Here is a 144,179-nt window from a genome sequence, read left to right on the forward strand (position 1 = left end):
AAAGTCGAAAAACATGAATTAGACATTGAGCATGTGTGTTCCAACAATCAATTAGCTGATTTGTTAACTAAGGCCTTACCAAGAGATCGCTTTCATACTATTAAATCAAATCTCTGTATTTTCGATATGAAGCACATAAACGGTGGGTGTGTTGAATATTAAAGTTTATTTGTGCTTCATTTCTGATCTTTAATTTGTACGCGTCAGCGGTGAGCGAGTACCACGTTAATCAATGTACATGCGACGTGTGCCGGTCCGGATATTGCGTTCGCGGAGAAGATTCTAGATGTATAGAGAATCGTGTGTGAGCGTTACGTTCGGAAATCATTTCCGCCCAATCCTGGGCATTCGCGCGGAGACAGTCAACCGTACCGGTCGTATTACGTTTCTGCTCCACTCGCTCTTTTGTGGTTCTGTGATTTACTCATTAAAAGTTATAGCCTTATATATACTAATATTCATTTAAACCTCTCCATGATCCATCAACAATATACTTACTAAAACAAAAAATTGTCTACAATATTATAAATAACAAAATAAATATTTAAGAAATATTTAAAAAAAACTGCTAGGAAAATTGAATAAAATAAATAATACATTTTATTAAGTTTTCAAATGATTTATTGAGTATTTATTCATTATGAAATAATATTAATTTTGTCATTTTTTTTCTTATTTGTTTTAAGAATATATATAAATTCATGATGAAATATATCAATCTTAATGTACCATTAATCCATGAGCTGCATTTTCAGAAATAAGATTGTTTTGTTTCAAATGCGAGATCAGATCCTGTAATGTTGAAACTTTTTTAAGCAATCTTCTATTCTTATCTTGCAATATCTTTATTTTCTTTGCTTGCTCATTGGTTTTTTTTTGTATCAATTGTAAATTCCGTAAAGCTCTTCGAGGTGTAGAAAAATGTTCTGGTGTAAGATCTCCTATTCTCGCAGGACGCCATATTTTATTAGAAATGTTGGGAATTTGTGTATCTTTTAATCGTCTATAAAATAATTTATAAATATATCACATACTTCTTTGCGCAAACATATCTCATTAGATTTCAAAAGTAATAGAACATACCGCTTTGATGGTGTTTCTAATAAAGATAAATTATATTCTGTGCTGGTATTCTTAGTGGATGGCGTTCTTGGTAAATTACATTCTTCGTTACATGGAATAGTTAGTTCACTAAAATAATTTATGCAATAAATGTATTATTAGATAAATAATAGTAACATGTGAATTATTTCTAAAACAAATTGCAAAAGCATACCATGAAGAAGATACAATTTCATGTGCGCAATCTTGATTCTCTTTCAATGTAGAATCCACACTGTGTTCAATACAAATTTGGCTGGAACTGTTTAATAACAAGTACAATTTTATTATAATATAATTTTTGCATATATTATATACAATTTTTTAAATCTTACTTGTTATTTGTTAAATTATCTTCTTGATTCCATGGGAATATTGATGGTATCGCTGATAGTTTTAACAATTTTATACCATAATCTCTCTTTGGTATAAAACTATCTATTGTAAAATGTTCAGAACATATACGAGCTGTTTTAGATACAGGTTGTTGTAATTTGCATGCTATTTCCCAAGCTGTTCGAATGTTTGTTGCTTTTGGAAATCTGAGAACATAAATTTATGTTCATTGCACATCTGTTATAATTTATAATGTATTGTTTCATTAATATGCATACTTACGCATGAAACGATATTTCATTATTTTTATCATATTGTCTTTTACAAATATAACATTTCATTACCATGGTAAAAGAGAGCACAAGTAACAATGTTCATAAGATGAATATGAAAATGAATTTTAGGTTATTTTTGCTAACCCCGCTCTTCTGCGCTTCTTCTCCTCTAGAAGAACACACGGAGTGGGGGTGCCACAGTTGAGACAGAATATATACATCTCTCTGTCGATCCTCCCCTGGCAAAAATGAGACGTTTGTTTGGCGTTTACATGAACGTTTGTGGAAGTTCGTCGAGAGTTTAAAAACGATTAGTAAAGTTTGTAGAACAAAAATTGCAACACTGCAGCGTTTAAAAGACGTTTGTACGTTATAGCATAATCGTAAACGTTTGAAAAGTCTGAGTAAACTCTGTACACGAAGATGTATCAACGTTTACTGAACGTACTCTGAAAAATGTTACCTCAGCATTGCAAAACTTTCATGTAACATTATATAAAGAGTTTGTAGAACAAAAATTGCAACACTGCAGCGTTTGATAAGCATTCAAAACCCAACAGCGTTATGTAAGTGCTCTTACAAAGCTTGAAAAGTATATAAACTCTCAGAAAACCCTCACTCAACGGTTGTTAACGCTTTATAAAGTTTCTTATTTTCGCCAGGGTCCTCGCGCGCACTTGCCTATTGTTGGTATATAGGCAAGGCCCCTCCATTAGTATAAGCTCTATGCAGTAGCCACACACGCGCCGCTAGTGTACGACGTAGTAAAAGCGTTCCATCCAAAGCTGCCAGATCTCCGCCGCAAGCAACATGCAACACGGCGTGGAGGCGGTAATGAGGATGTGAGCGTAAGCGTACGTGTGAGCTCGGCGCTTCGGCTAGCTTCGGATAGTAGAAGAGGACAGAATACAGTCTTCTGTCTTCTTCCTACCAACGAAAGCGACGGCCGACGCGCGACGCTACACGCTGCTCGCTTCTCGATATCTCGATATGCGCTCAATGTTTCTCTTACAGCTTTTTTATCGTATAATATGTTTATAATATGTATGTGTCTATTATATATATATATATATATATATATATATATATATATATATATTATAAATATATTATACAAATATATATACAAATATAAATATATACTAATTATATGACAAAAATATATTATAAAACTATTTAATATAATAATTGAACTTGTTTTCTCCATACATATACATTTAAAATAATAAAATAAAAAAATTTAAGGAGTGTGGCGATTTTCCACACCACCCACGGGGTATCACCAATGGCGCGTTAGGTTTTTTTATGTGGACCTTCGCCTAGAGCCCTATTATACCACATTGTATTGATATGTATAAGAGGAAAAAATATCTAGGAATAAAGGATAAAAGGAAGAAAATATTGGATAAATAAATATATTCTATGAATTATTTATTATTTTTTTATTATCTGTATATATATATATATAATATTAATAATAATAATAATAATTTTTTATTACATTTCCGCCTCCTCGGCCCCAGCTGCCTCCTCGGCCTCGGTCGCCTCCTCGGGCCCGGCCGCCTCTTCGGCCCCGGCCGCCTCCTCGGCCTCGGTCGCCTCCTCGACCGCCCGCGACGCCCCAGCCGCCCCTGCTGCCCCTGCTGCGCTGCGCGTACCAGCGGGCACGGGCCCGCCCGCCTCCTCTTTTTTTTTGCTTATTTTCTGAAAAATAAAACAAATAAATTATTATATATATATATATATATATATATATATATATATATGTATATATAATTTTATAAAATATAATTTAATATAAAAAATAATGTACCATTTTGCTCCTGCTGTTGCTCTTCCTGCTGTTCCTGCGACGGCGGCGGCGGCGGCGGCTGCGGCTGCGGCTGCGGCTGCGGCTGCGGCTGCGGCTGCTGCGGCTGCTGCGGCTGCTGCGGCTGCTGCGGCTGATGTTGCTGATGCTGCTGATGCTGCTGATGCTGCATAAATATTTGCAGCTGCTGCTGAAATAATTGTTGCTGCTGCAACAATTGTTGCAGCAGCTGCTGCATATTAGGTGCATCCTGCAGCACCAGCGCATTCATCTCTTCATTAATTTCTTCTATAAAATTAAGAAAGAAAATTAGAACAGAAACATTAAAATTTCTTAATAATTTTGTATAAATAATGATTTACTTACGAGACATTATGTTCAATCTGTCGCCGTGCTGAGCCGTGGTGAACAGACACTGAGGCACACTCGGCATTTGTTTCATGCCGTTTCATTTGTTTTATACCGTTCATTTGTTTCGCGGCATTTTTTTCATCAGATAATCTTGTCGCCTTGTACTGTCAAGTAAACGTATTTTTTTATACGTGCTCTGAAATCTTGGCGTTCAAAAAACTATCACAATCCCGATTTGTGTGTGAGTTCTGATTATTTCAAATTTCTATATTTCTATCTATTCTAGATATTCTAAATATCTATCATTTTTCATCTTTAGCTTATTTTATTCACTCTTCTTTAATTCTTTGTTTCTGCCTATTTTCTTTTTCACAAAAATGTGTGATGAATTGAGAAAAAAATCTAAGCGAAGCTTTTCAGATGCTTGGCTTAATGATGATCGAATTAAATGTTGGATACGCAAAGTAGCTTTTGATGAGAGCTTGTATCATTGTATTATATGCAATAAAAATATTTCGTGCAACACACATGTTTTAAGACATGCGGATTCTGCGTGTCATAAAAATAATATTAAAGAAAATAATTCATCTTTAAGTACTGATAATAAAAATAATAATAAAAATTCAGATAAAAAAATATCCGAAAAATATAAATTTCAAGACCAATGGCTAGAGATTGAATTATTTAAGCCATGGTTACGCAAAGTATCACATGATATAAATTCATTTTTTTGTTCATTTTGCGATAAATCCATGAGAGGTGATTTATCGAAAATTTATCGTCACGCAGAATCCAAAGCACATATAGAAATATGTAAAATTAAAACAGAAACAAAGAATACAAACGAAAATATAAACATAACAGATGATTCACTTTTGTCGTTTGAAGAGCGAAAAAAAATAGCAGAAATTCGATATGCTGCATTAATTGCTGATAAAAATATTTCGCATCAAACTGCAAAAGAAATCCTCAACTTTTTTCAACATATTGGAAAAGATCCTAATGTGTTAAAAAGCATGAGCATGGGCCGAACAAAATGTAAAAACATTATTACAAATGTTTTGTGCCCAGTTGAAACAGATCGTGTCGTCAATAAAATTCAGAATACAAAATTTTCAATTTTTATTGACGAAACATCTGATATAACTAATGATAAATGGATGACTTTTCTTGTTCGATACGTTGATCCAGAGACATTAGATATTCGCTCACAATTAGTTAAATTAATTGATATTGATGCCAAAGATTCAAGCGCAGAAAAGTTGTTTCAGGCATTTAAATGTGAAATGTGGAAATTACAGATACCATTTTTAAATATCGTAGCTTTATCATGTGACAATGCATCTGTTATGACAGGAAAACATTTATCGTTTAAAAAAAAATTAGAAGAAATATGTCCACATTTATTAACATTTTCATGCCCATTCCTCCGCATTAGCAGCGCATGCTGCATGTTCTAAAATGCCTGCATATTGCGAGGAATTTCTAAAAAAAATTGCTACTTATCTCAATAGCAGTCCAAAACGTACGGCTATTTTTCGTGAATTTTGTGAGTGTTTCCAAGAAACAAATCGCAAAATATTGAAATTATGTGATACGCGCTGGCTTTCGCATTATTTATGTATCGAAAGACTTCTTGAATCTTGGGATACAATTAAATACTTTCTTACTGAAATGATTGTGAGCGAAAAAACAAATTCTGGAGAATATCTATTGTCTATGATGAACAACGTAGAGATAAAAGCTTATTTTCTATTTTTAAAATACGTTTTGAATTTCTTTAATGCATTTAATGCATTTTTTCAAGCATTAGAAACAAGGATTCATTTATTGCATCCAAAATCTTTAAACTTTCTTTTCCAAATCTGTCGAAATTTTATAAAAGAAGAATATTTAAAACCACTTTCTCCAAATATTATATTCTCCTTAAAAGAAAATCAAAAACCTACTAATGAAATTATTTTGGGATCAGAATGTGAGGAATATCTGAACGAATTAACTCTGAAAGGTCACATAAACATAGTTACAATTGTTCGAGAGAATTGTTTAATATTTTATGTGACTGCTGCAGAAGAAATTCGTAAAAGATTACCTCTAAATAATATATTTTTATCAAAGTTACAAGTTTTTAGACCATATATAAGTTTATTTGATAACAATAGAGAAACATCATTCAATGATGTTTCTTTTATAGCTAAAACTATCGGCGGTTTTGATGAAGATGATTTAAAGAAGGAATGGATGGCCTTACCATCAGATTTTACAATGGAAGAAAAACAAAACTTTTCTAAATTAAATTTCGACAGCATGTGGAAAAAAATTTTACAAAATCGACACAATAATCTTGCTAAATATCCCAATTTAACAAATGTTATAAGTACTATTAGATCTCTTCCAAATTCAAATGCCGATCCGGAAAGAATGTTTTCTCTTTTAAATAATTTAAAAACAAAAAAACGTAACAGTTTTTCGTCAGCTACTGTTAATGCTATTTGTGTATTTAAATCTGCATTAAAAACAAGAGGCGATACAGCTATCAAAATGAAAATTGATGAAAAGCATTTGTCTCTTATGTCAGCGGATAAATTATATGTTACCGTTGCTAAAAAAAATAAAAGTATTTTAAGGTTACATGCTGCAGATACTATTGACATAGCTGGCCCCTCATCTCATAAATAATAAATTTATTAAAAACATTACGCTTGTAAAAGTAAGTACGTGAAAAACATCTTGTCTGTGTAACAGACATCATATTTGTGGAAAGCAAAAGTATTAAAAACATCTTGTCTGTGTAACAGACATCATATTTGTGGAAAGCATAAGTATTAAAAACATCTTGTCTGTGTAACAGACATCATATTTGTGGAAAGCATAAGTATTAAAAACATCTTGTCTGTGTAACAGACATCATATTTGTGGAAAGCATAAGTATTAAAAACATCTTGTCTGTGTAACAGACATCATATTTGTGGAAAGCATAAGTATTAAAAATATCTTGTCTGTGTAACAGACATCATATTTGTGGAAAGCAAAAGTATTAAAAACATCTTGTCTGTGTAACAGACATCATATTTGTGGAAAGCAAGAGTATAAAAATTATCTTGTCTGTATAACAGACATCATACTTGTAAATGACAAAATAATGCAATGTGGTATAATAGGGCTCTAGGCGAAGGTCCATATAAAAAAACCTAACGCGCCATTGGTGATACCCCGTGGGTGGTGTGGAAAATCGCCACACTCCTTAAATTTTTTTATTTTATTATTTTAAATGTATATGTATGGAGAAAACAAGTTCAATTATTATATTAAATAGTTTTATAATATATTTTTGTCATATAATTAGTATATATTTATATTTGTATATATATTTGTATAATATATTTATAATATATATATATATATATATATATATATATATATATATATATATAATAGACACATACATATTATAAACATATTATACGATAAAAAAGCTGTAAGAGAAACATTGAGCGCATATCGAGATATCGAGGAGCGAGCAGCGTGTAGCGTCGCGCGTCGGCCGTCGCTTTCGTTGGTAGGAAGAAGACAGAAGACTGTATTCTGTCCTCTTCTACTATCCGAAGCTAGCCGAAGCGCCGAGCTCACACGTACGCTTACGCTCACATCCTCATTACCCCCTCCACGCCGTGTTGCATGTTGCTTGCGGCGGAGATCTGGCAGCTTTGGTTCCATCAAAAACGGCAGCGTTGCCCCTCTCAGGCTTTTCTTTGCCACAGTCAATACTGGGCATAGACTTATATAATAGACCAAGCCAACCGTGAGAGCAACCCACGCTGGCACAAAAGTGAGAGAGCAATAGCTGGAGTTGTGCTCTCTCTGTCTAAATGTGATAAGGTGGGGATAAAGGAGAGAATAAGATAGAATAAGATATAGTGCCTTCTCCGCCTTCTCCGTCTTCTCCGTCTTCTCCCACTCTCTCTCAAATATGAGAGAGAGCGGACGACTCCATCACTATCTCTGTCCTTCTATGTCGGCGTGCGTGCGCCCATAAGATGGCGCGGTCTATTATATAAGTCTATGATACTGGGTGCTTTGCAGCAAGGAACATAGGCGACACTGTGTGGCACAGTGTCAGACACAGTGGGTGCATTCAGAAGCACAACCGCTCACTGAGCGGCTAAGTAGCACTCGACTGTGATTGGTGAATTCAAAGATAAAAACCAACCACATTCAATTGCTACTTAGCCGCTCAGTAAGCGCTTGTGCTTCTGGATGCACCCAGTGCTTTCCAACAACGACACAGCGAGGCACAACTCGACACAGCATCGGTGTAGAGTTTGAGTGTGTTCCCTAGTCATTGAATAATATTTTTTAAAACTATCCGTGTAAATTGTTATTGTAATACTTTAATACTAATAACCTTTTATATCAGCATTAGTTTTTGTTTTTATCATTACCTTATTTTATTGCTTTCACACTTTAAAATTATCCTAGTGAAAAATTCTAGTGAAAATACTAATGTAGTCCGCAATGGTCGAGTTTTGCGTTCCAACAAACACCATGCGCAGTGTTTGAGTGTGTCGCACTGTGTCGCACTGTGTCACCTTGCTGGAAAACAAACTATATTGACCTGTGCCTAGGGTAACCAGCAACGATTGACCAATCAGAGTTCTATTTTGAATTAGCTAATTGGCGACGTGGTCAATCGGGTGCCACCCATGTATATTCATATATCATGACTCGAAGAGAGAGAGAAAGGAAGAGCGAGAGAGAGAGAGAGAATAATTTTTAAGATTCTAACCTAATGGTGTAAAATAGTTTAAAATACGGTAATTTTTTGAATGTTTCTATGCAAATATACAAATAAATGCAGATAAAAAAGTGAAAATAAAAGGAGGTTCCTGATAGTTGTTCTTGATAGTCCTGATTAATCCATTGGTAAAGAAAGAAACATTTTGCTTATATTTTAAAATGGACGATAATGCACGCACACTTTATTGTGGAAATCTAAGCGATAAAATAACTGAAGATATTCTCTATGAATTGTTCCTACAAGTTAGTATATATCTTCGTATATTAGAAATGAAATTATTACACATTTATATGAATATCCTATTAATATCTTTTTCACAAATTAGATAAAGACAAAAGTAGTTCTCTAACTTTTTTTCAAGTATATTCAAGTATATTCAAATAATTTTATTAATTATTATATAATTACTAAATTTTATATATGTATATATATATGTATACATATATATTATAGCTATTGTAATTTTATTATAATTATTATTTTTTTTTAAATAATACTTATAATAAAATAACATCATAATAAATGCAATTTAATTATTTAAATAAACATTACAAATATTTTATACAATTTATTTGCTAATCTTTAATTGCAACTTGATTTGTATACACTATATTTTGTATTTAGTGCAATATATAAATATAAAATATATATATATATATATATATATATATATTGGATACTTTTAAGAAAACATTGTTTTTAAAAATAGCAAGTTATTAAATATAAATTATATAGATAAAGTTAATACAAATATTTTTGTTATATTAGGGGGGTCCTATACAAAAAATAAGCATTCCTAAAGATCGTGATGGCAAACAAAGACCATTTGCATTTATCACATATAAACATATACATTCTGTGGAATATGCTTTACGTTTATTTGATGGTACAGAACTATATAATCGTACCCTTAATATGCAACTGAGGAATAATGCTGAGTCACTACAAGTGGAACAATCTTTGAATCCTGTTCGCAATATAAATCACATGTTAGAATTAGGGCAACAAATGATCTTAGGAAATTACCCTGCACTGCAGAGTGGCGGTGGAATGTGTTTTGCACATATTTCACAAAATATTCCGACATATCCAAGACAATTGGATACAAACTCTGGCAATGATGATAGGAATAGAAGAAATCATCCTTATCAAAGGAATAGAGATAGAAAACAAGAGAGAGATAGAAATCAAGAAAGAAACAGAGACAGAAATCGAGAAAGAGAGAGAGAAAAAGATAGGGCAAGAAGCAGAGAACAAAATGATCATTATAGAGATGAGAGATCACACCATAATAGAGATAATTGGAATAGCCATCGTTCCAATGGCTATTCCCGATATAATGACAATAGGAAAAGATGGGCTCATTAATAATAAGGATTTTTTCATCTGTTATTTACTAATTGGTTTCTCAATTTCTAAATTTAACAGAAAATAAGCATAGATTTCATTTTTCTTCTTCTCTTTTGCTTTGAAATAAATATATTATAATTTTATTAGAAGTCGTAATTTTCAGTATATAACTAATTTTGTAAATATTTATAATTCTATTTACAATTCTACTTTTTAATATATAATATATAACATATACTGATATATATATATATATATATATATATATATATATATATATATGTGTGTGTGTGTGTGTATGTATGTGTAATACAAGTAAATTCCATATAAATTGCTAAAACAAATGTGTTTTTGCCATATTTAAAATTCTATTGAGAAAAATTTATGTATCATAAGGGAGAAGAATACCATTACTATATCATTAATTGAAGTTAAAGGAAATCTTGTGTTTTTGTTTATTATTATAACAAAATAAACATGTATCATTGATGACAATCAACTTTTCATGTGCGTTATTATATAAGTACACTCAATATGCTATTTTAATTACTTATAGGCTTTATTTTTGTATCTACATCACACATATTGACACAAACATTAAATATATAACAAATGTTGTATGATTTGTACTGCTTCTGTATGTTTTTTTTCTTTTTTATCCTTTTACCTTTAATAATATGGGCAGCTTTTTGTGCTAACATAAGCACAGCTGCATTGATATTTCCGCTTGGTAGAGACGGAAGAACCGATGCGTCCACGACATACAAATTTTTCATGTTATAAACTCTACAATACAAATATAATATTTGTATATACATAATAAAAATTTTATCGTAATAAAAGATTTGAAGTATTTAACATATACAAATGAGTCAAATGCAAGATGCAAGTATAATAAAAATATATGCTCTAGTCAATTTAAAATTGGTAAATAAATGCAATAGATTTGAATTTTTATTTTGTAAATCAGCATATTATTTTATTCTTTTTAAAGATTCTAATCCTGTTATATATAATTTTTGAATTGTAATTTAAAATCATTTTTCTCTCTCATTATATTGATAAATGTAATGTAAAAATCACTATTTCTTTTTTGGTTGATTTATCAGCCTTCCAGCATTAACAAAGCACGCATTGTTATTACATCTCCATCTTACATTTGATTTATGTTAATCTTTCGTTTTAATTGTTTTATTCTTTTGTTTTCATTTGTTCTAATTTTAATTTCATCAAATAAATAATACCTGAATGATTTATCAACAACATCACTCATACGGCATGTACCAATTGGATGATAGGATGTCAATGTTAAATGTTGCACATAACACTTCCAATACTCTCTAGTGTCAAATGTATGATTTTCACAGCCAGGAAAACATTTCTTGTTGAGAGATGCACCATAACCTTTCAAAGCATTCGTCTTCAAAAGTTTCTTTATAAAATACAATCCTAAACATATATAATATTGATTAGAAAATATCTATATATTTGCATATACATAAATATATATATATATATATATATATATGCATTTTTACTTTTTAATATACTATGTATGCATTTAATTACCTTCTATAAGAGTATCAATATCTTCCTTATTCGATAAATATTTTGGATCAATTAGTGGTTCATCAAATGGATTGCTGCTCTGCAATAGTAATTCTCCACTACTCTTAGGATGTAGTAAAACAGGAGCGATTGTAACTGTATTTTCGTGTGAAAGAGAATCAAAATATTTATTATAAACCTAGAAAAAGAAATATATAGAGAAATAAGATTTCTCATAAGAAATATTTGAATATTTTATTTTCCTTTCAGTTCCCTCTATTTTCTATTCTTTATTATTTGTATTTTTTTATTTTATATACTTCATCCGAAATTCCCATTGCTCTTTTGAGAATGAAGCCATAGTCTTTTGCTGCTCCAAGAGGTAATATCATTAATTGCAAATCTGGTACTGTGGATTTATTTGTATGTAAAGCACTATGAAAAGTTCCTAATACTTCAACTCCTGCTGATGTCCATGGTCCTAAATAAATAGATAAATTATCTTTACAATGATGTCAAAATGTAACAATTGCAATACATATGTATTTATGAAAATTACTTATGGTCATATTATTATTTTATTCATCTATTACTATAACTACTAATCACTTGGCAATCTAATGAGAAATAAAAAAAATTAACTTGTGAAAGAAGCATTACTATGCACATTTATATACAGGGTGTCGCAGACCACCCGTATCAGCCGAATATCTCAAAAACTGAGCGCGGCAGACAAAAATATTTCAGACAAAAGTTGTAAGGTTTCAAGTAACGCATTACATGGCGACATCAGTATGACCTTGAAGAGTGTTGTCAAGGTCACGTAAAGGTCACCTTGAATTCTGTAAATGGAAACCCCAATTTTTTATTGCATTTAAAATAATTTCTTAATTTTACATAAACCGTAAAATATCTTGTAAAATATTCATTTTTCGATTATCTTACCTTAATACTTTTATGTACAAAATAATGAGAGGAATCAATTGGTGTAAAGAAAACACATAATTGTTTCGAAAGAAAAAATGTAATTTGCAATTAAATTTTTTTTTTCGAAATAATTATGTGTTTTCTTTACACCAATTGATTCCTCTCATTATTTTGTACATAAAAGTATTAAGGTAAGATAATAGAAAAATGAATATTTTACAAGATGTTTTACGGTTTATGTAAAATTAAAAAATTATTTCAAGCTTCATAACTCGGAAAGTACTTAATGAAAACTAACTTAATTATAGTGTTTTGGAAAGCTCTCGAGATGGGCTACAAAAATGTGCAAAAATATATAGGATGTTCCTTTTAAAAAAATTGAAGTGACCTTCACGTGACCTTCAAATGACTCTTCAAGGTCAAACCAATGGTACCATCTTATGGCCCCCTCGAAACCATACAACTTTTGTCTGAAACATTTTTCTGTAAAACGTATTATTCGGGAGATATTTGAGGTCGTTATTTAAAATGGGACACCCTGTGTATATATATATATATATATATAGTTTTGATATATTTGTATTAGCAAATTCTTACCTCTTCCAAAAAGGAAATAATTAAGAGCTGACATAGGATTAGAAATATCAGAAAAATTCAGTCCAAGACTTGTATTAAGCATAATCAAATCGAGACCAGTTAATATATGATCCATTAAAGTCTGACCAACTGGCAAATCATTAATCACACTAATCTAAATAATGATAGTTATTACAGAAAACAATAAAAAATGTAATGAAAAATAGTAATTAAATAATTATTTCATTTTAATTATTTCATATAAGATTTATCATCTTATATATATCTCTATAATAAATGTATACTGATCTTTTTGAGAAATGAGAAAATTTTATTATATTATTAATATAAGTTATGCAATATATGCTTGTATATAATGTGTTATTCTAAAATTTTCATTATGACAAAATAAGACACAATAAATTATAAATTGTAAAACAAATATGTTTTAAATTGGTTAATAAAGATTACTTACATTCAAATCCTCTAAGTGTTTCTTTGGTCCAATTCCAGATAACATTAACAACTTCGGGCTCTCAATTACACCAGCACTTAGAATAATTCCTTTTTTTGCTATTGCTGTATATTTATTACCAAATCTAAGAAATTCAATTCCTTCAGCTTTATCCAAATTCACTAGTATCTTTAATAATTAATTAATTATGCTTTGTTATGTATTTCTTTGATATGTATATTGAAAAAGCAATGTGAAAAATGTTCTTCAGATTTACTTTGTTGGCACGTGCATGAGTAAGTATGGTCAAGTTGGGATAACTAGATTTCTGATGTAAAACTTTGTCTGAACTCCATCTTCTGCCATTTTCCATCATCAACTGAGCTTTCATAAAACCTAAATAATAAACATTATTGTAAATAGAAATATAACATGCAACTGAAATACTTTATATAAGAAATAGATACCTGTATCTAATTGCAAATTCATGTCGCCTACATCATGATATAATTCTTTTATTGCTTCCAAAAATACATCAGCAAAATCAGAGCTCCATCTTAATTCACTAATGCTCACTAATTTATTATTCTTTGCAATTGACTCTAAAAATAATTAGATAAAATTTATAAAGTGTAAAAAAATTTAAGTATAATTTAAATATATCTCTATATCTGATCTATAAATATATATGTGAGTGTGTGTGTGTATGTACACACACATACACATGCTATATAGATTAATATGAAAGTTTCTTTTATGTACCCATAAAATCTGGAAACCATATTTCATAATCCAGTCGATGTCCCAATACATAAGCCATATAATTTAAGCGACTTGTTCCTCCAACAATTTTACCTCTAGGCCATCTGCTTTGCTGTAAAAATCTTTGTGACAATATATGTGCATCATTTTTCAATACATATTTCAACATATATATTTACATTGTTAATTAAACCTTTACATGCATGTTCTTGAGGTACAGTAATATATTGCCAATCATAGGCAGTTTTTTGAATCATTGGTGCCAAGAGTGGTATATCAAGAAAAAATGGTGCAGTACCACCTGCTTCTAGCAATAATATTTTTTGCTTATCCTCTGCTAGCTGTGTCGCTAGAATTGTACCAGCGCTACCAGCACCGACTATAATCATTCTGATTAAATATACAGATAAACAATATAAACTACATTTTTTAAAATAGTATAAATAGATAAGTAAAATAGGAAATTAGTTTTGGAAATATAGATATTAGATATACGAATAAGAATAAATATAAAGAAATAAAATTGATTATTCTATTATTTTAAATTATTGAATTATTTTTAATTTAAAAATATATTCATTGATATGATTGTTTTGATATATTTTATATAAATAATTATAAGTTCTTATTAGATAAAATGCTTTTGCATTTATATATTTTATTATTTCTTTATTTCAATTTTTATTCTAGACTGTATAACCTACCAACAATATAATCATATTGTTGCATATCTTGAACATTATTATAAAACCATTGCAAAGATATATCCAACACATATGCAAAATGAATATAAAAAAGAAATATCGTCGTAAATGTGCCGATAAAGACAGACAATAGTGATTTTGTAAAAATAAACATTTTGATTAAATTGCCACTAAGATAAAGGAAGACAAATTCTTCATTCTTCTATGACAAAAATTATCCTTTTAAAATAATAATAAAACCTATAAGGGTGATGTCCCATGGCGCGTATTGTGATACGTGTGTATCGGGCGTATCGAGCTCCGACCAATGGCTGCGTTCAGCAGGAAAAGCTGCTTTGCAACTGTTGTAAAATTCGTGAATCTGATTGGTGTATGCTCTTAGATTCAGTCAAAATTAAGAGCATAGACCAATCAGGCTCACGAATTTTACAACAGTTCAAAGCAGCTTTTTCTGCTGAACGCAGCCATTGACAGACGATCCGCCGTTTTTGATACGCGGGAGTTTGATTTTCTACTGTCCCATGGAGCGGATTACGCGGTAGCGGATTCAGCGGATCGCCAATCCACGGGATTATTCTGATAAAGATTACGTCGAAATAGTCTCATAATTAGTGATCCGCTGATTCCGCTTCCGCGTAATTCGCTTCATGGGACAATAGGAACCAAATTCCGGCGTACAGAACACACGCACACAAGCATGCATGCATCTAAAAAGTGAAGTAATTACAAGTAAAGCAGTTCCACATGTCATTTTTAGTCTGTATACTTTACATATGTATATTTTATACATGTACATATGTATAAAAAAGCTGAAACAATATATACCATACATATGTATGAGCGGATCGCACAGCGATCCGCTCGAATAATGAATTCAGCAGATCATCAGCGTATCAAAAACAGCGGATTGTCTGTCATTGGTCGGAGCTCGATACGCGCGTATCGGGCGTATTGAAAATCTGATCAATCGCAGACGTTCCGCTGTTTGTAATACGTGAAAGTTACGTCTGCGATTGGTCAGATTTTCAATACGCCCGATACGCGCGTATCGTAATACGCTCCATGGGACCCCACCCTGTAACCATATATTCTTCTAAAGAATGACTGTGATTAGTTAATAACATCTAGTAAACTACCCCGGAGCGATTGAACCCGACAAGTCAAAAACGCTATAATTCTATATGTAATTTGTTCACCAAGTAGAAATTTCATATCAAATCTGTTTTTAAAGCACGAAAAAATATCCCATTACTTTGAATAATTATTTCAAATTCTTGAATTCTACAAGTTAAATTACATTTATCTATATTGGAAAGAAATTTCTTTTGTTACTTTTGATATTTATTAATAGGATAAGGAAATGAATGTATCGTGTATTTTGTAGTACTTCAAAATTGATAAATAATATTTGTTAAGATATATAAAGACATGTATACTTTTTTCTTTTTATATACATGGTTGAACAAATTTATATATACATTATACTGCAAAATGGGTACGTTGAAACCCCTGCCCCAAACTCTGCAATATTTGTTGAACTTCAGTTTCATTCCGATGATAAAAGATATAAGCATCAAATTTTGTTGCCATGTTACAATTTGTTTCTCTAAGAATAAAAAATACATAGCATGTAGAATAAAGTGTACATATAATTTTTCAATATGCAATTTATCTTAATGGAACTCACCCTGCGATAAATGCAAAATAATCTGGGATGTTGGCAGTACACCCACATGATGAAATTTCCATGTAACTTTGTTTGCATATCACCTATAAAATGAAAATTGCTTTAATATCAAATTAATTTAATATCATATTTTTAAGATATATTCATGTATTTAAATTTTATGTATATGATTAATATAATTACTACTTTTATTAGCACTAATTATTTAAAAAATTTTATTCATTACTCTAATTAACTTACTCGATCATCTATCTCCTGAGTTACTACAATTCCAATTTCTAAACACTCAAATTTCACAGGCACTTGCTTTATTTCCCCCGACTTTAATAAACGACAAATGGCTTTTTCAATTTGTTTAACATCACCCTCTATACCAACATGTACAGAGCCACAATATTTCACAGAAAATCCACTATTTAATGTTTTATTTTTTAATTTAGAGATCTGATTTCTTTTAGTGGTTTCTGTTTGGTCCAATTGTGATATTTGTATTAAAGATTTCATGCTCTCAATACCTGAGCTTTTGATAAGATGCACTATTGGTTCATAAAGTTGACAGGATTTTTTAGTACGATACTAAAAACATATAGTAATCATATCAATATAGAAATTTTTAATTTTTAATTAATGCTCAGTTATATGTACCTTGATGATATGTAAAATTATTGGTTGTCCATTAGCTTTCCTCATAATTTTACGTAATTTTCCCTTACTATCGCCATTGATGACATTTCCATTTATCTCATCTAATACATCTCCAATTTCAATCTTATTCTGATATGCAACATGTGAGTAAATCAGTTAAAATTGCTTGTAATTTTAAAAACTAGTAGATATTTAAATTTTATTTTCTTACATCTTCAGCAGCCACTGATTTTTCATCAACATTGACAATTAATGCCTTCTCCTTGGTGAAACTGTAGCAATAGTAGTAATTAGGATTCATTGATTTTCTTCTGACCAAGATAAACACTTACCATACAGAGATACCTAAATTTTTGCAAGGTACCAATTCTAAAACTACACATGATGGCATCTGCCAGGTGTCATCTAAGAAAGCTGCATTTCTTAAATTCAGTTTAAAATTAAATTTACTGCATTGCAATAGCACAGACAATAAGATTTCTCGTAAAATGTCATCTCCTAGGATGCTCTCTAAATTGTAAAATTCTGTAGCTAAAGTTGATATTTTCATCTATATGGACAAAATAATAAACTTTTATAACTAAAATATATATATATATATATATATATATATATATATATATATAATGTTTTGTATATGTATGTATATATGTGAGTGTATTTTGACAGAAGATATCTCACTAATATTTCTATCGGCATGTGAAGGCATTTTCGTACTAGACATATTCGTATCAGGAAACGAAGTCGGCCAATAGATGTGTGCACTTTCAAATTTTGCTTTACTTGTTCTACCACCAAAGAGAATGTACTATAGGAGCTAAAAATCATATTAATACAAATTAGATAAAAATCAGATGATCATAAATTATAAATCATGGATATTGGACAAAATAGGAGAATTTTCTTACCTATAATTTTTTTCAGCAACATATTCCAACCAATGCCATGCATTGGATATTTTTAAGTATCCAATGCTATCAACACAAGGCAGTAAACCCTTTTGCAAGCAGTTTTCGAAGCATTTACAAAAGTGACACAAATTTTCATTTTTATCATTGATCTCTTTGGCATATTCCATCAGCTTTCGAGTCCATCCTGAAAGAACATATAAAATATATTGGATTAGTCTACAAGTTAATATATATTTATTACACAGTTATATTTGTCATGATCAATATATCACAATCAATTTTTACTTTAGATACAGTGAAAAAATTACCAATAAGATTTGCAAGATAATTATGATAATGGGACATATTATTGATGAAGAAAGCAGGGCTGCGTATTATTTATTTTTTGAAAAAAATATATGAAATTATAGATATTATTGTCAAATGATAATAAATATTGACTTGGTATAGAAAGGAAAACATTGAGAATTTGTAAGATTAATATTTCTAATTAATTTATAAAATACAACATGTATATGTGTTTTACATTAATGTTTTACACAGTACACATACATATATATGTTTAAATAAAAATGTAATATAAATTCATGTATCTATATTTCAAAAGTATAAAATAAGATTCATAAAAAAATAATTAAAACTACTCGATAATTTTTTTCTCTCTCTTTTAGATTGTATATACAACCATATAAAATGTGAAAAAAAGTAAATTTTCCCGGTTAGTGCTTTGTAATAACGAGAAACACCTAACCTGCTAAATCGTGACATTACCTTTCAACTCTTTGATAAGGGGATCCGAGACCGACATTGCACATTCTTCACGGACTATTGCCGTTAAATCACCTACAATGTGTCCATAATATGCCCTCGCAGAAAATCGATTTATCGTCGTAATTCGACTTGTTGTACATTAACTCGGCTTCATCAGCGTTAACACCTGCATTCTGCACTGTTCTGGCGATAGCAGAAATGACAGTAATGGTGAATGTATAATAAAATTGCGCATTCTGAATCGCGCTCGCTCAAGCTCAAGACTAAAGATCGAACATCAGGGCATCAGGGTAATAACACATACACATACATACAATACCTGTGTGTGTGTGTATGCTTGTGTGTGTAGCGAAAGTGATAAGAAACGCTAGTTTCATCTTGCTTTTTTTTACATAGATTACGTTCCAAAATGTCCTTTCCGATGAATTTTTTTAAAATTTTATTTTAATTTAAAAAAATTTCGAAATGCTCGTGGAGTAAAACTTTCTTTAGAGATAAGGTTTCGGAATGTAATCTTAATAAAGAATTGTAGGAAAAGCTGGACGAACATAAAAATTTCACAATATTTATAAAAAAAAAAAACTACAAGTTTTCATGTGCATTTTGATGTAACATTTGACATAAAATTATATTTAAGATAACCTTTATTCACGCGAGAGTCCCTTTTTTGAATGAAAATAATTACATCGAGACTGTGTCTGTGTATGTGTGTCACGATACTCGTGACATAATTTGCTGTGTATACATACATATACATATCTTATATTTCATATAATTTCATTGGTGGAGAAACAAGAGTATGTGTTGAATTAAATTGACGCACGTCGGTTAATATACAGGGTGTCCCAGGTATCTTCCGTCCAAAAAAAAAGGCAGATTCTCTGGCCAATTTAAAAACGATTTTTCCTCAGCGAAAATGTCGCGGCACTAATAGTTTTCGAGTTATAAACGATTGAAAATAAAGGGTTTTTTGCAAACTAAGGCTTATGGGAATAAAATATTAATAAAGTCACATTCTTTAGTTAATTTTAAGTAGAGTTTACTTTAATAGAATTTTAATTTAAGGTTAGAAAGATACTTAGTTAGAAAGATACATGATGACAAAAATTGGGAATATGCAAAAAATAATGATCTCCCTCGACATTTTCGCTGAGGAAAAATCGTTTTTAAATTGGCCAGAGAATCTGCCTTTTTTTGGACGGAAGATACCTGGGACACCCTGTATGTATGTATGTACATACAGACAAAATTAGTTGCGCTGATAACACGTCCCACATCATTCTTTACCCCTTTAATCGCGCGTAAGAGGATTTACATTAATCAGTATCTTTACGACCGTCAACTGCGGCGCAGTTATCACCCGTCTTGTCGTCTAATCTCCATTTCTGTCGTAGTTCTGACAGAGTCTTGTCGTTTCAAGAGAGTGTAAAGTATCGAGAATATAAACTCTAGCATGGCAGCATCGGTTCTGGACGTTGACAGTGTCAGAGCGAAGGCGTTGCGGATCTTCGCCGAGAGATTTAATGAGCAAGCCACCGTCTGCGCGTATGCACCGGGTCGCGTCAATCTTATCGGCGAGCACACCGATTACAACGAGGGCTTTGTGTTGCCGATGGTAAATCCGAAGATACGCTTTTATTTTTGGCTTTCCCTCTCTCCTCTTCCTATTCAAATTTATCGAGCATGTAAAACTTTATTGTTTAAATTATGTACAGAGCTTTTTTGAAATTTTTTTTCAGTTCTGTCGTTTTTTTCTCTTTTTTTCTTGAAATATTTTATTTTTTAATTTCGTTAATTATTATTATAATATTATTAATATATATATGTGCGCCTATGTGATTTATTCGAAATTACAGATAACACAGAATTGCATCAATATTTAGATGTCGAATGACATTGCCTTGCATTTTTCTTGATGTCATCGCTTACATAATCAAAAAAGATGTAAATAAGAATCGTTTGATAAACGTTCGTTTAGCGCGCCAATTTCGTGACGATTCAAATCGTCACGACGTCGTCGATCGTCTCGACGTGTGAATAAATTCAACGTTATTATAAAATAACGTTGATGTTTTATAATCTTTTGTCGATTGTGTTTGCTATTATATAAACTTTTGTATTTTTCTCTATTAATTGAAAATAATCCTGAATTTATGCATTTTTATTCTATTAATACATTACCCACACAGCACATGATATCATTCGAATATTCTATACTCATACTGTAAATATACGTTACAGATGTAATATACTGAGAATAATCCCATAACATCTCTTGTTGTATATTATTTTTCATATATTCTCAGAATATACTTTGAATATCTCGTATTAGTATATTCTTTCTCGTATATTTTCAGGATACTCTATAATATTGTATGTGTTTCTTCATTTTGCCGCTACGCGCGCCACCAAACTCGTACTTAATTTTTGGTGAAATGGACATAAAGGACTGGTACTAACATGAATTCCAAAGTTTCTTCTTTTTTCTTTTTAGTCAGTTTAATTTATAATAAACTGACTTAATTTAAAGTAATTTGTCTAATAATCTGGATTCCTTGTTGGAATTCAGAATATTAAACAGATTATTTGAAATTAAAATGAGAAGTAATCCATTTACTGCATTTATTAAGGTATTTCATCTATTACCGAGCGTACTTACATAATTGTACATAGATTATCGAGATCAATATTTCAATAAGAATCATTTAATAAACACTAATAGGTGTTTTTCAAACGTTTTATATTCATCTATTAGAAATAACATTTTTGTCTGAAGTTTTGTTTATAAAGTAAATAATTTCACATTTTTATTTATTTTTTACATCACGAAGAATCTATTTTTTATTCTACATATAGTCCAACTATCTTCTATATTCATATATAATTTATTAATGTAAAAATATGCTTAAAATATTCTAAAAATATACGCATAATATACCAAGAAATATTCTGAGTATATACTGAGTAGGTTTCTAAGGCAGACATAGGAACATCCTCCGTACATTCTCAAAATATCATAGTATGTATATCGAATATTAGTGGGATATACACAATCTACGTTTGCGATATACTGAGTACATACTCAGGATCTACCTGTGCTATATGGGTAGTTTAATGATAAAAAATATAATAACGTTCGCGTGTATGCGTATGTGTGCAAAAATTATCTTTATATTTACGTTCATACGCACATATACATATATATATATATATATATAAAAATTAACTAAACACAAGTTTAAAATATGCTGACAGTATTTGCTACGACATACAATGGCATTCCAAACGCTTTATTGTTAATAAAATATTTAATTGTATTTTGCTATTATATAGAATGTGAGTCTAATAAAAAAATTCATCACATTTTTCTTGAAAAATGGTGTTAGAAATAGAGGAAAATACCCATTATCAAAATTGTAAGATAAGTAGAGGCACATACTATGGTGACTGAAGAATCTTGAATATACGCCCTTGGTTTCTATATTACCAATTACAATTTCCCTTTTTTAAATAAGAAGGGATTCTTTTAAGTCACTTCATCAAGTATTCAGTGAGCTTAATAACTTTTATCATATCAGCGCTTTTTTTCGAAAAATCAAGATCTGTTAAGATATTTCCAAAATTAAAAGTAAAAAAATTTGAATCTGATTATTCTCGCATGCAGGGCTATCTCTATTTATTCAGTTGTTTAGAAACACTGAGCTTTTACTTCGTAGTTATTTGAAAATTAGTACGTTTTTATGAAATGACGACAGTTTTGAAAATGTGCAATATATAAGTTTAAAATATGCTGATAGTATTTGCTGCGATAAATTGCTGCATGCATAACATTTTGTCTGCACGCACTGTAAATTATTATCAGAATTATTCATTAAAATATAACATTTTATTAAATTGAATTATGTATGAATGAATTATATTGATTGTACATACAATTGTACATACAATTAATTCAGGAACCATCTCCCGACTTTTATAATTCTCGCATATGTTATCAAAGTCATCATTTTGAGTAATGTTGTGAAGGTTTTCGACTCGTTTGTTTATTAAAAAGTTATAAACAAAAAAAATTTCATAAATTATACGTAACTTTCGAATATACAATAACATGATAATAACTATATACTAATGACCTTGACATATGTTGTCAAGGTCATGACCCTAAGTGACTTTCAAAAAGTTTTTTAATTATCGCTAAATTACGCTTCGCACTGACTGCAGCGGTGGTGTAGGATGAACTTCGTTTCTCGTGGAAACTTGCAAATCTATGTGGAACCATACAATAATAGATCTCGTTTCGCATTGGTAGCAGTAGTGGTGTGGGGTGTGAAGTGGACTTCGCTTTAAGTGGAAAATTGAAAATTCATGTGAAATTATACTCATTGATTTTTTTATTATAGTATGATTCCATATGGGTTTTCAATTTTCCATGTAAAGCGAAATCTAATTCATATTGCCCTATGTTTTCAGTATGAAATGAGATCTATTATTATGCGGTTCCACATAGGTTTGTAACTTTTCACGCAAAGCGACGTCCATTTTTAATTGTTCCGTGCTTTCAATGCGATAAAAGATCTATTATTAGTGTTACGTCCCTGGTTTGAGTCGCGGTCGAGTCTGTCTTGAAGGAGGAAGAAGATCTCGTTGCCAAGGAATTGTTGATGGAGCAGCCGTCATTTGACTCGGAAGCCAGCTGTCAAGCTGAGCGGTCGCGTTTCGATCCGCGGCTTATCGTTATCAATGTTCCGTGTTCTCTGTGTTGTGAATAATCCTGTGTTCAGTTATTAAAGTTCTTGCGTTCCTTTAAACCGTGTTATTATTCACGAGTGCGCGGGTGCCGCGTGGTTAGCGTGTGCCGATCGGTTGTGTCGCGCGCGCGTATCTCGAGGTCGTCGCCGCGGGCGCAACATTTTGGGGGCTCGTCCGGGATCGACCGGACTGCGATCTTGTTGACGCTTTGAGCTGAGACGAAAATTTATTTCGTGTGGAAAATGGCGACGACAGAACTGCAAGATTTGGCGACGGGCGTCTCAACCAGGAAGAGGATGCGAGCTGCGACTCCCGGACTATCAGCGGAGTCAAACACGCTCCGGGCAACTATGCCCGATTCAATGATTGCGCAGCGGACGACTGTAGAAACGAGCGAAAGAATCTCGAATAAACAGCTAAGTCGCCAATATTAAAAAAAATAATTATAGTTTTGTAGGAGCGGCTAGATCGCACGCGATCAGATCCGCGTAGCTTGTAAAAGAATATTGAAATGTTTAAAGAATTTATTTTAAATAAACTGGTGTGTGTAAGTTAAGGATGTGTCTTGGATAGGGGATTAATTCTTTCATTAGAATGCCTGGATGGCAGTATTCGCAATTTCCGGTACTTGTTTTAATAATGGTTGTATTGGTTCTAATTATCTTTGAATGAATTGTAATTGGTAGAGTAATCCTCGAAGTGTTGTGGGAGGGATTCCCAAATTTATTTTGATTAGGGAATGGTTCTACATCCGAGGCCCGAAAAGAAAGTTTTGAATGAAAAAGTTTGGTGCTTGTTACTCGTTTAATTGTTTTTGTTGTTTAAAGGAAAGAAATTTTAGTGATAATTCCGAATTTGACAACGCGGAAAAAAGAAGGGTTAAGAAAGGAGAGAGAAAGACGACTATTACCGGAAGGGATAAAGGCTGCCTCACCCACGGTTTTTGACCCGTGGTTTTCCCGTGGATTTTCGGGCGAATGCCGAGGCAGGGGCCTGAGGAGTTCTCTTGAGAGAACGGAGGGTCCACGGGAAGATACCCCCCTCTGGCCTGAAGAGTGCAGTTCGGTAACCTGGAACAGCAGTTCAGGGAGAACATGGAAGCACATCGGGAACTATAATTCGACCAGATTCCTGAAGAAACTTGCCATTTTGTGATTGTCGGGACGACAATCTTTCGAAGAGGAGGGCAAGTGTTACGTCCCTGGTTTGAGTCGCGGTCGAGTCTGTCTTGAAAGAGGAAGAAAATCTCGTTGCCAAGGAATTGTTGATGGAGCAGCCGTCATTTGAGTCGGAAGCCAGCTGTCAAGCTGAGCGGTCGCGTTTCGATCCGCGGCTTATCGTTATCAATGTTCCGTGTTCTCTGTGTTGTGAATAATCCTGTGTTCAGTTATTAAAGTTCTTGCGTTCCTTTAAACCGTGTTATTATTCACGAGTGCGCGGGTGCCGCGTGGTTAGTGTGTGCCGATCGTTGTGTCGCGCGCGCGTTCGATATATCTCGAGGTCGTCGCCGCGGACGCAACATTAGGTTTGTTCTTTATTGTTGAACTTTCTGCACTAGTGTACACTAGTTGCGAAGCGTTCTTTATTGCGGTGTAATATGTTTCACATCCGTTATCTTTATTGTGTAACAAAATTCAGTGCAACAGTTCACTGTACTCGTTGCACTAGGTCTTGAAGAAGAGCAGGCAGTGCAAAAATTGTGTAAGTTAATAATAGAGCGGGAGATTTAACCTTATAAATAATAATTAAAAGTAATCACAATTTATTATAAATATTAAAATAATTTACTAAACATTAAAGTAATCTTAAATATTAAAGAGAAAGAGAGAAACGTATTTAAGTAATTAAAACGTATTAAAATAGAATTTATTAAATTTTGAAATAAGTAACAATCCTATTAAAGTAACAATTCTTTTAAAATTATGAATAATAATACATTCTTTTAAAATTAAATTATAATGTTAAAATTGTATCATCAACAATTCTTTTAATATTAAATTATAAATGCTAAAATTATATAATCAGAATTTGAGAAAATATTTTAACTGTGTAATATTAATTTTTATCAAATGGGAAGAAAGTTTATTGTATTATTGTTATTAGTATTATATTGTTGCGTCCCTGTGTTCCTTCCCTGCGGATTATTTGGTCACCCGTGACGTTCGGCAGAAGATCGTCTTCGAGCGCGTTGCCAAGAAGAATGTTGACAAGACATATGACAGTCGGGTCGTATCCCAGCTATCAAGCTGCGCGGACGCGTCTGGATTTCCCGAGCGAATATTATTGTTTATCCTGTTGCATTCTGGTGTTATTAAAGTTCCTGTTCTCTTTAAAATACGAGTTCTTATTTACGAGTGCGCGAGCGTGTGCGCGAGCGAGTACGCGGGTGCCGAACGTTGTGTCGCGCGCGATCGATAGATATCGTTCCGCGGACGCAACAATATGTAAAGGTTTTTTTATGTTATAATTGTTATATTCACGAAATTATATTGTTAAAGAATAAATTGTCAAATTTATATACGGATAAGCTGAAGACAAATAAGTCGAGGCATCATAGAGAGCGAAACAGCAATTCTACAAAGAAATACAACAGAAAATATTGAGAAGAAATTAACAATTGCTAATAAGATTAGAGAAGAAAAAAATAACTTATTAAAAGCTTTCCTTAATAAACAAAATAATAATTAAAAATTTAAAACTTATATTTTTAAAATTAGATAGTTAGTATACAAGTGTACGTTTTTTTATTTAGCATTATCTTAACTCTTTTATAGCTCCGGGACATACATGTCCCACCTACGAAAAAATTCATAACTTTTAAACAAATAATCCTATCGACTTTTACTTTGGCTTATTTTAAAGAAGTTGTATTTTAAAGAAGAAAGTTTAAGCTACATGTAAAAAAATCGCGCATTTGAAATGTAATGTTTGCAATAAAATATAGTTATCTAAACTTTGCAAAAAAAACAAACTTTTAGATAGTGAAGAATAACTGTATATTATATCGAAAAATCGAGGATATCCAAAAAGTCTCGCGGCAGATGTGTGGCCTGCAAAAAAAAGTGTATAACAATGCTGCAAGTCGAGTGTGTGTGTGTGTGTGTGTGTGTGTGTGTGTGTGTGTGTGTATTCAGAAAAAATATAATATACATTTAAAAAAATAAAATCTAAGCTCATATTTTAGATATATTTAGATATTTCTTAGCTTTTTATGACCGCCCTCTTGAATCAGCCATTTTAAATTTAAGCTTTGATAGTAAATTTGGAATCAGCACCCTCAAAAACCCATTAAACTACTGTTTTCATGAAACGCATCTCTTTTGGGAAAGCCGGAGATACGAAAGGATTAATATAAAATACTAGTATTTTTTGTCTCACGTTTCATTTTTCGTTATTTCAATATAATATAATACTATTTATTAATGATATAAATGTAATTTCAAATAATGCGCCATGTTGATTACTGCACTGAAACGTTCTTTATACTTGTTCACATTAAAAATTACATATTTTTTACTTAAAACGTACTCGAAAAGTACTCAATGGAAAAATACTTTATTATAGTGTCTTGGAAAGCTCTCGAGATAAGCTATAAGAATAAGCAATAAAAAATAGGGGGTTTCATTTAAGAAATTGAAGGTGACCTTCACATGATCTTCAAATGACTATCTAAGATCAAACCAATAACACCATCTTATATCCCCCTTGAAACCATATAACTTTTGTCCGAAACGTTTTTTTCTACAATCAAAAATGAAAAAGTTATTCGGGGTGATCGATTAAAATGGGATACCCTGTATAATTGATTTTAATAATACTTATATAATTAAAATAATTATATAAATATTTATATAATTACTTTAATATTACAATTTAATATAAAAAGGAAGGCCCAATTAATAATATAAAAAAGCCCAAAGAGCCTTTTTAATATTAGATTTTTATTGCTTGAGTCTCATTTATACTAATCTTTATTTTTATAATTCTATTATCAGGCGCTACCGATGATCACGATGATAGCCGGAAAATCTCACGATGGTCGAAAAAGCAAAATTATTTCTACGAGCGACATAGTCGACGCTACGAACGAGTTCGAATTTGAAGCGGGGAAACGATCTGATATAAAACCGGGGGAGCCAAAGTGGGCGAATTATATAAAAGGCTGCATCGCTAATTTTATATGTAAGTTATTTTCATAACCTTTATCATAATAATTATTATAATATCATAATTGTCATAATTATCATAATATGTATCATAATATTTATCATAATAATTAATTCATAACAGATCATAATAATTAATTCATTATAAATTCATATAGTGCTTTGTAATATTAATTATTTTTTAATTCTACAATTACTTACAATTATTTCTTTCTTTAATTCTACAACTTTTACAACAGAAAAGCGTGTTAAAATCTGTGACTAACAATAAGAAGTAAAATAGGCGTACGAGATAGATAATTTTGAGATATTTCGATTCGAAATAATTTTGTTTTATTTTGAGATATTCTATATATACAGGGTGTCCCATTTTAATGTCCCACCCCAAATAACTTTCTTATTTTTAATTTTAGAAAAAGATGTTTCAGACAAAAGTTATATGGTTTCAAGGGGGACATAAGGTGGTGTCATTAGTTTGACCTTGAATAGTTGCTTCAAGGTCACGTAAAGGTCACCTTCAATTTTTTAAATGAAACCCCTTACTTTCTATTGCATATTCTTGTAGCTTATTTCGAGAGCTTTCCAAAACACTATAATAAAGTTAGTTTTCATTAAGTACTTTCCGAGTTATGAGGCTTGAAATTATTTCTTAATTTTACATAAACCGTAAAATATCTTGTAAAATATTCTTTTTTCGATTATCTTACCATAATACTTTTATGTACAAAATAATGAGAGAAATCAATTGGTGTAAAGGAAACACATAATTGTTTCGAAAAAAAAAATGTAATTGTTAATTGCAAATTACATTTTTTCATTCGAAACAATTATGTGTTTTCTTTACACCAATTGATTCCTCTCATTATTTTGTACATAAAAGTATTAAGGTAAGATAATCGAAAAATGAATATTTTACTAGATATTTTATGGTTTATGTAAAATTAAGAAATGATTTCAAGCCTCATAACTCGGAAAGTATTTAATGAAAACTAACTTAATTATAGTGTTTTCGAAAGCTCTCGAAATAAGCTACAAGAATATGCAATAGAAAGTAAGGGGTTTCATTTAAAAAATTGAAGGTGACCTTTATGTGACCTTGAAGCAACTATTCAAGGTCAAACTAATGACACCACCTTATGTCCCCCTTGAAACCATACAACTTTTGTCTGAAACATCTTTTTCTAAAATTAAAAATAAGAAAGTTATTTGGGGTGGGACATTAAAATGGGACACCCTGTATAATGTAACCAATGTGCTCACATTTTAGGCGACGTCCCTGCGTTTAATGCTGTGATTGTGTCGACTGTACCGGCAGGTGCCGGTCTCAGCAGTTCAGCGGCTTTAGAAGTAGCGACGTATACCTTTTTAGAGGCATTAAGCGAGAAGAAACCGGAGAAACCAGAACAAAAGGTAATCGTGTAAAGAAATTGTTTGATTCCGACAACTTTGCAAATATAAATATTTAATCATAATAATAAACGGCTATACAAAGCATAAATAATTATAAATCAAGTTGGTATAGCTGTTTTTTTTTATTAATGCCATTTAAAAAAATAATTGATTAGACATTATTTTGTGAGAATATTTTTATCAGTGAATATATCGTAGGCTCTGGCATGTCAAAAAGCGGAGCACGACTTTGCTGGAGTACCTTGCGGTATAATGGACCAGTTCATCTCAGTAATGGGCAAGGAAGGCTGTGCTCTTCTACTTGACTGCCGAGATCTCACTACTAAGCAGATACCCATGGTATATATAGATGACTATGTCTTTCTCATAACAAACTCGAACGCACCGCACAAGTTGAGCTCGAGTGCTTATTGCGAGCGTCGAGATTGTTGTTACGATGCTGCTAAGATGCTGGGCAAGAAGAGTTTAAGAGACGCGGATATAAACGATATCTTAGGTAATGACATTATTTCTCTCAATTTTATTATTTCTCGACTGAATTTTATTAAATGTGGATAATCATTTTATATAATCATTTTAATACAACGTAAAATAATAAATAAATAACTATAAGAAATTAGGCTCTGTGTATTAAAACATAAACTTAAATTTAAACAGGCCATAAGAGCTAAACGCGGATGATAGTGCGTAAGTTCAACGAGAAAATAAGTTTTTCGTTGAAACTTATTTGTGTGCACAGAGCACAAATTTTCTTGATACAATACCAAGCAAATTTAAATAATTCTCAATTCGAGAATTTATTTAATTATTATCCCTCTTTCCCCCCTGTAATGTTGTAGGCGAGAAAAATATCGGGCCGAAAGTCGCTGAATCGGGAATCGAACCCGAGTCTTTCGCTTGCCGGGCGACTGCTCTTACCACTGAGCAGCTCTTACATTACAGGGGGGAAAGAGGGATAATAATTAAATAAATTCTCGAATTGAGAATTATTTAAATTTGCTTGGTATCGTACCAAGAAAATTTGTGCCCTGTGCACACAAATAAGTTTCAACGAAAAACTTATTTTCTCGTTGAACTTACGCACTATCATCCGCGTTTAGCTCTTATCGCCTGTTTAAATTTAAGTTTATATATAATAAATAAATACAGGATGTCCTAGACCACCCGTACACCCCTTTTCTTTCAAAAACTAAGCATTTTAGAGAAAAACGTTTTCGACAAAAATTGTATGGTTTTGAGGGGAACATAAGATGGTGTCATTGGTTTGACCTTAGATGGCATCATTACGGTGAGGTCAAGGACACCTTTAATTTCTTAAATGGAACTACCTATTTTTTATTGCATATTCTTATAGCTTATGTCGAGAGCTTTCCAAAACACTATAATAAAGTATTTTTTCATCAAGTACTTTTCGAGTTATAAGGCTTGAAATAATTTCTTAATTTTACATAAACCATAAAATATCTAGTAAAATATTCATTTTTCGATTATCTTACCTTAATACTTTTATGTACAAAATAATGAGAGGAATCGATTGGTGTAAAGAAAACACAAAATTGTTTCGAAAAAAAAAATGTAATTTGCAATTAACAATTACATTTTTTTTTTCGAAACAATTATGTGTTTTCTTTACACCAATCGATTCCTCTCATTATTTTGTACATAAAAGTATTAAGGTAAGATAATCGAAAAATAAATATTTTACTAGATATTTTATGGTTTATGTAAAATTAAGAAATTATTTCAAGCCTTATAACTCGAAAAGTACTTGATGAAAAAATATTTTATTATAGTGTTTTGGAAAGCTCTCGACATAAGCTATAAGAATATGCAATAAAAAATAGGTGGTTCCATTTAAGAAATTAAAGGTGTCCTTGACCTCACCTTAACGATGCCATCCAAGGTCAAACCAATGACACCATCTTATGTTCCCCTCAAAACCATACAATTTGTGTCGAAAACGTTTTTCTCTAAAATGCTTAGTTTTTGAAAGAAAAGGGGTGTACGGGTGGTCTAGGACACCCTGTATACATTCTGTATGCTTTCTAATCGTTCCTATGTTAGATTAATATTTGTGTTTTTAGCGTTAACATCACGGAATAACGTGTCCGATTGTATTGTGAGAAGAGCTCGTCACGTAGTCACGGAAATTCAACGTACACAAGACGCCGCAGTAGCGCTCGAAAAAGGTGACTTTCAGCTATTCGGTCGATTAATGAACGAGAGTCATGATTCATTGCGCGATGATTACGAGGTCTCGTCGAAGGAGCTCGATTCGCTTGTTTCTGCAGCTAGAGAAGTAGACGGTGTATTAGGAAGCCGTTTGACAGGCGCGGGTTTCGGTGGTTGCACTGTCACTTTGTTGAGAAAAGATGCGGTTAATAAGGCGATCCAACATATGAAAGCAAAGTTAGTATTTTTTTCATAATCTGTATTTAATTGGATACTCTTTCTCTGTATTTTTTATATTATTTTATAAATATTACTAAAATATTTTTCGTTATAGATACTCTGGTGTACCTGAATTCTACATAGCGACGCCGACCGGAGGTGCAAGAGATGTTAACGTGAATTAATTGATGTTATTTTGTTAAATATACATGTATATATTTTACAATGTCGTATGTTAACAATTATGAGATATTTTAAAATATATAATCGATTATCTCTTTTCAAGATAAATGCGTATCGCTTATTCGCGTTTATGGAATACATATTTTAAGCGTACGTGTATGTCATGTGATGGCAAAATTTCTATATAGGGTGTCACGTGATGTTCATATTGAAACTGTATATTCTTAGTGTCATTCTAAATCGAAAAGTCTTAATATAAAGTCGATTATTTTAAAATTATTAACGCAAAAAACAAAATTGCATAAAATAAAAACAGTATTATTTATTGAAGATAACAATAATATATTAAACAATAATTAATTATTTTATAAATTATTCAAAATGTCCATCGTTTTGATCCACACACAATTCTGCTCTTTGAGTTATTGATGTTATGAAACGCAAAGGAAGTCCCGCATCGTATAACATTACGCAGCGCTTAGAAAATTTTTCATTTAAATATTGCCATAATATCAATAACTCAAAAAACAGAAATGGACCAAAACGGTGGTAATTTTGAACAATTTATTATATATATAAAATAATTAATTATTGTTTAATATATTATTGTTCAATAAATAATTTGTATCTTCAATAAATAATACTGTTCTTATTTTATGTAATTTTGTTTTCTGTTTATAACAATAGACTTTAGGAGATATGTATATTAAGAATTTTGGTAATTATATACATTAGCGATTTCTCACCGATTTCAATGACTTTGAAATATGTTGTCGGGAGTATGATTCTGAACAACTTTTCCTTATACATGTTACCGCCGCTCGGCCTTAGTTTCCGAGATATTTATAAAAATATTTTATGGTTTTGCAATATTGTCACCATTATGAAATAACTTTTTTGCACCATGTATTCAGTTTTTGACAAAGTAATAATGTTTACCAAAAAGAGTTGTAAAGCGAGATCCTACCGGCGGGGTGGTTGCGGGAGGGGGGGCCAAAGGCCCCCCTTGCACCCCCCGCGTGTGTGTAATATACATTTCTGATATTTTTTAATTTGTATAGAATTTAATACAATTTAATACAATTAAAAAATATCAGAAATGTATGTGTACTGAATACATGGTGCAAAAAAGTTATTTCATAATGGTGACAATATTGCAAAACCATAAAATATTTTTATAAATATCTCGGAAACTAAGGCCGAGCGGCGGTAACATGTATAAGGAAAAGTTGTTCAGAATCATGGTCCCGACAACATATTTCAAGGTCATTGAAATCGGTGAGGAATCGCTAATGTATATAATTACCTTTATGATAAGTTTTTTTTCACAGTAATGCCATCATAATTCACATAATTAAACATTTATTAATTTTATGGCGACATAGAATGGTCCGTATACAGCATATACACATTGTTACAAAATCACTATTTCTCTGTATATATAGAAAAAAAGAGTAACTCTGTCTATATAAGAAAATAGAATGTACGTAATATTTTTTTTCATATATGTGGTTTTTTTTTAACAAAATATGCTTCAAAAATAAAAAAATTATACAATCTTTTGTCATTTTAAAATATAATTTGTATATGACGTGGTAATGATTTAAAAATCACATGAGCAAAACAGAGAAAAAAATATCATAATTTTTTAATTTGACTTTCTTAAGAATAAAGCATCATATAAAAATTTTATTTTACATTTTTAATCTATATTTCTTTTTATTAATATAAAATTAATTTAATAATATAAAATTATTATCTTCTCAATGTCATCAATTATGCATCAATTAATAGACTCTCCGTTACTATGTATATCTTCTTATCTAATTTAATATAAATTAACTTCGATATATATATATATAATTTAAGTTCCCGCTTTTTGTGCAAAAATATTTCACTTGTGTACATCGCGCAGATTTACAAGGCTAATTTTATATTAATTCTTATGAATACACATATGTACATATCTATATATACACTATCTATAACGTGCGAAAGCCACGATATTTTCATTATAATACTGATTTCTATTCAGAAAGGAAAAATTTATTCGAATCTATTGTTCTTCATCCATATATGTTTAATATCGATTGAGGCCTTCCGTGGAAACATTTGTGTGTTCTGCAGTAAAAAAATATATAAAATTACAAATACATATTTAGAAAATTACAAGCACATATTTAGAAAAAAAATACGTAAAAGAATCTTATTATAAAAATAGATTTACCTTTAAGGCAGTCATTGAGTTCGAGTTCACTAGAACTGCACGTGAGGCCCGAGGGTTTTACACCTTTAAAGATCTCGATAACGCTCGGCTTTAAGTTATGAAAGATTAAGGGCTGACCTCGCTTAGCAAAATCCTCTATTAAAGTTTTAATACCCTGTAAATGGAAAAGTTGATGATGGAGAGACGATGCAACACTTGATTAATGTAGCATGTCAAAGTATATAAGAATAATAATTAAAGTTTCATTATCCTCTCTTTCAAGATTTCTATTTGCACCTTTGCAGCGGTGAAGTCGGCCGCTTGGATATGCGTGGAATCTATTACAATTGGCATAGCGGTTCCTTCTCGCAATCCCTGCTTACTAATGATGGCTCGCACGTATTCAACACTTGGAAACACCAGACTTCGATCCGGAGTTATGACAAGATATTCACAACCACCAATACTCTATACAAAAGAAAAGGAAATAATACATTAATATTTTGTAATAAATACGACTATGTCTCGAAATGATATTTTCTTTGAATTTTTCTTTTTAATTATTTTTTTATTGAAGATACGCAACTATGTATAATGTAAAGAAGAAAGTTTAATATAAATACACACACACATACACACACGCATATATATATATATATATATATATATATATATATACAGGGTGTCTCATTTTAAAAAACGCACTTCGATAATTCTTCAACGAAGCATTTTCAGCAAAAATGTTTCAGACAAAAGTTGTATGGTTTCAAGGGGGACATAAGATGGTGTCATTAATTTGACCTTGAATAGTTACTTGAAGGTCACGTGAAGGTCACCTTCAATTTTTTAAATAGAACTGCCTACTTTTTATTACATATTCTTGCAGTTCATCTCGAGAGCTTTCCAAAACACTATAATTAAGTTAGTTTTCATTAAGTGCTTTTCGAGTTATAAGGCTTGAAATAATTTCTTAATTTTACATAAACCATAAAATATCTAGTAAAATATTCATTTTTCGATTATCTTACCTTAATACTTTTATGCACAAAATAATGAGAGAAATCAATTGGTGTAAAGAAAACACATAGTTGTTTCGAAGAAAAAATATGTAATTGTTAATTGCAAATTACATATTTTTTCTTCGACACAACTATGTGTTTTCTCTACACCAATTGATTCCTCTCATTATTTTGTGCATAAAAGTATTAAGGTAAGATAATCGAAAAATGAATATTTTACAAGATATTTTACGGTTTATGTAAAATTAAGAAATGATTTCAAGCCTCATAACTCGAAAAGTACTTAATGAAAAAATGTTTAATTATAGTGTTTCGGAAAGCTCTCGAGATAAGCTACAAGAATATGCAGAAGTATATAGGGCGTCCCGTTTAAAAAGTTGGAGGTGACCTTCACGTGACCTTCAGGTGACTCTTCAAGGTCAAACTAATGGCACCATCTTATGTCCCACTCGGAACCATACAACTTTTGTCTGAAACATTTTTCCGAATTGTCATTATTTTCCGAAATATTTGCCTGGGGAAATTAAAATGAACACCCTGTATATATATATGTGTGTGTGTGTGTGTGTGTGTGTGTGTGTGTGTGTGTGTGTGTGTATTATGTAAAATATTTTTATAGACTTATATTACAAAGTTATTATAGAGTTATATTATGTTTTTGGAATCTACAAATTGATATTTAATTCGGGTAAAAAAATAAAAAAAAAATTTTTTTCAATTTATTAACAGCTCGTTATTGTTTTTTGAGATAAAAATATGTATTTTATGTGTCATAGCATTTACATGGTGTTATAAACTCACCGTAGTTTTATGAACTCGTAACGTTGGTCTAGCCGAGGCATAAAGTAGGAACAGGAGATTTATACCAATGCCGATTACTATGCCCAATTCGAGTCGTATAAAGAGGCAACATAGGAACGTAGCTACAGCTGGTATGAGATCAATTTCTAAAAATGAATAATGCAAAAAAAATGTGAGTGATTGTAAAAAAACGATGTTGAAAAATAATTAAAAAAATCTTTTATATATAATATTACTGTAGCAATAAAAAACGATTGCAAATTAATAATTATTAATAAATTATAATTTATGATTAATATTAATTAATAATAATAATTAATGATTTGAGAAAATAATTAATAAAGGATGTATTTATGATCCATCCTGATCTTTTTTCAAGAAGATCTTTTATATGATCGTTTTCTCGTATATATTTATTTATTCGCAACCGCTTAAGCTCTATTCCATTCTATTATTGTCGTGGCTTTTATTTCATTATTAATTTTGTAAAAAGAAGCGTACTTTTGCTTCGCCACATGGGCTTCACCAGCTGAAATTCCATCATAAAGATGACCGCAGCGATAATGACGGCTGCTAAGGCGGCTTTCGGGATATAATACAAGTAAGGTGTGAGGAACTGTAACGATATAAGTACTAATAATCCGGTGTAGACTCCACCGAGCGTAGTCTTTACTCCAGACGAGTGATTGACCGCGCCTCGACTAAGGCCACCGCTCACGGGCATCGATGACACAAATGATGATATCACGTTGCACGCGCCCAATGCTAGCATCTCTTGAGTTGCGTCTATCGATTTGCCCTCCGCTGTAATCCGTTTAATTACACTATTAAAATGCATTGCAATGCATTTATTTAAAATATAAATTTATTATTTCAAATCTAAAGTTTATGCGGAACAAAATGTATAAAAATAATTCTTCAGAAGAATTATTTTTTATTATCTTATACTTCTCATATTTCGTTTTTATATCCTAGTTTTATTCCTATTTCGTAAACTTTGTTTAATTATTGTTTAATAAAATAAATGTTTGAGTGTTTAACACTTTCTTACAGAATACTTTGGCGATGGAGATGGTTTCCAGCAAACTCAACATGGGGACGATTAGACAACCAGTGCCTAGGGAGGAAACCATATTGATGAAGGTATAGGTTTCATTCCCGACCTGAGCTTCGAAAGGCGGCAAACGAAATTCTGGCAGTCCTTGTTTCACATGACCCGTTAAAATGACGGGCGATTCTCCGAGATGTTTCTCGAAGAGCCAGCACATAACCGCGCAGACAATCACTATGATGATGTTTCTGGATGTGGAAATCAGCCAGAGCAACTTTGTGATGACTTGTTGAAGCTGCGACGGTACTTTGGTATTTTTTGATATTACCGGCCAGTCTTTCACTTTCTATTAATATATCAAAAGTAGCGTTTGAATTTCCTTTGCTATTAAAATATAAAAAACAAGAATATTTCAAAGCAATGTTTTCCACCACCAAACATTTCAAGAGATAAATAATTTTCGTTGTTACATATCCCAATATTTCGCTTCCTTTGATGGATGCGATTAATAAAATTATACTGCAATAAAATAATTTTATTTGTTTAATTAATCAATTACAATTATTGTTATTTAAATATTATGTTATAATATGTAATAATTAATTATATATTGCACATAAGACAACAAAAATTATTCATCTAAAAGAATGTACGATAAAAATATTGCGTTGAGAAACAATGAAATTATCTCTTGGTAGAAGGATTAAAATTATAATAAATTAAAATTATAATGAAAACATCGTTAACACAAATATGAAGAAAAATATTATTTCGAATAATAATCGTTTTTCATAATTGTCGTTTGAATTAATAATCGATATTACAAACACTCGCATCGGTTCGTAAAATGACTTTAAGCGACAATGTAAATGGAAAATAATGACGTGCTATAATGATAGCGATAGGGAAGGATAAAACGATCTATTGTAACGAATTTGAAAAAAAAAATAATAACGCCTATATCGCTAGAGTTGTGTGAAAAATATTAAACTATTTAAGGTAAATGTTTACTTTAGGTTACATAGCTCGAAAAATTTTTATTTTCACATATGTTGTAGAGGATACATTCCTAAGTAATACACCGTTTGAATTTTGCGGCGGTCTCTTTTCGTTTCTGAGATATGCACTTTTGAAGTTTCATACTTTTATGTCATCTTTTCGTTATATATTATTTATATATTTACATTTTTTGTTTACATTTGTTCATCACGGTTTCATATTATATTTTACTTGTATGTTTATATTTTTTTGTTTACGTTTGCTATCTCTAATTAATATTCTAATATAAATATTCTAATAAAAAAAAGGTAAACAATTTAAATTTATATAGAATTTAATACAATTTAATACAATTAAAAAATATCACAAATGTATGTGTACACACACACACACACACACGCGGGGGGTGCAAGGCCTTCGGCCCCCCCTCCCGCAACCACCCCGTCGGTAGGCAAGGTGGACCTCGCTTTACAACTTACAGCATATATCCATTGTGATTCAACTCTTCGCAATGCGTCCCCTACCGGTGGGGTGGTTGCGGCAGGGGGGGCCGAAGGCCTTGCACCCCCCGCGCGCGCGCGCGTGTGTGTATGTGTACACATACATTTGTGATATTTTTTAATTGTATTAAATTGTATTAAATTCTATATAAATTTAAATTGTTGGGCCCTTTTTATGCATAATTACCTATATTCTCTCTTCTTAAACATACATGATGTGGTCAAATTATATTCATGAAACTTTTTTTGTTAATAACTATTTAATAAATAACAAACGGCTAAAACCTTTTGAAAGTTATTTAGAAAGATAACCTTGGTAAATGTAAACAGAAAAATATAAACATATTTAGAATGTAACGAAAAGATGATACAAGTAAGTATAAAATTTCAAAATCGCATATCTCAGGAACGAAGAGAGACCGCCGCAAAATTCAAACGGTGTATTACTTAGGAATGTATCCTCTACAACATATGTGAAAATAAAAATTTTTCGAGCTGTGTAACCTAAAGTAAACATTTACCCTATTTAGTTCAATATTAAACAAATAATAAAAAATAAAACTATTGACTACGTCAATATTAAATAAAAATAAAAAAACAATCTAAAAAAAACAGAAATATACATTTATTTAATTTTTGATTATAAATAAAAAAATAATATTTATCTGATTTATTTTTCTAAGAATTTGTCTAAGAATACAATTGAAAAAATTGGAGTCAGTTAACACACACAGACACACACACAGACACACACACACACACACACACACACACACACACACACACACACACACACACACACACACACGCACACACACACACACACACACACAAAACTGAAGTCTCTCTCTCTCTCTCTCTCTCTCTCTCTCTCTCTCTCTCTCTCTCTGTGTGTGTGTGTGTGTGTGTGTGTGTGTGTGTGTGTGTGTGTGTGTGTGTGTGTCTGTGTGTGTTACTGACTCCAATTTTTTCAATTGTATAATTGTGTGTGTGTGTGTGTGTGTGTGTGTGTGTGTGTGTGTGTGTGTGTGTGTGTGTGTAAGCTGTAATAAAATAAATATGTAATCAAAAGAGAATTGCTCGATTACGTCGCATCTCTGAATTTGGATTATTCGATTACCATTAAAACAACAAGTTACGATTTAAATAGAGTCGCTCTTACTCGGAGAAGCAGAAGAATGATTATGCAGATAATTCCGAGAGTGGTATCCCAACATCTCGTCTCGCCGATATGCTCGAAGATACTTTGCCAAACTTCCACAAATTTGGTACCGGTAACTTGGACCCCGAGAATATCTTTCACCTGACTGGTAGCGATGATGATCGATGCCGCCGATGTGAAACCCACGGATACTGGCCCCGATATAAAATCCAATAGGAATCCTAACATATCGATTCGCATAAAAAATAAGGTAAAACTACATATTAACGACGACCTCATCAATTTCGATGACTTTGACATATGTTATCAAGGACATATCCTTGAGTGACATTCAAAAGATTTTAGCCGTCGCTCATTGATTATAACAAGGTTATAAATAATTAAAGATAGTGACTAACCGATAATAGGCATAATAGTAATGTAAACCTCGTTTTGTGTGGAATACTGAAAATCTATATGAAATTATACAATAATAGATTGTATAGTTTTGCATTGAAAACAGGGAGCGCGCGCGCGCACACACACACACACACACACACACACACACAGAGTATAGAGTAAACCTCGTTTCATATAAAAAATTGAAAACCCATGCGGGACCATTGAACTTATTTTGTAAATAACTTTATAATAAACAACGAGCGACGGCTAAAACCTTTTGCAAATTAATCAGGAACATGTCCTTGACAACATATGTCAAGATCATCGAAATTGGTGAAGTCGTCGCTAATATGCAGTTTTACCATATATGTATATATATTAGCCATATAAATATATAAGAAAAAATCAAAATGTAGATATATTTTAAATATAATTAAAATATAGTTGTAAAATATATATGATAAAAATGTTTATATTGTAAAGAAGATTCATTGGGAAGATGAAAATTTTCTCTTCGTATTAATTCTAATAGCACATGTGCAAAATGAATATATTGTAGTTCTGTTTTTATTCACTTTTTAATTCTAGTGTGGTACGTGATTATTATAAGTGTAGGATACAAAGAGAATATCTCGGAAAGAGAGAATATGATAAGCAATCACTTGATAAGCAATCAACTAATCAATCAACTGAACAATCAACTGAAATAGTACTTCGTTATATCGATATTCGATTATGTATATTTTGAATTAAAACTATTATATATTTAAAAATTAAAATAAATATATTATTTACAGCTAAAGCTGTATTAATTAGAATATAATTGCGAAGGCAATGATTCATGAATTTTTACATGAGATTTGTATTTTTGCAATATTACCTAAATGCAAAATGCCCATCAGTAGAGAAATGCAGCCCGAGACGAAACACAATAATATTGCGAAATCGGGCCCTAGATGGGCCTTTTGTAATGTCTCTCTTGTTAAAAGTGCGACGATCGCGGTTGGTCCCACAGGTACATCTTTCCAAGAGCCAAAAATTGTATACACGAAACAGGCCATAAAAGACGAATAGAGTCCATACTGTAACCCAGAATAATCTTGTGCATTTTTCTTTTTAATCATCATAAATTTTATTGTTCTGTTTTAATATTGCGGCAATATTTACCATTAATTTATGAGAATTAAATTCTTGACAATTTTTAGAGAGAATTTTGATTTATTTTTTCTTATGTCTATATCTCAATATATAAAACATAGGAAAAACAAATCAATTACATTGATGAAAATAATTATACGTACATAATTGTACTCATAATTAATAGATATTATTGGATCTTACCTGTAACGGAAGTCCGGCAACGTTAGCGTACGCTATAGCTTGCGGTATAACAGTGAGTCCTACGGTAATACCAGCTACTAGATCGCTCACTACGTATTTTTTTTGATAATTTGGTAACCACGTTAGAATCGGTATTCTTTTAAATAGCAATTTTTTCTGGCAAGAGCTTCTCACTCGTCGATAAAACCACCTTTTTCCAGAAGTATATAAGGCGTTTTTATCGGAATTTTGTGGCACTGAAAAGTATGAGGAAAGATTTAGATCTAGATTTAAATTTTAATCTTCTGATATGTATATTTGTTTTGCGAGTTTGTCAAAGTTATAAGAATTCAATAATATCCCAACTTTTAGTCGTTTTCCACTAATATAAAATTTATTGGATGACATTTGAAAAACGTGATATGAGTGAAATATTTTTTGCATAGAACAAATTGAAATACGAGCAGGAACAAAAATTTACAAAAATATTATAAACCAGGATTATAAAATGTAAGCGTTTTTACTTCATGGCACGTTTTATATGCTGCTGTTATGTTAACATATCAACGGTGCGATTGATAATGATATCTATTTTTTTATATTTATCTGCGTCGCTTCGTGAAATTATTCGTCTTTTTTAGCGAAAAGAAAGAGAAATATACGAGTCGAATGCACAAAGATGTCAAGGTAAATTATTATTCGACGTATTTTGAAATTATTACTTATTATTCTGCAACATACTGGATGCCCTTGATCAATTAACAGTTTGACAAACGTGTCGATTTTATTTGATAAATACGTGAATTTTTTAAAAATAACTTTAAAAAGTATCGCGCATTCGAAATAAAATAATTTTTTTAATTGAAAAATTAATATTATGAGCAACTTATGATACACGCAAAATCAGTTTTATTTGAGTTTTATTTAGAATTTTAAATAAAATTATTGTAATTTAACACTGGAGAATCTCAAATATTCTCGTACAGATTTATTTCAGATATAAAATAATATGCAAAATATAATAAAAAATAAATATTTAAAATTTGCAATACATATACATAATGTCCCATTTAAATTGACACAACGAAATATTCCGAAGATAACGAATTAAAAAAAAAGATTTCAGACAAAAGTTATTCAAAGAGGGATATAAGACGGTGCCACTGATTTGACCTTGAATAGTCATTTGAATGCCACATGAAAGTCATTTTCAATTTTTTAATTGGAATCCCTAATTTCTTAAATGGAATTTTTCATTGCATATTCTTGTAGCCTATCTCTCTTTTCAAAACACTACAATAAAATACTTTTTCATTAAGTACTTTTTGAGTTATGAGGCTTGAAATAAAATTTCTTAATTTTATATAAACTATAAAATATTTCATAAAATATCATAAAATTCATTTTTCAATTATCTTACCTCTATACTTTTATGCTCAAAATAATGAGAAGAATCAATTAATGTAAAGAAAATACAATTGTTTTTAATAAAAAATATGTAAATGTTACTTACTAATTATATATTTTTTCTTAAAAACAACTATTGTTTTTTTTACATCAATTGATTTTTCTCATTATTTTGTGCATAAAAGAGATAATTGATATATTGATGTGTGTATATTGAGATAATTTCATTGAAGTGGGCGGAACCCACCGTGTTCATGCATATACTTTGCAAAACAAAAGTGAAACAAAGTTCAATTTCAGGGTTAAGGTTAGATGTAGAGTGAACTTCGTGCTTCGTCTTGCAAAGAACATACGTAGATACAGTGGGTTCTGCCTCCCTGTCGGGGGCTTCATTTCCGGAAAATAACCTAACCCAAATCTATTTCTGATCTACATACAACTAAAAATTTAATTTATATTACTTAAATTTGGATTATATTATATAATCCAAATCGTATTGTACTTTTGTATTGCACAAAACGGAAATTTTTTTTCGGGGTGGGAAAGAAGAGAAGCCTTTTTTAATACACAAATAGCCCATGTAGTTTGTGTATTAAATGTATATAGTGTCAGAAAATTACGTTTTAATTACACACATACTAAATCTTTCTTGTTAACTATTTCAAAAACTATAAAAGATTGTCAAATAAAACATAGAGAAAAATTCTTCAGCAACCCCATTTCTACAACATACAGGGTTTTCGAAAAGTCCGGAAACTGTCGAATATCTAAAAAATAAAGCATTTTAGAGAAAAATGTTTCAAATAAAAGTTATTTGGTTTAAAGAGAGCTATAAAATGGTGGCAATGGTTTGACCTTGAATAGTCGCTGGAAGGTCACGTGAAGGTTACCTCCAACTTTTTAAATGGGACACCCTATATGCTTTTACATATTCTTGTAGCTCATCTCGAGAGCTTTCCAAAACACTATAATTAAGATAGTTTTCATTAAATACTTTCCGAGTTATGAGGCTTGAAATAATTTCTTAATTTTACATAAACCGTAAAATATCTTGTAAAATATTCATTTTTCGATTATCTTACCTTAATACTTTTACGTACAAAATAATGAGAGGAATCAATTGGTGTAAAGAAAACACATAATTGTTTCGAAAAAAAAATGTAATTTGCAATTAACAATTACATTTTTTTTTTCAAAACAATTATGTGTTTTCTTTACACCAATTGATTCCTCTCATTATTTTGTACATAAAAGTATTAAGGTAAGATAATCGAAAAATGAATATTTTACTAGATATTTTATGATTTATATAAAAATTTATATAAAAATTAAGAAATTATTTCAAGCCTCATAACTCGAAAAGTACTCGATGAAAAAATACTTTATTATAGTGTTTTGGAAAGCTCTCGAGGTAAGCTACAAGAGCTTTTTTTTTGGATACATATACACCTGATACCTGTATATATACATAAACATATATATATATATAAACATATTAAAATTTTGTAACTATTGTTCAAAATGATTAAAAATGGAACTCAAAACAAAAAAATTAAAACAATATCCTATATTTAAAATTTACAATAGAATATCTTATATTTAAAATATTTATTCTCAGAATACCCATATTATAATAATGGTGAAACGGAAATTAGAATAATAAATATAATTAACGCGATTTTAGCAGAGGGGGGTGGGGGCAGAACCCACTGTGTCTACGCGTGTACTTTGCAAGGCGAAGCGAAATCTCTCATCAACTAAAGCATATCTATTAATATATTCTCCTGTGAATCTGGTGCGATACATTGTATTAACACGATGGCGTTTAAATTATTATTTTATCATATAATACCCAAAATAATGGCTTTATGTAAAAAATGTGTATATCCTTTTTTATAGAGTTTTAAAGAGCTTTATTTTTTTGTCTGAAACTTTTTTCTCTAAAATCAATATTTTCGGAAATATACAGTAAAAATATTTGGAACTTTGAGGGGGAGTGGGAGACAAACGAGGCCTTGTCGGCAAAAATTTTTCATGGTGCTTTATACTCAAGTCAAGGACAAGCTTTGGTTAAAATTTCAGTGCAATCGGAGGTTTATGCTTTTTGGAACTTTATCCTTAAATTCAATCTTACAGTTTAATTTCAATCTTCTTATAATTAATTATATATTTAAATTCAATGAAAATTTTTTAAAATATAACAAGAATATCAGAAAATAAACATCTTATCTTGCATATTTCATGTAGCTTTGATTATTCATGATACGTCAACATGATTTTTTTGCGATGTATGCGACTATTGTTCGAACGATTATATGAATGATATATTTAGAAAATATAAGTATCGATATAAATCGATAATTTATACGAAAAAAAAATATAGAATGAATAGTAACTTATTTAGATCCATATATGTATACATATATCGCGACTAAGATGTCGTAAAGCGTAAAACGTAATTTTTATGTGCTCGAAATATACTTTGAAATGAGATGATGTAACGCGACGCCACACATATTGTTCTTGTAAAACTTTTTATATTCTAATGTTATATTTTGAAAAATTGTGCACTAAATGATTAATTTTTTTGCATAATAATCAATGTACTGACAGCAAAAATATAAAAACATTAATACACAAACGGTATATCAGATTCTTATATAACCTTGCAGAGATTCTTACATAAACAGTGCAATATTTTTTTATTTTAATAGAAATACCACTATTTACAAAATAATTATTGCGCATCGAAATATTCATTTTTTTGCAACGTATTAACAACAAAAATATAAAAATATTAATGTGCAAATATATCATATAAACTTGCAAAGATTTTTATATAGACAATGAAATATTTTTTTATTATATCTTCCGTATCGTCGTCTCATTGTTGTAAATAAATTTGCTTTGGAAAATTTCAATTATAAATATGATTTTGTAAATTTTGATATACAGTTATTATTACATTCGGTTGCATTCAGCTGTAATATTGTATTATTCATGCGAAATACATTGTACGTACTTATATTTATTAAAAGTATTTCGCACACTATCTTATCTATTTAGGATAATTATTAGAAAAAATGTTGTCGCAATGTACGTCACTTATATTATACGTGCATAAATGCATATATGCGTAATGTGAATTAGATGATCGTGATAAAGATAATATGCCTTGAAACAATTTTTCCAGTTATAAATATCGTAAAGCGTTAAAAATGATCGTTTGACCTTGAAAGTGAAGGTCGGTATACGGTGCACGATCATTTTTGCAAATTTTTGCCGACGTTCCGTTGTCGCTCCCGGCTACATGACGCGATATGTTGCACGTTGAATCATACGCCGATTATTTTCTCGTTTTCCACTCTCGCGTTCATTGAACGCCGACGAATTTTCACACGAATCGTCGACGAGTTACGTGTGCTTGCAATTTCACATACTTTATATGAAGAATTACAATTCTATTCGATGCCTTTTTTGAAAAGCAAAAGCAAGTCTTTAATCGGGATACATTATATAGAATATGTCTTTCAAATGTCATGTTTTTCAATCAATTTTAAGTCGATCTTCTCTGATAGCGAAAAATATCGAGAAAAATATTTTTTTTTCTTAAGTTCAATATTTCACATTCTTTGTGGTCTCTTTTTTTGATTGTATCTCTTCTTTTAAAATGATTGTATTGGTAAATTATCCATACAGTATGGAACATTGTAGCAACATTGTGACAATCTTTCAATGTTGCAGCAAAATTACAAGAGCATTGCAATATTGCTGTAATATTGTTGCAATGTTCTGTGCTGTTTGGATATATACAGGGTGTTTCATTTTAATCGCCCCAGGCAAATATCTCGAAAAATATGAAAATTATGAAAAAATGTTTCGGACAAAAGTTGTATGGTTTCGAGGGGGCCATAAGATGGTACCATTGGTTTGACCTTGAAGAGTTATTTGAAGGTCACGTGAAGGTCACTTCAATTTTTTTAAATGGAATACCCTATATATTTTTGCACATTCTTGTAGCTTATCTCGAAAGCTTTCCAAAACACTATAATTAAGTACCTTTTCGTTAAGTACTTTTTGAGTTATGAGGCTTGAAATAATTTCTTAATTTTACATAAACCGTAAAATATCTTGTAAAATATTCATTTTTCGATTATCTTACCTTAATACTTTTATGTACAAAATAATGAGAGGAATCAATTGGTGTAAAGAAAACACATAGTTGTTTTTAAGAAAAAATATGGAATTGTAACTGCAAATTACATATTTCTTCTTCAAAACAACTATGTGTTTTCTTTACACCAATTGATTCCTCTCATTATTTTGTACGTAAAAGTATTAAGGTAAGATAATCGAAAAATGAATATTTTACAAGATATTTTACGGTTTATGTAAAATTAAGAAATTATTTCAAGCCTCATAACTCAAAAAGTACTTAACGAAAAGGTACTTAATTATAGTGTTTTGGAAAGCTCTGGAGATAAGCTACAAGAATATGCAATGACAAATAGTAGGTTCCACTTAAGAAATTTAAGGTGACCTTTATGTGACCTTCAAATGACTGTTCAAGGTCAAACCAATGTTACTATCTTATGGCCTCCCTCGAAACCATACAACTTTTGTCCGAAACATTTTTTCATAATTTCCATATTTTTCGAGATATTTGCCTGGGGCGATTAAAATGAAACACCCTGTATTTTGGAGCTGCTTTCTTTTTGTGTTTTTTGTAAATAATTAAGATATAATAACAGAAATCTCTTACCTTCGAGATTAACAATTTTCGCATCTTTGGTGATGGCATGAGCACTGCCAGGATTACCGTTCAGAGCATTCGATTCATTATTGTTGCTGCGAAGAACATCGTCAAGCGCGTTATTGCTGAAGCCGGTCAGTGTTACCTCCCTGCGGTTCTCCATGTCGTACTCCTCGTTGACGTTGTACTTGGACATGACACGATTGCCTGAGATCGACGAGATCGATCGAAGCGTGGAATTCGGAAGAGATGCATAAATCGACGCAAACCTATATAAAGCTGGTATATTTGCTTTTCAGGTGGACCCCATTCTATCGAGAGCTCTTGTTCGCACGGCGATTCTGGAGCGGATAAATGAGCGCGTTAATTTATATTGTTACTGCTGCATATTGATGGACATTGTTTTTTTACTTGTCGCTTTTATCAAGCGACGCGGTAGACATCAAGTAACATAAAAGAACTGGATCCGACTGTTGAGAGCCACTGTTTTCGATATGTCGAGGCACTGTCAAATAATTTATCCGGAATTTTACGTCAAATAAACTTTCGATTAAAATACTTCAAGAATTAAAACGGTAATCAGAAATCTAACAGCATGTTTCTAATACAATGTAGATACAAACTATCGATTTAAACAGTTTAAATAAAATTGGTGCAGTTAATGCTTCTTATTCAAATCGTATAACATAAAGTTTATATTTTATAATATAAAAACTGTATTTACTAAATAATGAAAATATTAATACATACAATATATATATATATATATATATATATATATATATATATATATATATATACATACATATTTATAATGTATAATATTTTATAAAGTTTTATAAGAAAAACGTAAGTAACAAAAGCAAAAGTGACAATTTATGATAACTTATTAATCTGATAAAAAATTACAGACTCATTCTTTTATATAGATATATTGTCTAAATTTCATATTTTATTCAAGATATAAACGACGAGCAATTTTAATATCTTATTTCAATCTGAAGACCTTCATGCAATTTAGAATTTGCGTAAAACTTTTTTTAAATTATATACATTATATAAAAAGTGCTTTAGGAATTAAAGTAATTTTAATTTATTTAATATCGACTACAAATTAATAGCACATAATTTATTGTATTTGTATCTTTGTATTTATTGTATTTATATATTGATCTCATATCAGTTTTTAAAATTTCTCATTTTTATCATTTTTTAAAATTAGTTGATTCTTTAAAGACATTTTTTTATACTTGGCACATTTTTTTTTATTTTTGTGAAGTTTTTTTTAGTGAGATTTCATTTACATTTCCCACACTCGCATAATTCTTGCGATTTCGACTTTTTGATTTAATAATACTTTAGATGTTCTTTTTCTCAAGGCATTATCGCTCAAACAATTGTCATTTAGATTATTATTATATGATTATATTATACTTAAGCACAGGATTTCCTTACTATTTTGAAACGCAAAATTTAGCAAGAACCGACAATTTCACATATAATTATATAACGCACAATTATATAATTTTTTTCTATATTTGCATATATATATATATATATATATATATATGTATAATTAAATGTTTTGTTTTATTATGTTTTGATATAATATAATGATTTTGGTAATAAATAATCTTATAAATTTATATAATTAATCGTTTCTTTTAAAAACGTAATTAAATAAAAGAATATCTTGGTAGATTATTTCTTGTTGAAAATCTCTTTTACTCTTGCACAAAAAAGGGAATAGCAATCTAAAAATTCACGCATCGTGTTTTTTTTCAATAAGGTAAATATGCATCAGTATATATATTACGCTTACAATTGTCCGTGCGAACATAGATTTCTCAAATGGATGGTAAAAATGTATCGGCAATAGTAAAAGATATAATTGACGGAATTTTGCAATCAGCTTTGCAAAATACTTGCAAAAGAACGGATTTCGTCCTAATGGCAAGTACTTGCGGCGCGAATTAAACAATTCGTTTTCTCAATAATGTTCTTTTTAAGGAATTATACAATTCGTTAAAGAAAACATTTAGAAAATACGTAGAATAATCATCATTTAAAGTTCCTTAAATAATTATGTATATAATTAAATTTAATTAGCATCAAAACATTGATCTGTATGTATTATCTATTTGATTTTGAATAAAATATATACGCAGAGTAAAATTATATGTTCAAGATAAGAGAGATTGCATCTTATTCTGATAAGATATACAATTATAAAACAATATAATTTCTAAGATAACTTTTAATCGATATATGTATAAAATGACAAGTAAAAGTTGTCACGTCAAATCGATCGAACTATTTCATGACTTGCCGTTTATTTGAACATCGAGCTCGTTAGAAGGCGGAAGCGTGACGATACCGGAAACCGCTGCTTGATGATGATACGATGAATAACAAGTCAACGTGAAAAGACGAGCACATAGGAAAATTATTCGAATTACATGTTGAATCTAATATTATCCTGAAGTGTAGCATACGAGAAAAGCACATACAATACTTCTCGGAATTTTGAATATAATAATGCGTGCACCATTACGTCCGTCGCAGAAATTTGTATACGGACTGGTCTTAGCAAGATGTTTACGTAATTAATTTCATATTGAAAAATACTCTTTAGCCATGTCTTCCTCGTATGGAATAAACGTCGTTCTCATTACTATCTATCTACTGGCATCGGATAATACGACTTATGTAAGACGATATCGAGCACATTACAATTGGCTGTTATAATTTGATACAAATAATTCAATGATTTTTTTGTTCATTTTCTAAAGATTTTAACATTTACACAATATAACACATCAAACGATTCGAGAAAATTTTGTGATTGAATTAAATTATTAAATTGAGAGGAAATATCCTTCACATTCCATGGAATACATTTTTTTAATTGTCATTAAAAAATCCGGTTTTTGATGCCAAGTTTATATGTTTAAGATACACTCGTTTTATAATGATGAGTATTGTGATTATAACAACGGCCTTTTTTAAAAATAACTTGGATAATAAAAACGTATACTTTTGTAATAAATATACGTGTATATATTTATAATGTTTTATTCATATTCATATAATTTTGCGAAATTATTAAAAATAAATATAAACGATGAAGTCCCCCTGACTCTATTAAATTTAGATTCGATGAATTTGCATCAAATTATGTTTGATGTTTTGATTTCGAATAATTACAACATTATTCAAGTTTTTCCTTGTATCAATTATTTTTATGCTTCCGCTTATTTCTCTTGTTTTACGTGCATAAATATTTGATAAATATTGTATTTTCTCACATGGCATCACTCAAAACAATTGTCTTTTTAGGATCGTAAAGCATATTTAAATACAATTTTCGTAATATTTCGTTAGTATTTAATTTCGTTCTCTGTCTCATCATGAATTTCATCTCAACTATCAAATTTCTTGATTTTACAAGACTTTCGCCAACAATATAAGACTATTTCGCGAGATATTATTTAAAATTATAAAAAAAAGATTCAAATATTTTTCGCTATCTCAGAGTGTATACAGGGTGGCCCATTTTAATCCATCCAGTCGAATATCTCGAAAACCAAGCCCGAGAGAGAAAACTGTTTCAGACAAAAGTTGTTTGGTTTCGAGGAGGGGTTAATTTGCAATTAACAATTCCATATTTTTTCTTAAAAACAACTATGTGTTTTCTTTACACCAATTGATTCCTCTCATTATTTTGTACGTAAAAGTATTAAGGTAGGATAATCGAAAAATGAATATTTTACAAGATATTTTACGGTTTATGTAAAATTAAGAAATTATTTCAAGCCTCATAACTCAAAGAGTACTTAACGAAAAGGTACTTAATTATAGTGTTTTGGAAAGCTCTCGAGATAGCTGCAAGAATATGCAATGACAAATAGTAGGTTCCATTTAAGAAATTGAAGGTGACCTTCATGTGATCTTCAAATAACTCTTCAAGGTCAAATCAATGGTACCATCTTATGGCCCCCTCGAAACCAAACAACTTTTGTCTGAAACATTTTTCTCTCCCGGGCTTTGTTTTCGAGATATTCGACTGGATGGATTAAAATGGGCCACCCTGTATACAGGGTGTTCGGAAATTCAATCGCCAAATTTTCAGAGATTGTCGGGGGCACCATAAGAATCATTTTTTGCAAATGAACCTGGGGTCGGAAACGTGTCATTACATCGCTACGGCATACGGAGTGTTCGAAAGAGTCGGGACCTCGAAATATCACAAAAAATAGAAGTTTTACAAAAAATTGTTTCAAACAAAAGTTGTAGGGTGTAAAAAGGTCTATTTACTGGCGCCATGTGTTTGACCTTGGATGGCGTCGCCAAGGTCACGACAAGGCCACCTTGAATTTTTGAAATGGAACCCTCCACTTTTTATTGCATATTCTTGTAGCCCTTCTCGAGACCTTTTCAAAGCACTACTTAATTTTACCAACTTTAAGTAAGCCGTTTCGAAGTTATTCAAGTTATAAAGTTTTTCCTGATAAGTCGACGACTGTAGCTATCGTATTATTATCGGCGAATGAAGGTAGAAGTGGTAAATGATGGTGGATCTACTTTTATAACTGACCGATGCGTATGATATTTTGGGCCATTTTTTATTACAAACATTCGAGCAAATAAAAACCTTCATTTTTTTGTAGACTTGAGTTTGTACTCCAAACAGTACTGTTGTGCACTGTTGTTAAAGCACGTATCCGATTGAAATCATCATCTAGAAAATAAAGTATTTTATTTCTGATTTCTGATATTATTTCTTTCTGACCAAATGCGACATGGAGCGATACTCTTGGAACGAGTATGCTGACATGATTGCTGTTTATGGAGATAAGTATGGAGTAAATAGACCTTTTTACACCCTACAACTTTTGTTTGAAACAATTTTTTGTAAAACTTTTATTTTTTGTGATATTTCGAGGTCCCGACTCTTTCGAACACTTCGTATGCCGTAGCGATGTAATGACACGTTTCCAATCCCAGGTTCATTTGCAAAAAATGATTCTTATGGTGCCCCCGACAATCTCTGAAAATTTGTCGATTGAACTTCCGAACACCCTGTATTAAATATATGAATTAGCAAGAGATTTTTGATATTTCATTACAATGAATCTTAAAATATTATCATATGTTATCATATGTTATCGCTCGATTATAAAATTTAGGTCATCAGATATCTTTTTTTATGTTTCAATTAATTTTTTTTCATGTTCTGTGTATATAATTTGTTAAAGTAATAAATATACAGGGTGTCCCAGGTATCTTCCGTCCAAAAAAAAAGGCAGATTCTCTGGCCAATTTAAAAACGATTTTTCCTCAGCGAAAATGTCGCGGCACTAATAGTTTTCGAGTTATAAACGATTGAAAATAAAGAGTTTTTCGCAAACTAAGGCTTATGGGAATAAAATGTTAATAAAGTCACATTCTTTAGTTAATTTTAGGTAGAGTTTACTTTAATAGAATTTTAATTTAAGGCTTAGTTAGAGAAAGATACATGATGACAAAAATTGGGAATATGCAAAAAATAATGATCTCCCTCGACATTTTCGCTTAGGAAAAATCGTTTTTAAATTGGCCAGAGAATCTGCCTTTTTTTTTGGACGAAAGATACCTGGGACACCCTGTATATATACACAATCACACATTCTGATTGTTAATAACAATGAAATGTGAAACTATTCACTTTTTCAAATGCATTTTAGTTTAAATATACTCAAAAACTAAATTCTATGTTATACTAATTTTATGTTATTCGTTCAAAGTCATGTTTTCATTTATTTAACTTAAATATGTATAATTTTTTCATAACTAAAGTATTCTATTTAAGGGTGAAGAATTATCACGTTTCCCCAATAAATTTCTCAACGCGAAAAATTCATCGTATATAGAGAAGAAAAAACGGAAGTTTTTGCTATTAAGCTGCTCTTATCGCGCGATTAATTGCGATTCATCGTTCAAGCATTTTGCACGTGATGAAAGAATGCCGCGGCGAATAGCTGTCCACGTTTTTAAATGGATCGTCAATGAATCATGCCGCCTCGCGTTAACTGAGGAAATGAATAGTTCACCTGGGAATCCTTGAATGTTTTTGTGGTAAGTAGACGACTGTAATTTCGAGCTCGGAATGCCGTTTCCCGACGTTATTCATAATGTTAAAATATCATTAATGTCTAACTTACATTTATAAGATAAGCAATTTTTTTGAAAAGTTAAAACTAAAGCGATTAAATAATTCTTGCTAAATAATTTGAGATTTATCTTTTAATTAAAACTTCCTAAGAACTGTTTATTTATAGTCATATAACATTATCGATTTATGAAAACAAAAGTTGCAAATCGGTATCTACAATTAACCATTTCACATGATTAAAACAATTCTCATATCATGATATGTCGCCATATGTCGATATCGTATAAATATAATTAAAACAATACATCTATAAAATATCTATAAAATATCTCGTAAATATCTTTAAAAATGATTAAAGAATGTCTTGAAAAAATAAAAAATTAAAAAAAATTTTTTTTAACGTTTTGCAAATTAAAATTGATATTGTCTTCTGATGATCCTATATTTTTTCCACATTTCCATTAGAATGTTTATTAAATTTTGTGTTTTTGAAGAAATATGACTAGAGGATATGAAATTAATATCATGCAAATTTTGCGATTGTAGTATGAGGAAGTGTATCGGAGGTCTATCATATAGCGGTTTTTACCTCCAATATCGTCAGACACCGTAACTGAAAAAAAAATATCACTTTGGTCAAGGTTTCCGTTTATAAACGAAGTCGATATCGACTAACACGACGTTTACGAAACTTTACGAAACGACGTTTACGACGTTTACGGAAAATTGTTTAATTTTAATTTTATATTCTTTAAAGAGAATGTGCGCCATGTGCGAGTAAAGAATTAAATATAACAGTGATTAAATACGAAATAGATTTTGTTTCTCCGCATATTTCAAATAATTGTTTAAAAAAAATAATTTTAAAAAAATTCAAATCTCAAGAATATAAAAATTTAATTTATATAAACAAACTAATAGGGGAACAAAAAATCCATAAAGTTTATTTTATACAATTTTTTATTTGCATATATTTTTTAATTTAAGAATTTCTATTATTCGTTTATTATATTAAAATATACTTGATATATTAGCCTTTCCTTAAAAAAAATCTGTTATTCCAAAAGATATTAATTGATGAATGATATATATGTCTCTTGTATATTCTTGTGTGTATCTAAATTGAGAATACGCGATCTCGTTCTTTAACGTATGCAAAATATCACGATGAATTCGCGCAAAACCTGTTTCACAGGTCTCCATAGTCGCTGCGCGAACTAAAGTAAATCTATGTGCGAAAGTTTATTAAAAGGCCTATAATCCTACATAAAGGCGGATGATGCTTTCTCTGCTGTGATTTCAGAATTTATCGTGGCTAATCAGTATTCCTCTATATAAGTGTGCGTAATGACGCGCAAACGTTTTCGCTTTGCTCTTTTCGCGAACAAGCGCAAAAGCAAAGTGTGTCATTTAAATTCGAAATATGTTTGAGCATTTCCATTACATATGTTAATTTAATTCGAGTTTAGTGCGAGATTTAATATTAGTACGAAAAAGCTATCAAACGAAACATTTAAACATCCTCGATTGTCTGCTTCTTCATGATCGCTTCGTGCATTAAGCTAAAAATGATCTTTATTTTATATTATTTTTTAGATTAAATTTGTCATAATAAAAAAATTTATTAAAAAATTTAAATTAAACATTTAAATATATTCGCTCTAAATATATAACATATAATGTCAGAATTAACGCACCTTTTCCTGTATTATGTATTCACGAGAGTTTAAACTTATCGCCCTACATTTATCTCGCGAATTAATCGTATTAATACTCACCTCTAATTGTCTTCGTAATATTACAGGTGAGATTGAATTCTACTTTTCACATTCATCGTCATTTCGGCATGCGCGCCAAGTCCTCGTCCGGAAGCGATGACGCGCGCGTTTTACCGTTCGTTCCTCGCGAGTCGCGTTCTCTTCTTCTCGGCGAGCGATCAGCTGCTTGCTACCGAGACGCTTTCTCGCGCGCGACTGTCGTGCAAATATGCCGAAAAAGCGGAGGAAGTACGGGTGCGGGTGATTGTTTGCATCCGCGCGTCCACCGACTCTCTCGCCAGCGCGGCGCGGAAACGTGGAGGTGCGTACGCTCGCTCACCTCATGTCCTGCGATCTGACAGTCGCGAATTTACTCTTTTGCGGTATGCAGTGTCGGGCGCATGTCGCGCGATCGACTCCGGTGCCCCGCCATGGGCCACATGTTTGTGACATGATACTGAGAATCGGGAGGAGGCAAATCCTATCTGCTCATCTCTAGATTCTTCTTCTCTGTTTTGATCAGGTTTTTCCCCAGCTCGGACACGAGCATCTTAATCACGAATGGATTATTCGATTACGATATTGATAAAAACAGTTGATGAATGTATTAACAATAAGCTCGAAGCTAGTAACTTTATATTTATACTTTTATTTATATGCTTATAATTATATATTTATGCATATATACATTTTTAGAATATGTATGCATGTATACATTTTAAATAGATTTTGTACATACTTATTACATTATTATACATATTCCATAACCAGCAAATGTACGTCATTTGACGTCAAAATAATGTGCGCTTGCTAGGATTTTTGTAGTTGTACATATTACATTATGACAATTACTATTTAAATTAACAATTGAAGTATATATACATATGTATCTCGAGTTAAGATTTATATATTTGGATATAGGATCAAGAAAAATTCATGCTTTGTGCACATTAATCAATTTTATAGAAAAATTAATTTTCTGTGAAATTGATGCACGATTATCCGTGTCTGGCTTTTACTAATTCATGATATTTGAATATATATATACATAAATTCAAATATTTTGGGTTAGTATGTCAAATACAAAAAATGGTTATGTGTCAGTTTCACAGAAAATTTAAAATTAATCTTTCTATGAAACTTGTTAGTGTGCATAAAGTGTGAAGTTTTCTTGGGTTTATATCCAAGTAAAGATATAAATCTCAATTCGAGATTCTTAGTTTTATATCCCTAAAAAATCGTAAAAAAAGGTATAGACAAGAAAAATACATAGTATATATATATATATATATATATATATATATATATATAAATTTAAAACTTAATTAATAATTTAATTAATATTGTATATATAGCTTGTTTTCACTCTAAGTAATTCTATTCAGTTGATAACTAATGAATAATTATGATGTTTTGAATGATAAAAATGATAAGAATGTTTAGAATTATACTGTCGGAATATAGTCATTATATAGTTTGGATATTTTAAGAAACATTGTGTCATATAGTTTTTACAAACAATAATTTGAAGCCAATTATTTATACAAATATTATATATTGCATAATATAACACATTGAAGAAAGATTTTTCTTATTAAAATCTAAAATAAAAATCTTTATAGAATAATTTATTATAACTTTTTCAGTTATATTACTCTTCCATTTTTATATCATATACTTTTCTATTCAATTATATATCTATCTCATATTTTTAATTATTTTTAATTATTGCATGTGGTGTTTCTTGACATTATGTTCAGAAAACTTTGAAAATAAAAATTATTGATTTTCATAAATTTTAGATCTCTGAATGTAGCAGAATAAATATCATTTGTAATGGAAAAAGAAAAAATTCTCAAAGTGAGAGCGAGCAATTTACAAGGAAAATATGCGGTATCAATATTCATATATAATACTCTATGCAAAGGGGATTTACCGACGAATCTGCAATTATTGTTGTGCAAACAATTACAACGTCTATCGTTGTATTCTCGTGTATATATAGTGTATACAATGCGAGTTCGCATTTTATAACGTAAATCTGATTCGTAATAATGACTTGCACTATTTCTGTTAATTATAATGTATCCGATTAGATGGTATTACATTCGTACGTGTTACATATGACAGTTTTTGTTCACATCATAATCGACTGTGTCGAAAATAAAAGAAAAATTTACAATCGAAAAAAAATGTAAAAGTGTCTCTCCTCTAAAACAAGCATCTAAAACAATTTAGCGCATCTTTGCGAGAGATATAAAGTCCTCATGTACGAGAGAGAGAGGGCAATTTAACGTATCCTTGTGGAAGATTATCCTTGTGTATATTTATTATCCTTTTTTTTCAACGTATCTTCTATGTAGTAACGGGAATAGTTAAAAATAAACTGTAAAAAACGAATTACGAAAGCATGTAATCGTACCGAGAATTCATAACGACGCGCGTTTTACTCGCGTAATCAATGTCTGCGATGGAGTGTAGCGATTCTGAAAGTCAATCGAACATACTCGGTATAATTCTGTTGAAGTGAAAAAAAAAAGATACGTTAATCGATGAAGCGATAAAACAGCCGAGCATACATTTGCATTTTTATAAACGTGCAATCTATACATATGTATGTAATACATACATGTTTTATCGATTCGCGGATTCATATCTATCTTTTGCATAAGAAGTATGTTTGTAAACTTAGTGATACTAGTACGTATTAGTATGATATTACATATCCTTACATCTCATACGGATTGAATTAAAACATAATCAATTAAAAGTTAAATCATTGTGTAATAAAAGTTCCATGTCAAATTATTAGTAATAGTGTACATTTGCTTTACATGTTCACTCTCTCTCTCTCTCTCTCTCTCTCTCTTTATGTGATATATAATAGAACATTTTTGCAAATTGTGTGTGGATGTGTCTGAGTGTATTAGAAATATGTATTTTTGGTGAATTATTTTTATAATGCAGGTATGTACAAGTAATAACATAAATAAATTCTTTCGAAATGGAAAACTGCTACAATTCAGTAAATTGCAATTTTAATTAATTTGACATTATTGTAGAAATAAATTTTGCTATCTACAATACTCTTGCAAAGCTTTTTTGCGCTTCTTAGCATTGAAATAAAGAGCGATTAATTTAATTTGTATTTGCATCTTGTACACTCATTTCGTGAGCGCGCATACATATATATACGTAAATTAAAATTTTTTTATTTATTTATATAAGAAAAATATGATTTCGAGAAGCGTTTGGATGATTTACTTAAATCGACAATTACATAAATATAGTATGTTTAATGTAATAAGAGAAAAATTTTAAAAATTTCTCAACTTTTAAAACTCTCTTTTTCTTTCTTAGAAACAAATACAAACATATAAAAAAATTTGAGTATTCTATCGGCATGTATATGGTTGTAATCACTGTTTACCAGCAGCGACATTACATAATTTAATGCTCGACATGCAATGTTAGCGATAAGGAACGCAGTCTTCCTCTAGTGACCAGAGATTTTTGTTGCCTACCTGGCTATGCTCACTATCTCGCGATTGTTTCCGTTCTCTCTTACATCATCATGCATATACGTTTACATTACATTTGTAGAAGAGAGCTCGCACTCGAACGGAATGTAATTATCGTAATGTAAATGTAACTCAATAAAAGTGTTTTGCATGCTATGAGTGAGCGCGATATTTATCATTCTATTTACACGCGATTAATCAATCTAGATTAATGATTGTGCTCGAATAATATGTATAGTTAATTTATATAGATCAAAATCGCAATCTATATCAGCCCCTTTATTGTATCCTCATTTTACATCATATATTATATTATATTGTTAAAGAAGTTTTTTTATTGTATTTTTTGGTAAAAATAATCGTAATCATTATATAATACATTATATAAATTTTTTTTCAATTATTTATATTATTAATAAATATAAAAATTTTCTTTAAGATTTATAAAAAATTATATATATATGTGAATAATTTACTTTTTTTTATTTATTTTTCTTATTTTAATACTTTAAATCGCCAAAAGTTCTTTATTTTCAATTTTTAAGTAATCAGACATTTTTTTAAATTTTCCTAAAAGAAAATTGCCGTTATATAAATCACAAAACAGCCATTGTATAAATCACGAAGTTTGTTATTATAAGATAAGGAAGATAAAATAAACTTGTGTATTTTATTTGTATTGTATTGATTGACTTGTGTATTTTATTGATAATAAGCTTACTTGATTATATATTATCAAACTGTCAATCTTGTTTGTCAGACATTTAGGGATTAATCAAGATGAAGCTTTTATTACACTTTTAATCTAAATAATTCAAATTTCAAATATTATAATATTCGAACAATCGAAAAATAATCATACTTATAGATTGTAATGAGCATATATTCAAATTGTATCATTTTTGTAATATGATTGCATAAGCACTTGATTTATAATATACGGTATTGACGACACGCAAATGTATCTCATTATCCAGAAAAATTTTACATGTTGCATCTAATGATATTATTTTTTTGTTAGTTAATCTTCGCGATAAAATAAAGAAAACCGTTTAAGATGACGATGGCAGATGCAGTTGTTTATTAATTTCCGAAATGATTTAATTTGTGTTAAAGTTATATCACAGTAAATTATAAAATTGTATCAAACGCTCCATCGTGCATTTAAATTTTAATAAACAGTATCAGCTGCACTTTTATAAGTGTGTATAGATCTAAATTAAAAATGTATAGATATAATAATAAATAATAAATAAAAATCGATGAAAACAATAATGAAAATAGTAAAACATTAGAAAGCAAATATAAAATTAAATTTATCATTATATTAATGTTCTTTCATTTTTATTATATGCCATTTTTATTATATATATTTAAGATTTTAATTTAGATTGTATCTCTTTTGCTTAGGTATATTTCATTAGGTATATTTTATTAGGTATATTTCATAATTTGATGAGATATATTTCATAATTTTTGAAAGATCTTTGTAATTATCCAATAATTATTTTACAGTTAATTCAAATTAAATTATTGATTTAAATTATTAATTTATATTAATTAAGAGGTAAAGTCTATATTAGTTAATTAAAAAATAATCAGAATTTTTAGAATGGATAAATTTCGTTATTAATATATACATATATATCTCTAGAGCTTAATTAGTATCCATTTTCTCGATAAGATAATTAAGAAAATAATACAAACCCGAAATTAATTAAAAGCTTCTTGGCTTTTTGAAAGGAATAGGGATTATTCTGTGACATTTTTTGGTATATAATGTGTATAGTTTAGTATTTAATACATCTTAATATTTAGTATGTTATAGTGTTCAAATCTACTAATACGCAAGAACAAGGAGAGAGGAGTGCGTATTGATTCGCCGCACGTACGTACGAGCAAGTTGGATAATTGAATCTTGTTGCGAGGCGTTATCGCGAATGTATATATGAACATACAACGGAACTCGATCGCGTTACACAAATCACATTACATTAATCGTGTGTCACTTGACGTGTACTTGCTCGATTTTACCGATTATCTCAAAATCGCAAAATCGATGGAAAATTTCTATTCCTTTTTCTTTCTTTTAATTTTGTTTTATATCGTGTCGGGGTAATGAAAATAAAATCATGGTTAAGATAATAATCCCTAAAAACTTACTTTTTAAAAAAATGGACGCCAAATTCATGTACTAATTGTATCTAACTATTGTCTTGTCTATAAAAATAGTGATATATAAAAATTGCGCCAATTAAGGATAAAAATTTGTACAAGATAAATAGAAGTACAAGGAGAAAACTTGTATAAGTTAACTTGTACAAATTAATATAAAACAAAAAAGTAAAAAAAATTTTTAATTAAAAAATTTGGCACTGCCAATTTTATTAGTATATTGTTCAGCTTAAAAGTCTAAATTGCTAGATGTAAAGCAATATATAAATTAATTAAAGAAATTAAGTCATTAAATTTAAATGTTAGACTGTAATAATTAAAATTAATAATTAGAATATGTTCCAATTTTTTAAATATATATTAAATTAAAATATTATTTTATTGGCAGCGCGAAGTACTTTTAAATAAAATTTTTTTTACTTTTTTGTTTTATATTAATTTGTACAAGTTAACTTGTACAAATTTTCTTCCTTGTACTTTTATTTATCTTGTACAAATTTTTATCCTTAGTTGGCGCAATTTTTATATATCACTATTTTTATAGACAAGACAACAGTTAGATACAATTAGTACATGAACTTGGCGCCCTTTTTTTAAAAAAGTAAGTTTTTAGGGATTATATCACTTCTTTTTTAGTATAATTTGGTTAGAGGTATTATATTAAAAAAAAAATATATATATATATATATATGTATATATATATATTCTACATATACATATATATATATATATATATATATATATATATATATATATATATATATATATGTATATATATATATATATTTTATGTATGCTTTTTTATATTATACATATTTATATTTAGCTTGTAAAATAGATATTTATTATTTACCTTGCGCTCCAATTATCATATCTTACTGGCTCTTACTTGCCAATTTTTAATTAATATTTTAATTAATATTTTACTTTTATTTATTATTTAACTTGCATTTTATTACTTGTCACTACTACAAAATGCGGTTAATGACACATTTCACTAATGACACATGTCATTAATATCGCAAAGCGTAATCTTCTGTCGAGAGTAGGAACTGTACATTTTCTCTTTCTATGTGTGGTGTACATGTGTGTTGATGATGATGATAATAAAGACGTTTTTTAAATGAAAATTTCCATATTTCGATTTTGCGTCATGATATCTCCGTTTATAGATCACGCAGCGCAAAAATAAAGATACTTTCTTTATATAATTTAAACTCGTTCTATCGATTAAACCTAGTAAGAATTCGATCCGTTCAGCCGTTATTGAAATCTGGTAATCTGAATTACTCTCAACTGTCCTACTCGCGTATATAGGTACACGGAATGCTTCGCTAATGCTTCGCATGAACTTGGCGCGAGACACTATCGTGTCTCTTGATCTAGGCATAATATTAGCGATTTTATTTTATTATTTGTAACATTTTGCAATCAAATACAGTTTATATGGATATTATAATAATGTATAAATATTATTATTGCTTTAATCTTGTTGTTTTTCTATCTTGCCTGATTAGATCTAAAGGTAATCGGTAATTTCTAATAAAACAAGATTTTGAAAATGTGTATATTAGTTGCTCAATTTTTTATTATAATTAAATTTATATAGAAAATTTCTTTTTTTATTTTCTCATCAATAGAAATGTTAATTTAATTTCATATTAATTTTTTGATATTTGTTGAATATTATTTTAATATAAGGATATATATAATACATACACACACAAATTATTATTTTAAAATCTCGTTCTTAAAACACATTTATTACACACACAATTTTGTAACAGGATTAAAAAAAAATCACATTTATCCCAATTTTTTAAATTATTTGGCTTACCAGGTGTGCTCTATCAAGCAATTCAATTTCCTGCAAAAATAAGAATCTTATACAACAAGAATTGTACAATATGTCGTGTTGGTTAACAAACAGTTCAAAATACATAAACTTTATTTCAAATTACATTCTTTGTCTCGGCTGTAATATTTACAAAATACTTCCTTCACTAGTTTTTAGAAAGTGAATTATATAAAACTAGTAACTAAAGAAGAGCTGACTTTGTATTCATAAAATGATCAACAAAAATTTTATTATTATATTTTTTAAAAGGGTGTATTAGTACTTTTTATGTACACAGTATGTGTGTGTGTGTGTGTGAGTGTGATATCATATTAAATTTTCGCGCTCATCACTAATATAAAAATATCGTAATAAATTACGCTCTATCCCCAGTTAGTTTCACAAGACATGTGATCAGCGAAATCCAAGTTTCTCGATCGTGACTCTTGGATATCACGTCAGATATTGTGACGCGATATCATTTTACGGCCGCGAATCTTCAAGATCGATGGCTCGTCCTCGATACATTCCTCATGGAACGTCGACGCATTCCTCGGCTTTTCCTCGCGTTCGAATTCCTGGTGCTTCTTCCTTTTACCTCCTCTGAATCGCCGATGAGATTACATAACTCTGGCTTTTCAGCACATCCGCGTTCTCTTGGGATCGTTCGATTTAATGCGTATTTCATGATTTGGTAATATATCTGAAAAAAATTCAGTTATTTTATATATTACTTGTATTTTATTTTGCACAGTCATCTGACAATATTGAATACGGATGATTCTGAATATTTATAACGTGATTAATATAGATAATTTAATCCATCATAGAGAAAAAAATATATCCAAAAAATGTATTGTAAAAGAAGAAATTTCCCAAAAATGCAGAAAGCTTTTCAATTATTTAATATTAACATTCCTATACATTTTATAGAAAATATAAATATAAATAAAATATAAATTGATTTATGTATTCTTGATTAGTATATATTTTTCAATTTAAAGTATTACTTCAAAAAAAAAATAATTTCGATTTCTTTAATTGAAAGAGACATGAAAAAACACAAGCGCAATTATCGATTCATTTCAATTCTATTATCATAAATATATGCTTGAAAGTATGTCTTCTAAGTGTATACATTATGTTATAACGGAAGAATCAAAATAGCATTAGGCGATTAGCAGCCAGAAGCAACAAGTATCATGATTGTCTCGAGAGATTTCTGGAATTGTGTTGGAATTGATCTGATAATACCGATTATTCTTGGTCACTGAAGCAAGACAATTGGATCGCACAAATATTCCGACATATCTCATGATTGCATGCGTCGTGCACAATTGCGTAAGTTCGAGGTCGTTGCGATGCAGCGATCCCCACATGCACAATGGAACAAATCATCGAAATCGAATTAATTCGAGCAACTAAATGTAAATACTATATAGAAATTGATATTAGGCGAAATAATATAAGATGTCTCAAAGTGTGTTTCTTTTAAAAGCTGTAAAATTTTCAGTTTTCTCTCTATAATGTCGCAGCAATTTTCTTTCGAAGTTATAAGTAATTAGAAAAATAAAAGTTTTTCTAAATGCTATACTTTTTATATACAGAAAAACAAATAATAATAAATAATAAAGTAATATTCTTTATTTAATTTTAAATAGACTTTATTTAAATAGAATTTTAATTTGAGACTTAGTTACAAAGATATAATATTGAAAATTGAAAAATTGTGCTTAAAATATTGATATATCCTCGCAAATAGTTTTAAATATAAATATAAACTATTAATTATTCAAACGTAAAATTAAAAATAAGAGAGAGAGAGAGAGAGAGAACTTTGTTTTATAAAAATAAATATTTAATTTATATCAAATAAAAAAGTTTATCTTTTTTTTTAATTTAATTTTTCTATTTTTTGAATATATTAGATACATATAATATAATTAATTGTATTACTATGATTACATCAATATCAATCATATTACAAATAGATTTCCTAAACAAACTTAAATCGAAGCTATATTTGTAAAAAGTCCATCATAAAAGAATCAACAATTCAGGATATACAATTTAAAACGTGCTAATCAGTATTATGTATTCATATAATTTATAAAATATCACTTGATACTATGAATGTATACATAGTTAAAAAAATATATCAACCATATACAGACATGGCAAACGTGTTTGTAAATACAAAATGTAGTATCCATATAAGTATTATGACGGACGAATTACTTCAGCAAACATGTCCTCTTTTGACATCGGACGAGGTGGCCGAGTGGTTAAGGCGTTGGACTGCTAATCCAATGTGCTCTGCACGCGTGGGTTCGAATCCCATCCTCGTCGTTTCGCTTTTTGTGTTAGTTTGCAACGAGGCTTTCTTACCGGATTTTCTCATGAAATATTAATATCAATCACAAATAAATATGCGGTCAGGTTCAAGTGATGGAGATATTTAAACTCAATTTTATATTGATAATACACATGCGCAATTTCGCCGCCTTTATACGCAAAATGATTTTTTATCAAACACTACTGTATATTTGAACACTTTTACGAAAAAAAATAAAGAATTTTAATTAAATTTTTTTACAAATAATTTATCTTTTATTAATAATTTAATACTATTAATAATATTAATACAATTTTAATAAAATTTTATTATTTTAGATATATACAAAAGTATATGTAATAATATATATATATATATATATATATATATATATACATATAATATTATATATATATATATATATATATATATATATATATATATATATATATATATATAATACAGTAATGTAATGCGTTCATGAGAAAAGTTATATTCGTAGAAAAATTACAAAAATATCAAATGATATCTTATGTAATATATATTATGCAACGATTTGCATGAATGATTTGTTGTAAAATCGACGGAAATCTTTTTGTGTATTGTATAAATAGCAAATAAAAACAGTCAATTATTTCAAAACCGCATTCTGAAATGAAAAGATAATGAAACTCTCATGTTCGCTATTAGTCATAACATTTTCTAAGAATATATTAGTATGATAAAAGAAAAATCGTGTTAATAATCGTGTTAATAAGTTACATTGTAATATATAACAATAATAATAATAATAATAATAATAATAATAATAATAATAATAATAATGTTATCATACTAATTAGTTATAATTTAATATCACGTAAAAAATATTATTAATATTATATAGAAAATTTCACAGAAATTTTTATATAAAATACTGTATAGTATTTTATTTAAATCTTTCATAATTTAGAATCATAATGAATGTGAAAATTTATATTACTGAATAAATTTTTAATTAAGTCTATATTTATACAAAATAAAGAAATAATGAAATATATCCATATAATATAACTTTCACGATGCTCAATTTATTCATAACTACTAATTTTGATTCTCGATTGATTAGCCAACGCAAGTAAAATATTAATAGATGACATTAGAACATTCACCACAAAGAATATTTCACCAATGAATATTTTTATTCCACTAACGATGTACCTTATGTGATTGATTACGTAAAATTGAAACATGTTTTGAGATCATTTGTGCAAACTATGCTGTCCATTTGAAATAACAATCGAGATCGAATTACGTTTTAATACGTATTTTTAACGAGTTGTGCAGTGAAAAACATGATGAATTATCGATTTATAATGAATATTTTCCGCATTCTATATTCTTGCCGTCATTGTTTAATTTCCACTTTTTTTCTGAAATTGCGTCATTAAATATACAGCAAATAAAATTGCGGGTTTTTTTCGTTCACTGTAATTTACATTACAATAAAAAATGTTTTGAGACGAGAAAAATTTTAAAAACACAACATTTGACGCAGTAGAAAAATGAATAAACAATTATGTTATTTTTTTACATCCTTATTTTTCATCTTTGTTGATAAAATAATGACTTTTTTTTAGTAATATTAGTTAGTAATATTAATTTAGTAATATTTGAGTACATTTGTAAAGAAATAATTGAAAATAAGAATCAAATATAGACTAAATATGGTTATTAAGATTAAATTTTTCTTATGAAAATTTTCTTTACCTTTATTATTTTCGACTACAATTATGTGAGACTTTTTATTAAAAATAGGAAAAAAATGTTTTCATCCGTTTTATTAGGATACGTTGAATCGTTATTATGTTTAATTGCTCGATAACACGTTGCTAATAGATTAATCTCTGCAACCACGATTTTCGCATTAATTGCAATTTACAAAGTAATGTACTGCTACTTGATTATCACGTTGTTTAATTGTGAATTGATTTAAATCTTGCAATGCGTATACATTACACACCTATGCATTTCTCGTGTCATCGAGTAATGCATTTTCTGATAAACATTTCTCCACCGTACACTCATTTACCCGACTGATAAGCTAAACGAAATTTAATTCATTACATGCATACGTTATTTGCACATGTTTATATATTATATGTTAAATTATCTGAATATCTTCGAAAATATTGTTCAGAATGTGCTTCCATTTATAACCAATAGTAATATAATCGAGTACCTATGTATTCATATTTACAAAGATATTTCATGACGCGCAGACTTATCGATTTTGTATTCTTTATAAACATGAGAAGCATACAATTAATTACTTATAAAAAGATATTTTTTAAATATTAGAAATTTTACCATTGTAAATGCAAATGCATTAAAAACATTAATATATACAATGAGACATATATATGTATGTATTATTTTAATATATATGTATGTTTATTGAATATTACATTTACTGTAAATAATTGTTTGTCAATTGAAAGCCATGTTCGAAAGTGAAGCAAAACATTTATATTTTATTATTTTGTATTAATCAAATTATTTTCTTACTTTAAACAAGATATGATAAATTTTATCTTCATAATAAAATGTTTCACGTATTAATGAAATATAACAAAGTAAAATATAAACATAATAAATAAATGTATACAGAATGTCTCTAAAGTCTGACCCAGCCCCTCTAGATCTTGGAAACGGCTTTTATATAGAAAAAAGTGTTAGACAAAAGTTGTAGGATATTAAGGAGAACAGATGTTAAAATATGGACTTATTTTGAATGATCTTTTCTTCAAAGTCAATGTAATCGATCGTTTTCTTAAGTGTAATTTTCCTTTTTTATTGCATATTCTTATAGTCTTTGTTGAAATGTTTTCAGAACACTATAATAAAGTATTTTTTTTATTAAATACTTTTTATTTATAAAATACTTTTGGAATTATAAGATTTGAAATAATATTTTGATTTTACATAAACTATAAAATCTCTCGTAAGATATTTTTTGATTATCTTACCTTAAAATACTTTTATGCACAAAATAATGAAAGAAATTCATTGGTGTAAAGAAAACACATAATTGCTTTTTAAGAAAAACATACAGCTACTTATTGTAAATTACATATTTTTTCTTAAAAACAATTATGTGTTTTATGATTCCTTTGTTTTATGATTCAATTGATTCCTTTCATTATTTTATACATAAAAGTATTCAGGTAAGATAATCGAAAAATGAATGTGTTTTAAGAAAAAAATATTTTCTTATAGTATTCTGAAAACGTCTTAACAAGGGTTATAAGAATATGTAATAAAAAAAGGTGGACTTTATTTAAGAAAACATCGATCATATTGATCTGCACTTGAAAAAGTTACTCAAGATTAAGGCTGGAGTGCACCAATTCAGAGTAAACCCTACTCTGGTAGTAAAAATTGGCTTCTATAGTAAATCGGAGACTTCCATTAGAAATTGAGTTATTACAATAGTAAGGTTCAATTGCTACTATCATAGTAATTACTTTGGAAGTAAAATTAAATATTCTCCTAAAGTAAATAATGTGCAGAGAGCACCACTGTAAAGTAATTTACTTCTAGCCTAAAGTATAAGAGTAACTAGAGCAAAAATTACTTCTTCAGTGCAGTAGGAATAAAGTCAACGAATAAGGAATCAGAAATAAGAAATAAGGTTAATAGCAAGCAATTAATGTTCTTTTTCATTTGAGTTTCTAAAATGGATTTAGGCCTACTAGATTATTTGGATTAAATGGATATTGATGAGGAGGACAATGTAGTGATACGTAATATAAGAGAGAGAAGAGATCCAATGGAGATTTATACTGATGGGGAGTTCCGAGAGTGATTTGGTTTTCGTAAACAATCAGTCATGGTTTTGTTAAATATGATCGGGCCTCTTTTGGAACACAACACTGACAAGAACTGTGCACTTTCATCTAAATTACAGCTTTTGTGTGCGCTAAGAATATCGTACTAGTACCTATCAAATAGTTACTGGGGACTTAGTAAACGTTCACAGAACAACTGCTGGGAGAGCTTTTCATAGAGTTGTCAGAAGTCTGCTTGCTTTGAAACCATTATACATACGCATGCCTAATAATCAAGCACAGTTTGCACAAAAGAAAAGATCATTCTTTCAGTTTGGTGGGTTCCCCAACGTAGGTGCCATTGACGGAAGTCATATTACAATACTGTGCCCATCTGGATCCGACAGTGAACTGTACAGGAATTGAAAAGGTTTCTTTTCTATTAATACTCAAGTTATCATATTTGTGATGCAAACATGGAAATCCTGAACATTGTCAGCCATTGGCCTGGTTCAACGCATGATGCAAGAATTTGGGATAACAGTAGAGTTTCAGCACAGTTTGAGGAAGGTCTGCATAATGGACTTCTAGTTGGAGACAGTGGTTATGCTCTGTCGAGGTACCTCATGATTCCAGTATTACGCCCAAGAATCCAGGGAGAAATCCGCTACAATAGAGCTCATGTACGCACACGGAATATCATTGAACGTACATTTGGAGTATGGAAAAAGAGATTTCAAATCCTAACCAAAACAATGAGATTTGATCCTGCTGTGTGTGGTAATTATTGCAGCTGCTGTTCTTCACAACTTTGGTTTAGATGTTGGTGACGTTTTCAAAGCTAAAGGAATAGAATTTAATGATGATGATTTTGCTGTAGAGGAAGCTCAAGAAGCAGGTGGAAATGAAGTAAGGAGATCAATAATTCTTAACTGCTTTGATTGATATTATCATAAGAAATTTATTTAATATTTGGTCAGGAAATGTTTTGTCTACATAAATTGTAAGTTATTACTGTCTTACTAAATATTTTGTTTGTGTTATAGATATAAATAAAGATTATTAACTTGTAATTGCTTAGGTTCATTGACTAATAAAGTTTTATTGCATGTTTATTAGTATCTTTAATAACATTATTTTTATCAAAAGCATAAGAAATTAATTTTATATCTTCATTTGTCAGCAAGGGAGATGGAAGATTGGTTCAAGAAATGTTTATCTTATTTTAGTAGTCTGTAAAAAAATACACATAATTGAAAATGAAATATACATAATTGAAATGAAGTCTCTACACATGTCAGTAATAAGACAAAACTATATCTCTTTTATTGATAAAGTATTACTATATTTACTTTAGTAAAAAAAAGGAAAAAAATAAGGGAAAACTTTTCTAAAGAACTCATTATACATTATTAGTTATTTAGTTATTAAAAATCATTTCCGTAAAACATGTTACCCATATCAACAAAATTATTTAAAATAATGTCAGAAGTTTTATGGCTAGAATGACTGGAACTTTGACAATTTTCTGCACTTTCTTTCCATTTTCTCAGAATTTCCATTCTGAGATTATGTTCTTCTTCCATGATTTCTTTTTGTCTGTCGATAAGTAACATTTTGGCATTGTGTTCTTCCTGCATAAGTTTGATTTTCATAGAATGAAAGTCAAGTACTTTGTCCCCCACATCTGATGATTGATTTTGCTTTCTAGACTTTCCTTTTTTTTTAATATAGCTACTACCTGAAAATTACATTCTATTGTATAATAATGTAGTTTGTTTTAATAGGGGAATAATTTTCCTTCTCTTTCAAAATCAGCTAATAATAAGTACTCCCAATATGTAATTTCTAATTTCTCTAATCTCCAAAAATAGTGTGAATTTTCAATTGCATTTTATTAAATTCTTATTTTATTTTATATTATACTATTTTATTTTTATATTTATATCTTATATTTATTTACTTTAATTTAATTATTTATTTTTTTATTTTTCTAATCCTTAAGGATATTCAGACAGACTATCTACTTATTGTAAATTAATTTACGTTACTTTAAACATAAATAAAAATAAATTAAGGAAAACAAAACAAAATAGTAAAATTAAGAAAAACAAATTTACCTGGTGCATTTTTTGGAGGGGAATGTTGTTCTTCTACGTTGGTCTCAAGTCCAGGATTCTCATGAAAGATGACCACATCTTTTTGTGCCTTTTCTCCAGAGTTAGCTTGAGTTTCAATATCATTCTTTTCATCCAAAATGTTGTCATCAAAATTTTCATTATCATCATCACCATCATCATCCTTCACTCCCTTAATTCCAGCAAAAATTTGAGGTATAATATCAATAACCATCTCACTTAAGCAATCTATGCGATCTGACGGTGGTCCGCCTCCAGTTTTGAACTTCATTCTATTCTGTTTAGCTTTCGCCTTCTTTGCCTTTGCTTTTAAATCTTTCCACAAAATTCGCAACTGATTCTCAGATCTCTCCTGCTGTGCTTCAGCATTGTACTCAATATGAATCTTTCGCCAAGCTTTATTTTTAGATTTTAATGCCATAACATCATGTTTTCTAGATTCATTAATACCAATATGACTTTTCATTAGCTCAACAAATCTAGCTTTCTCTACCTCTGTCATATTCTTGCTTCGTTTTTTCTTTTCTTCTTCTTTTCTCTCCATTTTCAACAAGTCAAAAGAAAAGCAATGCACAGTTGCCCACACATAAAATACGAAATACTCGCAAAAATACGCAATAATAAAACTGAAGAAAGTTTAATAAAGACGTAGAAATATTTAAGACCTTACTAACCTAACCTAACCTAATCTAACCTCAAATTAGACCACAAAAATATTGTAATAACTCTGCTCCCTAGAGGAAAGAACCATACTACAAGAGTAGATAGAGCTTACTTCTATAGTTAAAACTACAAAAGTAAATTTAATATTAGCTCTCCAACGTGTACAATAGAAGTAATTTACTCCCGGTATAAATTACTTCTGTAATTTGAACTATGGAAGTAGGCGATACTTCTGAAGTAAGTCCGATTGATTTGGTGCACTCCAGCCTAAGTCCATATTTTCATCATCTGTTCTCTTTAATATCCTACAACTTTTATCCGAAATGTTTTCCCATATCTAAAGTTGTTCCCGAGTTTCAAGGGCTGAATCAGATTTTAGAGACACCTGTCTTGGATAAATAATATAATACACCTTGTTTTGGATAAATAATATAAATTTTAATATTTGGATAAATAATATAAATTTTAAATCAATTCGTTTTTAATATGTTTTTTGGCAGAGACATTTCTTTTTAATATTTCGTATCATTATAAAAATCATGTAGCTTGTAAATATAATTGAATTCGAGACTTTAATAATTTTGATTGACAACAATCGAGAATAAAAGTTTTTGCAAAGTTCTCCAATTCTAAGATTCTAAGATATAAATCTAATTATAGAATATCTAAAAATAATTAAGTTTCCAACTTTTAACATTTGAATTTTTAACATTTATGGGAGGATATATACTTAGTCAAAAAGATCGATTTTTCAATTTCTGCATTTTCTTATAATATAACATCTTAAGAATATTTTTCTAAAGTTTCAAGTCGGAATTAAAAAAAAATAAAAAGGTTATAGCGTTTTGAAGAGGTAAGCGCTTGGCTTCACGATTGGTGGGTGAATGTTACCTGGCAAACTGTAACTCTATAGCATCTATACCTGTTCTCTTTTTGTATAATGTTAAAAAACGCTAATAATATGTCAGTGCTAGAAAAAAAGTATTGGATACAGAATATTAAATTTATTTTACTGCAATATTTGAGTGTGTGAAATGTAAACATTGTGGTGATGATATAACATTCAAAGAAAAAAGTACACGTGGATTCGGACTTAAAATTTAAAATCACTTGTAAATTAATTCATGCAAGCAATGAACATCGCTGCAGAATCAAATGCGCATCAATATGCTTCTGCAGAAGATTCGCGTCGAATAATAAGAGCGAAACGTACCGCTCATAACGAAGGAGGCAAGATTACATCGTAGACAAGCCAAACTTGAATTGTTACAGGCTACCATGTCTGCAGAGGACTCACTATATGGTCCAGAAGTAAATAATTCCATAAGTAAAAAAAACTGATATATTGTTTAAAAGTATATTTACAACTTTAAACGCGTTTTTCTCGAAACTGTGTTTTCAAAATCGGTAACCAAAATATCTCGAGAACCACTGGATGGATCACATTCTGGTTTTTTTCTACTTATTCAGTATGAAATTATGCGGTCTTTGTCGTAGCCGTTTTTTTGTCTTTTATTTTTTTTCATTGCCAAAAAACAATCGATTTTTTAAGCGAAAATTCGCACCTTCGAATTCAGATAGACGCCATTTTTTAAATATTGCGAACTTTTTAAATCGGTTATAACAAAGACTAGATTTACCCATCTATTTTAAGACTCAATTAATTTTTTTTATTTCAGATGAACCTTGTAGATGGCACAATAGTCACCGCAAAGCGCAACACGTGCGAACACGTCTGACGCCAGCGATAATATCTGCTATATTTTTTAATATTTTTAATAAATTTAACTGTACATTATATTAAGAAAAATATATCAGAGTGTCCCAAAAGTCCCGGAACGGTTGAATATTTCATAAACTATGCACTTTAGAAAGAAATGTTTCAGACAAAAGTTATATGGCTTGAAGGGGGCCATAAGATGGTGTCATTGGTTTGATCTTGAAAAGTCGTTTGAAGGTCACGTGAAGGTCAACTTTAATTTTTTAAATGGAACCACCTATTTTTTATTGAATATTCTTATAGCTTATCTCGAGAGCTTTCCAAAACACTATAATTAAGTTAGTTTTCATTAAGTACTTTCCGAGTTATGAGGCTTGAAATCATTTCTTAATTTTACATAAACCGTAAAATATCTTGTAAAATATTCATTTTTCGATTATCTTACCTTAATACTTTTATGTACAAAATAATAAGAGGAATCAATTGGTGTAAAGAAAACACATAGTTGTTTTTAAGAAAAAATATGGAATTGTTAATTGCAAATTACATATTTCTTCTTCAAAACAACTATGTGTTTTCTCTACACCAATTGATTCCTCTTATTATTTTGTACATAAAAGTATTAAGGTAAGAAAATCGAAAAATGAATATTTTACAAGATATTTTACGGTTTATGTAAAATTAAGAAATGATTTCAAGCCTCATAACTCGGAAAGTACTTAATGAAAACTAACTTAATTATAGTGTTTTGGAAAGCTCTCGAGATAAGCTACAAGAATATCAATAAAAAATAGGTAGTTCCATTTAAAAAATTGAAGGTGACCTTCACGTGACCTTTAAACGACTTTTCAAGGTCAAACCAATAACACCATCTTATGGCCCTCTTCAAGCCATACAACTTTTGTCTGAAATATTTCTTTCTAAAGTGCATAGTTTATGAAATATTCGACCGTTCCGGGACTTTTGGGACACCGTATATAATATATTGATAAAACTCTTGTTTTGATAATCCTAATAATTTCCACGAAAAAGATTTGTGAAAATAGGATCATTTTCGGTACGTCTGGGTATATGTCTCCCCTTAAAGAATTTCAGTATTTAAATATCATTTTATATATATATATATAATGGAAAATATAATGGAGAAATCCATCCCTGTGAAAAGAATCTTTTAAAATCTCTATTATATCATATGATACTTGGAAATCGCGGTACTCAAGGAACGATGAGAAGATTCGATCATGTAGAATGTAGACATACAAATCCGAGGTCATGAACAAGCCAGATGTAAACGCAATCGGATATCTGATACAGAAGCACTTGAAAAGATACTTGAAGCTTACGACGTGACAACATTCACTGCAGATATTTCTACGTTAATAATTAATGTTTAATTCTACCATTACTAGCACATACTTCCTATCGTAATGGTACTTAATTATATCATAATCTATATGATATCGTATATCTTAATTATCTTGATTGACACTTAGCCATACGGATAATTACGACACGTAACAAATTTTGCGTTAATTGTTTCAAGGCTTAAGACAGGGACAAACAATAGCAGGAAGCGACGCTATCACATACTGGATTAGATTGCAATTAGTGTGTTAATCATTGTCAGTTATTGCGTATTTTTAGCGATCTTTGTAATCTATGCAAAATTTAAAGCCTTTCAAATAATTAAAATAAAAACAAATTATGAAAAACAGCATCAGTTATTTTTCATAATTTAGATTTAAATAATTTAGCAAAAAAGAATACTATTTGTACACATACAGAGAAATCGTATTGATTTTGTCTTTAATCTCAATATTAAAAAGTATATAATACAAATATATAATATAATATTAACAAGTATATAAGGTAAATAATATACGTATGTACATGCGCTATTAAAAATATATCTTAATAAATATATTTGTAATTATATGTATATACACACAGATATATATGTATACAAAAAATTTTAATTATTCCAATATTTTATTAAATATGCTTTGCAAAATTTTGACGAATATCAAAATTAAATTATTTTTAAAATAACTCTAGAATAATAAAATTTAATTTAAATTATAAAACTTTTCTTGTGTATATTTGATTTTATGATATACTTTTTATAATATTAGTTTCACACATTATTAGCATTAGTATTTGTGAAAATTATATTATTTGCACTAAAATGAAAGAATTAAGACATTGCCTCGAGAAATTGAATTTATTTTCGAGAATCTATTACACAATAATATTGTGTTTAATGACAGAACAAGTACAGTATACGATAGAGATATCAGCACATGCATACGCATATATCACAAGCGACGGATGAGTTCGAGGTAATAAAAAATGCGAGTTTATGCGTCACTGTTCGTGGAGTATGCATGTGATCGATCGTGCTTGATCGTACTCAATCTCTGCTTTATCGACTCTTCTTTATCTAATCGAAGGATTTCTAGCATGTCTTATAGGAAACACGGATGCGATGCGCGAATAAATCGCATATTTGTTCTTCTTGTGTGGTCTCTGATAGCATGAAATGTCGTTTTCACAAAGAAGATTTAACGAGGCAACACCACTTTTCTCAAGTAAGTTCTGCTTTAATTCTCTCAAATACACTCTTTGTGCATCATCATTTGCACTTCGATCGATTAGACTATCACTTCCTGTTACTCTTCGTTATAATTCATGCATGAATATTATACAAAATTATTACGTATGAATAAATATAAATAGATATTCCATATTTTTATTTTTTACAAATAGTTTTGTGTGCATATTTATTTTTGTGTATATATATCGTTTGTCTAGTTGATATTTAGTTTTATTATTATATCATTTTCTTATTTCTTATTATATATTTAATTTTTTATTATTGTTTTTTATGTTTTTTTGTTATTTTTATTCAGATGAGGATAGTGATCTGTGCATGTTTTATTAAAAAAAAGAAAAAAATGCTTTTCGGATCATCAACATTTATCTTTCATATCTTGAATGACTATTTATTTTATGTTTATTTATTTCTTCAATGTTACAATTCAAATATAAATTAAGAAAAAATTGTATGATATAAATTATATTAATATTTTTACTTATTCTATATGATATTATTGTTAAAGAAAAGATAGTACTCGCGTGGAGCAGTCGTGGCCGAGTGGTTAAGGCGTCTGACTAGAAATCAGATTCCCTCTGGGAGCGTAGGTTCGAGTCCTACCGACTGCGAGAAATTATAATTTTTTTTATTTTTCGAAAAATATCTGCAAATACCAAAATATATTTGTAGATTTGATATAAAAAAAGAGCTCAAGAGCTGCTATTTTTCATAAACAATTTCTTTTTTGAGAAAACTTTTACATGAAAGATAATATAAAGAGACTGTGAATACCACAAAAGAATGTGTTTTCTCTTATGAAATAAATTTAAAATATAAATTTATAAAAAATATATTTAAAGTTACTTCAAAAATATATATTAATAATTTAGTATGTTAGGGCGAGAGCGGTTAGGTTTCGTACAAGAATATATAATATACATTTAGAAAAATGATTTTAGTCAGATATTATATCTCATTATAATATATATAGTATAATATAATATAGTATAGAAATATACTGTAAAAGACAATTTTTTTTAAATATAAAAAATTTGTTATTTTAATGTAAATAATTTGTATCATGTCACTTTCTTCATTAACAATTTATTGCTTATTAACAATTATTAAAATATTATTAAACAAATAATTAATGTAATAAGAAAAAGTAAATTATTATGTCAAGCAGTTAAATGACGATGCTGCTTCTTTGTTTTAAGCCATTATCAAAGTCTCGCAAATAGCGACACATACTATAATTGTTTATTTATCTTTTTATCGCACATAATAGCAGTCATATGCGCTTCACAAATATGTCAAATCATCAAAGCGTGTGGTCTGGTGATTAATCAAAATCTTCCTTCCACATATAACATCTCGACGAATAATCAATTAATCTTGCTAATATTGTCTTCTCTAGAGAGAGAAGAAGTTTGATGAACGTACTGTGTAATATTTTTAAGTTTCGAATATATTGAATTCATATTTTTTTATATATATTTTATACAGAAACGTTTAACTTAAAATAAATAATATATATATATATATATACAGGGTGAGCCATTTTAATTAACGCACGCAATTATTTCGGAAACAAAGCATTTTAGAGAAAAATGTTTCAGACAAAAGTTGTTTGGTTTCGAGGGGGCCATAAGATGGTATCATTGGTTTGACCTTGAAGAGTTATTTGAAGGTCACATGAAGGTCACCTTCAATTTCTTAAATGGAACCTACTATTTGTCATTGCACATTCTTGTAGCTTATCTCGAGAGCTTTCCAAAACACTATAATTAAGTACCTTTTCGTTAAGTACTTTTTGAGTTATGAGGCTTGAAATAATTTCTTAATTTTACATAAACCGTAAAATATCTTGTAAAATATTCATTTTTCGATTATCTTACCTTAATACTTTTACGTACAAAATAATGAGAGGAATCAACTGGTGTAAAAAAAACACATAGTTGTTTTGAAGAAAAAATATGTAATTTGCAATTAACAATTCCATATTTTTTCTTAAAAACAACTATGTGTTTTCTTTACACCAATTGATTCCTCTCATTATTTTGTACATAAAAGTATTAAGGTAAGATAATCGAAAAATGAATATTTTACAAGATATTTTACGGTTTATGTAAAATTAAGAAATTATTTCAAGCCTCATAACTCAAAAAGTACTTAACAAAAAAATACTTAATTATAGTGCTTTGGAAAGCTTTCGAGATAAGCTACAAGAATATGCAATGACGAATAGTAGGTTCCATTTAAGAAATTGAAGTTGACCTTCATGTGACCTTCAAATAACTCTTCAAGGTCAAACCAATAATACCATCTTATGGCCCCCTCGAAACCATAACACTTTTGTCTGAAACATTTTTCTCTAAAATGCTTTGTTTCCGAAATAATTGCGTGCGTTAATTAAAATGGCTCACCCTGTATATATATATATATATATATATATATATATATATATATATATATATATATACAGGGTGTCGCATTTTAAAAAACGCACCTCGATAATTCTTCAACGAAGCATTTTCAGCAAAAATGTCTCAGACAGAAGTTGTATGGTTTCAAAAGGAACATAAGATGGTGTCATTAATTTGATCTTGAATAGTTACTTGAAGCTCACGTGAAGGTCACCTTCAATTTTTTAAATAGAATCGCCTACTTTTTATTGCATATTCTTGCAGCTCATCTCGAGAGCTTTCCAAAACACTATAATTAAGTTAGTTTTCATTAAGTACTTTCCGAGTTATGAGGCTTGAAATCATTAGTTTTCATTAAGTACTTTCCGAGTTATGAGGCTTGAAATCATTTCTTAATTTTACATAAACCGTAAAATATCTTACAAAAATTAATAAATATAAGACTCGAAATATAAAATTAACAAAACAGTTATAATGGCAATACGAGTCTAGTGTCGATGTTATAACACATTTATTTATATTACAATCAAATAAATATTGATATTAAAGCATACAAAGAGAGGATAGCGAACGTTTCGACCCTATTTTTGGGTCATCTTCAGCGCGAAAGTATATAATAAAAGATAATATAATAACAATGTGTTTTATATCGGAGTCTGTTACAAAGGTTGCTGTTTAAAGCGATAATAAATGTCTCGGTATCTCATTATCTTGACGATGCCTACGTAAAAACAAAGGATAAAAGTAAAATAAGTTAAATAAATAATGTAATTAATATGAACAAAGAAAGAAAAAGTACTAAATTAAACATGAAATTCTGAGATTGGAATGTTAATTTCCTCCTTCTTTTTTTAAAGCCATTCCTCCTTCTTTTTTTAAAGATACTCTGGACACTTTCAATTCTTTCCATCCTCGTCTACAATTCACAATGGAAATTGCTGTAGACAATAAAATTAACTTTTTAGATGTGACTTTAATTTCCGACAATAATTTTATAATTTTTGACTGGTACCGTAAAGATACCTTTTCCGGTAGATACCTACACTTCTTATCTCAACATCCTCTCTGCCAAAAAAGAGGCACAGTAATTGGTTTAATAGACAAGGTTTTCCGCTTGTCTCACCCTGTTTTCCATTATAAGAATATTAAATTGGCTATCAACATCCTTTTAAGCAATGGATACCCTTTAAATTTTATTTTCCACACATGTGTTGACCGCCTTAAGAAACACCTTTTCAAACCAAATTCCTTAGTGAATAATACCCAGGTCATAAACACAAATGATCACATTACTTATTTCACGATACCATACGTTCCTTCAATCTCCGGGCGTTTTAAACATATCGTTAAGGATTTGGATGTTCGACTCTCATATTACAGTATCAATAAAATGAAAAACTTCATCAGGGCTCATAAGGATCCTCTTCCTACTTCCAATTCTTTGAACGTCATATACAAATTGAACTGCATGGATTGCGATGCGTCCTACGTTGGACAAACTTGCAGACAACTGCATACCAGAATCAACGAACATCGCAGCCACATTAGACATAACACTAATTCTCAATCAGTCATCACGAATCACAGGGTTGGTTTTGATCACACTTTTGATTGGGATGGCGTTCAGGTTTTGGATCGAGAACCATATTTGAGTAAAAGATTGATCTCCGAAATGCTATATATCAAGAGGCAAAAAAATGGTCTCAATTTGCAAACGGATACTGAACGTTTACCAGAAATTTATTTAAATATTGTCAACAACTTGCCAAAAATTTAACACAGTTTCTATCATAACAAATAGGTCTGCGACTTTGCGTATGTGTACATTTATACATTATTTGACTCTCTTTACCGTTTATATATAAGTCACATTTATCCGTTAAAGACGAGTCGATCTTTGTCTTCGGAGATGTTAAGTTGTCTTTATTCATCTCCTCGGCGCGTCATTATCTTCGATGCCTGGAAGTAAGTCTTATTTCCGTAGTTTTAACTTCTTATCTGTTTAACCTTTTAATTTTTATTTCTTGACTATATGTTCAGTTTATTTAGATCATTTTTAATAAATTGACATTAAAATAATTTCAATCTCGTAATTTTCATGTAATTCTTAGTACTTTTTTCTTTCTATGTTCATATTAGTCATATTATTTATTTAACTTATTTATAACTTATTTATTTATTTCTTTGACTTTATGTTCAGTTTATATTTAGATCATTTTTAATAAATTAACATTCCAATCTCAGAATTTCATGTTTAATTTAGTACTTTTTCTTTCTTTGTTCATATTAATTACATTATTTATTTAACTTATTTTACTTTTGTCCTTTGTTTTTACGTAGGCATCGTCAAGATAATGAGATACCGAGACATTTATTATCGCTTTAAACAGCAACCTTTGTAACAGACTCCGATATAAAACACATTGTTATTATATTATCTTTTATTATATACTTTCGCGCTGAAGATGACCCAAAAATAGGGTCGAAACGTTCGCTATCCTCTCTTTGTATGCTTTAATATCAATATTTATTTGATTGTAATATAAATAAATGTGTTATAACATCGACACTAGACTCGTATTGCCATTATAACTGTTTTGTAAAATATTTTGTAAAATATTCTTTTTTCGATTATCTTACCTTAATATTTTTATGTACAAAATAATGAGAGGAATCAATTGGTGTAAAGAATAATTGTTTCGAAAAAAAAAATGTAATTTGCAATTAACAATTACATATTTTTTTTTAAAAACAACTATGTTTTTTCTTTACACCAATTGATTCCTCTCATTATTTTGTACATAAAAGTATTAAGGTAATCGAAAAATGAATATTTTACTAGATATTTTATGGTTTATGTAAAATTAAGAAATTATTTCAAGCCTCATAACTCAAAAAGTACTTAACGAAAAAGTACTTAATTATAGTGTTTTGGAAAGCTCTCGAGACAAGCTACAAGAATATGCAATGAAAAATAGTAGGTTCCATCTAAGAAATTGAAGGTGACCTTTATGTGACCTTCAAATGACTATCCAAGGTCAAATCTTTGCCACCATCTTCTGTCCCCCTCGAAGTCAAGCAACTTTTATTTGAAACATTTTGTTGTACATTCAAAAATAAAAAAGTTATTGGAGTGGGTAACATAAAATGGCTCACTGTATATATATATATATATATATATATATATATATATATATATATATATATATATACATTTTAAGATTTTTTTCTGAAACTCTGATTATAATTCATATATAGAATAATTCAAATCAATGCATATATATATATATATATATATATATATATATATATATATATATATATATATATATTCTAATACTCATGATATTTTTAATAAAGTACATTTTTAATTTTTAGAAGATTTAAGAATTTTTTTAATAATATACGTAATTACATAAAGATATAACACTTGTTCTTTAATAATATTACTAAAAATGTTATATATAATTTTAATGACCATAACTACATAACTAAATAAACAACCATAACTACATAAACAAAAAAACTTTTAGCAATTAAAATTCTCTCTTATTCACTATTTCTTTCTCTCTCTCTCTCTCTCTCTCTCTCTCTCTCTCTCTCTCTCTTTCTCTTTCTCTCTTTGTGTAATGAATTTTTTTATCGATAAAGAAAAAATGATGAGGAAAAATTAATTGCTAAATTTTATTGAGTTTACATGAACTAAACAATTCGATGACCAAATTCTTTTAGGCATTTTTTTCCTCTCTTTCTCTTTCTTATTTAATTTTTATCAAATTAATTCCTCAAGATTTCTGAGATAAATCTCTCATACAAATCTCACGTGCTTGTGTGTGTGGTATATATTGCAGTAAATATATAATAGTGCCATTGTTGCGACATTATCACGTGATAGCTAATAATCTTGAGAATCACGAGAATCATAGCGTTATTAAATATTTTTTGGCGAGATTATAATGATAAATCGACTGTCTCTCTTCAAATAGCCTATGTAAGGAAACCTTATCTTGAAAACTGTCAGCGTATTGGCACATTAATAAAGACGTTATCGCGATGCTAATGGATCATTAAAAAATTTATTACTTTTCCTCGACTCTTAATAAGTTATTAAGAGCACGGAACGTATCAGTACTTCATAAACTGTGTACTGCATAGGAAGTCTAAATCGCATTTTTAAGAAAATTTCCCTAAAAAGAGAGAGAGAAAGTTCGCGCCAATAAAACTATAATTTTAAAAATATACGACTAAAAATTTCGTGATTTGCTCGCTATTAACAGTTTCTAGCAAAAAATTATTTATGTGATGTGCTAACAAGTAAAAATTAGAGTGTATCAAGATACGCGTAATAACACGTGTTAAGATACAAGTAACTATGACACTATGTACGTATAATACAAGTAACTATGACACTACGTACGTATAATTAATTAATTTATTAATAATTTTAATTAATTAAAGATATATTCCAGGATAATAAATTTTTTATTCTTTAGTAAAACAAGTAGATATAATAAATAATATTTAATAAGAAATAATATTTGCACGTGTTGCGATTTTTTAATAACACGTTTACATAGTCTTTGATATCGCAATTGTCATCAGAACATTGATTAGAACATTGAAGGGCATAATTATGATTAGTTAATAGTTTTGCGCAATCCGTAACATGACATGGCAGTTGTGATGATAAGCTGTTTAAACTTAGATATAATAAAAAGTTATCAATGTAATTGATATAGAACTGATATAGAACTTGATAAAAATATATACGTTTTATGTGTGATAACTGATTAAATAAACAAGCGATATCGATAACATAAGCGATATCGATAAGGTTTATATAAGATTATTACTTAATAAAAAGAGCAACAAATATTAAATATAATTAACATTGCAGTTCTTTCTTCTACAAAAATTTTATCTTTGCAGCTGCTCCTAGTTTTTGATATTTTAAAACCTTATTAAATAACTTTATGATAAATAAAATTAACCTAAAAATAAATATTGCTTTAACATTATTTTTTTATTATTATCTAATTGTAAATTTTTAATACTATTATATTCACACATTTTATATTAGCAATATTATTTTTTTTAATTTTTATTCTTCATTAAATACAATCGAATCAAGATATATATATATATATATATATATATATATATATATATATATATATATATATATATATATATATCTTGATTCGATTGTATTTAATGAAGAATAAAAATTAAAAAAAATAATATTGCTAATATAAAATGTGTGAATATAATAGTATTAAAAATTTACAATTAGATAATAATAAAAAAATAATGTTAAAGCAATATTTATTTTTAGGTTAATTTTATTTATCATAAAGTTATTTAATAAGGTTTTAAAATATCAAAAACTAGGAGCAGCTGTAAAGATAATATATATATATATATATATATATATATATATATATATATATATCTTTTCTGCATTTTTATATGGCTTAATTGCAAAATTGATTCAAATTTTAATTTTAATTGATTTTACTATTTGTCTTTATATACATTCGTCATAAATCATATATTATAGGGTCGAATATTATATTCCCTCGGAGTTACAATCTCAAGGGGCTCTTTCTACGGAGAATACCGATTCTAGCATGGCTGCCTCTGTACAGTTGGGGCAAACTTCTGCAGGACATTTTGGCAGGGTTGACAGTGGGTCTGACCGCGATACCGCAGGGTATAGCGTATGCAACAGTGGCTGGACTTCCGGCTCAGGTGCGTACGCGATACAAGTGTCCTTGTCGCATGCAAACTTACTCAGTCGAGCTAAAACTATCATTGAATTTAATGCTTTAGCATAAACAGTAACTTCTCGAAAAATTGATTAAATTAATAAGATATTCCTTATAAAGTGAATTAAATTATCTTAAAGTTAACGATGATTTTAATTTGAAGATGGAGATTTGTCCGCAGTTTTTTTACACAGTTAATTAAATTTCTTAAGTATTTCGAAAATCTCTATCGAGTAATTCTAATTGAATTTATGATAGTTGGAAAAGCGACTCTCTCGTTAGGTCAACTTTTACTTAGTTAGGTTCAACTTTAGTATGGCCTGTACAGCAGTTTCATGGGTTGCTTCGTTTATCTGATCTTCGGTAGCACCAAGCAAGTCACGGTGGGTCCTACTGCGTTAATGGCTTTATTGGTGCAAAAGCACGTGATAAAACTGGGAGAAGATCTTGCCGTAAGCGGAATTTAAATATCGAATTTATAATAATAATTTAATTTCGAGACACTGATACCGAAATTTAATTTACTCTTTTTGTTTCTTACATAGCATACAATTATCTTTATATATTATGTCTTTATAACGTCTTTATATCTCATGTTAATATAATTTATTAATATAATTTTATAATATATTTTTATGTTTATTTTTAGAAATTGTTTGAAAAATTTAGAATTTTTTTACTTAATTTTTCAATTTTTTGTATATTTTGTTGATATAATTTTATTATGTCAACATGTATACAGGGTGTCGCGGACCACCCGTATCAGCCGAATATCTCAAAAACTGAGCGCGGCAGACAAAAATATTTCAGACAAAAGTTGTAAGGTTTCAAGTTACGCATTACATGGCGATATCAGTATGACCTTGAAGAGTGTTGTCAAGGTCACGTAAAGGTCACCTCCAACTTTTTAAATGGGACACCCTATATGCTTTTGCATATTCTTGTAGCTCATCTCGAGAGCTTTTCCAAACACTATAATTAAGTTAGTTTTCATTAAGTACTTTCCGAGTTATGAGGCTTGAAATCATTTCTTAATTTTACATAAACCGTACAATATCTTGTAAAATATTCATTTTTCGATTATCTTACCTTAATACTTTTATGTACAAAATAATAAGAGGAATCAATTATGTGTTTTCTTTACACCAATTGTTTCCTCTCATTATTTTGTACATAAAAGTATTAAGGTAAGATAATCGAAAAATGAATATTTTACAAGATATTTTACGGTTTATGTAAAATTAAGAAATGATTTCAAGCCTCATAACTCGGAAAGTACTTAATGAAAACTAACTTAATTATAGTGTTTTGGAAAGCTCTCGAGATGAGCTACAAGAATATGTAAAAGCATATAGGGTGTCCCATTTAAAAAGTTGGAGGTGACCTTTACGTGATCTTGACAACACTCTTCAAGGTCATACTGATATCGCCATGTAATGCGTTACTTGAAACCTTACAACTTTTGTCTGAAATATTTTTGTCTGCCGCGCTCAGTTTTTGAGATATTCGGCTGATACGGATGGTCTGCGACACCCTGTATATACAGTGTATATAGAGTGTATATAGAGTATATATAGAGTGAAGAACATCTCACAGACCGTGCGAAACGCGCGCTTATTAGTCATATTGTGAAATATTATTGTGAAAATTGTAAAACGGTAAAGAAATTTTCTGTTCAGTTTACTGCGCTTTACTCGCTCACGAGCGCTGGTACAATCTTTATGAGACATCTTGTATATACAGGGTGAGTCTGATAAAACGTCCACCGTGTTTTTCTCGAAAACGGTAAGAGATAGGTAGAAGACATCCATTATGAAAATTGTAGGATAAGTAAAAATTATTTTAATTCTTTCTATCATATTTTCTCGAGTGGTAGGACGTTGAAAATAGGCTAACTCCTTCACTCTTCCCCAGAGTTAAAAGTCCAAACATGTTAAGTCGGGTGATCTCGCAGGAAATAGTACAGGACCACCTCTACCTATCCATTTGTTTGGAAACATTCTGTTGAGCTCTGGCCTCGTATTTATTCCAAAGTGAGGTCGATCACCCGACTTAACATGTTTGGATTTTTCCAAATTTTCATTCTGACTTATTTTGTCGATACCTTGACAACGGTTGAATTTTCGAAAAAAATTCTGATACAAGTTATTAAGTTCATTGAGTACTATCGATAGAGTGACTACAAAGTACCCCTTTCCATTAAAAAAAAAATTTTTTTTCTATAATTCTTGATGTGAAAAACGGACATTCAAGGTTATTCAAGGTCATCAAAGTATGTGCCCCTACTTATCCTACAATTTTCATAATGGATGTCTTCTACCTATCTCTTACCGTTTTCGAGAAAAACACGGTGGACGTTTTATCAGACTCACCCTGTATATGTGTGTGTGTGTGTGTGTGTGTATATATATATATAGAGAGAGAGGGGGAGGGAGAGAATAAAACGCAGAAAATTAAACAGAAAAGTTCTTTACTATTTTACAATTTTCGCAATAAGAATTATTGAAATATTAATTAAGAATATATATATATATATATATATATATATATATATATATATATATATATATTATATTCGCAATAATAATTATTGAAATATTAATTAAGAATATATATATATATATATATATATATATATATATATATTCTTAATTAATATTTCAATAATTCTTATTGCGTTCTTGTCGCATGCAAACGATTTAATATATATATATATATATATATATATATATATATATATTTATATATATCAGGGATATATATTTATATATATATATATATATATATATATATATATGTATATATATTTTACTTTAACTTTTAAGTGGATAACATTATTTTTTAGGTTCTCATGTGTTTTTTAGCGGGTACTGTGATTACAATCATGGGAATGCTTCACTTGGGATTTCTCTTAGATTTTATAAGTATGCCCGTAATTTCTGGCTTCACTAATGCTGCGGCGATTATTATCGGTACTTCTCAATTAGGTACCTTGCTGGGCATAAAAGGGCGCAGCGAATCTTTCATCGACGCTATTTCACAGATCATCAATCAAATAAATAAAATTCAACTTTGGGATACTGTGTTAGGAGGGTGTTCGATGATAGTGCTGATTCTTCTAAAGGTATAATTGATTATACCTTTGGTTATCAAGGATTCGTTTTTTAGAGGAAATACTTTTTAAATTAATTACCGTTTTCCTAATCAAAGGCTTTTTTAGGCAAATTATTAATATTTTTTTATTAACAAAATTTAATTAAGAACTTTATTTAGCGAATTGTTAATATCGGGTATATGACGCTTTATAATTTTTAATATATAGAAAATTTTTTATATGTAATGTATAAATATATATGACATACAAATTTAAATTATATATGAATTTCAATTATAAATTTTATTCCATTAAATAAGTATAAAATAAAATTTTTTATGAATAGCTAGTCCATTAACTAAAATTTATACAGATTTTAAGGAAAAATTTTAGTCACCGGGATTAACTATTTATAAAAAATTTTATTTTATATGTATTTAATGGAATAAAATATAGATTGCATATTACAAAATATTTTTATAATTTAATAAAATATGGACGGTTATTTTTGATGTAGTCACCTATTTCAATGAGATATAATTGAAGATATAATTAATAGAATAAAATGTTTGAAAATTTAGAAACTACCTGGTAAGAAGTCGGGAAGTTTTTTTGAAAAATTCATGTGGCTAATTTCGTTGGCCAGAAACGCTATAGTTGTGATAGTTGGAACTCTTATTGCCTACATATTATTCTCTTACGAAATTAAGCCTTTTCAAATTACGGGCAATATAACGGAAGGCTTGCCACCGTTTTCCTTACCTCCATTCACCGTCATAAACGGAAATCATACGTATACTTTTGTGATGTTGATCAAAGAATTTGGTAGTAGTATCCTCTCAATACCACTAATCGGCATTTTGGAAAGCATCGCTATCGCTAAGGCATTTGGTAAGTAAACTTTATTGGTCACTCTTAAAGAGATCCAACTTCGATTAACTTTGATATACGTGTAGTATAAAAATGTCGATGTCGGTGGATCTTTCTCTCTTTAAAAAACACTTTAATTATTTTTAATCTTAAAATATACGGCTTTAATAAAATATACGGCTTTAATAAAATTATTTCAACCATCTCTTTTGTTAATATAACGTTCAAAATATAATAATTAATTAATTATCTTGCTATAGTTTAAAAAATACTTATGAATTATGAATTTAAAGCTTCAATGCAAGAATATAGTACATTTACAATTTCTAATATCCATTTTACATATAACGTCATATTTAAAGTAAATTTAAGAATAGATTATATAAAGTTATCTTGCATTATTCTTGCATTATACTCTTCAATATTATATTCAGCAAAATTTTGTGATAAGTTTAAAAATCTGTGATTAATTTTCAGCGAAGGGAAAGACTGTCGACGCGAATCAAGAAATGTTAGCGCTTGGTCTCTGTAATATATTCGGCAGTTTTGTGAGATCGATTCCTGTAACCGGAAGTTTTACTCGTACCACTGTCAACAACGCATCCGGTGTCAAAACGCCGATGGGCGGTGTGATTACGGGCAGTTTGGTGCTTTTGGCATGTGGCCTCTTGACATCCACTTTCAAGTTTATTCCCAAAGCTACTCTAGCTGCGGTCATCATAATCGCCATGTTTTCTATGTTCGAGATACACATTTTTATCATTCTTTGGAGAACAAAAAGTAAGTCTTCGTACTGATTATTTATAAATAGATATTTTCCCGAATTATAGGGCCAATATTTCGATTTTTCTCATTCGAGATATTTTTCAATATTTTATTTTATAATTTGACGAGGAATAAAAAATATTGGACTTTTTAGTTTGTAACAATAGCTTGATGTGCGAAAATAGAATTTTTTGACAATTTGAGATCATATTCAAATGAGCACACAAACCTGTATTCTTTTTTATTTCGGACAAAAAATGATCACAAAAGCCTTTTTTTTTTTAATAAAATTGTACAATTTTATCCGCAACTCAATTTATTTTATTATTAATCTTTTCAGGATTAATTTTTTAAAGACAATTTTTTATTCGAAATTATAATTTTATTGTACTAAAAATATGTTTTTGTAGGATGAATCTCAAAATAATCAATAATACAGAGCTCGAATTACATTCTTTGCATTTGAAAATTCCATTCTTTTGACTAGAAATAATCACAAACTATCCAGTAGTCAAAAATGTATCAACCATATCAGAATCTAAATAATCCTTGGTCTCAGTTTCAAATTAGAGTCAATATCATAAATAATTTTAGAAAAAATAGAAATAGGAGACATTTTTATATTTAATTCTTTTCAATAATGAAATTAATGAATTTCTTTTCTCTATTACTTTTATTCTATTGTCAATAAAAACTTACAAAGAAAAAATTTTCGAATTTTATTAGATGACTGTAAAATAAGCGAACGCGATTCTAAAATGCAAGTCAGAAGTAGGATCATGATATCAAAATGTATAGCCTGAAATCCTGGTTAAGAGGATTCATTGAAAAATGTTAATCCGTTTTCGGGATATTCGAGTTACCAAATATAGTATGCCCATTCTGAACCGATTAAGAAATATTGAAATTTAATTTTATTATTAATAAATTTAAAAATTTAAGAAAAATTTTACATTTCAAATCATAAAAAGTAATGGAAAAATAGAGGCTTTAACTGTATAAATAAAAGTAAATTCATAATTCTTTTCTTAGATATAACTGTTTAATTGTAATTATACATTAAATCTCATAGTGTTGTCAAGGATAATGTAAGATGAAACGGTATACAATATCAGGTCACAAAGCATTAAATATAGCTCGTTATAAATTATATCTGGAGATTAATCTAGTTCCTCTACATCTTCTTCGTTTTCTGGCGTTGAATAGAAATCGATTTGGTACCATTGACGGTGACGTTATTATGTTGCTTGGTGGTCGGTTTGGAGTACGGTATGATCGCCGGGATTGCGGTAAATCTAATTCTCTTACTCTATTTCGCGGCCCGGCCTGGACTATTGATCGAAGAGCGGATCGTCGATGGTTTGACCGTGCTTTTCGTATCTCCCAAGCAATCCCTGAGTTTCCCAGCCGCGGAGTATCTACGAGAACGAGTAATGTCGTGGTAAGTTCCGCCGCAAATTCGAGTAAGAAATGATTCGTATGCGCTTATATATTATGTCTTTCGGAGATGCGCACAAATTTTGTGAAATTGCGTGAAATTTAAAAATTTATAATTAATAACTAATTAAGTATCTTGACAAATGTTTAACAATAATAACAAATAAAACAAAGTTTAACACAATAAAGAGAATATATTATTCCTCATAAATTTATATTTCTATAATTTGAATGATTATATCTTGAATCTCACATAACTTGGAACCTCAAAATATTTTCGCTAAAAAATTACTTGCAAACTTTATCACAAGTCAACGCCACGTGCTTATACTTCTCGTGCTTACTCTTCTTTTTCTAGGAATATGTTATGTGTGTATTAGGGAGGTATGTATTTTCGATTTGCGTGTTTAGGTGCGACAAGAAATCAGAAAACTTGCCTGTGATAGTGGACGGTCGTAATGTGCTTAGGATTGATACCACAGTCGCGAAAAACTTGGCGCTACTCGTATCGGATCTTGCAACGCGAAATCAGAAGCTCGTTTTTTGGAATTGGAGTGAGGATGCGAAGCAGACGTTGATATGTTACGATCCATCACTCGCGGCCTATTGTAAATCGGCTGACAGCATAATACAGATATTTAAAGGTAAAATTTCAGATTCTCACAATTTCTTTTTCAATTGCTTGTTTATAAATAGACTTCTAAGTGGTTTACAATATAAATATTTTCTTTGGTATATATTTATCCTGAATTAATGTTTCTATTTTCAATTTTATTAAAAATAAATAAGTGTATAATATAACTAAAATATGTAAAAACAGATAAAAAAACAAAATACTTTTGTATTTTTTCAAAATTAAGACAAATTCTAATATTATTTAATATTACAAATGATTTGTTTTTGAGATTTTTATCGATAATAAAAATTTTTTGTATGTTCAGTTTTATTACAGGTTTTTGTTATGTTTTATTTTTGCTCTATTAAAATGAATGCAATGACCAGTATCAGTTTGCAAATTTACGAACGGCAGTTTTCTCTTTCCGATATTCGATGAAATAGAATAAAACAGAAAATAGCGCTTTAAAATTTTCCTTGTTTTTCGACGTGCTCTGCGTGCGTGAGTTTGCAAATTTACAAGCCTCTACGCTTTTAAAGAGGATACGCCCGGTGATTATTCGGAGTTGTTAATGAATATCCGGAAATTTCCATATCAACAGATTCAAATGTGACGCGACGTAACGTTCAGGAAACACACATTTGCGAATTTATGTCCGCTACTTTCTTTTAAGAAGAAAGAAGAAAAATAAATAAAAAAATAGCTCCTCGAGAGATCAATAGGAATTTCGCATTCGGTCGAAGAAACTTTTTCAAGTCGTCGCGAAAGACGTTACATCCACAGTTTTCGGCAGACTCATACTGGGAGGGATTTTGCATTGCGACTATATATGCAGTTACGATCGAACATCATGGGCATTTACACGACGACCTATACCATTACGTATGCGCATATCGAATCACTTATGACGACTTTTCCCTTTTTTTCCCCTAGGGAACTACCCTCTGCCTCATGCTAATATTACACTTCGAACGTACACCATACTGTTTCTATTGTATAACAATCGTAAAGACCAATTGATATAATAACTCGCAGTGTTCTAAACTGATGTGTTTCACATGTTTCATGTAAAATATAAATCTTTTCATCGATATATTTGCCATTAATGCGGTTAATTTGCTATAAAAATTTCGCACTGCCTTATTAGAATCGATCAGATATTCTGAAATCACTTGCAATCCAATACATATTCTGGATCTAATTGTATATAATATTTTTTTAATATTTATTTCTTCAAGTACCAATATTAATAATTAAATAATAATATTAATAACTGAAAGCTAACTAACATGATGTGGTTAAATCTGTCGGATGATTTTGTTTAAGATTATTTTATCGATTCATCATTTCCGCGGAAAATTTATTTACCGCTCATCAAAGACTGACATTTTTATTTCATAATTTTAATAAAACCTTAGTTAAAAATCAAAAGACTATAAATTTGCCAGCATTTTATGCTTTCTATTGGCGCAATAATACATATAACCGTCTCAAATAATATCTTAATTTTATAATGACAATTTTATCATATTAATTGCATGTGCATCGTTTTTTTGTTTTTAGATGAAACTGTAATTTGCTGTGAATCACTTGAGTTACTGCCATAACAAGATGTATGTTCGCTACAATTTCTAAAATAAATTATAAGGTGCTATTTGTTCAAATTGTTTATTTAGAATATTTATAGTGTATCATGTAATGTATAAATATATATAATGTAATATATAAATGTAATATAATATAATATTTTATTTAAAGTTTCGAAAATAATAGCAAACTATTTTTTATGCATTTACAGCGCTCCCTTTGTGCATTCATGTACATGTACTCTGATGTAAGCGATAATCAGATTAACTAGGGAAACTATGTATAAGTTTTATATATATATAGATATTGATGAATATTATTTTTATCGTCGAGAAGGCGATAGACGGGTTACATTAGCGATAGGTTGTTGGCCTTTATTTTATCACATTTCTTCATAAGACGGGCAGTCATTTTCTAAATCAATTAATAATATATATATGCATTTCAAAATTATTGAATCAAAATTATAAAATAGAATCCTAATGATATGAGCTAATATTTTACTATTAGATACATACATACACATACATACATATACACATACATACACATTTTCTCTCTTTGATAATTGAAATATATAATTATTGAAAAACTGTATATACAGGGTAGACCATTTTAATCTATACACGCGAATATCTCAGAAACACTGCATTAAATCGAAAAATGTTTCAGATATAAGTTGTATGGCTTGAAGGAGGACATAAGAGGGTACCATTTGTTTGACCTTGGGTGGCGTTGTCATAGTCAGGGCAAGGTCACTTTGGATTTTTTAAATTCTCTCTATTTTTTATTATATATTCTTGTAGCTCATCTCGAGAGCTTTCCAAAACATTATAATTAAGTTAGTTTTCATTAAGTACTTTCCGAGTTATGAGGCTTGAAATCATTTCTTAATTTTACATAAATCATAAAATATTAAATAAAATATTCATTTTTTCATTATCTTACCTTAATACTTTTATACACGAAATAATGTGAGGAAACAATTGGTGTAAAGAAAAAACATAGTTTTTAAGAAAAAATATGTAATTGTTAATTGCAAATTACATATTTTGTGTGTGTTTTGAAAAGCTCTCGAGGTAAGCTATAAGAATAAGCAATAAAAAATAGGGGGTTTCGTTTAAAAAATTAAAGGTGACCTTCATGTGACCTTTAAGCAATTATCGAAGACAATGGCATCATTTTATGTCCCCCTTCGAGTCAAACAACTTTTGTCTGAAATATTTGTTTCTACAATCAAAAATAAGAAAGTTATTGGAGTGGATAACTTAAAATGACTCACCCTGTATATGTAGAGTGTATAAATCATGCATCTCTAGAGAATGAATTGACGAAGTCAAAATAAGTCGAAAATAAAGAATGACAAAATTGCGTTTGAGTCTTCTTTAAAGAGTTACAATCAAAATCGTGCTAATTTGTGCATTCAAGTTAATAGGGAGTATTTGAACATTTCACTCTTCTATAATTCTATTTTTAGAATATTATTATATAAAACGTATGCTATTTGTTTTCTTACGTGGTATATTATTTAATAAACTAAGTAAATTTAATAAACTTAAAAATATAAAGCATATTATTTAATAAACTGCAATTAAAATAGGCGATGCTCATCAATTTTTTGCCACTTAATTTGATAGTCGAACGGAAAGAAAAAAATTGAGTTGATTATAACATTATAAATTTTGTAATGCATGCTGTTTCAGAAAAAATGGGCAAAAAAATTAACATTGCGCTGGGCAGTGGGGCTGAAAAATAGTAAGTGGCAGACTTGGAACTTTAAAAGTCCATTTTCTCTGAAACGGTCCATGCATTACAAAATTTACACCGTTGTAATCAGCTCGACGAATACTTTCTTCTGATACTTATTTCGACCAGCAAAGTGGCAAAAAATTGGAGAGTATTTTAGCCGCAGTCTTTAAAATAAGAATTTTTTTCAAAAATGTGACAATTATCTATTTGTTAATTAATTAATATGTTATGATTCTTAACTTATTATTATTAAAACAATTACAAAAATTCAAACAAATTTTAACTTAAGCAAAAATAATAAACCAAATAAATTATTTGATTGTAACTATTGTAATATATATATATATTATGACGTTGCCGTCCCGACGCGCGTCCATCCGCCCCGGAAATCTTTACGGGGCGCGAGTCGAGCGGCCGCGCCAGAAAAGAAATAGCGAGAGCCGTATTGAAATCTCCAGAGAGACGAGTCTTTGTTATATTTCGCGTTATTAATTAATTTTTGTTCTATTATTTTGTACGTCGGGCAACCCGCCGGAAAGCAACCGGAAGAGGCGGAAGAAGAATCCTTTTTGCAACAGCCGATACGACATTTCCGATCTCCGATTCGAGAACGGAGATAGCGCAGAGTCGCGGGCAGAATTCGCCTTTGTAATGAAAGGAGGAGACGTCTCCAAGAAACAGCTGTCTTGGACCGGAGTCACAGGACCGGTAGGCGCTACCCTCCGAGGACGGAGGACGAAGGACGAAGGATTGGCCTCAGGAAGACCGCCGATAACAGGGTCGCCGACATAAAGATTTTCAAATTATCGGGGCCGCTACGGCCCCCGATACGGCGTTGTCGCGGGGCGCATTAATACCACAGACATCTATACTATATACTAGACCGCTAACTTGCGTCAAATACATGTCCACGAAATGTACTAAATTCTCACGCATGCGTAACGTTGGTGGACAGCAGTCACGTTTGTGATTGGTTGACGTTATGTACAATGTACATAAGTATGTAATTTGTGTATAAACTTACAGTTGAATATAAGTTATTTTTAAATAATATATAATGTTTTTCGTTTTTAATTAAAATTTATCACAGCCTTTAAAGACAAAATATATCAAAATATATTTAAAAGGTATATGATATAATTAAAATCAAGATTAAAAATATATATAGAAGATTAAAAATATATAAAGATTAAAAATATATGTATATAACATTTATATATATATTTATATTTATTTTATTACAAAATTAAAAGTTTATAATGTAAAAAGTACAAGTTTTAAGATGAAAACTTAAATATTAGCTGGCTACAAGTGTCCACCATATTAGTTTTCCATCAATATTACGCATGCGCGACCGCCATATTACATGGTTTTCGGAAACACATTTTATGTACAAAATCAATGGGAGTTAGCGATCTAGTTATAGTATAGATATCTGTGATTAATACCTCGCATGTCGCGGCGCTATTGGTCGCGAATCCGCGCACCCCTGCGCGCAGGATTGACGCCGCTATTGACCCTGGATCCAGAGATCCAGGGAGCATAGATGCCAGTTTCGCGACGCTGCCCCCACCACTACATGTAGAGGAGGTAGCGCACACAAAGAAAGAGTCGTGTCCGTACACGTCGCCCAGCGCTCGGGCGGCGAGATTGTCGAAATTTCCGTTACGTTTTCGAAACGCCGTTCGGCCTCGCAAAGTCTGGCCATAAAAACGGGCTAGAAGAACTACAAATATCAGCGCTTTTTTATGGTCTCGATTTCGTATTGTTATTATTATCACCGCTATCGAAGAATTATCTGTTATACATTCCGTGATTTCAAATTTTCGAAGTTATGTTAACCTCTGTTATATTTCGTTATTTCAAATTTGCTAATTTATGTTATTATTATTTCTTTCTTGATTTCGTTATTTCTTTTACTTTATATTTTTTTTATATTTCTTTTCTTGAATAAATTTGTTCTATTTTCTTTTATATTAAGCTCGCGTAATTTATTTGAGTGTTCGCGTTTCATGATTGTTAAAGTCCGTTGTGCCTGTCAATTTTCGTAATTCCCGAAAGCCTCGCATAAAATAATTTAATATCCTTTTCAACAGACCCTGCCCCTTTACCGTTAGGTGAGCTAGTCGGCCCGTGGCGAATCAGGGAAGCTTTTTCTCGCGTTATTCTGGCGTTTAGCGAACTGATACGTGAAAGACCGTATCTGGCGCCCAACTTCTAGATCTCGAGACGGCCTTCGCTTCGCCGCGACTCGCGCGAGAACACTCTCCATCTTAGTTCCTCCAAGCGCGAGTATCTCTATCCTTGTGTTTTTGACGACGTTTTCGCTCCTCCTTTAGCATCCTCTCTAACACCTCGAATTGTATATAAAATTAACAATTTTGAGAAACGTCGCAATATATATACAGGGTGTATCCTGAAAAGTGGGAAGTATTGCAATGGTGGATTCAGGACACAGAAATAAGAGAAAAAGTTCATATAAACATATGTCCGATATGATCTTGTTTTCAAGTTACAGCTTCTTTTATTTTTCAACAGAATTAAGATAGTTAAGGTAACAGGAAGTGCTCAAAATGACTACCTCTAACTTGAATACAAGCACCAACACGTCTCATCATAGATTGTTTGACTTTTTCAAAAATTCTGGGTATTGCTCGAATTTCCCGGCAATCATCTTAAAATTAAAATTAATTAAAATTAAAGTTCATTATTTCAACACAGTTATTTTTAAGGTCAATTTTAAGATTGACGGAGGCACTTTTAGAAAAAACGTTTGATACAAAAGTTTCTTATTTTTTCACGTACAATTCGAATCTGTAATAAAAAGTACCATGTTCCCCTAAAAAAATTCAACTTCCGATCCGGCGTATTTCCGGTCGGTACCCGATTTACTTAAAAATTGTTCGCGATTTTTGATAAAAGCCACTTATTTTCATTTTAAAAGGGGTGTACGAGTAGTCTGGGACACCCTGTATATACAGGATTCAAAACAATCTGATGTCTTTGAAATATGACATTCTTGAACGAATTCTAAGACTATTTTTGCTCTTGAAAAATTTTGTCCAAAGCTTAATTTTTTCCCCAGACAGTCAATTTTATTGCACAATATTTGATCCTTTGAAGTGTATTAAATTATTATTGCAGTTTCTACACAATATTTAACAATATTATTACCGTCTAAAAGGGTTATAACGTAACTCTTAAGAATAAAATATCAAAAAAAAAAATAATTTAAAAAATTAAAAAAAATTAAAAAATTAAAAAAAAATTTTTTCAAGAGGAAAAATAGTCTTAGAATTTGTTCAAGAATATCATATTTCAAAGACATCAGGTTGTTTTGAATCATCCTGTATATATATATTTTTTTCTTTTACAGTAATTATACATATGTATATACATATATTATATTGCCAGAAGATAAAGATAGGAACGTATATTGGTAATTGTGTGTGCAGAATTAATTTTTCAGTGCAATTTATTCTTGTCTTCTTTCGAGTAAATATGTAAAATTATATACATATATATATATATATATATATATACACACACATATACATATTATATATATTTCATGTCACTACTTACCGGCACCAAAGCTTCTCATCCGTCGGTCGAATCTATCGCAGTTTAATAAAGAGGCAGAGATGGAATCGCGTCGAATCGCATCCGCGACCTCCGAATTCCAAACGCGCCCTTTCGACTGCAGGTGCGCGCGCAGGCGCGCGAGCAACGCGTAACGTAACCAATCGCAGCGGCGGGTGGTAGAGGGTGCTCGGATCGATGCGGCGGTCGTCGAGCGTTCGCGTCGCCGAACGGTTCGGTTTCGCGCGGCTCCCTCGCTCGTCTCGATTTGGCTTGTTGTGTCGTTTCTTCTGTTGACGATTAGCCGATCGACTTTGATCCGGCAGACAGGAGAGACGTTACATGCGTACGCACGTGTGGTTTCCCATTTACCTATCTGCCTGCCTGCCTATTACTGCGGCCTGTTCGGTGTATCCTTTCTTCGGCTCATCGCGCGAATTTCGTTCGTTTTTTCTCACCCTCGGATCGCGGGGAATCACTTGCGGTCGCGGTCGCGTATCGCGATTGATCGCGATAGAGCGCCGTATATACGCTACGTCTTTTTATTTATTTGCTCGATAATCGGCGAGACGCCAAGATCGTCATCGCGATATGAGCATGAGACGCACGGCCACTGCCAGTAATGACAGCTGTCAGAGGGATGTTGAGGCACCGCCGCCAAGTGATAGGACGTCGCGTGGATATCGAGCGTTAATTGTGAGTAGCAGATCCCTCTTTGACATCTTATCGGTCAGCTCGAGGGTGCCGAGAATGTTTGTCCTCGCTTCGCCTCACGCCGAGTATGTGGTGCATACAAGATGCGAGGGTTGCGCCGCTTGCTGCACCGACCTCGGTGTATGTTGTATGCTATGTGCGCGTGGCTCGATATATATTTTATTTTCTCCTTTTGTTTCCTCTTCTCCCCTTTTACGGAGCTTTCGCGAGACAATCCCGCAAATTAATCCGCCTCGCGGTCGCGATTCGCATAATTTGCGTTAGTGCCAAATCATCGACTGTGCGGCGTCTTCTGGGCGGAAGGAGTAGCATCCACGATGAATCTAGGCCAGAACGCGTGATTTTATAAAAAAAAAGTTTGAAAAAGAAACATTTTATCTTTATCACACTCAGTAGTTGAACAATTTAATTTTTTGTCGATTATATTTATAAATTTACGCACAATTTACGCAATTGTACATCACGTATATTTATAGCTTTTATCTTTCTTTTTCAAAGAAAGCTTAAAATGATTTTTTTCCAGCTCTATTTTTTTATAAAAATTAATAAATATAAGACTCGAAATATAAAATTAAACAAAACAGTTATAATGGCAATACGAGTCGAGTGTCGATGTTATAACACATTTATTTATAATACAATCAAATAAATATTGATATTTTGAGTCATCTTCAGCGCGAAAATATATAATAAAAGATAATATAATGAAAAATCTATTTTTTTATATTTCGGTTTTTCTGAAGCAGAAAGTAAGACTGTTTATAGAGGAATCCTTTATGGATTTTTAATTAGAAGAAGATAAAGAAGCTAGACTAATTTACATCGTAATTCCTTTTCACTTTCAGTTTTTTAATCGTAATATAATTTCTGCTATGAAATTTTTCATATTTTATTCAAAATCTATTTTCTAGAATTTTTACAGTTAATCGTTTGCGTTACGAATATACTATCAGTTCTCTTGCACCTTTTTATATATCTGGAACAGTCTTCATTTTATAGAGCAAGTTTCATTAAATTTATGATATGATTAATTAAACTGCGCAATAGTTATCCGGGATTTGTGTTATATGAAACTATTTTCATTATCACAGACGAATACATATTTTTAATATAACTCCTGTGCCCGTATATTTGATTGTATCATTGCTTTATTTCAATTTTCATGGCTACATAAACTCATCGTCGATAAATGCGGAAATATTGTCGAACAATACATGCAACAATGTTTTATTCAATATCAATTTGGATGCTTTATTATTGTTGTATTACTGTTTTATTATGTCTATTATTATGTCTACACCTATTTGCATATTAAAATAAGTAAAAAAAACTTTATACACATGAAATAATAATAATGAAAACGGGAAATTATATTTTAGTGTGCAATTACATATAATTGCAGGCAAACAAGCGGTTAAGCTAATTATTTCTCATAATTCCACGTTTTTTTGTACGACTGTAATGTGCGACCCAATTTTATGCACCAACATTTTTTAATAATTGCCTTTTAAAATTTTCCGTTAAATTAATTCCATGCAACTGAGATAGAATTGAATAATTTTATATCACAATATATCATATTCGACATATGCTACATTATCTAATATTAAAAGTAAACTTAATACGATTTTTCTGCGATATGTATACGTTTGTTTCTATCTGTTATTATTAGTTATACATAATTATTATTGAAAATTACATGTTATACACATAGGACTTTATAACACATGAGGATTTTATAATTTCAAACAATACTACTGTCTCCACATTCGATGGCACGATATCACTTAGTATTAAGTACAAAGTTTTTTCGATCAATGACTCTCCTTCGCTTTCTCAACGAATGAAGTGAACTTATCGGAAACGAAAGCAATAAAGAATAAATCACTCCCATCGTTATTGATACTATGGGGACAGTTTACTGACCGATTTTCCCTATTGCCCCTTTTATGTAATCCCGGCGGATGAACGGTCGATGCATACGAATACTAGATAAAACGACCTCGAGTTGATAAGAGGATTAAGTGTCGCACTACATACTGACATACTCGTATGCATGTGCGTCCAGCACATCTGTATCGAAAGCGAGCAAAATCAGAATTTTTTTATCTGACAGTGCGTGCCATTTGTGAAAAATCGCATTTTTTGTCCTTTTCAATTGTCACGCGATAGTATCTACGTCATTCTGTGTAAAAAAGGAGATCGCAACATGAATATCATGCGTATAGTATGGAAAATGTTGACATTTAACTGGCCTTACGATTAGATCTGGAGTTCAAGTTTGTGCGAACGTTAACGGTAGATTCTGTCTCTTTACATATCTTTTCGCGATATTTATACTATTATTGGACTTTATAGTCTCCATTTTTCGGTTACAATCGTGAATTTTATTCACAGCAATTGTTACATGCGCAAAAATAAATCGAACATTTAAAATGTTAGGGTTTTCGTATATAAACAAAGCGTTATTTTCGAAAATGAATCTTGTGCCTGAAAAAAATTTTGACCTATGTTGACTTACTTATTGGTGGTATATTGGAAAATAATGATGTAGATTATATTGTATCCAGTTATATTACTAAGAACTGATTAGTTTATATATAGATAGCATACCAAGCAATCATCTGCAATTTTAAACGGCTACGTAATTAAATGTTAGTTTATTGATTCTAACAAAAAAAAAACGATGTGTATGTATAAAATAATGATATAAGTTTCTTTCAGACGATCGATATATAATCAAAGTTTTTGAGAACATTCTGTATGTGAATAAATTAATTTGATTAAATTAATAAAAATAAATTAATAAAAATAAATTCGATTAAATTAATAAAAATTTGTACACAAGACGTGTATTAAACGTACAGTAACTTTTTTTTAAATAAATTATAGAAAAAAATTATCACTGAACAAAAATTTATTTTGTGGTTTTATTATTATGCTTATTCTTTTATAGATTTTCTAACATTTCTAAAAGTAGAAAATATGGAAAAAAGATTTATATCTCACACATACACATATACAATTTTTTACGCGATAAAAATACGTGGACGTATGATAGAAGAATTATAGGCAAAATTATATAATATAATTATATTATATAATATATATATACATATATATATATATATATATATATATATATATATATATTATAATTTTACGTCTATTTTTGAATGAATATTGCATAGCATAAAAGTATGAGATATAGCCTAACGTATAATACTGTGAAATTTATTTTGAATTTAAATTAGTTTTTCGACGAGTTAATTAAATATTTTCTGGATGTTATGTTTGAAAATATTCAAATAGTGCATTACGTTTCTCTTTTCTTTATGGCTCCTTGATTTTCATATTTCTTCTTAGCTTTCCCGCCGCATAATTTTCTAATTATAACCTCGACTATCATCTTTCGTTTCTGTGGCTCATAAAAACCTTGTCACTCAAACTTGCAATTAAACTGTCAGTTGTCATAGTTGACAAAGAACAACCGTCGTGCCACAATTAGCAACGACGACGATTTCATCGTTGGTGTGCACAGCGACGGTTGCTTTATTGTTTCTATAGCGAAATAAATCATTCCCGCCTCCGTGTCTGCTTTAATGAATCGTTCATTTTCAGCGTCGCTAAATATGGAGATCCTGGAAAAATACGCGTATTCCAGTAACATATGCAATAAATAATTGATAATTTATATTAATGTTAAGAATATTACATAATAAATAATTGAAGTAGATTGAGCACGAGAAAGTGAAAGGGAGAGGGAAAGAAAGAAAGAAAGAGAGAGAGAGAGAGAGAGAGAGAGAGAGAGAGAGAAAGATTTTGTAGATATACAGAGTGAGTTTTTTGAGACATCGAAATATCTCGTAAAATCTAAAAGATACGATAAAATGTTTCAGACAAAAGTTGTATGGTTTCAAGGGGGACATAAGATGGTGCCATTAGTTTGACCTTAAAGAGTCACCTGAAGGTCACGTGAAGGTCACCTCCAACTTTTTAAATGGGACACCCTATATGTTTTTGCATATTCTTGTAGCTCATCTCAAGAGCTTTCCAAAACACTATAATTAAGTTAGTTTTCATTAAGTACTTTCCGAGTTATGAGGCTTGAAATCATTTCTTAATTTTACATAAACCGTAAAATATCTTGTAAAATATTCATATTTCGATTATCTTACCTCAATATTTTATGTACAAAATAATGAGAGGAATCAACTGGTGTAAAGAAAACACAGTTATTTTTAAGAAAAAATATGTAATTTGCAATTAACAATTAAGAAGATAAAAAATTCACCCTGTATAATAATAGAATACACATTTATGAATTATCTGTCAATTATGAAAATTTAATTCTCAATTCCTCTTTCTCAATAATTTTTTTTATATAATTATATAATTATTTTTTTTATAATTACCGTTATTATGATTGTGTAAGGATCGAAAGAAGCTACTCTTTTATTGCACAGTTTGAAAGTTTACAATGATATTTTATATTATTATAAATTTGGAGAAAATAATAAGTTAAAAAAACGTTAATCTCTTTTAATAATCCGAATTACTTTCTTTCCGTTTTAAAAATATAAATTATAAGATATTTGGTCTTTATATTTCAAAAGATATAATATTACTAAAAAATTATTATTTTTTATTAGTTTCTTGAGACTATGAAATGCATTAATTTATGTGTAGGAATTAAATGTGAAGAATAAATATAGCATTTATTTTATCAGAAGTTAAAGAATATACCAATTCTTCTATATTTTTACCGAGATTTTTTTCGTAAAAATTAATCATTTTAAGACTGCGATCATATTAGGAATCAATAATAACGAAGAGAACTATGCTAGTTTACTGTCTCGGACAACGTCTCGTGTTACTTATAGGTCAGGACGTCAGGAAGCAGGAAAATTTTCCGATGTTCGAACATATTATAGCCGAGTTCAGAGAATCGATTCGATGCAACAGGCGGAAGGAAATAATATCTATTGCGGTCAAACTGACCGGATTGCCCTTAAGGTTTTCTGCGTTCATTTCCGTGCGCATATAACTAAACAATATATAATAATCGAAAATGAATCGATGAATTATAAGCTGGTTATTATCGTACTTTAAGCGAATATTTCGTTTGCATTTAATTCATGGCATTTTATCTCATTTCGACATTATATAACATTATAGTGCCTTGATTATTAAAATAAATGTACATGCATATATACACACACAAATACACACACACACACACACACACACACACACACACACACATACACACACACACACACACACACACACACACATATATATATATATATATATATATATATATATATATATATATATATATATATATATATATATATATATATATATATAGGGACAATGTGTATATACAAGAAAAAAATTTGTTTTATAGCATTAATTTTGTCTATATGCAAGATTTAATTTATAGTTGTGTAAAAAAAATATATTGCGAAAAGTGTACAGTTTTATAACTTATTTAATTTGATGTTTGAAATTCAACAGAAAAGTAGAAATATATATAATGTAAGAAAAAAAGTTGTATGTTTATAGTACTAGTACGTTTAAGTTATATTACTATTAAATTATTATTAATTTTTAACTTTAATAGATTATCTTTAATATATAATTAATAAATTTTCACAAGTGAAATAATTTATTAAAAAAGAGTTGTAATAAACGCGACTTAGAGATTATTGTGAAACAAATTTTTATTTATCTATATATTAAAAGTTTTTAAATCGTCATTGCGGTTCTATTTTCCATGTAAATCATCAAAAATTTAAAATATATTTTATTAAATATATTAGAAATACCTCAGACACATAGAAACATAGCAAAGAGAGAGAGGGGGGAGGGGAAGGGAAGGAGGGGGAGAGAGAGAGAGAGAGAGAGAGAATTTGACTAGATTACTATTTCAAAACTGCCTAAAAGATTAAATCTATTTTTGAAAGATAAATTAATTGCGTATATTTTCGATAATAAGACTTTTTGGAAAAACGTAGCTATTTATTTAAAACATTCAAAGTTTTTTGATGAAAAATAATTGCAGAAAAGTAATTTAATTATGACAGAGATATAAAAAGACTAATAGATAAAAAAACTAGTATATAATTATGTAATGTAATAGATTAATTGTGTAATGTAGGGCTAATTTAATAGCTCAACTAGATATGCTTAACTTTTATAAAAAAATATCTCTGGAAAATGAAAATGTGTAATGAAAAATTTTACAAAGAAATCAATTACAGATTTGTAAATTTATGTACATTTATATAAAAAACTGTCGTAGACTATTTATACATAATAGTATTTTTCTATTATTATTTATTTTTTATTTTTTATTTAATCACATTATAATATTTTGGAGCAAATAACAATTTGTTTTAAAATATTATGTATATTTTTTGTAAAAGAAATAAGGATTTAATATTTTTAATATTTTGTGAATATAATGTATGATGTATGATGATAATTTTACGGATTTAATAGGATTCTCAGTACGTATTTTATAGACTGATTAATGGCGTGAAATTTTTTGTTCTCTCTTATCGATAAAAACATTTTGCAATTGCCCACGCAACTCAATCATTAAAAGTATCGGCTGTTGTAAGTTTGTATAATTTATGCTATGGTGCTTCTTAATGTGCGTCGCGGTTTTATGTACGTACATATGTATACATATATACACACATAAAATCAGATATGTATCGCATAAAAATATTTTCAACCTGGCCATATTTCTGTGTTAATGTACACAGGATGAAAAATTAGCTACATTATAAAAAAGTCGCGTTATTACAAGTATGCATATAATATCTTTTTTTAAATACATTTATTTTGCAGTATTTCGCAATACTTTTTGTTGTTATAATTTTTTGATATTGTAAAAAAATATTGTAAAAATCACATTATTTAATTTTACTTTGTTTTAATTTTACTTTGAATGTATTACTTAGTTTTAATTTTTACTTTGATTAATAAGAAATTAATATTAAACAAGATATATAAATTAGCTTATAATGATAATTGGCAATATAATGATAATATTGGAAAATAACTATGATATCGCATCTCGATATTATAAAATTAATTCTTTATTTCTTGATAATTGTGTTTTATAAATATTGTTTCTTTTATTATTATTATTATTATTATTATAAAATATGATAATTATGCAAATATAGGCCACTCCTGATTTCAGTTCTCACATATGTTATCAAGATTATCACTCTGAGTAATGTTCTAAAAATTTTACTCGTTATTGAAATCGGGAATGACTCCCTATGTCTGTATAATTACCTTAAAGATAGTGAGATATTAATATACATATGAGTTGAAATTACGACAAATGACAATGTACGAAATGTTTTATTCGGGATGAAATAAGAAGCAAATTAATAATACTTAATTATATTATAATATATTATAATATATATTATAATAAATATAATAATTATATATATTATATAATTATATTACCATAATTATATTTTTAGGAAATACCATCCTCATGCTTGGCAGCAGTTTTCTTGGAACCACTTTAAGTAAGTAAACCAATTAAAGTTTTTTTTTCTTCATTTCTCTGTATACATAATTATTTTAATCGGAATACAAATAATTAATTGATATCAAAATCTCTTTTTGCATTTGCACACATTTATATATTTTATTTTCTTTAATGTTCATATATATGAATAACTTTATGCATTTGTTGTGTATAATAATGAGTGACAAACACACTTATAAGAAAAGAAATATCTGAATCACATAAAAATCATATATTAAAATCGTGCATAAATTTTTTTACATGCAACGTTTTTTTTTTTTATATCAACGCACGTGTCAAGCACATAATCAAAGTGCAGTATTGTATATATTTCGTTTGCTATACAAATACACAAGGAGAACAGTATTGCTCATATTTATTCGCAAAAATAAGTTTGTTTATTCACATCAGCGGTATCGATAACGGCAATTTTGTCCCGTTCTGTCTTCTGGCAGGTAAATAAAGTTTTTCAAACTAGTTTTACGTTGGAACTCGAGCACACACCGTGCAGTCGATCTCCTCTGAAGTCGACGATTGAGAGAACTTTGTTTTCGATATCGGCTTCTCAGTGTGTACCGTTAACCTGTTTTCGTAAATCCCATATGATTTCTTTAAAATGTGTGCGCGTTGTATTTAACGAAACGTTGCCGTACTTTTTCTTACTATTGGAGAAAAATCGAAGTTCTGTCGAGTATTTTGTTATATATAATACGCGACCAGATCAATATATATTGGAACAATTTTGAATATTACCGAGAAATATGCGCAAGGATTTAAAAATTTAGCATGCGAATAAAAAGGTACATTACTGCATAATTTTGAGATGTTTGCTGTGTCGAGAATTACGAAATGTTGAAATAAAAAAGATTCGCTCTTATACGTGTGTATGTAAAAGTAATGCATAATTTGTCTGCACATTTTTTCCACCAGGATTTTTTTTCATAGCCAACTTTACCATTTTATTATAAATTACAGGGGCAGAAAGGAGCAAAAGTAGTAGATATTGTACATAAACATTGGACACGAAAATATGATTGCATAGAGTCGACACGTGACTCTAATGCATAATGTTTCCATTCGCAATATGTTTGTGTGAAAAGTACAATTTTCAAGGATTCTTCTATTTTTCTCTCACATCTATCCACGACAGTCGTTTTTACCTCCTCATATTTTCAACTTTAAAAAGACCTTTGAAAGGCATTCTCGTATCGCATCGCCAAAGTTAGCAAACCTCCCCAATATCTGATTTAGACGAGAGTGACTTTGCCGAGGGTTGTCGCTTGCAGAGTCTTTACGAGCATGGGCTCGAGCCGAAGATCCGGCTCCGGTGGGAGTCGACCAAACGCCGGCGTTCTCAAGGAGCGTGCCAACATGTCGTTCATGCTGGTTGTCATGTTCTTCGCCGTATTTGGTTTGATCGTCCTTACGGAGATATTCCTGATCGACGAGAGGCGCGGCGTGAGCGTCGGCGGCACCGGCGTACTCGGGGGTCACAGGAGCGGTCATCGATTGCCGGCTGCGCCCGATCGTCCGGATTACGGCGAAGTGGGAGTGAGTATCCACGAAGAGAAAGAGGACGTTATGTATTTTTCTGATTTTTCAGCGATTTACAAGATTTTCTCCCTTGCTACATTATTTTAATCATTTTTCTCCCGATAAAAAATTCATTTTTATCTTTATGTCGCTGTCAACGTTCTCTGATCGTTTCTTATGATACATACAGGGTGGCCCATTTTAATCCATCCAGTCGAATATCTCGAAAACCAAGCCCGGGAGAGAAAAATGTTTCAGACAAAAGTTGTTTGGTTTCGAGGGGGACATAAGATGGTACCATTGGTTTGACCTTGAAGAGTTATTTGAAGGTCACATGAAGGTTACCTTCAATTTCTTAAATGGAACCTACTATTTGTCATTGCATATTCTTGTAGCTTATTTCGAGAGCTTTCCAAAACACTGTAATTAAGTACCTTTTCGTTAAGTACTTTTTGAGTTATGAGGCTTGAAATCATTTCTTAATTTTACATAAACCGTAAAATATCTTGTAAAATATTCATTTTTCGATTATCTTACCTTAATACTTTTATGTACAAAATAATGAGAGGAATCAATTGGTGTAAAGAAAACACATAGTTGTTTTTAAGAAAAAATATGGAATGTTAATTGCAAATTACATATTTTTTCTTCAAAACAACTATGTGTTTTCTTTACACCAATTGATTCCTCTCATTATTTTGTACATAAAAGTATTAAGGTAAGATAATCGAAAAATGAATATTTTACAAGATATTTTACGGTTTATGTAAAATTAAGAAATGATTTCAAGCCTCATAACTCAAAAAGTACTTAACGAAAAGGTACTTAATTATAGTGTTTTGGAAAGCTCTCGAAATAAGCTACAAGAATATGCAATGACAAATAGTAGGTTCCATTTAAGAAATTGAAGGTAACCTTCATGTGACCTTCAAATAACTCTTCAAGGTCAAACCAATGGTACCATCTTATGTCCCCCTCGAAACCAAACAACTTTTGTCTGAAACATTTTTCTCTCCTGGGCTTGGTTTTCGAGATATTCGACTGGATGGATTAAAATGGGCCACCCTGTATATGCACACCAGATGTCATTGCATTTTCGACTCGAACCCATCACGTTTAAATATTCGTAAATCATGTCTCACAAGTGTGTCTAGCAATTTGACAAAGAGCAATTCGTACGCACCTTTGTTCAGTTCCATGTTCATTAAAGAGTTAAGTAAACTATAAAAACACGTCTAACCAGAGCTAGCAGTATAAGGAGTTCAAATGAAGATATATTTGATAATAAACTCTTCAATATTAAACTCTTCATTCTACAGCTTCTAAGCCAATATTATTGAAATTGCCCAATTTCAAGCCCTTAAACTCCGATAAATATGGTCAATGAGATTTTGAATCATAAACACGTATATTTCTTTAACTTTGAGTCAACATGATATTCTCATTTGTCTCGTATCATTTTATTCGCTTATTGATTTCGACAACTTTGACTCTTCATATCTCCGAAACCATTCCTATGCTCAACTTGAAATTTTTCTCAGATTAATATATCATCACAAACTATCATTTAGACCACAATCGATTCAATCCATGAGGATCACCAAACGGGTGAAAAAACAGGTGTTTTTGCGGATGATCTTTGTTTATGCATCTATTTATACATGTGAAATTTCGGTGATATATAAATACATGTTATTATTTCATATTTGAATATCATTGAAATTCTACTGAACCGATTGAAATTCTACCGAAAGGCGGCATTTGCTAAATATACATTAAACGCCAGCACAAATGTGAAGTGAGACAAATTTTATAAAATTTTAAAATGTAGACTCCATGGAATTTTTTTACATTTTTTTTTCCTCGATATCGACACATACCTCTGACAATTGCGAAAGCTATGATAAAATCGAATGATATAGAGCAATTAATATATTTATTTTATATTAAGCTAGTGTATATATCTATTTTCTTTTTTCACGATGCAAAAATATTTTGAAATATACAATAATTGACGATAACGAAAGAAAGTTTGTCAAAAAAGTAAAAGCACTTTGAATTTCTAACTTGCAGCAGAATTTTTAATGTAAATTCAAAGAAATAACTTTCTAAAGATATCTTTTTTTTTCTCTTAAATAATAATCGAACGAATAAAAAAAGATGGCTCAAAACTCTTGAGAGTTTTCCATTTTATATTAAAACTTAGTCGACGTGACGAATTACCTCGTGTATAAAAATAAAGCCGCTTCAAACTAAATTACATAATTTGAGCATATTATAATATTTGTAAAATAAAAAAAAAATAAAAATACGAATAGCGTGAGGAACAGACTTTGTCTCCTTTTTGTGGATTGCATTAAAAAATTGCGAAAGTATCATGAGATTTTATATATGATTATTGTGATTTATGATACCTTTTCTATTTTGAAATTAAAAATTATATTTTTTTTTTCAAATTTGTGATTTTATTTGATTTCATTTTTTGTTTAATAAAAGTCTCTTTACTTTTCTGTATTATACGATATATTATATAAAACATATATTTGTAGACAGAAAAAGAGAAGGAGGAGTAAAAGAGGGGAGTAGGGAAAGATGTATTTCTAGTCTATTTATCCACCCTTTTGTTTCCCCAGTTTCATTCTCCGCTCCGAGACATTTTCCGCTGTAAACTAAAGGACGGGAGCATCCGCATGGGGCGTCGACTTTTGTATGCTCTGTCTCTGTTTCATGTGAAACTATGGACAAAGCAAACGCATAAGCGACGGCGAAACTCGGACAAAAAGGCCGAAAACTTTGTCCACCACGTACTACAACATCGATTTTTCCTGCCTCGCGCCTTCGTTCTTTTTACTCTCTTCTTCCTTCGTGCCGCTTGCAACGTGCCTGGTATAGTTTATGCACCCTTACGTCTAGTACCGGACAATGATTCACGCCAACCTCTAAGAACTTTGAAGGAGAAACAGTCGCGCAGCACATGCTTGAACGATGCCCAACGTGGCACGGAAAAGACATACGACCGCGTTGCGGAAAAGTTTAACCGAATACGAACGAACGGCCACCTGACAAATTAGTTTGCTCGATCCTGCGGAACTTTCTTCATCCGTTTACATGTCGAGACACCGCGAGAGAAAACCCGAGTATCCTTTAAAACTCGTCTCCCAGGTTGACTGTCCAAAGAATCTTTGAGTTTAAATTTCAGAATTGAGTCGAGCTGCGAATTCACAAGTTTTAATTGCTCTATGATTATTGTTCTATGAATGAAGCCACAGTAGTAGAAGGACCTTATAAGTTGGCATTAATCATAGTAATAAGCTGCCGCAAGCTAATTATTATATGTGCAAGAAAAGAGATGTCAATTACAAAAGTTACAAAAAATCAAAATTGACACGTATAGTTTGAAATATTGTAATATTTTTTAGTTATGAGATTCAGCAATTGATTGAATATTTGTAATATGTTTTCAAATGTTCATCCAATTGTTTGCAGCAGATTTTGTATTAACAATTTTTTACACAGATACAGATATGTATTTATTATCGCGAATAAGACACGGATAATTCCAGTCGATTACACAGGTCTACAAGGTTTTGTTGTTGGGCAGCTGGGGGTCATTTCCGAAGTAATTTTCTGCGTAGAATCCGAATCTGAGGTCAGAATTGGCCCATCATATCAGGATTTTGAGATATTTGAGGTTATATACTCGAAAAATGGCTTTTTGGGCTACCTTTGAGGTTATGTACAGGACGCACAAAATTTTTTAGCTCTTTTCTTCTAATTGCATTTAGTACTACTCTTTCCCTTCAAAATGAGCTGTCGAATGGTCATCTACGATTTTTCCTTGCAAAGTTACGGCCATTTTAAGATGACATGATGAATTCCAAACCCTGCGCCGTTATAGCCCAACAACCTCATGAGCATTCACATTAAACCTGTAAATTTTGAGATATAAACCCGAAAACCTGGACTGAAAACTGTATATATGGGTTTTTGGGGTCGCTGATTACGAATCTGATCTCAGATCGACCCCAAACCTATTATAATAGGTTAAAATGGCCGTAACTTTGCAAGGAAAAATCGTAGATGATCATTCGACAGCTCATTTTGAAGGGAAAGAGTAGTACTAAATGATGCAATTAGAAGAAAAGAGCTAAAAAATTGTGTGCGTCCTGTACATAACCTCAAAAGTAGCCCAAAAAGCCATTTTTCGAGTATATAACCTCAAATATCTCAAAATCCTGACGTGATGGGCCAATTCTGACCTCGGATTCGGATTCTACGCAGAAAATTACTTCGGAAATGACCCCCAGCTGCCCAACAACAATCATGACCCCATTTTTTGTAGACCTGTGTTATCGATTGATGATATCGATTGATGATGAAGAACTCAGAATATTAATCCTTATACATCTAAATCATTGAAACTTTGATTTCAGGCCGAAGATTATGCCGGTTTGAAGGGTAGCTTTGACGAGCATGTGGGATTGTTGGTTCGCGGAGAGGATGCAGGACAGAAGACAGTAATACACCCGGATCCACGTGGCTTACCGAGCCTACCGCCCAGCTTAGAGGCCCGTTTACCGCAGTTGGATCAGAATCTAAAGGTTACGCATGCTGAATGGTTGCCAGTCACCAATACTAGGTTTGTTTGTTTAATAATCACACGGTAATCGAATAATTAATGAAATTAGAGACACTTATATTTTCTTTCGTTTAAATTTCAACTTTTTGAAAAGTCTCTCATTAATCTTGTAAAACAAAATCAATTTTGTTTCAAGGTATATTAGGAACCTTAAATTAATTCTGAAAACTCTATTTTATGCGTTTTACAATTTTATTTTCTGATTTTATAATATATTATTTTATTCTTTTAGATTAGTTTGCACAAGCAATATACATATAAAGTTTTATCTGGTTTTATCTTTTATTCTAGCTATATTATATGTGTATTGTGGACAAGGTAAAAATTAAATTATACATCGGAAAATTGAAGAGATGATAAAGCGTGTGTTTATTCGATTTTTCTAGATTTAAATTCTTCGTTTACTCGGCGTATTTTGACGACAGAGTTAGCGGTTCAGGCACGCCGGCGAGTAAAAGTCAGGGTGTAGTACGCGTAATCAGCGCTACTAAAACCAGAAGCCCCGAGCGCGTTTGGTGTAGGCTCTGGTATAGGCAAAACGGCGGAAACATCACTGCCTCGGTAACGGTAGCTGCGAAAGTTAAGGTATGTTTCTCCTATAAAGAGGGAACAATTATGATTTTAATTGTCCCAAGCTCAGAAAAAAAACACATTCTATAGTATTGATTGTGATGTACTAGTTTATCTCACACATACACATTTACTCATATATATTTCAGTAATCGAAAAATTCGTAAAAAATTTATTTAGTCCTATCTTTTCAAAATTATTATATTGTTATATTTTTTGTCCCACGTTTTTTGTCAGATCAAATCTCGCGATAAAAAATTGATTACTGTAGATGTAGGACTAAAATTGCATTTGTCTCCTTAACTTTTTGGAAATTTCATTATTCTACTCTGTTTGTGTAACTTTTTTTTTTTATTTATTTACACTTATGATTGAATTGTCTTCGTGATATTATATATATATATATATATATATATATATATATATATATATATATAATATCACGAAGACAATTCAATCATAAGTGTAAATAAATAAAAAAAAAAAGTTACACAAACAGAGTAGAATAATGAAATTTCCAAAAAGTCAAGGAGACAAATGCAATTTTAGTATAAATATAAATAAATTTTAGTATAATTATAAATATAAATAAATAAATAAATATATATATATGGTATATATATATATATATTTATTTATTTATTTATATTTATGTATATTTTCGGTCAATCACAGATTGTTACAATAAGTTGTTTAGCTTTCACTATTGGGACAAGATATAATCTTCGATAATTCGAAAATATTTTATATCTATTCTTTTTTTATATCATTCAAATTCTAGTATACTATATGTGTCGTACGCTATGACTTTCAGGTAATCCGTGAAAATTGGAATCTCAAGTACAGTGCCTGCTTCGTGATATGTCCCTTGCCCAAAGAATCTCCGACGATGGATAAGGTGCCAGAAGCGGTTAGTGTTGTAGCGAGATTGCGAGCTGTCCCGACGAATCGTATTCTCATTCAGAATCGTCTCGAGAGCAGAATGAACGACAAAGATGCTTTGGCTGTCTGCGTTAAACCTTTACATTATTATTACAATAGAGTACGTATAAGTAATAGCATTAGCTGATATAATGTTTGTACTTGCACATACACACACACACACACACACACACACACACACACACACACACACACACACACACACACACACACACACACACACACACACACACACACACACACACACACACAGACAGAGAGATTATTCTTTTATTTTTTGTCGTCTTTATGTTTGTCATTATTTGTATTTATACTTATGTTTGTTATTACTTTTGCCTTTGCATGTTATTCTGTGTAAAAATGGAGCATTGCATTGTGTGTATATGTATGTTTGCAAATACATATTGCTATTTATAACTATATAAGAATAGAATCATCAATCAATTCTTTTTATTATGCTGTGAAATTTTGGCGGTTGTTTTAATAGAAAAATGAATGAACGAGAAATATTTTACATTTTAATTGATGTTTATGTTATGTTCAGGTTTTGCAATTGGTGGAGTTTATCGAATTGCACAGACTCTTGGGCGCTACTCATGTCACTCTATATAACGACACTGTAGGCCCGGCAGCTGGTTGTGCGCTGAAATATTACGAGAGCAAGGATCTGGTTACAGTATTACCGTGGCATCATCTTGACATGATTTCCCAACGAGAGATTCGTACGGAAGGCCTCTTTGCAGCGCTTAATGACTGTCTCTATCGATCTATGTACAAATATGAGTATGTGGCCCTTGTAGATCTCGATGAGTATATCATACCGAGGCATAATGACACCATAATCGATTTGCTACGGTATGATGCTTTCTTTATTTCAATATCAATTTCTATAAACTATTTTTTGATATATTTCTTATAAATTAACAATGATCAACATGATTTCGAATAATTGCTTACTTTAAACGCGCGTTTTACTCGGTTTTACTTATTTTCAGAATTTTCTCAATCTTTATTAAAAATATTTATAGAGTGATTTATCAAGTTTTATTTTTTTGAAGTGAATGATTTATAGAATCATTTTGAATAAAATAAAATTAAGTTGAATAAAACAAGATTAAATGTTAAATTTTCTATTTAAGTTACCAGATTTTGAAATTTGAGAAAGAAACATTATAACCAGAAATAAAAAAATCCCATTTTATTGGTTTATTATTATACCACGCATATATTGGTTACATTTATGTATCCCGTACATGTGAGACGAATACTTTTGTTTTACACAGTGTATTTCTGAGAATTTTAAATTAAGAACTTTAAATTAATTTTAAAGATAGTTGGAAAAAGATCTATGTTTATGTGAACGTTTATTTATGAGTCTAAAATTTATGATTCTATATTATTTGAAAGATATTTGGAAAAGTCCTGTATTTATATAAACTTTGATTTATAATGATTTCTAAGAAACATCTTGTGAAGCATCTGTGTTAGTAAAATGTCATAAATTATTTCTATCTATTATTTTCTATATTATTTATTTATAATCGAAAAATATTGATTATCATTCCAAATAATTTAAATTTATAAACATATAATTTTGAATTTGTAAACGTACATTAATTTTGTGACAAATTGATTTCTAGATGGATGGGAAATCGGATCAATGTCAAATCCACAGGTGCATTTTCCTTTCAAAACGCCTTCTTTTATCTGCAATGGGCCGATGACCCATTTGTAGTAACTAGCCGCACACCCACCGAAGCTGGTTTAATCACTCTGAGGAAAACGCGACGTAGGACCAAGTTGCATCCGCACAAACAACGTTCCAAATACATTTGCAAGCCGCAAGACGTAGTTGAGGCGGGTAATCATTTTGTATGGGAGTTTATCCCAGGTCATGGAACTCTGAACGTGCCATCCGATGCTGCTATATTGCATCATTATCGTGTTTGCGAGTTCGGCGGTGACGATTGCATTAAAACGCAGTCGACGGTCGATAGAACGGCCTATAAGTACAGAGATCGACTCGCTGCGAATGTTGACAAGACATGGATGGAGCTGCGTGCCGAATGCTCGCTCCCGGAACTCGATCCGGTCCCAGTATTGACGCCTCGAATTAAACTCAGCTCACTTAGTAAATCGATCAGGTAGCGAAAGACTATCGTCGAGATCCTATGGGATATTGGCAATTTCACCGGTACACCAAAAGTTGCGAGGACCTATTTCTACAACTATGGCGGTCCTTAGTTTTCTTGAAGAAAAAAAAAAAAAGCTAAGCGGACTCCTGTCCTTTTTTACAAAATTGTCGATGGACTGTTTTTAAATTTGTGAAATGGAGGAATACGGGGGATTTATCGAAATTATTGCGAAACAAAACAAAAAGAACGAAAAGGAAAGAAACGCTTTAATCGAGACATGGATTAATCATATTTTTCTACATGACGGATTCTTAAATGGCTGGCGAAATCTAGAGACAAGTTACCATAAGTCAATCGAGTCGTCTTGATGCTATATGGTGGTACTTTTCTCTTACAGTTTTATACACTCTTGTATCTCTGTATCTCTCTAATTCTTTTATTCGATTAGCAAATGTGATCATTTGCGACAAATTATTATTGTTAACGAAGATTGTTACGGAGGGCCTAAATCACGGGCTAAAAAAAGCACCTGGTGATAAATGACGAGCAAGATTTAAATATTAATCCTATTGTACCGTTGTTTCGAGTAAAATTTTTTTTAATACTTGTAAATCCGCACAATGTATCTTATACGCATATCCATAGAATCAATAATCAGCATAGTAATATATGTATAATATGTATTTAGAAGAGTGTTAGACATTCGATCTGCAGAGACAGCCTAGGAGATGTGCAATGTTTTCGAAAAAATATTTCTGATACAATCCGTCGGAGATTTGTTAGAAATGTTGAAAGGATGTGAATTTATTTAAACAATAAGATGTACTATAGTTATATGTATAACATTTTTCTTTTTAATCTCAATAGATCTGAATTTGAATTTATTTGTTTTATTGATGCACTATGTATTTTCTTTTACATTAGTACATAATCGTGCATGATTATATTTTGTAATATGATAAATTGTCATATAATTCAATAAGAACCAATAAGTTGGATTAATTTGCAGGATTATCAGTTCTTATCGAGTAAAAAATATATTGAAATAAATCATTAAAATTTTAATTTTTAACAAAAAATATTTTTTACATAGAAAATATCTATAAAAATAAATCTTTTTTTATAATTTTTTTTTAAAATGAATTTGCTGCACAAGTGATTGTACAGTTATTATCTGATTTATTATTTTAATTATTATTTAAATGACAAATAAACAGTGAAACATTTTCGTTGTACACATACAAGTAAACATAGGCCGATGATGAAGTCGCACAAGTGAATTTGGTAGAAAGATAAAATGTTTCAAATAGGTACAACTTACCAGATAATAAGAGAAATATTATTGGCAACAGAATCGGGATAGCAAAATATTGTTGCCGAATGCCGCTATGGCCGACACGTCTAGCAAAATCTTTCTATATCCTTTGTTAAGATATATATAGGATCGTGTTTCTTACGCGTTTCTTACACAAGTTTATGTATATATGTGTATACACGCATGTGCATACATGGACACACGTACATGGGCATATATGATAAACCTAAGTTACATGTGATCGGTGCTGAGCTATAATTGATAATGCGTCGACATCGATAATTATGTTGACGAAAATAAATATATTATTAGGATAAAAAAATATATACTTCGATTTTCTTGAATCTTTTCTCATCATATTATTTAAAGACTACAAATTGCATTCATTAATTATGTAATAAAACATATAATTTATGTAAATTTTGTTAATATATTATATAAATATTAAACATTTGTTTGTAAAAGTACACACACACACACACACACACACACATACAAGGAAAGTTTCAAAAGTAAGGTACAGAGTTTAATATATACAAGAGAGTTTAACTGGTAACACTTTAATTGCCTAAATCTATTTGCAGATTATATGGAGAAATAAATAAAAACTCATTTTGTGTGCGATTTTATTTATTTTAAATAAAAAGAAACAAATTACAATATTATACTTTTTTCTTTTTTTAAATGTATCTTACTTTCGAAAGCACCTTCATATATATGTATATGTATGAAATTATAAGTTATATTTTTATTTGTATATTGTTGTGTTTTATGTATCTCATTATAAATATATATTTTTTTCTTGTATATAATACAATTTTTTTTATTTAGTATTATGAAAAACATACTGGGCGATTAGCAGAAAGACTGCATTATACAGATTAAAAATCGTCGTCCGAATGTCTGTCTATCTTGCTGACAGATCGCTTTTCTTGAGCAGTTTTAAGGTCATATCCGCCAATATCCGGTGCGCCTACAGAATTCAAAAGATCATCATCATCATCGTCATCGTCATCATCAAGATCACCGTCGATTAATAAGTCGCTATCGCTATCCAACGAGCCATCACTGTCATTCGATTCTTGGATCGTTCCCCTTTGCCGTCCAGACATGCTACCATAAATGCGTCGCTGTGTATATTGCATTTTCGATGCTTTTCCAGTGCCTGAAATAATTTTTTATTTGAAAAAAAAAAAACTCAAAAAGGATTCATTATTTTCTTTTTATTTCTTTTATGCTTCCAAATATTTTATTAATTTGTAATTTTTGTCTCTTAAATTTGCAATATTTTATATAGTGCTAGAATACTAATTTTATTGGAAAAATTATTACTTGGTTTGACATGGGCTGATTGGGCAGATTTTTCGGTTGTTGTAGTCTCTGGATTTGTTAGAGAAGTGACTAATGGTTCTTGAAGATTTGTAGCGAATAAAGAATCATTCCCTTCCATCATGCTTTCAAAGCTCGAATCTTCGGCTCTCATTTGTTCCAATTGCTTCTTGGTCGCAGCTTGTCTGCAATCAGAAATAACAATAAATTGTACACAATTATATAATTTATTTTATGTATAATTTAGTTGTTTTTTTTTCTACTTTTATTATTTGTAATGAGAATACCGTCTTTCGAATCTTTCTTGCTCTGCTTTGGCTGCATCTTCATACAAATGCTCCAAATATGCTAGATATCTAAACTTCACCAAATAATCATTGTATAAAGATCTCAATTCAATTTCAAGCTTCTCGAATTCTTCCATGAACGCTGGACGGACTTTCTTCAATGTATGGAGTCTCTTTTGATTCCTATCGAGTTCCGTTTTTCGTCTCTCGATTCTCGCATCCAAGTTTTGTTCTGTATCCTTTTACGTTACATATATGTTTAAAAAAGTAAATTTTATTTATCAACTAATAAACTAATAAAATTTCTGTTGACAAGGAAAGAATAATTAAAAATTTGTAGCTTTAATAGGCAACTTAAGCTTCATAAGTGTAATTTTAAAATAAAATTTTTTACCTTAACATTATCAATTTGCTTCTTGGTTTCTTCAATTTCTTTAGACGTATTCTCGATAACATCTTTCAAAGCCGCTTCTATTTCCGAGGTATCAAATTGTCTGGCAATCTTGGTATTGCGAATCTCTCGAAGCTCCATTTCTCGACCAAGTAAATCGAAGAGAGTCGCTCCGTTGATAGTCAATTGACTGGCGAGTTGCCGCGTCGTTTTCAGGTCACTGATTTTATCGGATATGTCAAAATTCACTGTATTCTGATTATTGCCAGATCGATTTTCCTTGATGCTACTACTATTTTGCGCATCGTATAACATTGTTGTAATTTTCAATATTTCCTTTACCCCATAACCATCGGCTTGATACAGCTTCTTTGTGTTTAATTTGATATTTGTCTTTAATGCCTGCATCGCACAAGATGACCATTCAACAGAGTCAGAGTTGAAAATAAAAGTGATATTTTTTAGAATAAATAAATAATAATTTTCAAAAATTCCTTTTCTTTATTTTATTTATATTTGTTCAATAATTTTTTCTTTTTATTCAATAATATATTTTTTTCTCTTTATTCAATATTTTTTAGAATAAATAAATAATTTTTATCTCTTATTCAAAAATTCCTTCTTTTAAGTTTATTTTTATGTATAAATATGTATATTATTTTACAAATAATTTGATTTATATAAATTAAATCGATTTAAAAATCAGGTATAGAAACTTTTCTGCTCTGTTTAATTGAGATACTTGTTTGTAAAATAAATAAAAGACACAACTATTTCCAAAGAATCATTGCTGTAATTTTCAAATCACATATTTTATAGAAATCTGATTTAAATATTACCATAAACTCAGCGACGTTACGTATCAACGCCACACGTTGCTCCTCGGTATCATGTTCGTTAGGTATATCGATATCCGGATCGAATTGTTTCACCAGCCAAACCAGGATCTCCGCGACCAAAGGAAAATTCGGTACACGAAAATTGGCGATGGAAATCAGTCTCGGATAGCCCAGCACTCTCATCATCTCTGTGAAATCTACACAAGTGAACGAAAGGGATATAAATCGCATGTTATAATTTCCTGCGTACTTTTCATAACATAATTTTCACATATATACATAGAAATAATAAATTTGTCATTTACGTACTACGTAAATCACGATAGGACATTTTCGCAAGAAAAACTCAATCACTATAATCACAATACGCAGATTTCGCAGTGTATTCTTATGTTTTCTTATTTGTGGCGAATGTTGCCATAGAAACCCACTTGTACAATATACATACATATTTATGACGAATAAAAAGACAGCAGGATATAATCGATTTATCCAAAAATAATATAAATTCCCTTTTTATTAGATATTTTAGATTACTTTATTAAATCAGTTAATGGAAAAAAAAATGACAAAATCCCAAATCGCAATTTTTTGCGTGTAAAAATATTGTTTAATAGATTACAAATATTGCTATTTTTTTTAACAAAAATTGAATTAAACGATTGTATGTATTCAATTTTGAAACTGATAATAACATACAAACTGAATATTTAAGAATCTTATGTGAATTTTACAGATCATTTAAATGTATAATTTCATGATATATATATAATATTTAAAAATTCCTTTTCTTCACTTATATAATTTATTCCTCTATTCCTCTATAACTGTACAATGTTTGATAAGTAAATTAATAAATTGATTATATAAATAAATTAATCGCTTTAAAAGTCAGGCACAGGAGCTTTTCTATTCTGTTTAATTTGCGAATGCATTCTCTTCTCATGAAGTCTTTGCCTAGCAGCTTTCAATTTATTTTTCCTTATTCTCTCTGTTGATTCAAGCGATAGCTTTGGTGGCTCTACTAAAGTAGCCCTTATCATTGTTCTTAACTTTTCAAGAGCATCTGCCAAGTTTAAATGTTGAGATCTCGTTAAGTCTGATTTAATTATTAAGTACCCATCTTTGTTTATCTTGTTTTTTTGCTGGAACAATAAATTTATATCCTAAGAAACTGCTATTCTCATCTAATTTTGCCTGAGTATGAATTTATAATTTGAATAATGAAGCTTCCGCATAAGCAATACAAATAGTGCTACCTGCTCTGCTAATTTTGTTCGAATTTCCTGCGACAACCAAGTAGCATCATTCACTTGGAATCTTAAGTCTACTTTGGTATTCACACAGTTTACATTTTGTCCCCCTGGACCGCTGCTACCACTGCATGTTATTTGTACCTTATCCATGGGTATGTAACCACTGAATTTTGCTTTAGAATCCGGTACCTGAAAGGCAAAATCACTCAATTGTTACATTCAAGTTATATTATTTAAATTTGAAAATCGCAATTAATCGAATATACCGAATAAAATCAATTTCTATTGTGTCTATTATACAATTATTTTGAAAATAAATTAATATGTACTAACAAAGCTTGGTGTATACAATTTCTGTTTGCTTTCCGGGTACAATTTTTCTAGCGATACCTCACTTTTAAAGCTGAAAGCCCTGCCGAAATTGCACAATGCATTCTGATTTTTAACGTTGCTCTGTAAAATCCTGAAATATTGTCTAGTAAGAAAATTCATTTCTTATTAATTTTTATTGTGCACTTCGATGGTGAAACTTGGAAAGGTGTAATTCTGCGAGTACAAAAACATAACCTGACATAACCACATTCTCTCCGCGTTGCTATAGGTTACAATCGCAATAAGTTCGTCACAATTCGATAATCGATTGTATTCAATATCTCGCAATGTGTGTTTTATATGGTATGAATATGGAATCTTCTCTTCCATGCGTAAGAAGATTTTAATATGTAATAATAACATAATATGTAATATATATATATATATATATATATATATATATATATATAATATATATACAGAGTTGAAAAAGTTATTTTATAAAAGTATTTAGTTACAGTTACAGTTTTTTAACTAAGAAATGTAACTATAGTTACAGTTACAAGTTACCGATTCTGAAAAGTAACGCGTTACAGTTACAGTTACTGAAAAAATAACAAGTCGTTACTTTGTAGTTACTTTCTTGCAATGGAAATAAAAATATTAAATCTGCACGCAGTAATAAAAATTTAATGACAATCTTGTAAGGTATTAATTTAATTCTTGCAAATTATAGGGAATTTTAGAATGGCATTCACTTTAAGAGAGAAATATACATTTTTTTATTTTAATTTAAAAACAGCTAAATAAAAACAAAAATTTTTATTTAATATAAAAGAAAACTTACAGAAAAATATAATTTTATTGCATCGCTCTTATAATTTCATTATTTTAAGATAGATAGTATATGTATATAATTAAATCTTTACTTTTTTACTATATTTTTTATTATATATTTGTATATATGTATATACATCACGAATAATCCAAATTACAAATATTTGTTACTATATTCTTTTTAGATAGTTTTTTAATATTTATAGGATACATGAAATACTACATATCATGATGATTAATACATATATAACACATATCATGAAATACTAAGATATGTTAAATGATTCAATATGTTTAAAATTTTTATTAATAAAAAATGGAAACATACGCATTGGATCATAAAGAATCGATAAAAGCGTTTATGCGCAAATGCAAGGCGGTCCAATACGATTTGCAAAGATTTAAAATATATATATGTATATATATATATATATATATATATATATATATATATAAAGTAACTATTAAAGTAATTATTAAATTAGTTACTAGTTACCGAAAATATGTAACTGAGTTAAGTTACAGTTACAAACTGAAAAAAAGAACGAGTTAAGTTAGAGTTAAGGCTATAGCACACGGATATCCATAAAACATAGCCATAATACATAACATAAGCTCAAGAACCAATCAGATAGTCGTTTTAGATTTTATATGCTAAGGAAACAGAAAATTACTAAAAACTTAAGCATAAGAAAAATTTCAATCGGTTGAAATTTTTACGTACACGGAATTTGTAGATGTATTGAAATGGTGGCTCAAATGATTGTGGCACATCTATGTTCTATCTGATCAATGCAAAGGAGAGAGAAATACTGTTTTGTGTATATATATATATATATATATACAGGGTGAGCCATTTTAATTAACGCACGCAATTATTTCGGAAACAAAGCATTTTAGAGAAAAATGTTTCAGACAAAAGTTGTTTGGTTTCGAGGGGGCCATAAGATGGTATTATTGGTTTGACCTTGAAGAGTTATTTGAAGGTCACATGAAGGTCACCTTCAATTTCTTAAATGGAACCTACTATTTGTCATTGCATATTCTTGTAGCTTATCTCGATAGCTTTCCAAAACACTATAATTAAGTACCTTTTCGTTAAGTACTTTTTGAGTTATGAGGCTTGAAATAATTTCTTAATTTTACATAAACCGTAAAATATCTTGTAAAATATTCATTTTTCGATTATCTTACCGTAATACTTTTATGTACAAAATAATGAAAGGAATTGGTGTAAATAAAACACATAGTTGTTTCGAAAAGAAATATGTAATTTGCAATTAACAATTACATATTTTTTCTTAAAAATAACTATGTGTTTTCTTTACACCAATTGATTCCTCTCATTATTTAAGACATAAAAGTGTCAAGATAAGATAATCGAAAAATGAATATTTTACTAGATATTTTATGGTTTATGTATAGATATTTTATGGTTTATGTAAAATTAAGAAATTATTTCAAGCCTCATAACTCGAAAAGTACTCAATGAAGAAATACTTCATTATAAGATTTTGGAAAGCTCTCGAGATGAGCTACAAGAATAAGTAATAAAAAATAGAAGGTTCCATTTAAGAAATTGACGGTGACCTCCACGTGACCTTCAAATGACTCTCCAAGGTCAAAAAAACAGCGAATTTCACAGTCAGATAAAATAGAAGAAACTCTGTTATCATTGACTACTCAACTATCTGATAAAATAAATAATTCTTCTCATCTGGTTACAAAATCAAGAATTGAAAACATTAAAGATGTTGATGATAAATTTGCAGATTTCATAGCAGCAGAATTACAAAACATGCCACAAGAATTGCGCAAAAAAAAGAAAAAACAAATAATTGATATATTATGGACAACGGAGACTTAATATAGTAAGTCAAATTTTTGTCAAATTTTTCTTATTTCATACAAAAAAATTAATATATATTTTTTTTAAATATTGCGAAAAATTTTTATAGCATTTGTGCAATAATGTCATTGAAAAAAACATTTTTTCTTTTATTTGTTCTTAATTTCTATATACCAAAGATTTAATAATATGTTGTTGATTATTTTCTCTATCTATCTATCTAGTATGTGTTAATAATATGTTGTTGATTATTTTCTTTATCTATCTATCTAGTATGTGTTATATGGAACGTACAAATAATGGTAGTCATTAAATTTGCCTAAGTATGGAACGTACGTACAAATAATGCTAGTCATTAAATTTGCCTAAGTATAAAATTATTAATTAAATATTGTATTTAACATGCAAGTTATTGATATGTATTTCATCAAACATTGTACGAGATATTTAACAAAAATATACACATACATATAACATTAATGTCTATTAAATAAGTCATTTCTTGGGCTACTTTGAAGACAAAATCAAAATGATCCAAATTAAAATGATGAATCACAGCGCAAGATCATTTTAATCTGGATCATTTTGATTTTGTCGCGAAAGCAGCCTTGATTGTGCATTGTACTTGTATTCAAATTTAATCACGATTTTGCCCTCTTTGTACATAATCATGTTGCCATGGTACTTCTCCGGTTGGAGTCAAGAAATAATTCGCTAACGTTTCTCGTTGTGCATATGCTTCCATTGTTGCTCGACGAGCATTGGTTGGTACCATATCTCGAAGAGGCATATCATTAATTTTTCGCCAAGCACCATTTATAATTTCTCCATTGTTATTTTCACCATCAACGTAGTTTGGAGGACAGTAAAATCTATTCATTGGAGTTTGTTGGTCATCCATACTTTTCAAGAAATTGTGGAGGCATACTGTACTCAAAATTATTATATCGGCAGTCTTGGGATGCATGCATATGGGTCGACGCAGAACTCTCCAACGCGATACTAAGATTCCGAAAGCATTTTCAATCGTTCGTCGTGCACGAGATAATCTATAATTGAAAATTCTTTTCTTTTCATCTAAGTTTGTACCTGAATAAGGTTTCATTAAATTTTTTGACAAAGGAAATGCATCATCTCCAATAAAAAAAAATTAGTTGATTCATCATCTCCTGGTAGTTTTACTCTTTCTTTTGGCAAATTCAATCTTTCTTCTTTTAATAATTTCCCAAACTCAGATTCAGCAAATACACCAGCATCATTTTGACTTCCGTATGCTCCGATATCAATTAGAGTAAATTTGTACTTATAATCGCATGCAGCCATCAATACCACACTAAACGTTTTTTTATAATTAAAAAATAAACTACCAGATCGTGCAGGCGCCTGAATTATACAATGTTTGCCATCAATAGCTCCTACACAGTTTGGAAAGTTCCATTCATCAAGAAATCCTGCACTAAATCTTCTATAATCTGCTTCTACAGGAGGTGATACAAATTGATGAAACAAAACTTCCACGATAGCTTTAGTTGTTTCTTTAATGATATTATATGCTGTAGATTCTCCGATACGGTATGCTAATGCTACTGATAATATTTGATCTCCAGTCGCCAAATATCTAAGAGTCGAAGACAAACGTAATTCAGGAGAAAGAGCTCTCCAATTGCATTTCTGGAGTTTTGGAGCTATCATTTCCAGTAATGTATAAAAAGTATCCACTGTCATCCTTGTATATCGAAAAAACATTACGGTATCGTCTTTTAACTCTTGAAATAAAGCTTCAAAGTCTCCTTGATAAGACCTATTTACATTTATAGGTCTTACCCACCACCTCCTCCGCCTACGTTGTCTTTTTTTCCATATAATGACCAACGCACTCCATTGTATAAATTTTAGGAGAAAATCAGGATCTTCCCATATATCGTCCATTGCTACAAAATAAACAAAGTGTTAATTTTTTCATTATTTTCTTTATCAATATTTTTCGAATATATTTTTAAGAGAATACCGAAGTTAATTTTATGTTTATATTAATCATTAACGTTAAAAAAATATTTTTCATTTATATTACAGAAAATTTTGATGAATAACACCTTAAAATATATAATTATGTTATATATATATTATAATATGTAATTATGCAATATTAATTTGATTTTATATTTTTATATTTTATTTTATTCTTATTTCAATAAAGTTTATTGAATAAACTTTAGCCACTTATCTAAATATTAATTATATGAACCATATAGATCAAATCAAACAATTAGGTTATATCACACGTTTTTTGTACCACATAATTGTATATAGAAAAACTATATCTTAAAACTTTTAAAATTTATTTCTTTTCGTCTATCTAAAAATGACTTCTGATTGGTCGAATTTTACTCTTATGCTTAAAGTTATAATTTCAGCTTATGGATCCATTGCTATTGGCTGACATGTTATGCTACGCTCCTATTGGCTAAATCCTTATGGTATGTCTTAATGTTACGGCTATGGAATTTGTGTGCTATAGCCTAAAAAAGTAACTATAACTGTAATTTCGTTACAAGTAACGAGTTACTTCCCAACCCTGTATATATAAAATCCCCAAAAACTTACCTTTTTAAAAAAAAGGTAAAAAAAGGACGCCAAGTTCATGCACAAATTGTATCTAACTGTAGTCTTATCTACAAAAATAGTGATATATAAAAATTGCGCCAATTAAGGATAAAAATTTGTACAAGATAAATACAAATACACCCACACAGAAAATAATATCTATTAGATATCTATTAGATATTCTCAATGGGCATTAGGGATATCCACGAATATATAGGAAACATATTTATTAGACGTGCTTTAGATATCCAGATGTCCGCCATTCGAGATCTCATAAATATCCAGGTTAGGATATCTACATAAATATCCATTAGATATTCATACAATATTTAGTGGATATTTCTGTAGATATCCATTGCATGTATACTGGATATTCATCAGATTTCTGCGTGGATATTTATTCAATATTCCATAAATATCTACAGGATATGTAAACTAATATCCTATAAATATCTATACAATATTCAGTGGATATTTATTATATATAGATACATTTATTACGTATATATTGATATTTATTTTTGAATGGATATTGATTTAATGTTCTGTATATAGATACCATATATAACGGAATTTAACAAAAATTAATCGTCTGCGGTTAATTATATGGAGCTCTGGAGCTCCTCGCAAAAGCTAGAGGACATGCGGCTATAATAGTCTGCGCTCTTTGACCGATAAGCCGTGACTCGTGGGACCTGTGCTGCGGCCTTATATACTGTCTTAGATGGATCCCACTTTCGGGTTAGGCGTTTTCTTTTTCGCCACCTAGCGGCGAGGCGTGAAGCTCATGGAAGTATATGAATATCCATTGGATATCTTTGGTAGATTTTCAGTAGATATGGATATGTGGATTTTATATGGATATCCAATGGATATCCTTGATAGATTTTTAGTGGACATGGATATGTGGACATTATATGGATGTCTAATGGATATCCTTGGTAGATGTTCAGTGGACATGGATATGTAGACAATATATGGACGTTCAATGGATATCTTTGGTAGATTTTCAGTAGATATGGATATGTGGACAATATATGGATGTTCAATGGATATCTTTGGTAGATTTTTAGTAGATATGGATATGTGGATTTTATATGGATGTCCAATGGATCCTTGATAGATTTTCAGTGGACATAGATATGTAGACATTATGGTCCATATTCTGAATCCTCTTTTATCGATAAAAGTGCCTCTAGTGGCTTACAGCCAATCAGAAGGCTTATAAGCCACTTTTAAAGGCACTTTTATCAATAAAAGAGGATTCAGAATATGGACCTATATGGATGTCTAATGGATATCCTTGGTAGATGTTCAGTGGACATGGATATGTGGACAATATATGAATGTTCAATGGATATTTTTGGTAGATTTTCAGTAGATATGGGTATGTGGATTTTATATGGATGTCCAGTGGATATCTTCCATAGATTTTCAGTAGATATGGATATAGGGATTTTATATGGATATTCAATGGATATCATCATTGGTTATTCAGGAGATATAAACATTTTAGACATCTTTTAGATATCTATTGGTTATTCAGGAGATATAAACATTTCCCAGACAGCACAGGACATCCTATGGATATTCATTTTATATCCATTTTACGTCCACACGTCCATGGACATGAAATGAACATCCATCGTACATTCGATTTGAGACATCCGTTAATGGCCAATATTTGGACGTCCATAAGATGTCCGATCTTGGACATCAAAGTTTCGCGCAAGCACGCAAGGATGTGTTAGTTCGTTCGTTTACCGCTACGCGACGTGCGATGCGCTATCTTTCTCGTATTTAAGTTTTAGTTATGAGAATTATATAAAGTTTGCAAAAGGTAACAAATAATATTAAAAATATACTGTTCAATTTAATTTCTGATCTAAATCACGAGTTTCAGATATTAAATTGATTTTATAAGTTGGACAAGTAAATGTCCGGCGAATAATTTAATATAAAATAATGAAACAAATTTAATATAAAATAATGAAAAATTTAATATAATAAATTTAAATTTTTTCATTAAAATATTTTGTAAAAATTATTTATACCTATTTTTAAAATATTTTTTTAATGTTCAAAACAAGTCCAATTTTAGTCCGTTTGGTCTTTAAAATGGACATTTTTAGGATGTCCAAAATAGTAACACTGGATATCCATAAAACATCCTAAAGATATTTTAGGCTCTAATCTGGATATTTTAAATACGTATGAAACGTCCAATTTGTTTATTTTTAATACGTTTTTAAGATGTCATTGTGCTGTCTGGGTTTAGACATCTTTTAGATATCTATTGGTTATCCATAGTGGATATGGACATTAAATGGATATGTAGATATCCAGAAGATATCCATTAAATATTTTCTTCTGTGTTGGCAAGGAAGAGAACTTGTACAAGTTAACTTGTACAAATTAATATAAAACAAAAAAGTAAAAAAAATTTAATTAAAAAAACTGCCAATTTTATTATATTATATAGTATATTGTTCAGCTTAAAAGTCTAAATTTCCAAATATAAATCAATATAAATTAATGAAAGAAATTAAGTCATTAAATTTAAATGTTAGACTATAATAATTAAAATTAATAATCAGAATATATTCCAATTTTTAAAATATATATTTAATTAGAATATCTGCCGGTTTTATTGGCAGCGCCAAGTTTTTTTAATTAATTTTTTTTTACTTTTTTGTTTTATATTAATTTGTACAAGTTAACTTGTACAAGTTTTCTTCCTTATACTTTTATTTATCTTGTACAAATTTTTATCCTTAATTGGCGCAATTTTTATATATCACTATTTTTGTAGATAAAACAACAGTTAGATACAATTTATGCATGAACTTGGCGCCCTTTTTTCACCTTTTTTTTAAAAAGATAAATTTTTGGGGATTATATTACTTCTTTTTTAGTATAATAGTTAGAGATATTATATATATATATATATATATATATATATATATATATATATGTATATATATGTGTATATATGTGTGTGTGTGTGTATATATATATATATATATACAGGGTGTCCCATTTTAACTTGGACAGTAAAATATCTCAAAAACTAAGCCCAGCAAACAAAAATGTTTCAGACAAAAGTTGTATGGTTTCGAGGGGGCCATAAGATGGTACCATTGGTTTGACCTTGAAGAGTCATTTGAAGGTCACATGAAGGTCACTTCAATTTTTTTAAACGGAACACCCTATATATTTTTGCACATTCTTGTAGCTTATCTCGAGAGCTTTCCAAAACACTATAATTAAGTACCTTTTCATTAAATAATTTCTTAATTTTACATAAACCGTAAAATATCTTGTAAAATATTTATTTTTCGATTATCTTACCTTAATACTTTTACGTACAAAATAATGAGAGGAATCAATTGGTGTAAAGAAAACACATAGTTGTTTTTAAGAAAAAATATGTAATTGGTAATTGCAAATTACATATTTTTTCTTCGAAACAATTATGTTTTTTCTTTACACCAATTGATTCCTCTCATTATTTTGTACATAAAAGTATTAAGGTAAGATAATCGAAAAATGAATATTTTACTAGATATTTTACGGTTTATGTAGAATTAAGAAATTATTTCAAGCCTCATAACTCGGAAAGTACTTAATGAAGACTAACTTAATTATAGTGTTTTGGAAAGCTCTCGAGATGAGCTGCAAGAATATGCAATAAAAAGTAGGCAGTTCTATTTAAGAAATTTAAGATGACCTTCACGTGACCTTAACAACGCTATTCAAGGTCCTACCAATATTACTATTTAATGCGTTACTTGAAACCCTACAACTTTTGTTTGAAATATTGTTATCTACCGTTCTTGATTTTCGAGATATTTGGCTGGCACGGGTGGTCTGATACACCCTGTATATTCTTATGGAACAATTGCGTAATTTTATTTTAAGAAGGAAGAAAATTTTGATGCATACTTTTAACGTATCAATCAATAATAAAAATTTATGAATCATAAAAAATAAATGCGGATTTTGAAATAAAGTTTTACATAAAAAGTTAAAGTGTTAAATTTAAAAACTGAATTTTTATATATGTATTTCTACTGCTTTAATATATCGAATATATATACGTAGCTTTAATAATAATAATAATAATAAATATAATATATATATATATATATATATATATACATATATATATTTAATAATAATAATAATAATAATACGTAGCTCTAATAATAATAATAATATTAAATCTAAACCTAAATCAAAATATAATTTGATTCACCTTTTAACTTGTACACTTCGCGACAACGATTCGTTCCGTGGCCCCTCTCACGGGGCAAGGGGGACGTAGAACTGGCCAATCAACTGGCAGCATAGCAGCGGCTGATTGGCCAGTTCTACGCTGGCCACGGAACGAATCGTTGTCGCGGAGTGTACATATTATATATGGATCAATACGGTCGATCTAAATAACTGACATTGTGTACCGATCAATTTATTATAATTGCAGTCGGTAATCTCTCGAATGATAAAAAGTTTGACACAGAAAATAAAACTCACCCTGTATATATATATATATATATATATATATATATATATATATATATATATATATATATACAGGGTGACCCATTTTAACTTAGGCAGCCAAATAACTCGAAAAATAAGCAAGATAGAGAAAAATGTTTTAGACAAAAGTTGTATGGTTTCGAGGGGGCCATAAGATGGTATCATTGGTTTGACCTTGAAGAGTCATTTGAAGGTCACGTGAAGGTCACTTCAATTTTTTTAAGTGGAATACCCTATATATTTTTGTACATTCTTGTAGCTTATTTCGAGAGCTTTCCAAAACACTATAATTAAGTACCATTCCGTTAAGTACTTTTTGAGTTATGATGCTTGAAATAATTTCTTAATTTTACATAAACCGTAAAATATCTTGTAAAATATTCATTTTTCGATTACCTTACCTTAATAGTTTTATGTACAAAATAATGAGAGGAATCAATTGGTGTAAAGAAAACACATAGTTGTTTCGAAGAAAAAATATGTAATTTGCAATTAACAATTCCATATTTTTTCTTAAAAACAACTATGTGTTTTCTTTACACCAATTGATTCCTCTCATTATTTTGTACATAAAAGTATTAAGGTAAGATAATCGAAAAATGAATATTTTACAAGATATTTTACGGTTTATGTAAAATTAAGAAATTATTTCAAGCATCATAACTCAAAAAGTACTTAACGGAAAGGTACTTAATTATAGTGTTTTGGAAAGCTCTCGAAATAAGCTACAAGAATGTACAAAAATATATAGGGTATTCCATTTAAAAAAATTGAAGTGACCTTCACGTGACCTTCAAATGACTCTTCAAGGTCAAACCAATGATACCATCTTATGGCCCCCTCGAAACCATACAACTTTTGTCTAAAACATTTTTCTCTATCTTGCTTATTTTTCGAGTTATTTGGCTGCCTAAGTTAAAATGGGTCACCCTGTATATATATATATATATATATATATATATATATATATATATATATATATATACATAGATACACGGAGAGCCTCGCTAATGTTTCGCATGAACTTGGCGCGAGACTACCGTGTCTCTTGATACATATATTTAATATATATATATATATATATATATATATATATATATATATATTATATATAATTTTAATATATAATTGAAATCCGAAAAATGACAAAAATTTGCGACAAAAATTTTCAAATAATTTCGGAGCTTCTTTGAAGTATTTTTCCAAAATCGAGAGAACGTGAAAAAGATTATTCGCTTTTTTACTTTATATCTCGCGAAATAGATCTCGTCTTAATAATCAAACAATCGTCCATTGTCTCGCGGTCGCGTAAATGCCTTTTTAACCGCCTTGTTGTAAATGCACTTTAAGTCTTGGCGCAATAGGTTTTGTAAGTGGATTGCGGCATAAAGCGCATTCTGAAAATCATGGTAATAATCGACGCGCGAGCGATCCGCTGCAAGGACACGGAACTCCACGACACAGCCGTTTTTCCCGGTGAAATACTGTGACAAGGTTACGTCTCGCTTCGCGGGTTAATGCTCTGACATGGTGAAAATTCTCGACGATCACTAGCCGTCGTTTCTATCGAGCAAAAATGACGGATAGTCCTGGCGATATTGTGCATCAGACACGAACAAATGTCAATTACTTGACTCGCAATGCCATCGATAATAAGTGGAAAAAGAGACAGGTTAGAGAGCATTTCATATTAATTCTAATGGTGTTTTTTTCTTTTTTTTGCACGATTAAATTATAGTAGAATTTAAACGGATTGTATCTTTTCTAGTAATGGTGTATAAAATCCGGTTGCATCTATGTATATAATATAACGATATGCGTTTATATAAATTATATATTGTATTAGAGTAAAATGATTTCAAGCTTTAGCAATGTTTCAAATCTTATTAAATTATTCTAATTTTATGAAATTATCTTATTATGAATTTATGGGATGTATATATTATACACATGTACAATCTATCTCGCTTTTTGTAATATTAAAATAATATATTATCAAAATATGTTATTAAATACACACACACACACACACACACGCACACACACACACACATATATATATATATATATATATATATATATATATATATATTTAATAACATATTTTGATAATATATTATTTTAATATTACAAAAAGCAAGATAGATTGTACATGTGTATAATATATATATCCAATAGATTCATAATAAGATAATTTCATAAAATTAGAATGATTTAATAAGATTTGAAACATTGCTAAAGCTTAAAGTCATTTTACTCTAATACAATATATAATTTATATAAACGCATATATATATATATATATATATATAGCCATCTTAATCTACGCACTGAAATATCTCAAAATCCATAAGTTTAAGACAAAAATGTTTCCGACAAAAGTTGTATGGCTTGAAGAGGGCCATAAGATGGTGTCATTGGTTTGACCTTGAAGAGTCGTTTGAAGGTCACGTGAAGGTCACTTTCAATTTTTTAAATGGAACTGCCTACTTTTTATTGCATCTCATCTTGAGAGCTTTCCAAAACACTATAATAAAGTATTTTTTCGTTGAGTAATTTCCGAGTTATGAGGCTTGAAATCATTTCTTAATTTTACATAAAATATCTTGTAAAATATTCATTTTTCGATTATCTTACCGTAATACTTTTATGTACAAAATAATGAAAGGAATTGGTGTAAATAAAACACATAGTTGTTTCGAAAAGAAATATGTAATTTGCAATTAACAATTACATATTTTTTCTTAAAAGTAACTATGTGTTTTCTTTACACCAATTGATTCCTCTCATTATTTAAGACATAAAAGTGTCAAGATAAGATAATCGAAAAATGAATATTTTACTAGATATTTTATGGTTTATGTATAGATATTTTATGGTTTATGTAAAATTAAGAAATTATTTCAAGCCTCATAACTCGAAAAGTACTCAATGAAGAAATACTTCATTATAAGATTTTGGAAAGCTCTCGAGATGAGCTACAAGAATAAGTAATAAAAAATAGAAGGTTCCATTTAAGAAATTGACGGTGACCTCCACGTGACCTTCAAATGACTCTCCAAGGTCAAACCAATGATACCCTCTTATGGCCCCCTCGAAACCATACAACTTTTGTTTGAAACATTTTTGTCTTAAACTTATGAATTTTGAGATATTTCAGTGCATAGATTAAAATGGCCTACCCTGTATATATAAATTTTAATACGAAAATGCCGAGACAGTAGTTTTCAAGTAGGAAAAGTATGCAAATCACGAATGATAAGATTAGAATTTCGCGCGTGCACATATTATATATATATATATATACAGGGTGTCCCATTTTAACTTGGACAGTAAAATATCTCAAAAACTAAGCCCAGCAAACAAAAATGTTTCAGACAAAAGTTGTATGGTTTCGAGGGGGACATAAGATGGTACCATTGGTTTGATCTTGAAGAGTTATTTGAAGGTCACATGAAGGTCACCTTCAATTTCTTAAATGGAACCTACTATTTGTCATTGCATATTCTTGTAGCTTATCTCGAGAGCTTTCCAAAACACTATAATTAAGTACCTTTTCGTTAAGTACTTTTTGAGTTATGAGGCTTGAAATCATTTCTTAATTTTACATAAACCGTAAAATATCTTGTAAAATATTCATTTTTCGATTATCTTACCTTAATATTTTTACGTACAAAATAATGAGAGGAATCAATTGGTGTAAAGAAAACACATAGTTGTTTTGAAGAAAAAATATGTAATTTGCAATTAACAACTATCCTTGACATTTTCAATTAAAAACTATCCTTGACATTTTCGTATTAAAATTTTCGTCTTGAAATATTACAAAAAATTTGTCATTAAAATATTTATATTTTAGGGACATCCTGTATATATTTTTAATATAATACACAAAAAAATTAAGAATTTCTCTTTTTTTTTTCTTTTCGCGTGCACGAAATCTCTCTCACATTTTATAATTAAAATCTTTAAATGGATATTATATAATAAATACTTACGTAGTTTGTAGTAGTTGCAATATATTTATTGAAATATTAATAAGAAAACGACAGAAACTTATTATCCAAAATATAAAATTTTAAAGATTAATAAATTTCATAGTTAGTCAACCTATCAAAATTGCAAATAAATTAATAAAAAATGTAACTTTAAAAGCTTTATGTAGGAAGACATTTAATTTTATATTATCATTAATATAACATTAATATATTATTAATTTATAACATTAAAATGTCAGTTTCTTATTTTTACGAACCTTGACTTAAGATCAAACTCCGTATAAATTTTACATAATTGTGAAATTAAAAACAAGTGTTTCGTGGTGTATTATTAACAACAACTAATAATACTCTTACTATTTACAAAGACATATAGTAATATATGATGTATGTACATGTGTATGTACAAGCGCTTTCGATTAATTTAGCGGAACGTGTTATACGTATAAGCACGTGCTTTTACATAATATATTGAAACTTAATTAACTTCGTGGGAAGGGGAAGGGAGGGTGACGCAACACCACATATGCGTAAGATTTCGCACGTAGTGTTAGATAACGGGACAGCCGTCGTCATTATCATCGTCATGTTCGAACAACGAATACCTATTCCGCGCGAATGGTCCTTCGCGAGAGCTAAGAAGAAAAAGATTAGCGGATTGCACAATTTGGCGCGTGATCGCAACTTGATGGATAGAGAGAGAAAGAGAGAGAGAGAGGGAGAATGTGCGCTCTAATGTATATGCATTATAGATTATAGTTGCAAGCCAGTATATCCGCGAACTATACAGATACGCAGCATGTTCTATTCAATGTCATTCATTTTTGATTGATATAAACCAATATTTGCTTACAATTAGTTATTGTTATTGTAGCCATTAATCGTATAATATGAACATAATTTTTAACAAAAATTAAATATTTGATATTAGTGCTTTCATGTAGACATTTTAGTTTTATTTCATTTTTAGAAATTTCATTTTTTTTTCATTAATTTAGAAAATTGAGATTGCTTCAACATTCCTAATAAATCACTTTCAATTTTACATATTATTTTTTACATATTAAACTCATTTTTTTAATGAATAAACCTTGCTATTATTTTTGCAGTAGAAACTAATTCTTTATAAAGTTAAGATTTCTTATCGTCATCTGCAGTAAAAGTGAAAATGCAAAATTCTGTAAATTTATTAGCTCAGCATCATAAAAGATCAAGATAAACAGTACATTTGGAAAATTCTATGTGCTATATTTTATTACATTAAGTTTTAATGTACATAATTACTTGTAATATTATATAACACAATTAATTATAATATATATTAATATAATAAACATGTATATAATATTATTATTTGATTTTTTCTTTCTTGTAAACGATAGCAAATTATTAACTTCTTAGTAGCGCGTTGTCGTTTTCTTCGGACAAAGTGTATAGTTTAGATCCGGTTCCGCGAGCAGAATACGTGCGTCTTGTTGCCTGCATAATTGATTATATGAAAATATCAGCAAAATACCGGCGAAGATGCGTTGGCTGTGGCTACCAGGAATAAGCGCATCATGCGATTAATTAGAATAAAGATACAATGAAATCATTAATTCATTCAGCATTTTTCCGCTGATAATCTATTAAACGAATTAATTATTTGTACGAGAAGTCTCGTTGCTGTGATATGTGTTATTACGATAACTGTAACTGTGGTTTTAACTATCCGCAATAGTAATATGAGACAGATTGTTATTTATTCAGTGATATCCAATTCGTTAATCATAAAAATGCCACACGATTCACAGTATTCATTATCGCCAAATTTTGAGTTTTATTTTTCAAATATATATACATATATACGTCCTCATTAATTGTAAGTTAAATTTTTCTTTTTGAATTAATTTAATATAAAAAATTCTATAACTTGATACAAAATTCTAATGATGTAAACTGACTTCTGTTTTCTCTCTCTCTCTCTCTCTCTCTCTCTCTCTCTCTCAAGCATAATGATTTATAATGATTTTCGCAATATATATAAATGCGTACATTAACATCATTGTATCGATAAGATGACAAATGAAAGATATTTTATTAAATAATATAATAATAATAATAATAATAATAAGAGAATAATAATAAAATATAATTATTAAATATATAAAAATTTGTTTCATTTGAATTTGATTATCTCATAAGACTTTGAATTTTATTATCTCAAATTCCACATCGATTTTAAATCTTAATATTTTTGATATTTTTAAGCACTTTAGACTGTAGTTCTTCATCGATAAAATTCTAAATTAAAAGATGTCGTAAATGGGCCTCCACATGTGTTTTTCTTCTTTTATGATTTAGCACAGCGAATCTCGCAGATCAAGAATTAAGAATTTCGGAAATGGTAACAAGATAATATATAATATATAAAAACTATTCCATGATCTATCGTTACCGTACTTTCTCTAATAAATGAACGCATGATAAAGTATTTTTATAAAGAATACAACATGTAACTTAAATTGCACCGTATAAATTGTGTATAAAACTTTTTGTATTACTTAATATACCTTTTTTATTATTTAACATATTAAATAATAAATTTTACAAATCTTATCTAATCGTCTATTGTTGCTAGAAAGTTTATATAATTAATTTATTAAGTAATTAATAATGATTATTAATATTTATAAATCACATTTAGGGCAAAATGTCGTGTAAAACATTTCTTACATAAATAATCATTTAATTATAGTTAAAATTATACACAATAAAAATTTTCCATTTTCATATTCAAAATTTTCTAAATCATCAAAAATTAGCTCGTTAAGCAAAAATAGAGTCTTTTGATGTTGATATTTATGATAAGCTATAAAGAATTTTATATGTTCTGCGGCATAAAATAAGATAATGTCGTATCGGCTTAGATAAATGTTCAGGTCACGAATATTTCGCTCATATGTGCGGATAAACATTAGTTATATCTTGACATTAAGGCACTTTTGCTAGGCGCATGTTTTTGCCAGCTTGTTTGTTTTAGTCGGGAAATGCTTGACCTTTCTTTAAATTACAAGCAAACGATAATCAGAAAGGTAATGCCGACATAATAAAAAAATGCAAGAGGTACGAAAACAAAAAGACATCAAGTATGACAGATACTTAGGCTGTGTTTCAATATTCACGGCCAGTACTGAAAATCTATAGTGTACGTGATGTAAACTATAGATTTTCAGTACTGGCAGTGAATATTGGAACGCAGCCTTAATATGATAATGTTTCTGAAAAATGAATTTTTCGTATCTCTTAATCCAATGTCGAGTTTAGATTTATGCGTTATGAAAAGAATTATCATTGTTTGAGAAATAGGTAGATTAAAATAAATTGGAAGGAATTTATTTCTTGGAAACAGAGTAGTTATTTTTCGAAAAGCGGTTTCATAATTGATTTTATATCGCAATAAATCTCTAATTATATTTTTAAATTTTAAAATCAAGGAGGAAGAAAAAAAAGTATAGTTCAATATATTTTAACTTACGAATAATTTTTATTAAGTTTTGATATCGGAGATTGTTTCTTATAAAAAAGGAACATATGATTAAGTTTGTTTTGGACAATTTATAATTTGCAATAAAATTTAGACCAGATTATTATTTATAATTTTATACATCGTGTGAAGCAGAAAATATTTAAAAAATTAAAATATCTCATATATTTCTAAAGTACATATCAGAATATATTAAAATACTGTACATACATTAATATGCGGCATATAAAATTATAAATATATTTCTGTTTTGATTGCGAATTATAAATTATCCAAAATAAATTTTACATTAAGAAGTAAAAGAATTTTGGAATAATACTTATTTCTTCCTCCAAATGATTTTTATTTTTTTTAGAATGCGAAGATTATTTATTATGTCCCAATATTATTTGAAATATAGATGTAGTAACTAGTTCTACGTCATCGCTATATATTTCACGCATTGTTCAAAGCTACATCCTGCAAGTGCCTCCGTATTGGCTTAAGATCGTGTGGAACATAATTGTCAAGGTTGCTGGCATCGTATTATATCATCTGATTTGTGCGCGGGTGTAATGTATGTAAAATATTATTTGTTTGAAAAGCACGTGTTCAGTAATTTAAAAATACAATTATATTCTCAAACAAGAAACAGCATTTTTTATTCTAAAAAAATGTTAATAACAAAATTAATTGTACAAGTAATAAATTTTATAGGTTGCAATAAATTTTGCAAGATATATAAATTTTATATATCGATCTCTTATCATACGTCTTGTAGCAATTTTATGGAATTTCATTCATGCATATGCTATGTGGAATACATGATGAATACATGACTGAGATTCAAAAGAGATTGTGATCAAATATCCTACAAATATCCTGTTTTAAAAGATATTTTAAAGCAAGATATTTGTACGAAAATTGTTACAAGACGTACGACAAGAGAAACCGATGTACAAAATTTATCTTGCAAAATTTATTGCAGGTTTATGTAATCTATTACTTGTACAATTAGTTTTGTTAATAAAATTTTTAAAATTTTGACACTGATAACATGTTTTGTGTATTTTTTTACTTGTATTACTTGTTTTTTACTTTTTTAATATTTATATTATATTATTTTTTTACATTATTTTCATTGTATACACACACACACACACACACACACACAAAATATATATTGTGTGTGTGTGTATTTATATTGTATATATTATACTAGTGAAACTAATAATAAATAAATAATAAAAGAAAATAATGCAAATAAAAATAAATGTACAAAATAAGCATTAATTTTAAAATGAAAAAAGAGATGATTATTTTTATTATCAAAGCTAAATAAATATATTCATAAAAAAATTTTCTTTTTTCCTGTCAAAAACTTAATTTTTCGACAGATTGAAAAATGAGTGAATCTTTTTGCAATGATTTTGTGTGAAATAAAAGAAAACATTCAGCGTCATTCAGTGTGCCAACTTCGCCAAATTATGTTATAATAGGAATCAGGAAATCGTTCCATGTCGATTAATGTCTTCTATATTTGATATAATTTCTATCCTTGAATTTCTTCAAGATCTGTATAAGAGTTTAGATCAAATTTATATTTGGCATAAGATATAGAAAAATTGCAAATTTTTTAACAAAGTACAGTGTCAATCATGTGACTTAAATATTACTTATTATTTTTATTACACTGTATTATAATTTTAAACAACCATATTTTCCATTCAAAATTACTAAATCTTTTTTTTATTAAATATTGTGATATTGATATATAATCACAAATATATCACATTGTTTTTCAAGAACTAGTAATATTAAGTTGTTTTAACAATAAATGCAGCGATATTTGATGCTATAATAAATATCCGTTCGTTGTATTAATGTATAAATCTGTAATAATATTATCTCATCCTTATTAGTATATTGATATTAATAATCTGTTGTTCGTCGGCTATAACGTCGGAAATAACAAAACAAATATTCATTGTTTTGCATCCATTATAAATCACAATGTACTTAATAGCTAACATTACTAATTTCTTTCCGCGAAATCCTTAAAGATCGGTTTTTTTAGAAATAAGAAGGAAGCAAAAGAGAGGAATACTGTGTTCTTCGTATATGGAATTGCAATTTACGGACAATGTTGTCGTGTATTGTTGCGCCACATTACAATCAAGATGTACTTTCATCGGCAAGGTTATAGGTGTATGCCGTCAGGAAATGACTGCAACCCTGTTGAGAAAATTGGATGAAAATCCAACCTAACCATCTTTATTATATACTCTCTTATTATGTTCTCTTAGCTTTTGATCTTTGTATATTTTATTTAATAAAATCCGATAAAATAGTATCGAAAATTGCTCATTGAGAAGAAAGGAAACTATTAATTAGAAAGGATTAGAAACTGAGTTTAGAATGCTGGAAAATTTGTGTGAAATATAAGAAGAAACGGCAAGAAAACTTGCGAAAATTAATTCTTATCTTCTCAGCCTGATGCGGTGCATTTAGCAATGCATATAGTGCGAGGCGCCCGGTGCATTACAAAGCGCATCTCAATAATCATAAATGACTGATCTTATGGAATGACAAGATCCCTGTCTCTCTCTTTACTTTTCTTCTCTTCTGCGACTGTCTTTTGTGTTTGCATCACTTGTGTAAGAGATGCTTCTCGTTGATACTACGGTCGTCGGTATATATTCAGCTGGTGAGAGCCTAGTATCATCGTGAGAAGACACGCGTTGATTAATGCATCCCCTCTCATACCGGTGCAACCGCGTACTGCATCATGCTCTGCATTGAGTTTGCACTAACAGATCGACTAGTTCTTCATTCTTTTATACTCCGTTTAATAAGTCTCTGTGTATATAGAGAGTGTGAATATTTAATATATTATATATTTATATAATATATTAATATTATGTATTTATATATAAATATAAATCTGATTTAAAAATTATTCATCATTAAAGATATAAAATGCAGGAGGCAAGTGTAAATAAATAAAATCTTTATGGATTGCAACCTTTATCGCATAGTAAATAAAAGGGAAGAATATTAACAATCATAAAATTTATTTTTTATTAATATATTTTTATTAATATATTTGTTTTAATATATTTGATGTTATATATAATTTATTATTTGTTTCTTAATTTTATTTTAATCTTTTACCTTAATTTTTTAATATATCAAATACTTGTAAATATCAAAATATTAAACAGTTTCATGATATAAGATATATCTAAACACAATCTAAACATTATAATTCGAATTAATGCTTTTCAAGTTGAAAATTTTTAATGTCCCTTAATTGTACCTCAATCTTTATTTATTATGATTAATTTGGTTAAAAAATTCAATATTCTATTTTTGATCATTAATTTAGTATTATATATACTTTTGTGTACGTGTTATATTTATTAATTACTTTTTGATTTCCTAATATAGTTAGTTATTATCATTTTCTGTTACTATTTAAATCCATGACTACTTGTACACATATATGTACTGAAAGAATTAATTTTTTATTATACATATATATTAAAAATGTGAACTTGATAGCACCAATGGAGAATTTGATTGTTCATATTATTTTACATATACCTACGTCTGTTGATATCTATTTCTAAAACTACAATTATTTGTTATGTTAACCGACAATCATTGATATTGGCGACTATGTTGATTACAATGTTGATAATGTGAATTAAGCTTTAGCTAGCGTTGAGAGAACATCATTATTACGAAACAAGGATGTCTACGACAGAAAGCAGGTCAGTACACGATTCTCCAGTTCCTGAGTTCATACAACTTTTTTGCACTCCTCTCCTTATTTGTGAAAGTCTGTATTCTTATATTTATAAAATTTAAAAAATAGTAGAAAGATTGTATAGATTTTTGGTAAATGTTTACTTTAGATTACACAGCTCGAAAAATTTTTATTCTTACATATGTTGTAGAGGATACATTCCTAAGTAATACACCGTTTGAATTTTGCGGCGGTCTCTCTTCGTTTCTGAGATATGCGATTTTGAAGTTTTATACTTGTATCATCTTTTCGTTACATTCTAAATATGTTTATATTTTTCTGTTTACATTTATTGTTTACATTTATATATATATATATACAGGGTGGCCCACGTAATGTGTTACAAATTTATCTCGGAAACGAAGCAATTTAGAGAAAAATGTTTCAGACTAAAGTTGTATGGTTTCATGGGGGACATAAGATGGTGCTATTAGTTTTACCTTGAGGAGTCACCTGAAGGTCACGTGAAAGGTTTGGAAAGCTCTCGAGATGAGCTACAAAAATATGTAAAATCATATAGGGTGTCCCATTTAAAAAGTTAGAGGTGACCATCACGTGACCTTCAGGTGACTCTTCAAGGTCAAACTGATGGCACCATATTATGTCCCCCTTGAAACCATACAACTTTTGTTTGAAACATTTTTCTCTAAATTGCTTCGTTTCCGAGATATAAATTTGTAACACTTTACGTGGGCTACCCTGTATATATACAGGGTGAGCCATTTTAATTAACGCACGCAATTATTTCGGAAACAAAGCATTTTAGAGAAAAATGTTTCAGACAAAACACATAGTTGTTTTTAAGAAAAAATATGGAATTGTTAATTGCATATTTTTACATATTTTTTCTTCAAAACAACTATGTGTTTTCTTTAGACCAATTGATTCCTCTCATTATTTTGTACGTAAAAGTATTAAGGTAAGATAATCGAAAAATGAATATTTTACAAGATATTTTACGGTTTATGTAAAATTAAGAAATTATTTCAAGCCTCATAACTCAAAAAGTACTTAACGAAAAGGTACTTAATTATAGTGTTTTGGAAAGCTCTCGAGATAAGCTACAAGAGTGTGCAAAAATATATAGGGTGTTCCATTTAA

General features: G+C 29.7%; 11 protein-coding genes, 1 long non-coding RNA gene and 2 other non-coding genes across 35 annotated transcripts in view; 8 read left to right on the forward strand and 6 right to left on the reverse strand.

The window, feature by feature from the left end:
* Positions 1-670: 670 nt before the first annotated feature.
* On the reverse strand, positions 671-2,307 carry LOC145963141 (uncharacterized). The gene is made up of 5 exons (XM_083084830.1): positions 1,720-2,307; positions 1,437-1,643; positions 1,277-1,363; positions 1,084-1,191; positions 671-1,003 (listed from the first exon to the last, which is right to left on the reverse strand). Exons 1-5 carry the CDS (start codon positions 1,782-1,784, stop codon positions 721-723), a joined length of 750 nt encoding a protein of 249 aa, XP_082940956.1. The 5' UTR covers positions 1,785-2,307; the 3' UTR covers positions 671-720.
* A 6,264-nt stretch (positions 2,308-8,571) lies between these two features.
* On the forward strand, positions 8,572-10,650 carry LOC145962906 (uncharacterized). Its single transcript, XM_083084388.1, has 2 exons — positions 8,572-8,913; positions 9,440-10,650. Exons 1-2 carry the CDS (start codon positions 8,830-8,832, stop codon positions 10,037-10,039), a joined length of 684 nt encoding a protein of 227 aa, XP_082940514.1. The 5' UTR covers positions 8,572-8,829; the 3' UTR covers positions 10,040-10,650.
* Positions 10,465-15,291, reverse strand: LOC145962905 (glucose dehydrogenase [FAD, quinone]). Of its 3 annotated transcripts, none has more exons than XM_083084385.1 (11): positions 14,993-15,291; positions 14,468-14,667; positions 14,289-14,400; positions 13,994-14,128; positions 13,804-13,922; positions 13,548-13,715; positions 13,094-13,247; positions 11,890-12,050; positions 11,591-11,768; positions 11,266-11,470; positions 10,465-10,807 (listed from the first exon to the last, which is right to left on the reverse strand). In XM_083084385.1, the coding sequence occupies exons 1-11, from the start codon at positions 15,144-15,146 to the stop codon at positions 10,564-10,566; spliced, it is 1,830 nt and encodes a 609-aa protein (XP_082940511.1). In that variant the 5' UTR covers positions 15,147-15,291; the 3' UTR covers positions 10,465-10,563. The 3 variants fall into 3 exon arrangements, with proteins under 3 accessions (XP_082940511.1, XP_082940512.1, XP_082940513.1); XM_083084386.1 differs by having other exon boundaries at positions 14,468-14,678; positions 15,233-15,267; XM_083084387.1 differs by having other exon boundaries at positions 14,468-14,678; positions 14,993-15,128.
* A 1,108-nt stretch (positions 15,292-16,399) lies between these two features.
* LOC145962549 (uncharacterized) lies at positions 16,400-19,301 on the reverse strand. The gene is made up of 9 exons (XM_083083712.1): positions 19,007-19,301; positions 18,233-18,419; positions 18,006-18,141; positions 17,657-17,874; positions 17,536-17,596; positions 17,325-17,453; positions 16,920-17,255; positions 16,680-16,762; positions 16,400-16,598 (listed from the first exon to the last, which is right to left on the reverse strand). Exons 1-9 carry the CDS (start codon positions 19,041-19,043, stop codon positions 16,472-16,474), a joined length of 1,314 nt encoding a protein of 437 aa, XP_082939838.1. The 5' UTR covers positions 19,044-19,301; the 3' UTR covers positions 16,400-16,471.
* On the forward strand, positions 19,089-33,464 carry LOC145962550 (galactokinase). 7 transcript variants are annotated; one of them, XM_083083714.1, is made up of 7 exons: positions 19,089-19,296; positions 20,401-20,621; positions 27,751-27,937; positions 29,189-29,331; positions 29,530-29,827; positions 31,416-31,740; positions 31,838-33,464. In XM_083083714.1, exons 2-7 carry the CDS (start codon positions 20,460-20,462, stop codon positions 31,905-31,907), a joined length of 1,185 nt encoding a protein of 394 aa, XP_082939840.1. In that variant the 5' UTR covers positions 19,089-19,296; positions 20,401-20,459; the 3' UTR covers positions 31,908-33,464. The 7 variants fall into 7 exon arrangements, with proteins under 7 accessions (XP_082939840.1, XP_082939841.1, XP_082939839.1 ...); XM_083083715.1 differs by lacking the exon at positions 19,089-19,296 and adding an exon at positions 20,232-20,307; XM_083083713.1 differs by lacking the exon at positions 19,089-19,296 and having other exon boundaries at positions 20,331-20,621.
* A 357-nt stretch (positions 33,465-33,821) lies between these two features.
* LOC145962548 (sodium-independent sulfate anion transporter) lies at positions 33,822-55,860 on the reverse strand. Of its 2 annotated transcripts, XM_083083711.1 has the most exons (12): positions 55,437-55,860; positions 54,248-54,271; positions 47,514-47,845; positions 41,366-41,601; positions 40,905-41,106; positions 39,644-39,864; positions 36,983-37,328; positions 36,433-36,735; positions 35,932-36,077; positions 34,409-34,579; positions 34,133-34,286; positions 33,822-34,026 (listed from the first exon to the last, which is right to left on the reverse strand). In XM_083083711.1, exons 3-12 carry the CDS (start codon positions 47,698-47,700, stop codon positions 33,986-33,988), a joined length of 2,007 nt encoding a protein of 668 aa, XP_082939837.1. In that variant the 5' UTR covers positions 47,701-47,845; positions 54,248-54,271; positions 55,437-55,860; the 3' UTR covers positions 33,822-33,985. The 2 variants fall into 2 exon arrangements, with proteins under 2 accessions (XP_082939837.1, XP_082939836.1); XM_083083710.1 differs by lacking the exon at positions 54,248-54,271.
* Positions 55,861-65,215: 9,355 nt separating this feature from the next.
* Positions 65,216-65,297, forward strand: Trnas-gcu (transfer RNA serine (anticodon GCU)). Its single transcript has one exon. It is a non-coding gene; the product is annotated as a tRNA-Ser (tRNA).
* A 10,706-nt stretch (positions 65,298-76,003) lies between these two features.
* On the forward strand, positions 76,004-92,946 carry LOC145963100 (sodium-independent sulfate anion transporter). Of its 3 annotated transcripts, none has more exons than XM_083084757.1 (9): positions 76,004-76,201; positions 84,193-84,383; positions 84,715-84,852; positions 87,246-87,524; positions 88,076-88,385; positions 88,842-89,144; positions 90,336-90,570; positions 90,978-91,210; positions 92,746-92,946. In XM_083084757.1, exons 1-9 carry the CDS (start codon positions 76,153-76,155, stop codon positions 92,787-92,789), a joined length of 1,782 nt encoding a protein of 593 aa, XP_082940883.1. In that variant the 5' UTR covers positions 76,004-76,152; the 3' UTR covers positions 92,790-92,946. The 3 variants fall into 3 exon arrangements, with proteins under 3 accessions (XP_082940883.1, XP_082940884.1, XP_082940885.1); XM_083084758.1 differs by lacking the exon at positions 76,004-76,201 and adding an exon at positions 82,776-83,014; XM_083084759.1 differs by lacking the exon at positions 76,004-76,201 and having other exon boundaries at positions 84,266-84,383; positions 84,703-84,852.
* Positions 76,754-76,835, forward strand: Trnas-aga (transfer RNA serine (anticodon AGA)). The gene has a single exon. It is a non-coding gene; the product is annotated as a tRNA-Ser (tRNA).
* LOC145962819 (uncharacterized) lies at positions 80,226-81,199 on the forward strand. Its single transcript, XR_014435977.1, has 2 exons — positions 80,226-80,597; positions 80,973-81,199. It is a non-coding gene; the product is annotated as an uncharacterized LOC145962819 (long non-coding RNA).
* A 5,353-nt stretch (positions 92,947-98,299) lies between the features above and the next one.
* Positions 98,300-118,318, forward strand: LOC145963501 (uncharacterized). 9 transcript variants are annotated; one of them, XM_083085517.1, is made up of 9 exons: positions 98,301-98,796; positions 106,332-106,379; positions 107,357-107,602; positions 107,668-107,932; positions 112,348-112,553; positions 112,940-113,138; positions 113,938-114,165; positions 114,610-114,920; positions 115,706-118,315. In XM_083085517.1, the coding sequence occupies exons 4-9, from the start codon at positions 107,681-107,683 to the stop codon at positions 116,211-116,213; spliced, it is 1,704 nt and encodes a 567-aa protein (XP_082941643.1). In that variant the 5' UTR covers positions 98,301-98,796; positions 106,332-106,379; positions 107,357-107,602; positions 107,668-107,680; the 3' UTR covers positions 116,214-118,315. The 9 variants fall into 9 exon arrangements, with proteins under 9 accessions (XP_082941651.1, XP_082941643.1, XP_082941649.1 ...); XM_083085523.1 differs by having other exon boundaries at positions 107,357-107,480; positions 107,633-107,932; XM_083085525.1 differs by having other exon boundaries at positions 98,300-98,796; positions 107,357-107,932; positions 114,610-114,848; positions 115,706-118,318.
* Positions 118,129-121,011, reverse strand: Cluap1 (clusterin associated protein 1). 2 transcript variants are annotated; one of them, XM_083085527.1, is made up of 6 exons: positions 120,671-121,011; positions 120,362-120,558; positions 119,526-119,924; positions 119,132-119,370; positions 118,848-119,029; positions 118,130-118,680 (listed from the first exon to the last, which is right to left on the reverse strand). In XM_083085527.1, the coding sequence occupies exons 1-6, from the start codon at positions 120,690-120,692 to the stop codon at positions 118,397-118,399; spliced, it is 1,323 nt and encodes a 440-aa protein (XP_082941653.1). In that variant the 5' UTR covers positions 120,693-121,011; the 3' UTR covers positions 118,130-118,396. The 2 variants fall into 2 exon arrangements, with proteins under 2 accessions (XP_082941652.1, XP_082941653.1); XM_083085526.1 differs by lacking the exon at positions 120,671-121,011 and having other exon boundaries at positions 118,129-118,680; positions 120,362-120,662.
* A 136-nt stretch (positions 121,012-121,147) lies between these two features.
* On the reverse strand, positions 121,148-122,255 carry LOC145963503 (large ribosomal subunit protein mL62). Of its 2 annotated transcripts, none has more exons than XM_083085529.1 (3): positions 122,008-122,255; positions 121,621-121,806; positions 121,148-121,506 (listed from the first exon to the last, which is right to left on the reverse strand). In XM_083085529.1, the coding sequence occupies exons 1-3, from the start codon at positions 122,107-122,109 to the stop codon at positions 121,246-121,248; spliced, it is 549 nt and encodes a 182-aa protein (XP_082941655.1). In that variant the 5' UTR covers positions 122,110-122,255; the 3' UTR covers positions 121,148-121,245. The 2 variants fall into 2 exon arrangements, with proteins under 2 accessions (XP_082941655.1, XP_082941654.1); XM_083085528.1 differs by having other exon boundaries at positions 121,951-122,244.
* Positions 122,256-132,959: 10,704 nt separating this feature from the next.
* The window catches only part of LOC145963505 (uncharacterized), a 74,076-nt gene continuing 62,856 nt past the window's right edge, over positions 132,960-144,179 (forward strand). Inside the window, exon 1 of the mRNA XM_083085530.1 lies at positions 132,960-133,436. Coding sequence (XP_082941656.1) covers positions 133,405-133,436 — 32 coding nt within the window. The 5' untranslated portion in view covers positions 132,960-133,404. The remainder of the gene's footprint in view (positions 133,437-144,179) is intronic.

Source organism: Camponotus vicinus, unplaced genomic scaffold, assembly GCF_025532165.1.
Source record: "Camponotus vicinus isolate PSW18456_S1 unplaced genomic scaffold, iyCamVici1.0 SCAF_12, whole genome shotgun sequence".
In the NCBI taxonomy this organism is placed as follows: domain Eukaryota; kingdom Metazoa; phylum Arthropoda; class Insecta; order Hymenoptera; family Formicidae; genus Camponotus; species Camponotus vicinus.

Bases quoted from the DNA above. Each gene is read 5' to 3' on its own strand.
- LOC145963141 (XM_083084830.1), bottom strand. From the start codon at position 1,784: ATGGTAATGAAATGTTATATTTGTAAAAGACAATATGATAAAAATAAT. The intron at 1,644-1,719 runs GTAAGTATGCAT...TTATGTTCTCAG, and splicing joins AATGAAATATCGTTTCATGC to ATTTCCAAAAGCAACAAACA. The intron at 1,192-1,276 runs GTATGCTTTTGC...AAATTATTTTAG, and splicing joins GAAATTGTATCTTCTTCATG to TGAACTAACTATTCCATGTA.
- LOC145962906 (XM_083084388.1), top strand. From the start codon at position 8,830: ATGGACGATAATGCACGCACACTTTATTGTGGAAATCTAAGCGATAAA. The intron at 8,914-9,439 runs GTTAGTATATAT...TTGTTATATTAG, and splicing joins TCTATGAATTGTTCCTACAA to GGGGGTCCTATACAAAAAAT.
- LOC145962905 (XM_083084385.1), bottom strand. From the start codon at position 15,146: ATGTTTATTTTTACAAAATCACTATTGTCTGTCTTTATCGGCACATTT. The intron at 14,401-14,467 runs GTAAATATATAT...AGATTTTTACAG, and splicing joins GTAAAGGTTTAATTAACAAT to CAAAGCAGATGGCCTAGAGG. The intron at 10,808-11,265 runs GTATTATTTATT...TTTGTATTGTAG, and splicing joins GTTGTTGATAAATCATTCAG to AGTTTATAACATGAAAAATT.
- LOC145962549 (XM_083083712.1), bottom strand. From the start codon at position 19,043: ATGTCGGTCTCGGATCCCCTTATCAAAGAGTTGAAAG. The intron at 17,256-17,324 runs GTACATATAACT...ATATGTTTTTAG, and splicing joins TAATTTTACATATCATCAAG to TATCGTACTAAAAAATCCTG. The intron at 16,599-16,679 runs GTGAGTTCCATT...TTTTATTCTTAG, and splicing joins TATTTTGCATTTATCGCAGG to AGAAACAAATTGTAACATGG.
- LOC145962550 (XM_083083714.1), top strand. From the start codon at position 20,460: ATGGCAGCATCGGTTCTGGACGTTGACAGTGTCAGAGCGAAGGCGTTG. The intron at 20,622-27,750 runs GTAAATCCGAAG...TTCTATTATCAG, and splicing joins AGGGCTTTGTGTTGCCGATG to GCGCTACCGATGATCACGAT. The intron at 29,828-31,415 runs GTAATGACATTA...TTGTGTTTTTAG, and splicing joins GGATATAAACGATATCTTAG to CGTTAACATCACGGAATAAC.
- LOC145962548 (XM_083083710.1), bottom strand. From the start codon at position 47,700: ATGTCCAAGTACAACGTCAACGAGGAGTACGACATGGAGAACCGCAGG. The intron at 41,602-47,513 runs GTAAGAGATTTC...CATACTTTTCAG, and splicing joins GAAAATTGTTAATCTCGAAG to TGCCACAAAATTCCGATAAA. The intron at 34,027-34,132 runs GTAAATCTATTT...TTTTTACTGCAG, and splicing joins ACTCAATGACTGCCTTAAAG to AACACACAAATGTTTCCACG.
- LOC145963100 (XM_083084757.1), top strand. From the start codon at position 76,153: ATGTCGTTTTCACAAAGAAGATTTAACGAGGCAACACCACTTTTCTCA. The intron at 84,384-84,714 runs GTGCGTACGCGA...GTTCAACTTTAG, and splicing joins TGGCTGGACTTCCGGCTCAG to TATGGCCTGTACAGCAGTTT. The intron at 90,571-90,977 runs GTAAGTTCCGCC...TTGCGTGTTTAG, and splicing joins CGAGAACGAGTAATGTCGTG to GTGCGACAAGAAATCAGAAA.
- LOC145963501 (XM_083085517.1), top strand. From the start codon at position 107,681: ATGGGCTCGAGCCGAAGATCCGGCTCCGGTGGGAGTCGACCAAACGCC. The intron at 107,933-112,347 runs GTGAGTATCCAC...CTTTGATTTCAG, and splicing joins CGGATTACGGCGAAGTGGGA to GCCGAAGATTATGCCGGTTT. The intron at 112,554-112,939 runs GTTTGTTTGTTT...CGATTTTTCTAG, and splicing joins TTGCCAGTCACCAATACTAG to ATTTAAATTCTTCGTTTACT.
- Cluap1 (XM_083085526.1), bottom strand. From the start codon at position 120,592: ATGCGATTTATATCCCTTTCGTTCACTTGTGTAGATTTCACAGAGATG. The intron at 119,371-119,525 runs GTAAAAAATTTT...GTAACGTAAAAG, and splicing joins AGCAAATTGATAATGTTAAG to GATACAGAACAAAACTTGGA. The intron at 118,681-118,847 runs GTAATAATTTTT...AAATTATTTCAG, and splicing joins ATCAGCCCATGTCAAACCAA to GCACTGGAAAAGCATCGAAA.
- LOC145963503 (XM_083085528.1), bottom strand. From the start codon at position 122,109: ATGAATTTTCTTACTAGACAATATTTCAGGATTTTACAGAGCAACGTT. The intron at 121,807-121,950 runs GTTAGTACATAT...TTTGCCTTTCAG, and splicing joins AATTGTATACACCAAGCTTT to GTACCGGATTCTAAAGCAAA. The intron at 121,507-121,620 runs GTAGCACTATTT...TTATTGTTCCAG, and splicing joins GAACAAAATTAGCAGAGCAG to CAAAAAAACAAGATAAACAA.